This window comes from Amblyomma americanum, chromosome 6 (genome assembly GCF_052857255.1).
Source record: "Amblyomma americanum isolate KBUSLIRL-KWMA chromosome 6, ASM5285725v1, whole genome shotgun sequence".
Taxonomy (NCBI): Eukaryota; Metazoa; Arthropoda; class Arachnida; order Ixodida; family Ixodidae; genus Amblyomma; species Amblyomma americanum.
In genome coordinates, this window is record NC_135502.1 from 23,943,851 (window position 1) to 24,088,029 (window position 144,179).

General features: G+C 48.1%; 3 protein-coding genes across 4 annotated transcripts in view; 2 read left to right on the plus strand and 1 right to left on the minus strand.

Moving 5' to 3' along the window:
* Positions 1-4,057: 4,057 nt before the first annotated feature.
* LOC144094602 (uncharacterized) lies at positions 4,058-17,553 on the minus strand. Its single transcript, XM_077628520.1, has 5 exons — positions 17,480-17,553; positions 12,582-12,699; positions 8,596-8,763; positions 7,701-7,802; positions 4,058-5,489 (listed from the first exon to the last, which is right to left on the minus strand). The coding sequence occupies exons 1-5, from the start codon at positions 17,491-17,493 to the stop codon at positions 5,415-5,417; spliced, it is 477 nt and encodes a 158-aa protein (XP_077484646.1). The 5' UTR covers positions 17,494-17,553; the 3' UTR covers positions 4,058-5,414.
* A 6,077-nt stretch (positions 17,554-23,630) lies between these two features.
* Positions 23,631-105,804, plus strand: LOC144136455 (aminopeptidase N-like). Of its 2 annotated transcripts, none has more exons than XM_077668790.1 (21): positions 23,631-23,854; positions 23,944-25,071; positions 80,582-80,737; positions 81,445-81,547; positions 81,992-82,112; positions 82,827-82,981; positions 84,535-84,648; positions 86,370-86,504; positions 88,166-88,231; positions 88,370-88,435; positions 90,691-90,848; positions 91,693-91,784; positions 92,763-92,896; positions 93,234-93,289; positions 93,770-93,917; positions 94,192-94,271; positions 94,760-94,873; positions 95,806-95,973; positions 100,245-100,388; positions 101,439-101,520; positions 103,839-105,804. In XM_077668790.1, exons 2-21 carry the CDS (start codon positions 23,951-23,953, stop codon positions 103,986-103,988), a joined length of 3,363 nt encoding a protein of 1,120 aa, XP_077524916.1. In that variant the 5' UTR covers positions 23,631-23,854; positions 23,944-23,950; the 3' UTR covers positions 103,989-105,804. The 2 variants fall into 2 exon arrangements, with proteins under 2 accessions (XP_077524916.1, XP_077524917.1); XM_077668791.1 differs by having other exon boundaries at positions 23,736-23,854; positions 24,060-25,071.
* Positions 105,805-124,437: 18,633 nt separating this feature from the next.
* twr (signal peptidase complex catalytic subunit SEC11 homolog C twr) overlaps positions 124,438-144,179 on the plus strand; it is a 21,108-nt gene continuing 1,366 nt past the window's right edge. Inside the window, exons 1-5 of the mRNA XM_077668792.1 lie at positions 124,438-124,638; positions 125,307-125,416; positions 126,901-127,050; positions 137,394-137,513; positions 141,435-141,492. Of these exons, the coding sequence (XP_077524918.1) occupies positions 124,594-124,638; positions 125,307-125,416; positions 126,901-127,050; positions 137,394-137,513; positions 141,435-141,492 (483 nt within the window). The 5' untranslated portion in view covers positions 124,438-124,593. The remainder of the gene's footprint in view (positions 124,639-125,306; positions 125,417-126,900; positions 127,051-137,393; positions 137,514-141,434; positions 141,493-144,179) is intronic.

Genomic DNA, 144,179 nt, shown 5'->3' on the forward strand with positions numbered 1-144,179 from the left:
CTTGATAGCATTCGCCAGCATGCGAATGTTATCAGGGCGAGAGCGGCGATGAAAAAGTATGTAAAAAACTGCGGCGAAGACTTTATCTGTTCACATTGCCGGTTAAGCTTAGAATGGCGCGGCAGAAAATGATGAGAACGACAGTGTAGCGCGCACACAAGCACAAATTTAACTGTCAGCGTTATTGCATGGCTGTCAAACCGCTTAATATATACACGACAACGCGCGTCATGATAAAATATTGACCAAGAACGAAAAACACGTGGACGCTTAGTGGGATATGAGTTTTGAATCATTGCTATCATGCAAATGCTCATGCGCGATTACTTGCGTCATTTGTCGGTTAACTTGTTTATGCCCTGGAATATAGATTGACGAGTGCTATGTTCGCGTGTTTAATACAACAGCGTCCCGCGGGGGTGCCTCGTTCGTGCTCAGCGCCACTAATTCGATAATCCGCGTCGCACTAAGTTCTGTATTGGCGTAAACAACGTTGTTTGTGGTTACGTCCAAGGAAATAAAAAACCGGGAAGGCAAAGTGGAGTGATTCTTGCACGAGAAATGGGTGCCTCAAGGCAAAATAGAACAGGTATAAGGCCACTAAAAAGAATTTTGTTGCCCGGGGATGACATCCAATGCCTGTTTTACGTACTATGTCGTCAGATTTCTATTACCATACTTTTACTCAACATCTTCCTCTTCGCAGGTGTAAGCCGGCGGATCCTTGACCCATACGCTGTCGAGGAACGTGAAATGCTCTTATGAGATCGGTTCTGCGTATGAGTAAGAGTGTTAAACGGGGAGGAAAGAAGTGGAAACCACAATGCATGTAGAGGCGACTACAGCCCGGTCAGCCAATCCCTCGCTGCGCACCTAACCAAGCATGACATGCTCTCTTCTTCTGTCTAGCACTTTTTTCCGCCGGGGACATACCTGCTCGTTCTGCAGGTTCTGCGACGCAGCAGGATTTTTTTTTTTTTCATCTACGCAACGCCTTCGGTAAGAAGTTTGTTTTGTTTCTTTAGGGGGGTTTAACGTCCCCAAGCGACTCAGGCTATGAGGGACGCCGTAGTGAAGGGCTCCGGAAATTTCTACCACCTGGGGTTCTTTAACGTGCACTGACATCGCACATTACACGGGCCTCTAGAATTTCGCCTCCATCGAAATTCGACCGCCGCGGCCGGGATCGAACCCGCGTCTTTCGGGCCAGGAGCCGAGCGCCATAACCACTCAGCCACCGCGGCGGCACCTTCGGTAAGAAGTAACAACACCTTCGTTAACAAGTAACCATCAGCAGTTCACACACGCCTCAGCACATTTGCGTGATCGGCCTCTAAGAATCGTCACTGCCGCAATATTTCAATGTCTGCACTTTCAGCAGTTCCGGACAAAAGACGTATTGTTGAGAAATCTGCATTTAATAATTTTCCCGGCACTCGTTCCAAAATCGTGACGTCCACACCGAAAAGGAGTCTGTGATTGCCGTATTGAAGTGAATAACGGTGTAGTTTAGCCTCTGAGATCCGCGAGGGAAAATTTATGACTATGCACTGCTGGTTACTTTCGGGATTGGCCGGTAGTAGCGACACGTGTATTTCGTTTTTTTTTTTTTTTGCAGTTTATAAATGCTAGAAAGACAGGGGTGAGAGTTGTATCGAGAATGACTCACGTGCCATGCCTGGCGCGACAGCTTGTAATGCTTGCGAAGATTAATGTGCGCGCCTTGTTTGCCCCCCCCCCCCCCCCCCCCCCCCCCCTGAGCTATTAAAGCACTGTGCTCTCTGCAATAAACGCCTCTTGTTCGCTGACCTGTCTCGACTGATACAAGAGTGGTCTCTTTGTGATTAGAATGCGTAAATCGGTGAAGCAATATACGCTCGCGAGTACATCACAAACTCTCCTCCGATGTGTCTTCGCCTGTAACTTTTGGGTCGTCGCGATATGAAGCAATACCATTTCTCAGAAAATATCACACTTCTACAACCCCGGCATGTTTATGCTTCTTCCTCGTTTCAGTTTTCGAGCGGTATCTGGTTCACACTGATCTCCGCAGCGCTAGCGAACCGTGACATACAATGAGTGCGCGTTAGCAACTTCATTGACGCCTGAGGTGCAAGTGCTGGATGTATGCAATATAAACTCATTAACTTTTTCTCCTGTTCCCATATTCTGCCAATCCACCAGCCTAATCCGTTCACCACAGCACTGACAACGTAACATAAGCTTTATTATGGAACATGGTACCAGCGCAAGAGACAAGGACGAAGGGAGAAGACAACACGAACGCCGGTGTTCTTCTCCCTTCGTCCTTGTCTCTTGCGCTGGTACCATGTTCCATAATAATGAAAACAACCAACTAGCCCAGCTGTCCACCTTTAGTAACATAGACTACTAGTAAACGTGCTTTCGTTAATTTATTCGAGCATAATCGTGCTGCTGCCGGTGACGAAGTCGTACATACTCGCCACGTTGAAGACCGCTGCGCTGCATTCCGCGTTAAACAAAATGAAATATAAAAAAAGAGCGTTTACGACAACGGGGACACACTGCGGTGTCCAGGCACGACAGAATCGGCGACTGGCGTGAGCAACCACTGCGCCGTCGTGTCGTCATTGGCCCCGTTTCCAGGCGCAAGTGAGCGTAAATTCGCAGCTTTCTGCGCCTGCAGCCGCGGCCCTGTGGCCGGTGCGCATGACTGCCTCCTGCAAAACACTGTTATGCTGCAACTCCCTACCACTGCAGCCATTGGGACGAAAGAAGCAAAAAAAAACAGGACAAAGGAGAGTTAAAAGGACGGCCATATACTTTCACGCATCTTCTGAGACCAGCGCATGATTTCTAGCCTGCGCAGTCATAGACAATGGTGCACCCTTTTAAAGCGAATCATTAAAGCAGGTGGCGACAGCATGCGCTGCAACTATTCGTCTGTAAAGACAACACTGTGCGGTACTTCAGCTGTGCATGGGGTCACCGAGTTGTTGACGTCACCCTTCGGCTAGCGAGGTGGTGCTGCATGCGTTGAAAGCCACGCACGCATCCGCGGAGATCGACGCGTTGTCCCTGCTCCTAAATGTAGGGATCGGTGAGATCTCTGGTTAGTCGCTGGAGTGCTTGGTGGTGATTTCTTACATTACACAATTAGCACGAATGTTCTAGCAGAGGCGGCTCGCGTCGGTGAAAGTAATGTTTTTGCTGGAGCTCTAGGACATAAGAACTATCGGATACAATGACAGAGGTGCTTTCTGATGTATCCAAATATAAGGTACAGCTATACTACCTCTGTTTCATCTGTTCGCGCTTTGGTGTAACTTGTGCCAAGAATCACTTCCAGGACTTTGCTTAGCTGCATTTCTTTCTTTCTTTCTTTCTTTCTTTCTTTCTTTCTTTCTTTCTTTCTTTCTTTCTTTCTTTCTTTCTTTCTTTCTTTCTTCCTTTCTTCCTTTCTTTCTTTCTTTCTCACTCACTCACTCACTCACTCACTCTCACCTTTCTGATCGCCTCTTTCACAAACACACTCACGGATGCGCGCGCGCTGCCCAGAACTCGCACGACATGGGGGCCAAAGCCAGCAGGCGAGGATTCGGAGGCACTCTGGTATGTGGAGCGCCGCACCGCGTTATCAATTTCTTCGCGTTACTCTCATTACCAGAATAATCATGCCAACTTCTAGCTCACAATCATGCAAATAAGAGTCAAGATGATATCAACGTCACAAACAGGTCTAGTTGAACAGAACAGCCGCATAATCTTTCAGTTTTTTTTTAATTCGCCAGTACTACAAGCCAGAAAAGACCAAGTGTTCCTAAGGGTCGGTCGTCTAGGGACTAACAACTATGCGACAACCATTGTTCCTTGGAAGAGCACCCACTACTCCTTTAGAGACAAACTGTAAAGGGGCATCAGCCAAATCCAGTCTTCCCACGGACCAATCGCTCGTCGCGCGGGCGGAAGCGTGTAGTCAGTGCCATGCATTTTAACCATTTCAGGCTTATTGTGAGCGCGTCACCAACGATATAGAGCAGATACAAAGCCTTTTTATTCCATCGTTTTCCCTACAGCAAAAAATAGTCGCAGTAGCCGACAAACGTGACAACGCCGCTATAAAGCCGGTTCGCTTCTTCCTATAGCGGCAGGTGTGCAGAAGAGCTTGCTGCCGCGGCCTTTCCTCCTGTCGGTGTTGACATTGCGGCGGAAGGGAGATGTGCTGCATTTGTGTGGAGTGGACCGCGTAACAAGGATGCGTGCGACCTTACAAAAGCCAAGTGTTGTGACAAAGCGCGTGGCGCCTCCCGAGGGTGCAGCATGCTGCACCGTTCGTGTCGCTGCAGTTACTTAATTCATTTTATTTCAGAAAGATTGGAGGCTGTTATCAGCTAAATACCGAATGAACAGCTAGACCATATAGCCTAACAGTCGGGCTTGCAGGAGCTTAAAACATTTTATATGCTTGCATATCGGTCTTCTCTTATCATAGCGCTCCTGCGTGAGCCTATACTGGCCTATAGTAACATTAAATAAATAAATAAATAAATAAATAAATAAATAAATAAATAAATAAATAAATAAATAAATAAATAAATAAATAAATAAATAAATATGGCGGAGAGAAAGCACATACAAGAAGCAATGCAACTATAACAAGTGGTGTGAAAACTATATGATCCAATAATAGAGAGGAAACAAGCTGCAGAAACTATATACTATGCAAACCGCAATGCATGGTGTATAAAAGTGTTCCTTCTTTATGCCGGCCTCGGACGTTGTGTTTTGGGACTTTTTGTAAGTCCATAGAAGTTTGGTTAAATCCCGTAGCTCAGGCCAGTGGGGCCTGTGGAACACAACACCCTTTAAACGAAAAAGTGAAGTTCAGTGCTGTAGCACTAGCGAAATGCATCGCTTATATCGGATAACAGATGAAACTTCTTCGTCTAAAGAGGGCACTCGACAGCACGAGGTACGTACTCTTCTTGCGGACGCTCGTGCATAAACCTGGCTCGTCACATACTCAGCAACCGTTTCCTTGCTGAACGGAAAGCTTTAAATGTGACTGAATAATTGCCAACGAAACTGCTAACCATTAAAGCGTTTAAGCCAGTGGTTTTGCATATTCTTAACTTCCTGCTACTTTATTCCTAGAATACGAGGGGAAAGACGGTGATATGTGCGCGTACTGGCGACACAACGTTCAGATACTTGCAATAGCATCGTTAAGGCGAAGTTTACTAGCTCAAAACAACTAGTTGCTCAAAATATGGCAAAGTGGAGAAATGAATAGATATATATATATATTCGGCTTTGAAAGGACCGTAAGTGCCGCTTTTGTAGTACGCAATTATATGAATATGAAGCAATGACACGCTACGGGGGTGCATGTGACAAGGAAGGGATCGAAGGCGGCTGTAACGGCGGTGAAGTCAGGGTGTTGGGACATAGATCAGGACGTAAATGAGGTGCACCAGGTGAAGCAGACCGGTGAACATCCCCGTGGCCTGAAAAAAAAAAAAAGGTTGAGGGCATGCATGGACGCTGTTAGACTCATTAGATGTGTGTCCCAAGAAAATTACACGTCCGTGCCGCTGAATGGTAGATGCCGTTACTACACCTCACACTAGACTATGACACAACATCAATGGTCAAAAGCAGGCAGAGCTTTATTATCTCATTGAGCCAGATAAAAAGAAATGTGGAAAGATGAGGCTAGTATTTTATTTATTCAATGGGTTGCCTGACACTATTTGCTACGAAAGAAAAAAAGTTCTATGTATAAAAACCATAAATGAAAGCATGGAAGGGGAAGTCTGATAATCAAATATGATTACAGCGATGCTTGAATGACTTTTGCTCCCCTAACGAATAAAACTCACTACAGAATCATTGCTCGTTCTCTTGAGTCCCAGGCCCTCAGTAGCGCACAAAGCAGGGCTAGTTGGTGCGCCCATCATGCAACGCGGCGCACGACAAAGTGTAACAGAGAGAATAAGAAGACTGGACAAACCGCGCTCGTGTACGTCCAGTCTTTCTGTTCCCCCTACCCCGTCTCGTCGTGTTTTATGGGCCGTGTTTCATTATGTCTTGCGCCTCAGTTGCGTATAAATACTTCTGGCTCTCTCATCAAATATGATCAGCAGTTGTCCACAGATACGTTCGTCATACGATCGAGTGCAGGCTTTCTCGGTGCTTAAACATCCCCTTTCCCGCTATGTAGGTGCGGTATCACCTAGTGCAGTTATGTTAATTTATTCATCTTTAGTGTGAGCGTTAAAAATGTCTAAAGTTGACTATTTATTTTTATTGATTAAATCGTACTGATAAGCCCCATTTTAGAGTCACGAGAGGGAGAGAATACAAACGCTTTGAACAAAACATTAATACATATTAAAACTTCAAACATCAGACATTGACGACGGATATTTCGAGTTCGAATAATGCGAAGACAACCTGCAAATGCTGTTATGCAGCAGCTAGCGACAGAAATAAAAAGTAACCAGACAAAATATTATAAAGCGACATATAGGGAAGAACAGGTTGGCTCTGATTGAAATATTGGTCAAGGCTTATCTGAGAAGTTCTGTCGTACTGGCTCTTGTACAACATTAGTAGGTAGTTGATTCCATAGCTTTACCGCATAAGGAAAGAAGGAACAATGAAAGACGTCAGTGCGTGCAAAGCTGAGGCGTATAGTATGAATAAGCAATCGGATGCTAAGTTTAGACGGCGAATACCGGGTGTTTCACCCCAGGCGTTATGACCTTTTTAAAAATAGGCTTTTTGAGTCAGACGAGGGCTTTTTTTGGCATAGCATTGTCAGCGGTGTATCAGAATACTGCTAAGACGTGCTAACTAGTAGACTGCTTAACTAATATTGAAGTCAAATTTTTGCAGCGATAGCTACATTAGGGTAGCATTTCGAGCCTCCAGCGTGGCGGCGCCGCCATGCTGTCACGAGGTTGGTCACGTGGTGCGGAGCAGCTGCCGACGCGCGGCGCCGTGGCTGATCACGTGGTTCGTCACGTGACCAAGTTCCACTCGGCCAGCTGTAGCTATATCGCGTCCCTCCAGGTTTAACCAGAGGTAAACCACCGCCAATTTTTATCTATTACTTTTAGTCTCCTCATTTATTGAGAGGTGTGTTGCAAGCTTTGTTGCAAGCGTGAATCGAATCAGCCCCTGGAAACACATACATGCTGCTACTATGAACAACCTGTTGACGGCAACTCAGCGCACACGTAGCTCAACCTGTTGCACTACGCCTAACACTACTGCCCGCTTCTGGTGGCCTAAGTCACACGCGTGTTGGGAAAACACCACGTCCCGCCAAGACGCAGCCTCAACCCGCCAGTTTGAAACAGTGACCCGGACGAGCATCGCTAACTAAAGACTTTTTTCGCTCTGTATCTCGTAGCATATATGTGCATGTGATTTGGAACGAAGAAAATAAATACAAAGAACAATCATACGAAACGAGGCCGAAAGCAGCTGCTACCAAAGTTCAGCGGCGGACGGTCACGCGCTTTCAGGCAGCTCGCATAAATACCTCAAAGCAACATGGGTGGTATCTCAACCTGGAACAACCCCCTATAAAACAGGGGAAACGGCATAATACATTTGTGAGGTCTTTGCGAGCGCGCGTGCATGAAACATATACACCCGCTGCCAACAGCCGCGGGGCAAGCGACACAGAGCCTCCGGCGCGCACTCACCATTCCGCAGAAGGCGTCGGGCATCCCGGGAAGGTCGTACGTCATCACGGCCACCGATCCGAGGAAGTACATGCTCATCGCGCTCGCCTGGAACACCTTGTACTGCAAAGGTTGCACTTGTGAGTGAGAAAGAAAGAAAAAACACGTTCTCGGTACTTACGGAAAGCGCTAAATGGCCGAACTACCAGAACCCCGACCTCCAGCTACTCTCTCTCTCTCTCTCTCTCTCTCTCTCTCTCTCTCTCTCAAGCAACATGACTGCTGCTGATGATGCTGTGTGCCAGCGGATCAAGGTTCGGCGAGAGTTGTGCGTTCTGTCGAAAGAACTGCGGGTGACGGTATGTGCGTCTCGCGAGATGGGAGGCGTCGTCGCGGAGCCACCGTAGTGCTGAGGGAGTTGCCTTCCCCGCGGATGGTCTGTGTTGTCCTCACAGGGGAGGAGTGGCCGTTGCGCTAGGGCGTGAGCGCGCCCAGCGGACAGCGCATCGAGGCTTTGCTCGCGTTCGAACCACGTTGGCCGAGGGGCTGAGAACACTCGCCGTCTCGACGTCCTAAACCCACATTAGTTAATCTTTTATTGCCTGTACTTCTGAGTTAGGGTTGCTTTGGTGCATAAATCTCTCACACTCTGTCTCTCTCGGTGCACGCAAAACTTATCTGAGAGTTGATGAAAACCGACGAGAAAATAAGATGGGTGTACGGGTCAGAGCTCCCAGTCTAGAGGGACGGTAGGAAGGGAGCCGCAAATTTTTCGTGATTAAAGGAAAGACCAGTAATTTCGTTGGACGCCTGAACCTTGCTTTTGGGCGAAGGGATGAAGGACGGAATGAAAAGTGACAGCCATTATGCAATGCTGCGGATTAATTTCAGCGAAGGAGGTTGTGGCCCCACTCACGTAGATGGTGATGGGCAGCACCTCGGCGACATGCTGCGAGCTGAGTCCCGTGAGCAGGAAGTGGAGCCCGTTGAGCGAGTAGCCGAAGCAGCAGGCGTACAGGAAGTGCTGCGACTTGGAGCCCACGCCGAAGATCATGTACGTGAAGAAGTTGCCCAGACCGGCCAGCTGCACGCAAGACGGAAGCGAAACGAACGAGGCAGCAAGGATGCAACAACCGGCAGCAGCCGCCGGCGACACAAAAGTGTCGCGAAGTTGCAAAGCCACAAGCAAAAACACTGAACGAGCCGAACAATCAGGATGTGCGCTCCGCCTAAATTAGAGAACCTTTTCTGTGTAGTACACGACCGTAAGGATATCGGTATGGCTATACCGCTGGCAGGATACGAGGTCTATCGATTCCTGGACCCTTTCCTTGGTCAATGTTAATAAGGTGAAACAAAAATAATACTCCGAGAATTTTTAAATGTAAACAGCGCCTCAGAGATTTTCACGCGTACGCCGACAAGACGTGTGAACGTTTCGTTCACACGCGAAAGTATGCCACTTGGCTTGCGGCCGCAAAGTACTGGCACTTAATTGAACGAATGGCGAGGAGCTTTGCTGAGCAAGCACGTTTCGTCTACATTGAGTCACAAGCTTGCTATATCTGCTCCGTCACGGTGTGCTAACGCAGGCGTGATGGGCTTCAGTATCCGTAAAATGCAGAGAGGATACGGCGCATATGACCGATAGCGGTCGCTAGCACGGAGCAAGAAAAACTCACGAGGAAACGTTACGTGACAGTTTTGTAGCCTAGTCTTAAAATATGAAAGGGAGGAAATCAGTACAAGGGGACTGTCTGTAGCGTATTTTCATTGGCTAGAGTCCGCTCTTGGCCTTCACGTGGAGCCGACTTTGGCGTAAAGAGGAAAGTGAATGGCTTCAAGAGAGCTACGCTTGCGGAGGCAGGCCGCATGACGTAAAGCTCCCTCCCGAGTTTTCATTCGTTCGTAACTGTTAGACCCTGGCGTCGAGAACCTCATGGAAAGTGAGGGAAATCAGCCTCATTGCTGAATATATATATATAGTCCTCATCGGAACATCAAGAGAACTGAAAGCGCTCCTCTTACCAGGATATGCCGTAGCAGGTTACGTTCACGGTCTGTATGACGTGCACATTTTTGTCAATAACTGTATTTGGAGATATTTTCCACTGGGCAGACAAAAACAAAAATAACAAACAAAAATAAGAAAGACGGAGAAGGCATGCCATTGTCTTTGCTCATTTTTCTTCTTGCCTGCCATTTGGGTATTCAGCTCTTATACTGTCCTTTCTCACCCCAAAGAGTCGGTTCATCCCTTTAAGCGGAAAGACAGGTGCATGCTTTTTGGGCGTTCTATCGGATCGGTCTCTTCGTGTGCCTGGTTGAAAAAGCGCGACAAATGGACGATGAAAGAGCACAAGAACAACCGCTAATTCGTAAATGAAGCTTCATTCGAGACAGGAACGCATGTACGTTTGTATTTTTACTCGCTCTTTCAACCATGCATTATAACTGATTATAACCAACTTGCCCGGCTCTCCGCCCTTCCTTTGCGTACCGCTGGTGTTCCTGGGTTCCCTCACTTCCTTAATACCGATGTCTAGAAACTTGGTCTATATGCGCGTTTAGAATTATGCATTCACCTTTAACGTGTAAAGACGGACTTGTTGACTGCTTATACAGCAACTTACCAGTGCAAACAGTACGATGGACGTGACAAACAACAAATAGCGTCAATTGTGTTGTCCTTCCTTTTCAATTGTGTTGCCCTTCCTTTAATATGTCCGTGTAGTTGTCTGCGCTGCTCAATTACAGATTTAAGTCAGTGACTGCGCTGCTTTCCTGCTTTCCACAGGCTGGCTTCCTCCGTTCGCAGATTTAACGACAATTTGACGAGGAACGAGCATATTTTGGCCAAAGAGAGACAGACTGTTTGCTCGACACTCCGTTTTGAGCTCCCTCCCTCTGAGCCATGCATACCAGGCCATTTGCAATGCTGAAACCACATCCGGTGGAGGATGGCCAGAAATGTGCGTTGCCATCACTAAATGCGGAAAAACTCGGGCGCTCGGGTAAATCTTCACCTCAAACATTGCAAACAACTGGGGGTTCCATCTTCGTCACTAGCCTGAAATCTCGAGCCGCGCACAAATGTCGGGAGAACGGAGGAAGCAGTGGGACTTTCCCCCGGCATTTCACGACAATCGGCGATACACCCCACCACACGGCTGCGCAAATTCAGCGTTTATCTGATTGCAACGCACAGTTCGAATGTTTGCAATAGCGCACGTCGGTCGAGTCTTCTGGGCGGCAGACGCACAGCGCGATGCGAAACGCCGTTTCGTAGGCAGCCTCACCACAAGCCGCACTTCTCAGCGCTCGTCGGCGTGTTTGCCTTGGTGGCCGAAATGCAAACTTGCACGTACGGAAGGCAAGCGCAGATTGCAACGCGAATCGGAGGCTGCCGGAAGGGTGCGCACCGGCACGACAAGGTTTGCTATTTCCTCTTGCTCGCGCGTCCTTGAGTAGCATTTTTCTCTTCTTTTTAACCCCAACTCCTCTTTTTTTTTTTTTCGACGACTGCTGCGGAGCCTTCAACTAGCAAAAAAAAAAGGGGGGGGGGCGGGGCGGGGGAGTGTATGAAAGGTACCGTTAGATGGCACTGGCGAACATTGCACGAGTTGGGGCATATATTTGACTTATTTCTCCTGTTTGGAAAACACTAGAACAAAGCTTCAACGTTGCGAAGGTTGAGTTCCTGCGAGCTGATGTTTAGCCTTTGGAAGGGCGTAATGAACATGACCTGTTCAGTGTTTCTGACGCCCGCACAGCATTTCTTTTTTCGTGCTTATGTACACTGCTACATTGCGAAAAATGTAAGCGTATGCACTTATCATTTTTTTTTTGTTAGAATGCCGGGCTAATAAAGCGGCTTTCGTTTGGCCGGAAAGGGCCATGGTCACAGGGCGACGAAGAAGGCAATGCCGCGCACAGTCAAGGACAGCAAAAATGCATCCATTAAAGGCATTGCTGACAGAGCCTCTGCGGGGGCATCCAAGCAAATTGACTACGGGCTCGGCCAGTGTGCGATTCCGATGTACTGCGCTTCTATTCTTCCTTCAGGAAACACGTAATACCCGAGTGGCAAGGTCAAGTCCAACTAAGCAAGGATTCCTTTCGCGTACAAATCTGCAGCAGGAAATGCCGCAGCAAGGTTAGAAGAGGGACTGCATAATACCACTTGAGCATGTCTGCTATTTTTGGTGCATCCTTCGCTCTTTTACCGCGCTTAACGATGAATTTCCCAATATCCTAAATCGGCTCACTAATCTGTCCCCGTGTGTTGGGCTCTGCGTTGCAGTTCATTCAACAAAGAAGGATGACAGCCTATTTGTTCTGGGTGGCGTGAAGAGACTGGACTAACTCCTTTAGGTTTATGAAAAGCCTTTCTCTACGAACTAGCAGTCGCAGCACCATTTCTGACACTTCTCGCACAGTTCGACGACCGTTTCGCTATTGCTAAGCACGGCTTCATGTGCGCTCTTCCCGCGCTCCTCGGCTCGTCCTACAGCGCGAGCAAGAGTTTCCGCCATCTTGATGCAGTTTCCCTAGAAAGCGCCCGCTACCTTCCTCGAATCCCTGTCTGGAACGGCACGTGGTTGCGGATATCCGTCCGACGGGGCAGAACGGATGTCAGTTAGGCGGTCATTCACTGCATCTCGCGCTATCCCGCCTTTTCCGCTGTATTTACCCGAGCCAAACTGTTCAGACCATTGTCTTGTTGAACTCTGTTCAGGGTCAAGGTTCGTTCGCGGCCCGCTGCTGCATGCGGTGTCGTATTTCGCTCTCGAACTCCAGTGTGCTGCCGACGGTCGGTGTGTGTATAGCACGCGATGACCGGCCGCTCGGAAGCCAGTACCCGAGGCCGGGACGGCGTGGGTCAAACGAAGGTTCACGCACCACCTGCAGGGCGTTGAGGAAGCCGTTGACTGAGAGCACGTAGTGGGTGTTGAGGTGCAGCTGGCTGAAGGTCTCGTCCACGGCCGACTGCCGGCCCACCAGCAGCTCGTCGCTGAGGCTGCGCCATATACGCCAGTGCGCGTTTGTCTTTCAAGAGAGCGGTATTCATCTTCATTGCGAATATGTGTGAAGTTACACTGCAGCTTTTGAATTGGACGGTATTTGCGGGACAGCGTGTGAATTTAGATGCACGCGGAACACCTAAGTTAATGAAGAGCCGATAAGAACGCTAGATTAAAAGGCGAAGTACAGAACTCTCGCTCGCCTAACAAATGGTTTTAATGTTCGGGATCGCTGGAAAAAAGAATGTTAGCCTCAAGCGCAGCAATAGGGGAAGCTACGTATATTCCAACTTGCGCTGGGCCTTTCTTCTCAGCGCCTCGTATATAAACTATATGTCACCGTTTAAATGCGAACACTACACTTATTTCCTTTGTCAGGCATTGTGACGACATAGGCGTTCTTTACCGCGCGCAGAAAGCTCAGTTCACGCTCACTTAGTCCTTTAGGCTCAATCCAACCCATTCGTATACCGTTACAGTCGTCAAGACACCACGATTCATTTAATTGATGTGAAATGACGTCAGAGGCATTGCGTATTTTATCTGCATAAAACAGCAAACGCTCCGCCATCCCAGCTCCGTCTGTTCATACCGACAGTAAAAACTTTATAACTGAGCACTGCGCACGCTCTCTTTGCTTCGTTAGCTGAGAAAAGAAAAAGCTGTTCACCGTGCTGTTGTAAGCCCTCAACACTGTTGATAAGGTCATTGCAGGTGCTGCGACTCAAACTGTCGATTTGCAGCTGCACTGAACTGTGCTGTAGTTCAAAAGGTATCAGCATAGAATTTCGTTAAAACAAATATTGATTTAAACTGATTTATGCGCACTAAATAAATACCGCTTTGGCAACACATTGTGTTCTGAACAATTCACTGTTTCGATTCGAAACTTCGAAACATCCTGTAGCGCCGAGGCCATCCCTCCTTTCATCGTTAACGGTTGTTGAGACGTCCTGGCACCACTTTTACTGTAAATTTTGGGTCTTTTTTTAGCACACCATCTTCTCCCGCTGCTTGTACAGAAGCTCTCGTCATCAGTTTTTAAGGTCGGAGCGCGCACAGCTCCCGAATGCAGGCCTATCTGCCTTTAGCCTTTTCCTACTCAGGTGTTCCAGATAGCCGTTTATTCACATCTGTCATTTGTTTTTAAAAGCCAACTACATGGCTATCGGCATGGCTGTCGAACAGGTCGCTCTGTTCGAACTAACCATGTCAGTTTTTGTTTTTAGTAGCGTTTGCTCCTGCAGTCTCCTGCCGTGCGCAGGTTGACGCTGTTTATTTTGAATGCAGCGAGGCCTTTGATGTAGTACAGCACTGCACTTATCTAAAAACTGTCGAAGTGTGATCATTTAAGTCGAATTGCAGCTGGTTTGCTAGCTACCTACAAGGTAGACAAAGCCACGTGAGCTACGGTAGACAAAAGTCTCGTCCCTTTAATTTGACATCTGGGGTTCCCCAGGGATTCAATCTGAGGCCGCTATTATTCAGTCTCTTCATAAGTGAACTTTACGAAGTTGTTGCTCACTATCAGATGTCTCAATATGCTCACCACCCAAAAGCTATTCCGCATTAATCCGTTCTCCTTGTGACTGCAGCTTAATCCAAGAGGATGTCAACTATGTGTACAGGTAGCGTTTGTCGGGCAAGTTGAACTTGAACACAAATACGACTGTCATGATATAGCACACACGCTAGACCCATGGATTGAGTTTCATGACCCTCTCAGCAATCAAGCCATTACCAGGGTGTCTGTTGTTCGTGACTTAGGTGCCTACTTAGATACTAAGCTGCGTTTTTCGCCTCACATTCTGGAAGTCAAGAGCGGAAATCTGCACATGCTTGGCATGGTGACCCGTGTGTGCAGTGTCCTACTCAGTGCTGCATGCCATGTTGCCCTGTACCAGAGTCTTGACCTAGCGAGACTTGAGTATGCTTCTGTTGTATGTAATTTGATCTGCCGCACCTCTTCGCACAAACTCGAAAATGTGCAGAAAAGGTTTGTGAGGAATGCCATTGGTCGTGCGGTCTGCTTCTTTGCTTCCCAAGACGATTACAGGACAGCCTTGCACTCTAGGACTAACCGAATTAGAGAACAGACAGCAGTCTCGGGACCTTGTCTTGCTCTTCGTTTTTACATGGACATATTGACTGTATGCACTTATTATCTTTGATCAAGCTTCGGGTGCCTAGACGGTCCGTGCGACAAATCCGTTTGTTTGACAGGCCGCGGTTAAAACTAAGGCCCATTGTACGAATGATGCGTACGTATAATGAATGCCCAGATACTATGTGGTCCTGATATAAACAGGATTTTAACTCTTTCAGTCGAAACCTGCTGTGCTCAATGGAACTCTAACACTATTTGACTGTTTACTCTTTATACCGTTCAATGGCATTGTCTCTATCGTTTTCATTGCTTTTTTCCTTATTCTTTTCATTGTTCTTTTCTTTCTTACTGCTCTGAGTGCACCACTGTAATAGGCCTATAGCTCTTAGAGGACACCTCACAACAAACAAATAAATAAACAAAGCCCCTAGTCCCCAACTTGCGTCAGGTACATACGCACTCCTTTTCGTTCGTGCTACGTCACCGAAAAACAAAAAACAAGTTAGTTTTAATGGCTTGATTTACTTCATCACGCTCAGGCAATGAAGATTGCGAATAAAAATTATGCAATTGGGCATTTCATCTTCGATGGCGCTTACATTTGAGAAATATAAAAATCTAATAATTTATATAAAAACGTTTATTGCTGTGTAAATAAACTTAGCAAATTCAAATAACTTCAGAACGTTCAATTTAATTTCGAACCATATTACCACCAGCTGACGTCGCAGTACGTACGCTGGAAAGTCAAATTCTTTTGCCTGAATGATTAGCTCGTACAGTGAGCAATCTTGCAGCATACTGCTTGCATCTTTGAGAGTTATAACTTTGATTACATATATAAATGTCTTGGGCAGTTTTATCTTCACAATACTGCGAGAATGCAATCATCATCATCAGCAGCAGCCTGACTACGCCAACTGCAGGGCAAATTCCTCTCTTATGTCTCTCCAATTAACCCTGTCATTTGCCAGCTGTGCCCACCCTATGCCTGCAAACTTCCTAATTTCATCCGCCCACCTAACCTTCTGCCGCCCCCTGCTACGCTTGCCTTATCTTGGAATCCACTCCGTTACCCTTAAGGACCAGCGGTTATCTAGGCTTCGCATTACATTCCCGGCCCAAGCCCATTTCTTCCTCTTGATTTCGACTAGGGTGTCATTCACCCACGTTTGTTCCCTAACGCTCTCTTTCCAATATTCCTTCAAAAACGAACAAATGCTGTTGACATTTGAGTAGCTTGAATCGTACGTCATACGTGGAGCATAACATAACCAAAAATAAAATATCCGTTTCTTGTTTTCGTCGAGCTGCCGAGCTGCAGTTCGCGCGCAGTCACTAAACACACGCGGAAATACGAAGTGTCGGCGCAGCGTGACACGTTTTCGGCACGGCGCAAGGCGCTGACGGAGTACGCCGGCTGCCTTGAGGCGGTCAATGACCCAGTCACCCTGTGTCGTACATTGCAAACCCAGCGCGATGAACACGGTCGGCATAGCCTCGAGGGGACAGCTTCCGGAAAGGGCGCTTGCTCAAAAGGGCCGCTAATTAATATGCGGCCCCAGCTATGTAGGACCGCAACGCGGGGCGCACGTATCGGGAACATCAACAAGCCAAGCGAGTCCATATGCGAGGCGTTGTCTTTAAGCGTCGCGTACGAGGGAGAGGTTTTGTGGAGCAATGCGGCGTACTGGTCGTTCGAGCCCGAAGTTGGTAGTAGGCTAATGTAATGCTCTTTTATTGGCATTGACGCACATGAACGCGTACATGGTGTTTCAATTTTCTCTTCCAAACCAATTTTTTCCATAAGAATGCCATAGTTGCTAAAATTCACCACTTTTGAGACTGGCTTAGGTGTTCAGGCGGGAGCCTCAATCAAGCACATTTGTGAAGATTATTTGATTAATTATTGAATTTTTAATGATGTTGTTTTAACTCGACTACTCTGTGTATATAGGATGGAACGCCCTGTATAACCTTCAGCGCGCTCCAAAATCTATTATTTTCCATCATAACTTATCTTAGAGAAAAGAGGAAATATCCGAGATTTTCGCCAGTTATATACTAACCTGTAGCATGAGTGGACGCGAAGAGATGTTCACAGATCAACGCCACCTTCAATTCTCTCGTATATTAACTGTGAAGAAATAAAACAGCGAAATTCGCTGCAGCTAAGAACTTAACTCTGCCTTTTTATTTCATCCGCATGGCGCCACGTACCGTTCCTTCACTGTTCCGCCCTACAATGAGAATAAGTTGATCACCAGGACGTGACATGTTTGTTAGTGCCAAACCTGAGTATCGTTTTCAATGGTTACGCAAGTAAACCTCTCCAGTTACACCGCCAAAGTAAACACCCGAATTGCGCAGTTGAGAAGAAAGAGAACCCCTGCCCCTTCCAGCAAATTCTAATGTGCGGAGACGTCACGCACCGTAGGCTGCCATTTTTGCTCGTATAGTTCAAAGCTCGCAAGCAGTCACATCGAAACACAATTCACAGGCAAACAAAGAAAGCAAACACGCCAGTGCTGTGGCTGGCGACGCTGTGTGCACAAACGCTAAAGCCGGGATTTTACGGTACTCTTTCGTAAAGCAGTGACCCCTGATGGCAATGCAACTTTTTCAGCCGTGAGGACAACAAACCGGGGAGAAGCAAATGGGCATCCTACCTCATGCCGTTCATGTTACTTGCTTCACGGCGACTACGCTTTCCAGGCGAGCAGTCACTGCTTCTTCTTTCTCTTTCTCCTTTCTCTCTCTTCTTTCAGCAAACACTGCAGCTCATTTCCAATGATGCTGACGGTGTAGGATAAAGCAATAAAGTCAGATTCAATATGTTCTTCCAGCAATGTTCTAGCCTGGTAGCAAAATAAATAAGCATACAAATGAAAACCAGGATCATAACGGAGATCAGGATGGCCAGCGCTTTCACGAAAGAAACCGGTTACACAAAAGGCAGCTGCAAATGGCAGGGAGGGCGCTTCGAACTCCCGAAGCAATAATGTGGCTCTAGTGACATAACGGTACAATGCACTTGGGACACAACTGCGTCTTTATTTTGCGACAAAATGTTGATCCGCTGGAAGGAGGACGAGCGTTTCGCAATGACGCAGAGCGCTTTTACTTATATGTCAATGTCAAAGAAAGTGGCACCAAATTTGGCCCTTGTTCGGACATCGGAGAAGCTTTAAAAAGAAAAAAAAAAGTTTCAAACAACCGTTCTCTTCGCCGATCTCTCTCCAGTTGAGACGATCGACGTTCGTGATTTTGTCTAGGAAACTTTTTTATGGAATAAAACTATATTATACAAAGAAAGCAATCTTTGAAAACGTCCGACACAATATACGCAGGCAGAAATGTTGTTTGGCATTTCGCCTAACACCGTTCCTAAGGGGGCTTCTATCCAGTAACCTTCCGCTACCAGGCACAATTGGTCTTCACGCAGCACTTGCATCAGCGTAGCAGCGCACCTAAGTATACCGGTGAGCTGAGCAGAACTGCAGGCATCATGGCTGCCGCAGAAACAATGCGCATGCGCAGTGAATGGTGTAAGATCTGTCTATTACGGCTCCTGTTGCACTACTGCCCACTCATCCACTCTGCTGTGGCGTGCTTAGGGTTGCGAAGGCGCCACCACATTTGGGTTCAGCCACAGATCTGTTTGTACCGCTGTTCTAAATTTCCTGATAGAATCTCACCGACTGCCTTGCTAAGTGTTCCAACCTTTTCTTTTCTATCAATTATTACATTTTGACTAAATCATTAATATTTAATCCCTCTCTTTATTATTATTCTTAAAATTTTAAAATCAAAACACTCATCCCTTTTCTGTTCATGACGAAAAATTCACCGGTGTTGCGGTCCCACGTGCTTTTCCTTTTTGTTAACTGCGTTCAGGTGAATAGCCACCCGAGTCTTGGCCGATCCCCCAGTGTGGGTATGTGCCATCTTTTGATAGGCTAACAACAACAACAACAACTACTGGCGCGCGGTGCCTAGCTTTCTTTCTGCAGCACATCCTGTCCAGCACGTGGCCCGGCTCAGTGTTTTGTCGCACCATCAAGTTTGGTTCGTTCACTTACCCACTTAGCTCTCTTACAATATCCATGAAGGGGAAAGCACACGATAGTTACATCTGGCTGGTATGCTCAGCTATAGGGCAGAAACTTATGGACGTTAACGAGAAAGCTTGGTATTAAATTGCGGACGACGTATCGAGCCATGACAAGAAAAATGATGGGAGTAACATAAAAGACTGGAAAGAGCGGATTCTGAGTGTCGGGCTCAAAGACACTAGAGCGGAGGACCTCTTCATATAGATGGTGGACAACAAGAGAGGAGCCTGCTCAGGTCCTTAATGAATGCAGTCTTCATGACTGCTCATGCAGATACACAGGCAGTGTATACGATGACGATCGCCATCAGCCTGACTACGTGCACTGCAGGACAGAGGTCGCCCACTGACCTCCAGCTAACACTTAATGCGCAAGTTGCGGCACCGCTATCTGCGCAAACTTTCTAATCTCATCCATCCTCCGGAGTCTGCCGTCCCCAGCTACATATGCTTTCATTGGAATCCATTACGTTAAACTAAGCAACAATCGGTTGTCTTCCTTTCAAAGTGGAAGACTGGGCGAGTTGGTAGGTGCTCATTCTAAAACCGCGCAAAGCAAGACAAGGACGACGGAAACGTACAGCACGAGCGCTGTACTTCTCGCGTGGTACGTTTCCTTCGACGTTGTCTTGTTTGCGTTGTTTCAGAATGAGTATATTCCCTTCACATTACATGCTGTTCCCATGCCGATCTCTTCGATTCCTCCTGACCTCAGCTAAAGGATATCGTTAACTCACGCTCGAAGTCTGACCCGTTCTTCTCTCTCCCTGTCTCTTAACACATGTCATATGACAAGGTTTCGAATAAAAAAAGTCACAGACGATCAATGCGATTCTTGTCGTGGAGCATGTGTTCTCCCCCACGGTGGCGGGTGGCCGTGATCCAGTCTACCAATCACCGTGTGACGTGCCGTATCGCCTCTCCACTCGTCCGATCTAATCCAGCAAACAATGTTCCACGCCATATCCCCTCGCCATTTTCTCCACCCCTCGACTCTGCTTAGCGGCCAGTTTCCCTCTCGCCATTCGTCTCTTGCCATCGACTCGCCCTCTCTTCCTCTCTCCTTCTCCCTCTTTTTAGCGCTTTCTAGCTCTTCATTTTGGTTCCTGTCTCCCGCGACTTCACATGACGGACGCCAACGCCGGCCTCTTTTTCCGTTAAACGGGGTTCGAATGCTAACGCATTCACAAATAAAATAGCGCGTTATGTATGCTTTGCGCTAAAAGAACAGAAATTCTGCGAGAAAGGAATTCGAGAAAGCAGCGGATTGTCCCATATCTGTTGCGGACACCTCTATTTGGCTTGAACAGGATATCCATCAGGAAGGGGCTTAGGGTCGACTTTATAGTCAACCCCTTACACTTTATAACTTTATAGGTGGTGCTAAGCATTTAAAAGTAGATTTATCAGTACGGTTGTCTCGGTCCACAAGGTGTCCTGTGGTCGCTGTAATGTGTTAAAGCAAACGTACCGCGTTTTCCCTTGACCGACGCGGCGGACGTAGCACACTCAGCGAAGATAAAAAGCTGCCCCTCAGATAACACAGGTAACGTTCTGGTTGTTTTCAAGGACACAACAACAACAGCGTTTCGATTTCTCCAGGCCCAGCTGCAGCCGCCACTGCTCCTTCGCAGCAGCCTAACGTTTTGTGCCTCATGGGGAATACGTTTGGCCGAGGTAGTTGCACCGGCGATCCCTGGCTTTTTCTTGGTGAAAGAGGAAGAAGGAAAGGGTTGCCGCCGATTATTTTTGAGATCCATGCTTTCATCTTGTCTCTGAAGGCTGCGATTTCCGTACCTCGTACCAGTATTGCTAAAATCGCCTTAACTAAGTTGCACACACCGCCGTGAATGCATGACCTGCACAATGTACTCTATACGAGACAGACAAAATCATGTATTAGACACCAGGTTCAAGGCTGTGGCCTTGGTGTGTTGGAGTAGAACCATGCTAGGAAATGAGCGCGTGGCCTTTCGGAAAAAGAGACCCAGTCATTGTAGCTGCCGGTTAGGAATACCTCTCGTTCGTTTTGCAACGCGTGCTGGGCAGTAAGAGTGACAACTGTGAAATCCGACAGTCGATATTTGTTTCCAGGATCAAATCCGCAGTAACTGCATTTAAGGTGTGCTTGGGGCTCTGTTTAAGTACCGCCCTGAGTGTTCTTCCGAGAAACGCTGGTGCTTGTGCTCGACGAATGATGCTGTCATTACCAATCTTACCGGCTCCAGACACTCGAGGGGCTGTTAAGGAGCACGAACTTTTCTCTTAGATGCTTTCATGAGATTGTTTTTTTGTTGTTGTTGCTTTGGAGTGTTACTGTGTTCTTTTTGCGGTACCTTGCTGACTAAAGTTTGGGAGGAGGCCCGGTGAGTCCAAGCAACGATCATTGGGCAACTAAACTATCTGATGGGAATAGATTAGCTGAACACTCAACTGTGAAACATTATCAGCGCCTGACGAACTCAAAGGAATAAATAAAATCTGCTAACATTTTTTTTTTCCTCTGTTAAAATTGTTGCCCGTTTATTTCCTCAAAAAGCTGGACTGCATGCTCCGGCCTCCAGCTTTAAAACCCAAATCCATGCATGGGCCACGAACAAAGGCGAATAAAAAACAACGGCTGGGCAAGAAAGATGCAGAAAAAGAATGAGATACGGTACAAGCTGCTGTGTGAAATAAAGGCAAACAACAACAAAAGAGTTACCGTCGCCGCTCAGAGGCTAGGGAGCAGGAGCCATGCTATCTGCAGACAGATGCTTCATGGGCCTCTTAAGCTTAGATTCTCTTAGCTGTAGTGCAGTATTCCGCTTCAATAGCGAGCCGCTCGTCATTGTTCATTGGCGGTCAATCGTAATGGTTAAGATAGAAACCGAGAATGAGTTTGCGGATCCAAGATTAACAACATGTGGTAGCGTGCTAGCGTATGTCCTGCACCACGTACATTTCAAGAACGCGTTTTCAACTGCTAGTAGAGAAGACAGGCCCCGAACGCATGCGCAAACAACTCGGAAAAAGTAAATCTGAATCTCTTTGCACGTGCTCCTGAGCAGGCGGCCGCATATCGAAACGGGTGAAATTTAGGACGGTTGCGCACTGAGATTCAGTACACGGTCAGTCGCCACAGGATTACTTTGACACGAAATAATCCACCAGCTGCCAATAATCCATAATCACTCGCAGACGAGCCGGGCGTAGAGCTTATGAAAAAAAAAATTGCACGTGTCGGACAAGGCGAATCAGTATGGCAGGTAATATGTGTTTATTGCAGCATTTTCGGAAACACTTGAGTCTTGTAGTTGAGCTTGACGGAAAAGTTTAAAAATGCGCATTGTTTCTTTCACAATCACGAGTATATAAACGAGAGAGGAGGAGTGAGAATAAACTATTTCAGGCAACAAATTAACGATCCAAAAGATTTACAACCTGGAGGACAAGGGACGTCTGGTCGTCCCGGCAGTCGACCCGAGCTAAGCCTCCCAAATTGGTGATAAATAACGGGGGAAACGAGGGCGCTGAGTGGACACCGCACATTGAAAAATACCGTACACTACATGCTATGCTACTACTGAAACGTGCTACTCTTATCGTAACAACTGAAAACTTCCTCGTAGGGCAAATTTATGCCAACGAGCCAGGTTTGTGTTTCTCATTTACGTCAATGATCTTCTTCCAAAGTAGCATCTAACATTCATCTCTTTGCTGACGACAGTGCTGTTTATCGCGAAATAACATCATTCGAAGACGCTAACCCTCTTCAGACCGATGTTACCTGTATTTCTACTTGGAGCAATGATTGGCTCGTGGACCTAAACAGCGATAAATGTAAAGTTATGCGAATATCCCTACATGCTAACACTCCTTCCACGTACTACTTAAATAACGTCCGCTTAGAATCCACCACTACATATAAATACTTGGGCGCGCACATTTCTGCAGATCTCTCCTGGTCGCACCACATCGAGTACATTATTAACAACGCTAACCGCATGTTGGGCTACGTACGCCGAAACTACGAAAACCCTGTCTTCTCTTAAATTATTGCTTTACAAAACGCTGATTCGTTCACAACTGGAACATGCAGCTGCTGTACGAGATCCCCACTACGAAAAACTATAACTTCGCTGGAGATGGTCCAAAATAATGCCGCGCGTTTTATTTCATCTAACTTTAATCGAGGCGCAAGCATAACCAGCATGAAAACTTACCTCTCTTTACAGCGTTTAGCATGCCGCAGAAAAATAATTCGTCTCAGTCTTTTTAATAAATTGTACCATAATTCCACTCTACGGAACGCACTCATTGCTGTTCCTCACTACGTTTCAAGCCGCACCTATCATCGCCACAAGGTTGGAATTTCAACATTTCACACCTTATCAGCATTTCATTCCTTCTCACCTGGTGCTTCACGTGAATGAAACCACCTTCCTGCTGAAATCGTCGACATCAATGAAAACCAACATTTTCACAACGCAATAGCTAACATTGCATAAATAGCAAAAATTTCTTGTAATAGTCATTTTCATGTCTATGTATATTTTTGCATCCACTCCCCTCTTTAATGCCTCTGGCCCTGAGGGTTCAATAAATAAGTAAATAAACAACCGGGGCCCGAGTTCTCCTCGTAGATTTAAACATCCGCGCGAAGCTGGAAGCTTCAAGCTCCGTCAAGAGGTGACACTCGCTGCCTACGAGGCATCTGCGACAGGTGCTACTCCCTGCGCAGCTCACGACCCGCATTCAAGTCTATTGGGAAAAAAAAGAAATATAAATATCAATTCCAAGACGCAGGCCTCACGACGCAAGCTGCTTTTCACAGATGTCAGGCGAACGCGGAGGCGAGCCACGACACACTGCTGCCGGCAAATTCGGGACTGATATCAATTTCTGAGCACACGTCATCTTCTTTCACTGCGGCGCAAAGCAGCAGCCCGTGAGTATTTGGACGCAGCCTATTGTGGCCAACTTTGCCGTCTATTGTTCGAAATGGGGCTTCGCAAGATGCATCTTTTTTTCGAGCAGGTCGCACATGCCGCTCTTGCTGGGGCGGCGCGGCGAGCGAGCGTTAAAATGGCGCGACTGCGGCGTCGACCGGCGCTCCTCCGTGGTAGAGGGCGAACCGCTCCTTTCGCCGACAGATCAGCTGACCGAGGAGGAAGCCCGCTGGGAGGAGAGCGACTCCTCTTTGCCGAGCAGTTATTCGGCGCCGGGAGTGCCAGGAGCGCGGAAGCAGCAGGGCCACGAGCGGCGGCAGCAGCAGCAGCAGCAGCAGCATTGGCAGCGGCTGTTTCGGCTCCCGCGTGACGTTCCCGAGCCGGTCGGGCGCGGATTGGCTTCTGGCCTGGGGCACGTGGCACGCGGCGGCGGGTACGACGGAGCGCGGGAAGCAGCGGCCGACGGCAGCCAGTTCCATCGATCGGCGGCCGCCAGCCGCGACGGGTCCGGTACCGGCGCAGCCACCACCAACGGCGTCAACGGCACGCGAGGGGGGCACCGCCGACAGCAGCCGAAGCCCAGCCGCAGCCAACGCCGCGCGGGGGGCCCGCCACTGTCCATGAGTCCCAGTACCGAGTACCTGGACATGGACCGGAGCGAAGGCGTCTCGCACAAGAACCGCGGCCTGTTCGTGTCGCACAGGTGCATCGCCGTGTGCGTTGTCCTGGTCGTGGCAGCGCTGGCCGTGGTCGTCATCTCGACAAAGATGCTCACCGAGAGGGCAGACCAGGCCGCGGTGGAATCGCCCTCGGATCACCAGCCGCCCGCCAAGCCGCCGCCGAAGAACCTGCGACTCCCGCGGTCCCTGGTGCCCGTGCACTACGACGTCGAGTTGAAGCCTACGCTCGAAGGCAACTTCACGTTCGCCGGGTCGGTGGCCATCCTCGTGAAGTGCGCGACGGCGACGTCGAGCGTGACGCTGCACGTGAAGGACCTCAACGTGTCGGACGTGTCGGTGAGCGAGGCCGCTGGATCCCGCATGGAGCACGACAAGTACGACGAGGACAAGAGCCTGCAGTTCCTCGTCATTTCGCTGAAGCGGCCGCTTGCCGCGGGCTCCAACTACACGATCAGGATGAACTTCGTGGGCTCCTTGAACGACGACCTGGCAGGATTCTACCGCAGCTCGTACGTGGACGCTTCGGGACGCAAGAGGTAAGCTCTGCAATTTTTTTTTTTTTGTGCTTGGTACCGCTGTCTTCCCATTTTGCAGTTGTGTTCCCGCGCTTGTCGTTCAGTAGACCGAAAGGTTCCCATTGTTTCCTGGAATCCATGTTCTGTCAGTCATTCCTCTTCGCACATTCTAGTTTACAATGAACACGTGCTAGCATTTTGTGTCATGCCGATAAAGAAAGTAATTTGCTTACAGCGATAATCAACTCGTGCCGTTCGCAATCTGTTTCATCGCTCGTACAACGCGTTCATCAGGAGGAGCATGTCGCTCAATGTTTTCACCATTTCCATCGTTGTTTCTCGCTCCGGGAGTTAATTCACCGGCAGATAACTCAAGCTGGGTCTGCACGACGCGATGGACCGCAGGTTTCGCGCCCGCGTGTTCAACCATCGCGCCGCAGGCCCCGCGCGAGCGGGAAGTTTGAAAATGCAGAACTTTGCTGAATGCCTTCGGCACTGCCGGCGCGGCCGAGTTCGGTCCTTGTCGAGGCGCGGGTTCGACCTCGAAGCGCGGCCGGCTTCGCCGACGATGGGCGTAGTGAGAGTGGCTGGCGTGTGCCAGATACCGGTTTCCGCTCGCGCACGCGGGCTTCATTTGCAGCGGCCCGCGACGCCCCGGCGCCGAATCGGCTTCGCTGACAGCCGCACCGTATCGACGTCGCCCATCGGCGCACAACGTTTCCGCGCTTTCCTTGAAACGTCAGTCGCTTTGCGGCATTCTTTTGAGCAAAAGAGCAGCGTTAGTATCGCGGCAGCAGTTTCCGTAACCATATGCGCGCTTTGTTATGCTCGTTGTGGCATTAATTGGTTAAATGAATGTGTATTGATGAGAAGGTATCGGGATCTACTGCAAAGAATTAGCCTTCCTGGCGCATGAACACAGCTTTTGCTCGTGATGTTATGGTTTCGACCTTGTTATGGCTTTGGAATGTTTGCGGTCTTCGTACTTTGCCCTGAGATTATCATGGAATGTACAAATGCTGGCTCCCACCTTAAAAAAAAAAAGGTGCGAGTACCGTGTCGTGCTGTATGCTCTGCTCTCGTGTGTCCCCGACGTCGTGTTACGCTTCAGTCGCATCGGGATCAAGAGGTTACACCGGCTCCGGAACCCGTCTCTGTTGCGCAGGCTAGGAGCGAGTCCAGGACCTCTGTAGTGTGGTCGTGGGATTCGGTTTGGGTAATCGTAGCAGCGTATTTGTATTGCACATGGTGCGTCTGGACATTCGAGTGCATTGAGAGCGCCTGCTGCCCGAATGGGTTGGCGGCAGTCACGGAACACGCGTAACTGCGGTTGCGAAGGCGTTGCATCCTCGTCAGCAGGTGCCCAAGGATATGGGTGTCAGGGCGAGCCCTCACCTAAGCTTGCACAAGAATGCCTGCCAGTACAAGAGAACATCGGAAGCGGAAGCGAGTTGAACGGAAATAGCACGAAGTGAATGGTTACCTCTCCCTTGTGGTTGCTCCGGGGCTTGTATGTTTCATGTCATTGTTGGTTCCTGCCTTTCGTCGCGAGGAATGGTTCGAAGTGTTGAAGATAAGGCTGCCCAATACCTAATGGAGGTACATTTTATTGTTTTTAAGCGCAGATGAACTAAAGTCCTATGAAATCAAACTTTATAGGTTGTAAACAACTGAAACAGGCGTTCTTGTATCCAAAATCATGAGGCCGGTCTCAGCTTATCGCGAATCAGCAGAGCAGAAATAATACCACAAGAGGAGTGGCATAACAGAAGGTTGCGGTGGCTACGGCTCGTTCTAGTGGGTTTCATGTCAGCGTCAAAAAAGTTGCATGGTTTTAACGTAGTTAAGCCGTGTAGAGGTGCAAAAGCATGTGTTTAGCCTGGTTTTCTCATGGCTTTGCTTTGCTGGGTCGTCGGCACGTCTGGCGACGATATTAGACTCAAGTTAAGCTCTGATCAAGTTTAAGCTGATCTGATCTGTTCGCGCTGCAGATGGAAGTTGAGGAAGACGACGATGTGCAATGTACGGCGCGAGTGTGTGTTGGGGTTTAACACTTGGCTTGATCGGTTGCGGCGATAGCATAATGCTCTCGTGCAGTGGCCAGCGAAGCTCATCTGTTCGTGCCGCCGCGGGTTCGAAACCCAGTCGCAGCAATATGTATTTTATCTCTGCACCCTCAAGGCCAGAGACGCGACAATATTCTTGGTTAGGTCTGAACCCGTGACGTAGGGCTTTCGCACTAAAAGCTAATTAGTTCTTGGGTGTACGCAGCTACTGCAAATGATCACTACACCCCTATCAAATCGACCAACTATATGCAGAGGAGAATAGGCTTGCGGCAGAGAATTATCGGTTGTAGCGCAATAACAAGGACGTGAGCCGGTGGTCTAGGCCGTATCGGCACTTTGTCACGACTTCGTGCGATCGACCAAAGCCGTAGGGACATCACATGTCCCCGTCGTGTTTGAAGGCAATGGTTACAAATCAGAAGCTCCAGGTGGAAAGAGTGTCGAGGCTACATGAACAAGTGCTCATTTGATTGGGAACATCTGAACAACGAGATACTGCTGGACTGTTCTACAGGCTGCTGTTTAAGCGTAGTGAACAGTATAATTTTGTTTAACGTAATGAAAGAGAACCTCGCGAAGCATGTGGGAATGGAGGGAGAATTGCGAAGATTTAAAGAGCTCTGACGGGCGTGACTCCGTATGCCAGCATTCTGTGTCATTAAAGAGAAGTTATGCACTCACTGATAGCACGCGCTAACAAAGCGAATCTATGGGAAAGATGGTATAAGATGCTTAATTTTACTACAATGCAACGAGCAGAGAAGGAGCGCAGATGAGAGCAGCGCTGTAGTTTCTTTTGCCGAGAAAGAATATATTTGCCTTGATTTAGAAAATAGGGAAAAAGGTTTTGTTTCGGAATCTGGGTTTGATAAATTTGCAAGGACGTTATGAAATGCCCTATATAGACCTTCTATGCGCGCTGTTGCTTTTCCCAGCCAGTGCCTCCCTCTTTCATCAATCATTGCCACACAATAGCTGAGCATGAGCCAGAATTGTGCGCCGATATTCTCTGCACCATAACTACGAAACAAAGCCCATAGGTCAGGAGCTGCAACTGGAGAGAGCGTTGCGACCATACGAGCATCTGCATCAGGAGTTAAGCAACCACGACTTCAGGCTGACCACAGCGCTGTCAGCATGACTGATCGTGCCTGCACATTGTGCAGTATGGTTGGGCACCACAAAAGGTCATAGTCGGCATGGTTTCAGCAGCTGTGTCAAGCAGCATGCATTGCATTTTCACATCTTAGTGCGGAAGCGCAGAGTTCTGCTGCTGTCATCATTTATGCAGCTAACAATAAGCAGAACTCGCAGTGATCTTTTTTATTCCGCGCTATAGATGAAGGAAAGCTGTGCTGTTATATATTGGAGGTGGTAGTTGCATAACTTACCACAAACCTTTGAGCAGTTTCCTGATGCGTTACGAGCGTAGGTAGTTAAAACTAACCTTTGTATGCTGATTTTCGTAAATTTTGCACGGCCTCTTGATGCAAAAAGAGCAAAGGCTCAGTCTAGTGCGCAAGAAAAGGAAACAATTTTTGAAGATCGGTGGTCGACTGTGGAATGGATGTCAAACAGCTAACAACAGCCACATTTAGTTACTTCTACAAGTAAGGATATATACGTATATCTCCTCTGTAACAAACTCTCGGTCGGGTCAATAAAGAAAAAAGCGCGTCTTGCAAAAATAGTAATAATAATAATAATAATTGGTTTTGGGGGAAAGTAAATGGCGCAGTATCTGTCTCATATATCGTTGGACACCTGAGCCGCGCCGTAAGGGAAGGGATAAAGGAGGGAGTGAAAGAATAAAGGAAGAAGAGGTGCCGTAGTGGAGGGCTCCGGAATAATTTCGACCACCTGGGGATCTTTAACGTGCACTGACATCGCACAGCACACGGGCGCCTTAGCGTTTTTCCTCCATAAAAACGCAGCCGCCGCGGTCGGGTTCGAGCCCGGGAACTCCGGATCAGTAGTCGAGCGCCCTAACCACTGAGCCACCGCGACGGGGCTGCAAAAATAGCCGTGAATGATTATTTGACTGTGCATTCAGCGCTCTCCGACATATGAGAATATCTTGTAAACTATTTCCCTTCTTCTTTCTTCATATTACACGAGGAAAAGACGCTGTTGTGTAATTAGAACTTTCCTTTAACGGGGATAAAGAGCGCTGCAAATCGCAAGCCTTCGTGATTTCTTAGCAAGGAGAAAGTTACCTACGCCATCCGGGAATGTATGCCTTGTTGGCTCATGCCACTCAGCAGAAAATGAAAATTGGTTTTGAGGAAAGGGAGCAGTAATATCTTTAACATGCCCTGACATCGCACAATATATGGGTGCCATTTTGCGTTTCGCCTCCCTCCACAGAAGCGAAAAATGGACATCTGGGGCCGAACAAACGCTTCCTACGCTTTCGTTCGTTACCAGCAGAGTGCGTAGTGCTTCACCTGGCTGTGTAAATGATGGATATGATAATGATGATGGCATGAATATCCGCGTCACCATCATCACAATTTAAGAAACAGTTATCGCGCACAAAATACGCGCTTCTGTCAGAAACTTCCTCACCCGACTCCTGCTCAAATAGGCCTGGCAGCACAGATTCCTCACAGGGGACTTCCGAAACATTTTTCGCGCTTTTTGGCCCTTACTGTAAGGTAACATAGAAACTAGAAGCAGCAGGATGCGCTGTATTGAAGCGAGCTTCGTGCAGATTACCCACCTTTCGCGCTTCGCTTAGTGACTCTCCTTCCCGTGCTTTACTATGATCGATAATTCGCTAAGTTTGTGCAAAATCTCCACAATCAGAAGGAACTTGGAGTGGCTCATCCGCTACTTATTTTTCTCAAAAGCCAGTAGTCGACGTAGCGCAGTCCCCTTTCCTCGATCATTAGTGAATGGGGGCGGGGCAAAGCTGAGTAGAAAGACACGAAAAGAAGTTAAATGATCCCCGTGTGCAGTCGCTGCGGTGGCTCAGCGGTCACGGTGTTCGGTTGCTGACCAGACAGACTCAGGTTCGATTGTGGCCGCGGTGGCCGCATTTCGATGAAGGCGAAATGCTAGAGGCCCGTGTATTGTGCGATGTCAGTGCACATTATAGAGAACCCCAGGTGGTCGAAATTATCCGGAGCTCTGCACTACGGCGTCCCTCATAGCCTGAACCGGTTTGGGACGTTAACTCTCATAAAACCAAATCTTGCACTTCTCAAGTCTTCCTGGAAGGTGAAGTGGCCAGTCAGCCTTCCTTCGTCCGCGAAGTTGCTATTCGTGTCTATGAAGGTTAGCGTATAGATGCGCCATTGGCGTCAATAGCGCGCAACTGCGCTCTAACTTTAGACGACGCAGTCGCTAGGTTTTTGCTGAGCGTATAATCATCACGGCGGGCCTTGATCTACTCGTGTATGCAATTCGTATTGAAAGTCATTCATTATCGAACGTAATATGAGGAGATTGCGTTCTGTGCACTGATTTGAGTACAGCTTGTGCCAAGCCAGGTGTAATAAACAATTGCTGCTAGAGGCACCCGTAGTGCCGTGCGCACCTTACGACGGTCTATCGGATTTTCATTGGAATGGAGAGTTTTATTCTTATAACCTCGTTTCGTTCGAGTTGTTGGTCAAGATGAAGAAAAAGCTCACCTCTGCTCATGCGAACACTGTTAGTTAAAAGTTGTCAACAGAGTAGTCCTAGTTGTCAGGAGAGGCGCGAGAGGAGTAAAACATATATCCGTGCAAACTGCCGTTTCGCGATTACCCTCCTCACGTTTGCGGGCACTCTGATGGGCTACGCGTTCAAGCTATGGGTTTCGCAGTTTTCGCAAGTTTACGGCTTTGGATATAAAAATCCTATGCGTCGCGATTGCACTGCCAATAAATATATCGCACCAGAATTCAGGTAAAGTCAACGAGAACAACTTTACATTATCAGGTGATTTTGATCTCTGGAGCCCTCGCATTTTTTATGGCTTCTTTGGTCTGATCTAGCGCTCATCTAGTGCTAGTACACCTTGATGGCGGGTTTTAATATTAGGAGGCTTTAAGTACGACGTAGCCCCTTTTTTCATCACGCTGCGTAACCAAAAAACGTGGCAGAAGACACAAAACCGCCGAAGAGGACTTTCGGCGAAGCACGTTGTCGTCGCCACTGGCAACAAAAAATGAAGTTATGAGTTTTGTTTCACGGTAATTAGAAGCTTGCACGTCATTGCTACTCTTTCAATAGATTAGCCTCAACGAACACCGGAAAATCGGTTAACAGCCACATGCTCGTCTTTCATAGCGAATTCGCATTCGTCCTTGCAATGAGGTCTCACTGTTTCCAGTGTTTTGTGTGGGCGGGACCCAGATCTTCTCCACGGCCTACCTCGACAAGCGCTTCTGTTTTTCCGCAGCCACTGAAGACATTAGCAGGACAAACGGGACGCCTGCTCGAAGGCAATGCGTGGGCTTACCTTCTCACTTGTCCTTGCTTCTCATAATCGCGCGCCTTTTCGCTACTGCCGTGACACTGCTTTGTGCGTGCTGTGCACATGGGCCGCAGAGCCAGGTCGTCACGCGAGTCGTGCACTTCGTCGCGTGAGGACCGCTGCAGGAGTTCGCATGGGAGTTCCGGGCCGCCTTGGCAACACGGCTTGTCGCGTGACCAACTTGCCGCCGCCGGTGTCAACACGCCATTTAACCCCTTAGCGGTTTCTGGCGAGTGCAGCCTTGTGTCGTCAGGTCCTGCGCCTCTCAGTCTTTGTTACGGGTAGCAAAAACTTGTCACGCATCGTTCCCTTCTATCCGTGACGTTTACGTAAACTTAAGCTGGCGTTTTCTTGTTTTTCATGCTTAGCTCGTGAAACGTTGTTCCACGTAGTGGTGAAAGAATGTGTTCCCCATTCAGGTGAACGATGTGCGCAAAACATTCGACGAACCACAACACGGGAGAAACACAAGGACTGGCGCAACAGTTGCGATAGTCATTGTGCTTCTCCCGTGTTGTGGTTCGTCGAATGTTTTGCGCACATCGTTCATCTGTATCACCATGCACCAACTAGGCCCAACAGAAGTGTTATTGAAGTTTTCCCCATTCTTAGCAACAAAGCCGAATTCCTTGGAACCGTGGGACGCGTATGGCTGGCTTTTCTTTCTTGTATAAGGTGATGGGAATCCTCGCTTGCTTTGCCGATTGGGTACTGCGATGTGACTTGACGAGCCATAGACGCTGTCTAGACAATTACGCAGTGACACAGACAATACAGCAGAACTTCAGGTAAGGAGTCAGAAGAGCTGTAAGGTTGATAACAACAAGCAGTGCATGACTGAAACGGCCATAAAAATACAGAAATAGAGTTGTTGGAAACATTCTGCACAGATGCCTACTGCTGCAGGCGTACTAGGCTGAAATAAGGAGATTTTGGCTTGTCTTCCTAAGGTGGAGCCTAAGAGCGTTTGCAGCTGAACAGATCGATTGCGACGTAATTTTGTTTCAAGGAAACCTATTATTCTTTCCCTGCATGTCATCGTTGAGCAGTAGAGCACGTACTGGAAAATACTACTTCGTGTCGGGAGACCTGTTTTGAATTGCCCTTTTAGCTTTTTACGCCAATCTAGAGTTGGTGGGATTACAGCTTCGGAATATGTTTTCTTTCTTGTTCAACTTAGCAGTTTATACGAAATCTTCAGAACCTAGCATGCGCCTTCCTCGTCGTTACAATAGGTCAAGGGAACGAATGCTACGCATAGACGCTGTAGCGAAGATGTGGCTTTGTGTACAAATATGTGTAGGCGAGACAAAACACCGAATAACTGTGGCGGAAACGCATCAGGAGCTCCACTTTAACACCATGCCGGCATGGTAGCCACGACAACAAATTCGCCCAAATGGAGATAAGGCTCGTTTCAAGTGGATACGTTTACACATGGCAGACGTCACGATCGTTTCTCAATTTTCTCAGCACACAATTTTTTTTTTCTTATGGCTGACTGCCAAAGGCAAGAGCAACTCATCCAAGTCTCGGGTAATGCAGTCACCGCAGCTAGATATTCCACAAGTCCACTTACGAAATATTTGTCTTCAGAGCATAAGCATTAAGTTGAAAAAACTATCGCTGTTACAGGTCAACTTTCCTACAACTGCTAGACTAGAGTCAACTTTTTTAATAGATTCTTTTAACTTGCTTTGTCTTCCGCATGTCTTTGCTCGGCTAAAGCCACTCTGAGGCAGTGACTAAATTTGTCTACTATATCGACTGCTTACTTATATGGAGTTTTAGAATGAAACTATCATGTAAAGCATGCGTAATTGAGTCATATATTTACAGAGCTGCACCAGAGCAGCCAAGTGGCGATGCCGTTTCACTCGTCAGAGCCGAACAATCTGCAAAGACACCTCTTACAAAAATTGAACGAGTTCAGCCAGGTACCTGTACTTTTGTGCAGCGCAGGCGATTGCCGCATCCTGCGCCATGTTATACAAGTGTTTAAGCTGCTTCCCTTTCGCATCCCTGACCTTGTGCACGGTCTCTTTCATCCTCGCAATTCTCTCTAAACCGTGAGCATGATCACGTCCTTCTACAACGTGACAGTTAACCAGGCTTGGTCTCTAGGAGCCTCGATGGTTTCACTCCTTGACGTTTAATATCAGCAAGCAAGCAAGCGCTGTAAAATCTGCGCGACAGAATTCAGCAACTTATTCCGCGGATAACCGGCGCGCCTTTTCACTCGCGCTGCCTGTTTTCGTGCGACGGAACTATACGTAGCTCTTTGAGGCTTAACGGTGTCGCGCGCAAATTACCGCCCAGGGGTGTTCTCTAAACCCAGTGAGAGGGTTAACTTCCTGTTCTCCGCTGGATGACTGGCTCATGGTGCATTTGTGTCCCGAGAAAAAAGTGAAGTTAGTAAAGGATAGGTGGTGCAAAAAGGAGAGGCGACAGTTTCGTACCGGACATTTAAAAAGGGATATGCATGTTGTCGCGAAGCTTTGTAATGTTTGTTTGTTTATGCTTAAAGCCGCCGGCACGTGACTTTGAGCATAAAAAAAAATCGTATATCATATATGCATGTCATATAGTATATGCGATATACATATGTGCATATGTTATGCATTCTGAGCATTCCTTGCATTTGGTTATATGCACCACTGACGAAAATCAAGACGGCCAGAAGAACGGAGTTGCTGCGATGCAAACTAACTACGTGTATCGCTCAACAACATGTAAACATCGCTTGCTACTGCAGCAGCATCTCTGCCGTCTTGTTTTGGACGTAATATTAGTCAGCTCTATACGAAGACAGGGTGTCAACGCTGAATTGTTCCTGTTTGCGGATGGGGTGCGAGCTGAGCAATATTTTTTATTTCTTTTTCGTCTGCCCACGCTACTTTATGTTGGTGGGTAGAAACAGCAGCTGCAGATAAACCAAGCCGCCGCATCCGCCCCCCCCCCCCCCTCCCTCCCCGTCCCCATTTTCTTCTTTTGAAATGCCCGGGTATGGAATAACTTAAAGGCTAGCAGCCTTCAATACTTTCCGAGTGTGCACATCACAAGTCCGATCGTGTGTAAGCCGATGCTCTGCTGATCAGGCGAAATGCTAAACACTATACCTATTGCGCATTCTTTGCGTCCACCGGCAGACTGATCGTTATCGCGACATTTTAGTGCACTCGCCAAGCGGTGGAACAGTCGCCTGCGATAAAGTATACAGCTTCCGGCTCCGCGATGCACGATGGCGCTTCTTCGCATATATCCTTTCTTTGCTTGTTTGTTTGCCCTTATTACGCACTTTCCTTACCTGAGAACATTCGAGCCTCTCACGCGATGTCGACTCTCGAACAGATAACAATTATCTGTTCTCTAGAACATCCAGCGCTGCCAGCGGTATGACTTTGTCGTGGTAAACGCAAATAAATTCTCCGGATCAACGAAGCAGAACGGCCGCGTGCGCTTATCTGCGCTTAGGACCGGTTCCGCTTCTGCATTGCTTGGTCGTATGTTGGCATTGAGTTTAGTTTGCGTTGATCGACGCGTTTCGACGTTAAAGCACGTTTCCTGGTGAGCCATCTGGTAAACGCCAGGCGCGTTCTCCCGGAGAGCGCGAGCGGTTCGCTCTCCAGGTGGTTAACTGCGCCGCTTATAAACATACTCCGACGTACGGGGGTACACGGCTGTAGAGACCAGAGAACCCGCCAGGGAAAGGTACACTGGCACACAGGAGAATTGTTTTTGCTCGATATGCAGGACAAGCGGGCTCCTCTTCAAAACGCCTATATTGAACATAAGCGTAAGCGTGAGAATTTAGGTTTAATGCATTGATATGTTGCAGAAACATCGGTCAATGTTTACCTCATGTTTAACTCCGCTTGAGAACTAACGTTCTCGCTTAAGAACTAACAGCCTGATGCGTAACTTCGCCTTCCCAACCCAGTTGCTCCTTTACGTTAAGCCTCGCCTCGGTTGCTCAGTGGTTAGCGCACTCGGCTACTACGTCAGACGACCCAGGTTCAATCCCGGCCACGGTGGCCGCGCCCGAAGTGCTAGAGACCCGCATACTGTGCTATGTTCGCGCACGTTAATATACCCCAGGTTGTCCAAATTAAATCCGGAGTCCTCCACTACAGCCTGCCTCATAGCCTATGGGTTGCTTTGAATGTCGTTAAACCCCACAGATTTTTTCTTCACTCCATAGTAAATACTCAGTCGGTCGTCTCCCGCAAACCGCAGCGCTGTCTACGATTCAGAAGCGAAGTTAGCAAAAGGTCACCGTGAAAGAGGAACAGCGAGTAGCAAGTTACACTCTTTATTAACACCACTGACACCACCGCGAACGCTAGGCGACATGTATTCAACGCATATATCAGTACATGTCGAAGAATCTGAATCTGCGGAGGTAGAAATTTAACGGGGGTCACTATCCACACACCTACACACCTAGGCGGAAGGGCAGCAATATTGATGCATTTGAGTGATCTTGTTCCTTTTCGTCTGTTACGTGTGTTTTAGCAAGCGTATGAAAGACAGGTGAGCAGTAGCAGGTGTTGTCCTGATATCAGCCTCGTAAAGGGGCCAATATCGATTCGCTTCTAAGCAGCAGGCTCGCACCAGCCTGTCCTGGGCCTTTGGAGGAAAATGAAGGTCGAAGACAGGAGTTTGAAGAGGGAGCGGCATAAAAGATGTGTGTTATTAAAGTTCGTTTGCACGGCTGCTCTCTCCGTGGTTGCGTATGTATACCCGCCCTTTCGCCGTTCAAACACCTGTTGAAGGGCGTTCGTCTTTCCTCTAGGTCGGCTCCCCCGGGGCGCCGAACGCGAGGCACGCGTCTCGGACGAGGGGGAAATCCGAAGGTCGCGCTGCCTTCGCTTTGCCGCAGACGTCTGCTGCGTGATCGATGACTGACGAGCGGGACACAGCAAGCACGTCTTCATTGCCGCCGTCAGCTGCGCTTCGCGGCGTTTGACTCGTGGCTTTTGCGGCGCGGTATATTTTTCTCCAGAAAAAAGCGACACTTCGGCGAACGCCGCACAGATCCTTGCCTGCAGCATTTGCGTCTTACCCTATATAGCTCTATCTTCTAGAGTCTTTTCAACAGCGCGTTGCCGGAAAATGAACCGTGACTTTTGCCCGCGTTTTCTGCTTCTTACTCGAAGTCCGTTTGTGCGATTGTCATGCTGTTAACTCGTAGCCTATGTGTGAGCACTTTTCAGACTAAAACAAAATGGCAGATGACGAAGCTCCTAAGCTTTTCTCCTCACCTGTGCACCCAGAAACGACAGTGATCACCCATTCCGAGTTCCACGTGAGGCACGCGCATGATTGCATGACCATGCAGGGTACATTTTCGTTGTCCGCATTGATAAATATGCACATTGCATTCGGCGAGATAGCTCTGCATGCTAGCTTACGCGCGTCTGCGGACTGGGAAGCACAACCTCCTCGCCACCTGCTAGCTAAGCACTGTTCATTCACTATCACCACCCTCCCAAAGGAGTTAATCGGTCAAGTAGGTTTATCACCCGCATGTACAACACTGACGCGAAACCGTGCACAGTCATCACGAAAAAGTCTGCCCTGCTTACCACGACGATTGAGTGGCAGTTCCATTGCTGCTATCAGCACGCAGACCATGTGATCCCTCGCCCTATCTCTTAACCCACCGAGAGTACCAAACGATTACATGCCGACCTAGTTCTTACAACTAAATTTTGTCGGCCGGCTGACCCATGTAATTAGCGTTGCTGTTTTAATGAAAATAGCGACTCCTTCTCCAAGTACTACTATTAATACGTTGATTATCGATAAATGGTCCATGCTGACAAAAAAAAAACAAAAAAACGAGAGAGGTGTTAATTGACTTTTGACCACAGAAGATCGCCACATTAAATGGTAGGCACCAAATTTTCGTATTTTTGCCTTCGAATGATGCCTAAGACATTAGTGGCCGCCACGGTGACGCAGTGGTTATGGTGCTCGGCTGCTGACCCGAAAGACGCGGATTCGATCCCGGCCGCGGCGATCGCATTTCGATGGAGCCGAAATGATGGATGCCCGCGTGCTGTGCGATTTCAGTGCACGTTAAGGAACCCCTACTGGTCGCAATTATCCGTAGCCCTCCTCTACGGCGTCCCTCATAGCCCGAGTGGCTTCGGGACGTTAACGCCCTTAAACCATAAACCAAACCGATTCTTCGTCCATTAAGTGAACCTACTTTTAAGAAGTTCTACATTTTAGGAAAAGTTATTTTCAATACGAACAAGAAATTTTCATCAATGGTCAGCCATTCATTCGATCATTCGGACTAATGGACTTAACATTGCCGTGTGTGAGGCGACTAGCCGTCCGTTTCCTGAATCGAGTAGTATACGGAGGCGCATTCGAATCGAAGAAAGTAAAAACCGCGTCTACGCTAGATGCGGATGTATGAGCGTAACGCATTGCTTTTAATATAACCTTTATGTATTAAGATGACGCTGTAACCGGCCACAGCTAAGAAAGCCGATTTACATCTCTCGAATTATACAGCAATTGGGCTAAGCGCTGTCTGCATGCTTTCACTACAGATTTCATGTCGCGGAGCCACATCTGCACGCGCAACCTACTCCACGCGCATTTGGAAGTTCCTGCGCAATAATGAAAGAATGAGTAATTTTGTGGCTTGTACGTGTGTGTCTATATATGTGTTGTCACGAATATTCCGCGGCAGGCAATCGGGGACACAAGGACTGCACCAGCCTACCGAACGGGCTTAAGCAAGATGGCGAACCACTTCTGCTTCTTCTCAGCTGTGTGTCATTATAGCTTCAATATTTTATGCTGTCATGCCATATGCGCCTCCTCTATCACCAGATGCAGCTGTCAACTCCGCCTTCAGCGATACATAGCTGCAGCGCGGCTTGGATATGCTAATTTAACCTTTCTTTCTAAATACGCAATCACTAGCTGGTTGACTGTGCATACTGAGGACTACAGCGCCTCTGTCAGCGTCGTTTTCCTGTCTTGTCTGCGTTGCTGCTGCGCTGTAGTCTTCAGCAACTTTTTTTTTTGTGCTGTAAAGAAACACCAACAGCCTTTTCTGCGTGTTTACTCATACATCTATAGTTGTAATAGTTTCTTTACTTTCCTAAATATCTAGTTTTTTGTTCAGTCTTTCGCACTCTACAGTTGAGGCATGTTTCAAAACACGCTTTTCCGTATTGCAGGGAGTGCATGTGTTCTCCTTTTTGTCTGTGTGTAGTGGGGGGGGGGGGGGCGTACAGTACTTGCCAATTTTTTCTTTAAAATATTTCAGCGACGCAAGCTACTTATACTTTGTGTGAAGCACGAGTTTGCTGCCAAACAAATTCAGTTCCGCAGAAGGAAATATAACGCCCCTTGTTTTATAACACGTCGTTTCATTACACAAGGGCCCAGCTTTCCTTAGATGCCTTAAAATCAAATAAATGATGCAGCTGTCGGATTAGAAATGTACGCGGCTCAAGTTCCTGACGATAAAAAAATACCTTGCATCACAAGGGCAATGGAAAATAACCTTATTGTCATCGAAAAGTCGTAAAATGTTCGATATAGACCTGAACTTAACCTCGTTTGATGCCAGTGGCCTTGAGGCTGGCGCCAAAACGTAAACAATGCATGCGTATGGGATGGCTGCGATTTGCGTAAACACATGAAAACGCTAAAGTAACGTTGAAGCTCCTAACCCTGCATTTGGCTCCATAGCATGTACTGTTTCTTTTTTTTTTTTTCTAAAGTCTCTATCGGCCACATTGTGCGCTCATGGCCCTTGCAATGGTGCTCGTAATTATTCCAGCGCACCAAATACCTTGAAGGTTTGCGGAAGATTCCCCCTTTCCTCTTCGCTGCTTTAAAAGTTCAGGAGTGCCTCTGCTCATGGCCAAACGGAAAACTCGGCGCAACCTCTGAAGTGTTGAGAAGGCCGGTACGGTCTACATAGGCGCTGCATGGTTGTCGAATAGCGCAGCGGCCTTGGGTTGTGTCCGAGGTGCCTTTGAACCAAACTGAAAGGCGTTGCTGCTCTGAGGCTGAAAATTTCTCACTCGGTATACTGCCTAGACTAGCGGGCACGTTCGTTTAGCGTCACCGCAAGAGATATGAAACAGCTCACGACGTCGGCTCTTATCGCTGCTTGCGCCCGCAACCAGAGCGCAGCGCAAGTCTTGTGCGCGCGCTGCCATATCGCCTCGTGCGTTCTGGCCTCCAACCGTAACGGCCCGAGTCTGGAAGCCGGCGCTCGCGGCGGGCTCTAATCGTATTCGTTCGCATACGGAATCTTGTTCAGACCCGAGGCGGGCCTGGGGAGGACGGCGAGGCATTCTTATTTCAAGACGGAGGAACTCCACGGAGTCGGGCAGGACTGGTGCGCTTTCGACTTGTACGATGCATAATATGCTAATGGCTGCCCCCTATCGACCCACTCCAGTCCTCGTCAGCGCACCTGGTCCCGACCGTTATCTTGGAACAGGGAAGCAGTGCCTCCCCGTCACTTAGGCGCTTCAGAATTGCTTCCTCGCAGTCACTGCACATTGAAGGGCAGGCGAGGTGCTTCCACAAACACTGGAAATCTCGTATCTGTAGGCAAGCGTTGGAATGTCCGATTCTGTCTACTTATCATTAATTCACTGGATTAATGAACTTATAGCAGTTAGTAGAATAGCCGGTTAGGAGCATGAATCAATTGAAACTTGAAAAATTCATTTTTGAGGAAAGGAAATGACGCAGTATCTGTCTAGCATCTCGGCGGACACCTGAACCGCGCCGTAAGAGGAGGGATAAAGGAGGGAGTAAAGGAAGAAAGAGGTGCCGTAGTGGAGGGCTCCAGAATAATTTCGACCACCGGCGCCTTTTGCGTGAATCAATTCTAGTGAGAAGGAATGGGTAAACGAGCTTCAACCGCCATTTCGCAGCTATCTAGACCAGTTGCGCAGATTCGGTAGCAGCAGCACGGGTGCTATCCGTACAGATTCGTCCAACTCAGTCCAATAGCGCGTTCTCGGCTTTTGACAACCGCACTTGCATCAGCCGTACGCGTATAAGATAAAGCGGTTCGCGCCCCCAGTGCACAAAGCATTTAGCTTTTGCACAATAAAAATGTCAGCAAATTTTTGGAGCGGTGTTCGAGCTTTTTATGAACGCGCGCTATTTTGACTACACTATGTGCACCATAACCTTAAGCAGGATCACCGTCACAACTATCAGCCTGTATGGAGGCCAAGGCTTTTACAGCTTCAACAATCTCCGTTAAGACTGACGCGTTCGACCGGCGGCTTGCATTCCGCGCCGGGCACGAGAGGTGCGAGGCCACCAGTTTTACTCCTGGTCTTGCATGCAGCGCGGCGAAGTAATTAATTCATTAACTTTTGAGGAGATGCGGGCGGGGGAGGGAGAGGGTGGCAGTAGACGTTTGTCGTTGTTGCTTCATCGTAGGCAATACTTGTTCTTGATAACGAACCTGCTTCTTAATAAATCTGCTTTACAACTGAAAACGCAAAAACAAGTGATTTGCTGCACTCACAGTGCAGGAGATCACATACGCAAAGCCTAATCTCTACTTGTGATTCTGGTGGTGGTGCTGGATGCGGTTTAACGACGCAGAGCTGCGCAGTGGAAGTGAGAGACGCCGTTGTGAAGGGCTCCTGATTTAATTTCAGCCACCTGGGGCTTTTTCATCGTGCGCTGACATCGCGCAGCACGCGGAGATTTCCCATTTTGCCTGCGCTGAAAAGCAGCCGGCGTGGTCGGGATTCCATCCCGCGACCTTGGGCTCAACAGCTGTACCCTTCTGGTTCTGAAACTTGCGCTTCATAAGGATATTTTTCCAGTCTCAGCAATGCAGGGTCACCAAGTTATTTGCGTCAGACACTCGTTACATTCGAAATTCCGGGTCATGCCTGCGCTGTCGCTAGCTTATAACGTTTAGCAAAAGCAGCTTGAACTACCAGACGCTGGAACGCGAGTCCCTGTGTTTCCATCGGTCACTGTGTGGACGGGATATACATCTAACTGGTACAAAGGGTGACCGTCTAGCTCTCTTTCTTGTTGCAGAAATGCGGCCAAGATGGAAGAGAACTAAGGCTGCCGCTATACGAACCCGACCGAGCAACCACTGAAAGGACTGCGTTAAAATCACGACTGAATTGCATAGGTTTTTGTGTGAGCGAAATCACCAGTCGAAAGCTCGCGGCGCGCACCTACTCTGGCGCGAGCATGGAAACGCGTCCGCTAGCGTGTAACGGAAATAGGTTCCTTCGTATCGACCTGCTTCTGTTCCCAATCTTCAAAGGAACTGGCGAGACTGCGTGGACCCGGCATATTTCCGCGGCGTAAGCTTGCGAACGACATATACGCTTATTTTTAGGACGCCAAAACTCAACAGACAAGTTTGCAGAGCAGTTTTTAATGCGGTGCATGTTACGAACAACGCTGACCTCTGTATGCGCAGTCAAGACTATTTCTGGTGTGGAAAGTTAGACCTTGGACCTTCGTAGTCATGGTAGAAGGAATTTTGCACTATTCAAAGCACTGCTTGTAAACGTTGCAAGCTCTGGATGGGGGATTTGTCGCTGCTTTATGCGTGTCTTATGTGCTCCCCTTGCTCCTTCAGTTGACTGCTGGGTTCCTGCACTAAAAAAAAAAAATTGTTTTCCTTCGTTTCTTTTGTTCTTAGCGCTAGTCGTTCATTGTATTAGGTGTTTCAGTGTTCATTCTCGGTAAATAAAATGTAAATAATATTGGGAGAAGTAAGGCTAGAATCTATAAGGTATTGAAATCAGCACGTGGCACTGGGTGCTGCTCTGCGCATTCCTCAATTTACACTCTACAGCGCAAAGCGCATGGCAATCAAGGACTAGTTCTCGCAAATGCACTCAATGTTGGCACATTTGTTGGTTTGTAGGACGCAGACCCGGATCTAAGCAGGCAACGTGCAGACATTTAAGGGGCAGGCAGCAACGGCTGTAGAGCCGTGTGGCAGAGCGTGCGACAGTCCGTGCCGTGAATAGCTAAGCTCCATGGTAACCGTAAGAATTACGTGCCACTAGCTTATTTAAGTAATCGTGGGACTTACAGGTTATCTGTGTTTGAAACCATCCGGCCACCGAAGACCATTGTACACAACTGCAATGAAGCAGAGCGACGGTAAGATGTACTTACAAGGTGACTTGCTCAAGGTAATGACGCCCGCTGGCACCAGCCCAGCGCATTGTGTACGACATATACGAGTACACTACGCCAGCAGAGGGGTGCCATTGGAAAGCGTACGTGATTTGCATGTATGCATGGGCACCGTTCGCAGTACAGAGAAACGGTGACACATAGGCTAAAGTACGTTATGGTTATTGTTCGACACGAATTGAGACTTAATGGGTTATGTGCAGCATTTCTGGCTAATGTAGCCGGTGTTTCTTCTGGAGAGCAAGCATTGCTGCACAGCCTGGAATGCTTCGATATATGTCATTGGATAGAGGCGCCCAGGTTGCGAACGCTAGAAGGCTGATTTTCTAGGCCAGTGGCACGAGATAAAATTTTTTATTTACTATGAGGCACCGGCGGAGGAATTTCTGGTGTAATTATTATTGTTAGGTTTATTTCACTTACATGTGCGGACATAAGTAAACCGTTTCAAGCGCATTCACACCTGTTGCAGTGGACACCAAGGAATATTGTGCGTCCGCGGGGAGCAGTTCCATCGAGATAGCGTTAGGTCATGGCGTACTACGTTTGCTTCTGTTTGCATATGTGCAGTCCACGTCACCCTTGTGTACAGCGCTCGGGCGGCGCACTTTCTCGAATAAAAACCGTCGCGTTGTCGATTTAGAGGCAACGCTTGTGTGCGAGTAGAGGCCAACAGACTTGCAAGCATGGTGATCACGGACACTTTGCTTGGAAAGCATGGGCTGCTTTCTAATTTTAGGTTTTACTGCGCCCAGCACACTGATCCAGCGCTCTACACAATGGTGACGCAGACTGTAAACCCACTGTAAAAAGTAAAGAGCCCTGGCCACGGTGTGCTGCTCGTTATGCATCGCCAGGGTTCCAAATGTTTTAAAGCCGAGAAGAACTCTCGTTCCCACCTCTCTGAAATTTAGGACTTCTATGCCACACAAAACACAGCTTAGAATCCAAGCCCTTGTATTCTTGGTTTCTGACAAAAGGTACACACCTTACTATCACCACCACCACAGCTAGCACTACTCGTTTCGATTGGCCAGGGACGCACTATACTACAAGACAACCGCACGGCAGCTGAGGCAGCGTTCCGCAGCCCGCGCTTTGTCTGCAGTGGTCGCCAAAGAACGCGAAACACGCACGGGCCTTCGTGATGCTATTCCTCCAACCTTCCGCCGCTCTAGCTTTTCCTTGTGCTGCTGCTCTCAACGGAAACCTCTAAACTTACGGCCTTTCACGAAGCTGATTAAAAGTAGGTCGAGTCAGCTCGTCGGGCTGAAATTCGTTTGTCTGGCTCGTGCAAACGCTAGCAGGCCGGCCTGAGTAAACTCGCCTGCGAGGGATGTGCTGACTCAGCCCGGCGCACCCTCCAATGGTGCTGTAAATGCACTGGGGCGGGTAGGCGGTGAGCACGGACTCCACGCTATGGTTGACTGGAACCAGGACACTGCTGTCAGTAGAAGGGACTTTCTCAGTTGGAGCGGGTCCTTGTGTTGCAGGTCTTTAACAAAAACATGTTATTCTGTGGAAAACTGAAAAAAATTCTGCAATTTTATTCTACCCAGCTTCCACCTGCTGCGCAATGGGTGCAATCACAGGAGGGAAATGGGAAATGGGCACCCTATATAGATTTACATGGGAGAAAGGCAGGGGCGTTCAGCCCGAAGTATGTGTCTTGCACTTTACTTCACGGGCGCTTAGCTTTAGCGGGCCGAGGTACTCGCATTTGAGTATGCAGAACAGTACGTATGCCATGTACACGACGTCATCGTTGTCGAACTCCTGTCAAACAGCAGAGGTTGCTGTCACGAAGTGATCGTTCTATCAGGTGGGTGGGCCTTGTGGATGAACCCGAACCGGCCATGTCGTAACAAGTGTGGATGGCAAATACGCCTGCTTGCGTACTTCGTGCAGTGTCTGCAGTGGAGGCTCTAGACGGAACACTTAAGCAGGATAGCCTTCCCTTCAGTCCAAGTCGTGTGAAATGCCTTGGCCAAGGTTCCTTATCCGTTGCGTGGAGTATTTTGGTAACAAGTAGCTTAAATTCACTATTTTGTCTTACTGCAATAGTGCTGAATTATTCTTAGCTTGTCTGTAAACGCTTTCCGGAGCTCTCTACAGCATGTAAAATGTTACAGGCAACACGCGGCAACGCATTGTCTGCCGTGTCGTTCTGCGTCACTGAAAACAATCGTTGCGCAAACTTTTCCACTTTATTGAAACAGATAAAATTGAGTTGGTGTGCGCCTCCTATGCCAGTGCACGAAAAGAGATGCCCAGCGCTGTAGCGCAGTGTCAGCCATTGTGAGCCGACCGGATATAAAGATACCAAAATCAACCGGAAGTCCTGTTTGCATTCTGTTCTTCTGCATCGATGCTGAAGGCTGCTGCGATATCAACCCGCCAGATAGACTGTCAGATCAACTTGTTTGTTGCCCAACATTTGCCGAACGATTTAAAAAGAAATAGAGACAAATGGGCGACTGATAAAAATTATGTTCACCGAGGATGCCAGCTGTAAAGTTCGGTGGGCTTCCAGATCACATGCCACTGAAATTCAGTGCTCCGCCTTGTATTCTCGAAGTCCAACAGCTCTTGGCGCACGGCCCTGTGACTCGAGTCTCAGGAATGTACCTCCACTGGTCATCGCAAGTCCTCCAGAAAGAAATTGAAGGAAATGGTGCCCAAAGTTGCAGGAGGCCTTTTCTGTCACTTATCGACTGTATATTGATTCCCTTCCATCTAAACACACGCGCCACCACTGGTTAGGGATTATAGATTGCGGGAAGGAATTTATGGCTTGCCCCGGAGAACTTTTCCTACATTTATTCCGAAGTTCCTACTGCATTTTGCAATGAAATGACTCGTTCGCAATTTTTGCCACTTCTGAAGGCAACGTTACCTTGTTCCGAGTGAATTATATCCAACAAAGTTCAGTTCCTTTTCACTGTGGTCTGCAATGTCTGTTACGGGCCCTTGAGCAGAATGTTCAAGGAGTCACAGCTGGTGAGGCTTTTTCTTAGCCTTTTCTCTAATCTATTCAGTTTTCTTTTACTGCGACAGCTTTTGCTGCGCTCCTCCCATGTGCTTCTCTCTTGTCCCGTCCTTTTTTACAAAGTTATTTATTGTTCTTATAAAGCTGTTACACTCTGCAAAATCCGGCGTCGTCAAGGAGTGAAACCGTCGTCGGCGGGTGAGAGCAAAGGAGTGCAACCTCCAACCTGCGGAAATGCCACCCTTACCCCCTCCCAGATGCCTTCACCCATGAGAGGAGCCCACTTCCACGACTGCGGGGTCGGCGTGTGAGAGCAACGAAGTGCAGCCTCCACCGTCCATAAGCGCCACTCTCGGCCCTCCAGAGGAACCAACCCACACACCCACCTCTACAATCCAGGAAGTCTCTAACCCATCTGCACTGTTCAGAAGCCCCCACTCACCATATTCCCAATAGAGGAGCCCACCGGTCACCCACACACCAATCTGCACTCTGCGCCTATTTCCATCCACCAAAAGTGGAACAAAAAAGTGACGGTGTACTTAATTTCAGACAACGGGAAGGCGACCATTGTGAAGCCAAAGGCAAAACCCTCAGCTGTCGCAGCTTCGCCGCATCAGTTTGTATGATCGTCCGTCAGCTTTTAGAAATCAATAAATGAATAAACATGCTTATATATGTGAATAAAGTTCTACTGGTAATGAGTCATTTGAGCAGGCTGCGTGTGAAACGTAAAGATCGGAGAGGTCATCGTGATCAGTCTGCATACAGACTGCGTTTTCTTTTGTGAAACAGGATTTTGGAGCTTGCTGTGCGATTAACATTTTACATTCTTAACACGCACTCTGCTCTTGCAGTCTGAACGTCAGCACTAGATGTGCATTTCTGCAAGCTCCACCACTCGCAACGCAGCCTGAGCTGCTGCTGCTGCTGTAGCCACGGCTTCTGCGAGCAGTCATCGCTGAGCATTCGCAGCCCGAAAGCCGGCTCGCTCTCCATGCCGTCGGTGCTGTTCGCTCTGTCCTCCCCGGCGGCATCACTCGATGAGGGGCCACAGAAGTGGGCCCTTGTTACGCTCCCAACCCCGTGTACGCCGTTGCCGCGACCCGGCGCTCCTCCCACCGAGAGCCTCTCGGGTGTCGTCGACGCGGGGTCGGGAAGGGAGGGTTCCGGTTCCCTCTCGAAGGCGCTGTCGTCGGCTCATCTCGCGCTGCAGAACCATCGGGGCTTCGCTTCTAGGCCTTCCTCTCACTTAGCGCGTCATTCCTCCTCATATCCACCTCCTTTTGCTTGTATGGGGTCGCAGTTGGGTGCAGCGTATAGCGAACTGTCCGATATCGGAACGGGTATAGAATGTCAACCGTGAGCTGTTGGAAGCAATTATAGGCGCTTCCAGCTTTTACGGCCGCTGTTCTCAGGCATACTTTTCATCAAAACTGGCACCAAAGTTTGCGTCGACGCATTCTACGGAATCCATCCTTGCGGCCAGCTTCGGCGCAAGCGTTTGACAAGAAAATGCCACTTTCGTGCCGACGTGCTTGTAGGCTAGAGGAAGCGCTTTGAACCAGTTTGTCCGAAACTGTTCAAGCGTTTGTTCATTCCAATGAAACACGTCAGCTAGCCTTGTCTCGTCTTCGGAAGCACTTGGAGATAGCGACGTACTATGGTAAGTACCTAACATGCAGTGCTCGCAGGAACATCCGCGAGCTCTCGCATCGCGTTTTCAGGAGTGCCACTGGAGGAGGTTCTTAAGAGTGAAGTCAAGGAGAATGGGCTTTTTCGTGATAAAGCAACGCTGGGCGCAATAAGACGCAACTTATCGAAAACAAGTTTCAGATTGAAGTCGACCACCAGGAGCCCTCACCCAAATCTCAGCAGAAGAACGGTAACGGAGCCTCGGATGAAGAGGCCGAAGGTGGATGCCGGGATATCCAAAGAAGATTAATGTCGATATCCATACGCATGACCTGGGCAAGAAATGATTGTCCAGCCGGTGCAGGCCGTGCTCTGTGGACGTGTTATGAGCGTTACTGAGCATCGTCCTTTATAGTGACGGGTCACGGTTAAGGTGACAACTCGACGCAAATGGTGCGGCTACTGCTTCTGGGAGACCTGAATAGCACAGCAGGCGCGCGAAGTTTGAAGGTACTGCCTACGTTTTTTTGCGGGAAAGAACCGTGACGCACAAATTCGCTATCTGTTTATTACCCGTGCTGGGACTAAGAACCGCTTGCGCATCTTTGGTGCGCTTGCATGCAAAACGAGGTGAACTCCGTCAGGTATCGCATCCAACATTCTCAGTTGGTTCCCGTGCATCCTGGAAACACCATCGGTGGCAATCCCCAGAAGCACCAAAAAGGCACAGTGGCCGAAAATCTTCCGGTCTTGTCCCTTGTTTCCTGTATGTGCCCAGAAGTGACTGTGATTACTGCCTCCTCCACAATTCGCTGCGTCCACTCCTGTCCCGCACTGACTAGGCCCATCACACAAGGCGGATTCACGACAGTGCCGCTCACTTGCATACCTAGATTGCACTTACCCTGGCAAGTAGAGAAACTGCGAGTCTTTAAATTACAAGGAAACTTCGAAGATGCTTTGTCTGGTTCTAGAAAAGCGAATACGCAGCGGCCGATATTGCTATCGGATCGTCACAGTTAAATATTTAAGAACTATATCTTCCAATTGTGTCGCCCGTCGGCACAACTCTCACTCGACAATCGCAGCTCCGTCAGCACAGAGCAGTGGCTTACAGAGGGCTGTGTGCTTCTCTCGGCAGGCCTCAAAACACAGCATGTTGTCTTTCGTTTCATGCACGGAGCGGGCGCAAGCGCGGTGCACCGAAATAGACGCCGGGCCGGGCGTCGCGCATCCCGCACTTCTCCCTTTCACAAAGGCGTCGCACTCTTTGAGCGACGACAGAGCGCGACGGACGGACGCCTGCTTCAATTCACGCGTGACGTAACGCAGCCATGTGCGGGCGCGCGTGCGCGAACGATGGGGCTCTTCTCCCACCCGCACCCTCACTCTGCCAGCTTTCATATCAGGGGTCTTCCTTTCACGGACGTGTTTTTTCGGCGCGCTTGTACTTGGCGCGCGTGGCGTTTTCACCCTTTTATTTCTTATTCCCCTCCCCTTAGCGCGCCTGTTTTTGACGTGTGCGCGCGCCTGTCTTATATGGGTCTTAAATTCTCTACGCGCTGCTGATCCGGCTAATACCGCCTTCACGATGATGTCGTTCCGCTCGTTGGTGATATCGGCCCTTCCTCATTCGACGGCGCGAAAGCCCAAGATGTCTGTTGTTTTTTTTTTTTTTGATTGCCCATGTTAGGCTGCTTCTAGTGTTTTCTTCCTCGGAGCTCATAGGCGTCAATCGCATCCCTGAGGTAACACGACGCCTGACTCATGCTGCCACGGAGACTCTTACCGCTTTCGAGGAAACCAACAATTCGCTGCTGACAAGCCGGGATTGGTCAGCGTCGGGCTGGCACCACCTCCTAATTGTCTCGTTGACCGCGCTGTCCTGTTTGCTTAGATGCTGCTCGCAGTTCTACCATCTAACTTCGTGCAACTCGGCCTTCGCTGAATTTTCCGCCTACTTCCTCGGCTAACACCTTGTTCAAAACGCGGGCTACGCCGTGCAGTCATTCCCACGGAACTTGCGCTGATTCGGTATAGACAGAGGAGGCATTCAACGAATCGACGCTGACGAGTATGTGTGGCAATGCAAAGATACATTTGAGGACCCCGTTGGCCGTTCCGTCTTGGCTTATTGCTGCCGCCTTCAGATACCTTGCGTTTCAGACACGCCAAAATCGTCAGGGCATCTGAAAAACGGGAGCTACCTGCACAGTCAAGGGCGATGGATCATAGTACCGGGCGATGCTGCGTATTCCTTGGCGAGGCACTGGGGTCTGTTAAAAAACTAAAAAAAGAGATATTGCACTAATTTACTTTGTCGGAAACAGTTGGTACATAGTTGAAATGTCAGCTGAAGGAATGAATGGGCTTCAAAAAGGCATCTACCGCAACCACGGCAAGACGCTATTGCGTTGCACAACGGCCTAGACGTGTAAGGTTGCTTCTACAGCATTGTAAATATGTGTAGTTTTCTATATTCGTCAAATGCCTGCTTTCTGGCGCTAGTTGCCCTGCAGCCGGTGGCTGAAATGAGTGCATTTGGAAAAACTGGCTCCCCTGTAGGGTGAGTCAGCTTGTATTACAGTCACGCGGCTGCCTAACCTTGGTAGAAGTTTTAGGTCAGAGTTGTTGCTCTGTGCCAGACTCCCATCCATTTACTATGAGCATATGGGGGAAAACGGATTCAAACGACCCGTTTCCGCGTGATGTGTCGCATGCACATGAAACGCCCCACGCACGTGGGGAAAACAGCAGCTGCATAAATTTACAGATGCTATTGGAGCCTTGTTTTAGTTTCATTGCTGGGCTACATTTCTACGAGCCGTTCCTGGCGGCTTCAAAGTGGTTAAAGCGCGGTTTTCTTTTGTGAAAACATAATACACTGCTGCGGGTTATTCTATATTTGCAGAGTCGAAAGCAGCGTCATGAATATAACCGTATAGTCGTCTTCTCCTTACTCCGCAAACTTCTGACAGCTGTGGACCCTCAACAACCTCGGCACCGTTATTTACGGTTTGTGTACTCGAGTAAAACATTTCCAGTTGCCGTTGAAGAATGAGCATTGTAACATGTTGCTTGACGCTCTCGCCTTATTTTTTTACTTATTGATTCTGAAGCAAGCATCTCTTAGATGTCGCGTGGACAGCAGTGCAAACTTCTGCTCCATCGGAAATAGCAACTGTTTAAGGCAGGGCTGCCCGCTCCGGTGAACACTTTGACACTTTGTAAAGCTGTCGAGGGGCAAGTGACGATTTATGGCTGCTGCTGCTGCCGGAGTGTTCTGTTTTCGGACTGTTCTGTCAGCGCTGCAGCTGCGCCGAGCCAGCCGACAAACGGCCACTCTAACTCTCTTCCGCTGACAAGGTTCGAACCAGCGCTGTTGGCGTCGAATGCGCGTCCGTGCGAGGCAGCGGTGGTGGCTGACTGCTGAAGCGGAAAGTTGCGAATCTTGCGCTTCTCGCGCTCGCCGCTTTTTTCTCGCTGTCACACGTGGTTCTGTTTCTCACGCCTGAAAGAGCTGTCGGCCGTCGTGTGTTTTTCGTCGAACCGTTATTCAAGGGGCTCTCGAAGTGCGCGGAGTTTCGTAATTTGCATCGCGTACAAAGTTTTTTTTTGCTTGTCACGGGGCGTCTTCAATGCGTTAACATAGCTGTACCACGCTTGGCTGGAACCAAAAAAACTTAAGAACCCAGTAAATTCTGCGGCAAGGACAGCGCCGTGAACGGCAGCGCCTCTGCTCGGTTACTTTTGGCAAAGACTTTTCAGATTTTACTGCGGCCATTTTCTGCCTTGAAAACTTTGGAAGCCCACGTGTCCAGATGCTTTTCTGGTGGGCGGCGTGGCTGCGTAGATATCGATCGCGCACTGGCTTAAGTCCATGGCAAGTTCCCAAACAGTGGTCTAGCGTTGCATCTGCGGTGGGCTAGGGCAGAAGGGACATGGTCAGGGGAGCGGTCTGCAGTCCCGATGACCAGCACGCCCTGACCGCAGGAGTACTCAGTGTAGCGTGCACTCATTCTCCGCAGCGCCACCTGCCCAAGGAGAGTTAGACTGCCAGCACTGTTGAATGCACTCGGTGGAATTAATGCACGCCAGGAACGCCGGAGAAATTATCTTTCTAGCCGTGCTACGTCTCCTGCGGAAAGCTTCGGCATAGGTAGCCAGCATGTCACATCCAGTGCTTCAGAGAAGTTGGGCATTGTGCGTCGAGGCCACACAACGCGGACAGGACACGGAAATGATTCCACTATGCGGCCCGCATCAACAACGATGTTCAGAGAACTGAGGGCAGAAAGTGAATAAACCGTCTCGGATGCATGGGTATACGAGCTCTGCTAGCAAAGTAAAGAGGCGACCCTGTGAAGTTTGAACAGGTCCGGCGCATGTCGGGGAGAGCTGGACGAACAAAACGTGCAAAAGTGATCTTTCGTGCTTGCGTCGACTGAAGCTTGGAGGGAAGGTGGGTGGGTAGATACAGGGACTAGAGTATATGACGGATCAAAGTTATGAGCCACTGCAGCTGCTCCAGGGTACCTTGAAGCTTCAGGCGACGCGCACTGCGGCGTTACTCCAAGAGGTCATCAACAGTGTTCAACTGAGCTGCCGATTGTAGCGCAGCGAACGTGCGCCCCAAGCGAGGTAGGCCAGTGATAACTCACATGGCCTCTCGATTCACTGATTTAATATCGTCCCAATCCTTCATGATAAGGCGTTGAAACTGAGTTTGGTAGGCAGTTCGAGGCTGTATAACGCGCTAATGCTCAGGCCTTATTAGAGCATGCGCACCTATAGATTTCTATACAAGGCGGCGGAACAGATACAACATAGTAGCGGCCTCTTCCCGAGCAGAAGGAACCCACGCCCTGCAGAGCCAGGGTTGTCCACATGGACTCACAGCACCCATATCGACGTGGCGGTAATGAGGACTTGGCCGTCCAATGAGAGCTGTTTATAGGCGCATGTAAAAGTCTGCGATGACACCAGTGCATACCTTGAGTTGTAGCCACTTAGTTTAGGACCTTCAGCCTGCGTTTATATAGCAGAAAGTGCTGCTTGCGCGCCAGTCTGAAACTTCTTCTGAAGTATATATAATATCCGAAACGCTTTCTAGAAAAGTTGCATGTTGGTTTACGCTCCACGCGCGAGAGACATCGTCCTCATGATGCAGTGGGACTCATTCCCGTGAAAAACCATCCGCAAGCGAAAAAAGCACGTATCCAGAAAAACAGTCGCAGTTTTCCCGAGAATCCTGCTGGAATCGCGTGCCCAGACGGCCTTCAGCGATGAAAACGATCTGCTATAACCGGAAAAGGCTTAGAAAAAAAGAATAGTGTTTCTCGTTTCGTTTCTTGGTTTCTTTCCCGCCGTGCCGGACGCCATGTAGTCTCACCTTTCCTTGCTGTGGTTTCTTAAATGCGATGGTCTGGGGGAGCTAGTCAGGTATAGCAGAACGTCAAATTAAAAAGCTTGACGTTCAGCCTCAATCTGTCAGTCGTTAAGATCAAGCTGGTGTAATCGTTAGAACAATCATTTAGATAGAAACGAAATGTAACAAAATATTGGTCGCGCAGCCTGTATATGTGGAACTTGAAGGTGTTAGATAAAAATCTGTAGACATCCGGGTTCTTATCTAATAACTACTCTGACGTACACGTGACCGGAATTTGTTAGGGGCTCTCAACCTTCCCGTGGGCGACTTGCGGTTCAGTTGGGCGCTGTACTTGTGCTGTTCCCTTGTGTTTGAAACATTGTGAACTCAAAGTTACAATGGAATGCATGACATGTCTTTATCTTCAGCTACACTGTAGTTTTGAAGTAATGTCATGCCAACTCGCCCAATTTCCTATATAATGAAAGATAGTATTCTCAAGAGCTTCAGGACTGTACTCCTTGTCATGCTTAAGAGTGCTAGTTTCGTGCGGGACAAAAAGCGTATGTAGACAGGCTGGAACTGAAAGGTTTGAGAGAGGTTCCTGTTTCCTTTGCTAGGCTTAGCGCAACGTAGTCTGCTCGCTTCAAGATGAGTCGCTAATGCTGTACCGATGTTTAACTACACCTGTCGGGCAGCCTTTCTTCACCGCCGCGAGCAATTCATTCGACGACAAGAGGGAGAAAAAAATCATGCCTTTGATTCTTGTGCAGTGTTGTTTCCAAGCATAATGCGGACGGCCGTCTGGAACAGTCGCAACAGCGCAACTGCTTTTCTTTGTTTTTTCTTCTGCTGTTCTCTATTGTTCCTTCTGTTATGTTCATGTGACAAGCGGCCAAACAATAGCAAGGACCTGACAATTTCTCTGGCGTTCAAGCGGTCGCAATGGTATAGGTTTCCTCCCTTCTTATAAATGTGAAAACAGGTTATTCTGAAGTAAACTATGCGTACGCACCTTTTTTTGCAGTCTGGCTGCCGCCAACTAAGAATGTCATGCGGTACTATCTGTTGCTGACTCGGTGACTGGGGTAACTGGAGTTACTAGAATTACTGGGGTCAGAATGATACCGTACGACGATAAGTACTGAGCGCCGCGACTTGCTGGCTTCCCTAATAAAGTCGCGCGAACAATTTGTCGAGAAAGGCCTGCGCCCTCGCTCCAGCCACAAGTTGCCTGGCTACGTTGCATGGCCCAGTGGCTGTAAAGTTGGTGCCGTTTCATCAACTGCATTTCGGAGGAGGCTAAATGAAGAAACGCTTGTGCTCAGAGTCGTAAGAAAGTCCCGGGGTGATTTAAACTAGAGCACAGCACTACGTTGTCCCTCATTGCCAACATATTGCTTAAACACGTAAAATCCGTTGACAAGAAAGCGTTCACCTATAAGTTGACAACCTACTCGACAGATTCACGGTTACCAGCTGGACGGCCCGATTTAGCATATACTGACATTAACAGGCGAGGAGTTGTCTTTAGGCGGTGAAGCGCTGTTCAATTCTTGTCCGTCGATTGCGGATCTTATTCATGCATTTGGGTGGCGAGACCAGGTTGTAGGTTAAGTTGGTGCATTTTTTTTATACATAGTCACAGGTTCTCACCTCGCGATGAAACGTATTGGCGCTCTAGGTGTTTTCTTTTTTTTTTTACACTGCAGGAGCAGTGTTGCAAAGCGATCATCATGCACCGATTTTTACAGCCAAAGGTGGCCCCTCAGAACCCGCTGCTTTGCAAAACCACGTTTTCTGCAACATGATAATAGCACAGCAAACACAAAGGCATGAAGATACAAAAGTTTTTCCGTGCCGTTGTCTCAAGGACACTGAAGTCCTTGAGGCCCTTGAGTCAGTCCACTGATCATTCAGCTAAATAGTGACTGAATCAATCTCCTTTAAAGGGTAATCTCAAAAAGAATCAGCCCTTCAGCTAAGAATGGGCTAAATGAACAGAATGATTTATCGACTGTTCATTTGTCTAACCAACAAACGCCTCGATCTGTAGGCCGGAAAAACAAACCAAATGTTCAGCTAAGAATAGGATAAAGGAAGCGACTGATTTATTGATTGCTTATTTGTCTAACCAACAAACGCCTCGATCAGTGGGCCGAACGACAATACAGTGAGCTAAAATCACTCTGACAAGGTTCCTGATTTTTCAAATCGTCAATTTATTAAGGCTGGAATGTAACCGAGCTAATGGTTTAGCGCCTTCCTCTTTTGAAACAGCGAGCTCACTAATGACACGTGCACATTGTGAAAATTGTATGTGTAGTCTCAATCCGTCCCCGTCCTCGCGTATTGACGTGAATGTGCAACTAGTTCAATTCTCCGTAGTTGGTACACTTGCAACTGGCCAACTGTACCAAAGGAACGCCCCAGTTGTCGGTTGGTCTGCGCTAGTCAAGAGAAATTACTGCGACGGTGTTGCTCATTTTGACTGGAACGTAGCATGCGAAAGAACTGCGCTCAGTAAGCAGCCGCCGCAGCCCGTTTAATGAAAACACCGAAGATGACAAAACAAGCGCGCCTGGTGCAACACCGGCGCAAGGTACGCTGGCCCAACACTCTCATGTGCCCTCGCCCGCCGCGCCTTCGTTTCTTCCCTGTTTCCAAGCCTCCCGACTCCACGTGCACTCGCAGTGACGACCGGCCATGCGTGCTCGCAAAGAAGCTGCGTTCGGCGGCGCTCATTGCCGCCGATGTCGGCACATTGTGGAACTCGCTGACCGCCAGGAGAAGGCTCTTTCCTTGTTTTCTTCAAACTGGTTTTGCCCCGAGCAAGCGCGTCTCGTCATTGACCGACTGGCATCCTTGTTGCTTGCTCTTCGAGACAAGGGGTGGGTGCAGCATCGTGTTTAGTCTGGTGCCGCGCGAACCAGACGCCGGAAGCCGGGATTCCTGCGTCACAGTGACGTCACTCAGTGGGTGGTGTTGATAGCGGGTACGACAGCAGTACGAAAGTTACACTGCTGTAGTTCTTGTTCACGCCCGCTGACGTCTTCGAGAAAAATCGTTGGTCTTATGCAGTTCCTCTATGCTTAGTCTCTCCGCATCCTATTACGCCGTTACCCATCTCCGGGAATACCTTTACAAGGGCTAGCTTGGCGGAGACTTCGACAGAAAGAGGCAATCGTTTCTAACTTCTCGCAAAGTAGTCGTGACCAAGCCATGCGCAGCCTAGCAGGATGCGAGCGCCGCCCGGTCGTTTACACGCAGAATCTTGTGTTCAAGGACTATATTCACGGCCTTCGTCGAATACCGCAGCCCTGAACCCGTCTCTCGGTCGCTCATCGCACGCGATGCCTTTCCAGACAGCCGCACGTCTGTCTTTCGGAATAGCTTCGATTGTATCACCCGCGAAACGCCTGCCGATTCATCTGCCTTTTCTGTTCCCATCATTGCGGTTTGAATGAAAACAGTGGTATGTACGAACGACAACTTTAGTTTGTTTTTAGTTACGAAGGCTAATGGGAGTATAAGTTTCAAATTCTTGCGGCAGGGGTGCTACATTGATACTGCAAAAGGTGCGATATCCCGACGCACCTGTCAGGGTATCACGCTATCTAGACAGTCTATGAAGAACGTAGGTGGTGACTACCAAAAGAAAGATGATGAAAAGACGTTTGCGCTCCCCCACGGTAGTCTTGTTCACAGTGAGGCAAAATGTAGTATCTAAACCGCCCTGTTCAATGGGAATTCGGATTGTGGAACACGACCCTTCCTTCGAGCTTAAAGCGTGCACCAAAGTTTAGGCTGCTACAGTGCACTGTAGGGCTAAACCGCGCAAGTGTTGAATGCATATCCTGCATTGGTCATGTGCTTAGTAACTTTATACTATAAATCTGCGTTCCATTGACGCCTCCTAGGGTGCGCATCAATGCTTTCGCGGAGTACGTTTTTTTTTTTTTGGCCTGAAGATATAGACGCTGATGGCCAATGTTCCCTGAGCGACTCGCATACAGATTAGTTACTGAATACGTACCAGCAAGTGTCGAACATTGGAACATGCTACCAGCGAAGTTGAAATTTCGTAGTTTATTCCGACAATCAGTCTCGACGACCGCATATTTATCAAGTGAACTTATGGTGATCACCAATGAACTTATGCAGATGCTGTTGAATCTGAAACTCACTCGCGAGCGGACAGCCCGAGTAGTGTGAATACCGTGAATGATTCCTCGCACCGAAATGTCGATTCACGTACTACAGCCCGAGTTCTCGTAGAAAGTGAGTGAAGCCAGTAACTCACAATTGAAGGGGTGCTCCTGCGTAAAGTCGTTTCGAGAAAATGCAGTCAAGCATTTTGCCTTTTCTGTCACGGTAGTAATTTATTTTGTACCCTTTACGTTATGTTAGCCTACGGATTGAAGGCAACACAGAAGAGAGGGAAGAAGCACACTGATTACGAGGAGTGTGCACTCTAATTCTGCGTTTAATATTTTTGTTCTCATGTTGATAGAGACGTGCGGCTCTTCCTTTCCGGCCCCGTCGAGACATTTGCGGATATGTAAGAACAGCTCTATAAAGCAATACGGACTGGTCGTTAGGAGTAGCATGGTGGCGTCTCGTGGCATTACTTTCTTTTTATCACTATAGCACACAACTATGACAATAGGACACAACCATGAGAAAGATAGTTGTTCTACTGACGCCATATATGCTCTGTCATAACTGAACAATAGGCCTTAGTCCGGCCAGGACTTTCCAAGACAGCATTGTCTTTTTCGTGGAACTGAAGATTTCGCAAAAATTCTTCGAGACATCGCAACCTCATAGACAGATGTGAGAGCGATTCGCAAATGGGAGTCTCGTGATAATAAATCGTCACAGATTGCGGCCAGCACGCAAAGGTAACAGTGGAAACAGGCCGAGCGGTGACTCACAATGCAAAATTCATCATTAAAAGTAGAATTTGTTGCCATGGACAAAAACTGAAACCCCCCTCACTGCTTGCACAAATTTCGCTGCAAAGCTGCGCTTATGGACGGTCAGCGCATAAAAATAAGGCACACATAAAACAACCTGCCTATGATACCATTTTCTATCTTCGAAGAATACGACTTTTTTTTTTTTGCGAAAACAAATCGCTGTGCAGTGAAGAATGTTGTGCTTACCCGCTGCGCATGTAGGAAGCAGTGGCGCAAACTTTCACTTACCATTACGCAGTTGCAAAATGTAATGCGGCTGTCAAACTACATATGAAGCATCGTGTTAGCTACCTGGCCAAAGAAACCATAAATTGTCTAGCGTTGGAAGTGGCGAACAAAACATAGATCTAAGTTAACATAACACTGTAAAACTTAACACTGCAACCCTGTGCCCATTATTTCTACGAGCAGCATTCACAGCAGTGAGCTGAAAAAAGCCCAACTAAATAAGGTGTGAACACTAAGATGCAATAAGGTGCGAGCCCACCTTTTCCCAGGAGCGTACCCAACAACATTTCCAAGGAAGAAAGAAATGTGCCCCGTGAAGCTGTGGCTTGACGCACTTAATTCAACGAGAAGCTGCATTGGTAATCTATGTTTGCTATCTGCTTCGGCTATAGCTGGGTTTTTGCGTCATGCGAGCAACGTATGTACTGATAGTAAGTTGAAGTGACTTCTGATTTTATATTTTTCCTCCTCTTTACTGACTGATATTCCTGGATGATGTCCCTTAAACAGGTTCTCAGTGTAAAATAAAACTTTTAGACTTGTATGTACCCCTCTTCTGGGGTGGAAATGTAGCTGTATCAGTAGCTGTACCGCCCCCAAACACCTTGAGACCGTTCAGTCCGTTCAAGGCCCGCATCAATAATTCGCTCATTCGCCACTAGGTGAATCTACTTGGTTATGACGCAGTACGACTGTGACGTCGAGGCCGTTCACAGAAAAGTACCGATCGTTGTAACAGTTAACTCGTTCGTAAAAAGTAGTTGGACGTTGCAATAATTCATGCCTATTACAAATAGCCGGCAAGTGCTTATGTGTTATCGGCGTTGATCAGGAATTTAATTTTTGAGAAGTGCGTATACAGAGTTCTTGCTCATTCGATTCTTTTAATTAGATCGTTAGAAGACGCTAACCACTTTGCTGGCTCCCTGGTGCAACATTTCGCGCCATCGTGTTTCTCTGAAGGCCTTCCGCTTATTGCTCTTGGCCATTTCTTGCACCACAGCGCGAGCGAACTTCGGTCTCCATTTGCGCTCCTCTGGTGAGCGAGGATTACGGCGTTTATGCTCTGTCCGACGAAAGCGTCTACGTCACAGCGACACGTGCATGATGGACAGTCGCAACGCATCGCGTGACAGAGAAATCGTCTCAAGCAACTCCAAACATGTTTATCGTAGACGAGCTGTGGGTTACTCCAGAGACCCTTCCTTAGTCGCCTTCACGGTGCTAACCACTACATTGAGCTGGTTGCAAGTTACACGTGGGAACCATTCCATTTAGGAGATGGCAACCATGAGCTGCATGTCGGAGAGGGAAGGGCCGTTTCGACGCCTGTAGGTGATCGCTACGCCTTTCAAGGCGGATATTTCTCTACAGGAAATCTTTGTTAGAAGGTGCGCAATTAATGGCTATCTCGCGAAATCATAGTCATCAAGTTGACCTCAGCAGGAGGTCTGATTGGAACACTGAACGCCGCTCACTATCTTAATTGGCCAGATCTGTATTAGGATGAAGGTCTTGACGGCGTTGGGATCCGGTATTCTTTCAAAGCTGGGTAGCTCACAATCAAAGCGTCTGGAAGGAGGAATGCTACCGTTTCTGCGTGAGGAGAGAGTGAAAAAAAAATTAACCGTATTTTCGGAGTTGCAATCGAGCGAATGCAACGGGTTATACAGAGAATTCACCGTCTGTTTCCTCGAGCGAGCTATTTGGAGAGAGATGCGTTTATGTTAGCTGGTGCCATAAATGTGTGCCGCACCAGTTTTTGAACCACATTCTTAAGAGATAAGAAGTCCCGGATACTAACAAAGCGCCTCTTCCAAGTCTACAGCAAGCACTCTACGGCGATCACAGTACATGAATACTATACTTCCGGTGTAGCAGGTGTTACAGTCTTAGTATGTTGCAGTCTAAAACACTCCTGCGTTCTTCTGCTATCCGATGAAAATCTCATACAGTTGAGCCGGGCGGCTAGTGCGCAGTTCTCGAATCTCCTAGAAAATGAGCATGAAATTCGATAAAATGAGCATGAAATTCGATCGCACATACTGTTGGTTCCTGAGTCAACATCACTCATCATCACTGACAATCGCTACTTTCGTCCACGGGGCCCGTTTTCTTTTTTTGTTGTTCCTTGCGCGGGCCACAACCCATTCGCTTGCATAGCATTCTTCGTTACCCCGAGTGCTAGTGTTTTTTTTTTTTGCGTGCGCTTTGCTTAATTGTTACTACACTCTCCTCTCCCTTGGTTCTATCCGCAACGTTTGAATGCTGGCACTGTCTGTTCGTGTAGCGTTTGAATGAAGGTGGCCAGTAGCGGCTGTGCGCGCGCAGACGACAGTCTTGCTTGAAGGTTTGATCATGAATTTAAAACGGCAGCAGTAAAATACAGGTAATCTTTTTGTACCGGATAGAACGGAGATAGTACCTTCTATTCGACTTGCGCACAAGCGTAGCAGCGAAATGATCTAACGAAAGGAGGATTTCTTCTCAGTTTGAAGTGCTGGAGGGCGTTTTCGTTTGCAGCCCTGCACTAGCCTAAGGATTGGTATGGAGCTGCCCTCTGTTTTCCGCGCAGACCTTCCAACTCCATGGCTGGCTGTTAAATTAGCGCTGTCACCTTTATTTAAATGTTTATATACAATATTCTTCATGCGTCTTTGAGTTGCGAATTGTCAACGGTGAAGGTTGGACCCTTATCCATATATTTTCTTTAAATATGCCGAGAGATCATCGGAATTTCCTGCCGTCGACATATACAGGTCTTATGTTTGAATATTTATTTAAACTTCCTTATATTGTAAGGTCCTCAGCGTAACATGAAACATCGATACCGAAATTATGTTACTGCTCCTGGTACCGATGATAATTTAACCCCCCGATTTAAAATATTGAAGCCAGGTAAATTTTGGCGACATAGCTACTACAAGCGAAGAGGTCACCTGAATGTGCGTCGGCCAGCAGAATACTTTATCCTATGGCGCCGCATCTGGAGGACAGGAAAAATATCCAGTCAAGTTGACGACGCTCACCTTGAGAAGAGCTGCTGCGTGACATACAGGTGCGCTGTCGGCGGCAACGCGTAATGATGGCCGGGTGTAACCATGCCAGCAATTATCATTTCGCTTTCTCATTGACACGTCTGCAACAGGAAAAAAAAAAGCCCTTAAGCTCTGACTGCACCGAAAGACATGCGGAATTTGCATAGCGCGTGCGCTTTGTGCGCAATAATGCGCTAGTGAAGGGCTCCTTCCTTGACTAAATATAGCCGAAATGTGTTTGGAGGCCGCCGCGGTGGCTTAGTGGTTATGGCGCTCGGCTGCTGACGCGAAAGCCACGGGTTCGATCCCGACCGCAGCGATCGAATTTCGATGGAGGCGAAATTCTAGAGGCCCGTGTACTATGCGATGTCAGTGCACGTTAAAGAACCCCAGGTGATCGAAATTTCTGGAGCCCTCCACTACGGCGTCCCTCATAGACGCGTATAGTTGCTTTGGCACGTCAAACCCCTCAAAAACCACATGTAACCATATGTGTTTGGAAACGTCAGGTTTGTTCTCCTGTCTACTGCGCCAAATTGGGCACAACCGCATAACACTTGCGCAAGGAAGGTAACGCGCCCTGAGCGCATATTGCGAATGAAATAACTGCTATAGCCTTATTCTTCCGGAAAGCTATCGGTAGAGTTATTCTGCTTTGCATGAGCGTAGCAACGTAACGGATGGGAAATATACCTCTTCGTGTGTCTGGAGCCAGCGCTGTGATTTCTCATAATTTTTATCGAATCTTCATTTTCCGAAAGTTTACTCTCACAGATGGAACGTTGGTCGGCTGGCTTTGTTGGTCGGCTGGCTTTCCATATTCATGCTTGCTGAGTGTTGCGGAAGGGTTGCTGCTATGGGGCCGAAACTCTGTTGACCACAAGGAAGTAGAACAGGCGCAAGCAAAACATCGCCGTTGTCCCGAATACTCACCAGGTTTCTCACAAGCTGAAGCGCGTCGTGCGCAGAGTTGGAATTCGTTTTCAGCACCATACCAGCTTGAGCTGATGTGCAGGGAAGTGAACTTCTCCGGGCCTCACCCTGTTTTGTGCTCCAAGCGGCATGAAACGCGTTTCATTGCTTGCCGCACTCGTGTTGTTTATGAAGTGCTGATTTCGTACGGCACCTTATATGTTGAGCAAACGGGGTGATTCATAAATGATCGCCTCCGCATGCTATGTCCCTGAATGCCGCCGCCCTCAACAGCAACCTGGCGCTCCATTACAAAGCCGCGAAGGATGTTTACCATTTTTTTATTGGTGTGTCATCCTCACGCTTACTCCGATGCACGGACAAGGGACAAAGTCTCGCTGTCTCGCCACGACTTGGCGTATCTTAATTCATGAATGACGAACTCTACAGAACTTGTTAAAGTTGATGTTTTCTGCTTCTGCGCAAGCCTCTTCACGTGTATTTATGCGCTCGCGCAATAAATGCATCCAGTTGCTAGTCAGCGCTTTTGTGTGTCTGTTCTCTTCTGTCTGGTTATTTTTTGCGCTGTGTTCCTCCATAATCTGCAAACTAGCCCAACTTCAAGCGGTCATCAAATGTGTCTAATCTATCGTGTGTTGCGTTTCATTAAGGAAACAGCGAACTTTATTTTTACTTAGTGCAACGTGGATGGGGCAAAACAAATCGTGCACTGAATCGTTCTGGCCAGCGTCCTACCGGGGTGTAAGACAGGACGCGAGAATAATCACTAATAAGGCAGCAAATTTCTCATTGGCATCCACACAAGCGCAGAAATAGGGCTACAGAGGAAAGCTATGCAGCTTCCACCGAAACTTCGTAGTTAAAGAAAAATACTTCCTTTTCCGGGGTTCGAACCCGGGACCACCGCTTCACCGGAGCAGTCGCTTTAGCACCTGAGCTAAACGGTACCACTAGCATATGGTAGGGCGAGAGCTGCACCGAAAAAGCGCGTAAGCTTAGCTTCATGCTCTATTTTGCACCATACACTCTGAGCCCTAAATTCTGAGCTGACCTTCAAATCCACTTGCATTTAACCGGTAGCGGCATTCTCCAAGAAGCTTGAAGCTTAATTTTTGTTTGATCTTGATTAAATGGCTCTCAAAGGCGCTCTCCCTGGGCTGTTAAAGGACGCCGCTTCACGAATATCCTCCAGCAAGAATTTTTCGAATGCGTTTGTTAGAAGCTGAGTTACCTTCAGTCATATTTGGAATTTCAGCGCTCGACTACTGATCCGGAGTTCCCGGGTTCGAACCCGACCGCGGCGGCTGCGTTTTTATGGAGGAAAAACGCTAAGGCGCCCGTGTGCTGTGCGATGTCAGTGCACGTTAAAGATCCCCAGGTGGTCGAAATTATCCCGAAGTCCTCCCCTACGGCACCTCTTTCTTCTCTTCTTCTTTCAATCCCTCCTTTATCCCTTCCCTTACGGCGCGGTTCACGTGTCCAACGATGTATGAGACAGATACTGCGCCATTTCCTTTCCTCAAAAACCAATTACTACTACTTTTCGCACCTTCCTCTCTCCTCTCGTCACTTTCTGCACGCTGAAAAAGAGGCGCTCCTCCGCCGCCTCCCACCCACTCCGTTCCACTAGTGTTCCTGTATATGCTCCCGCAGAGAGCATATACGGAGTTGCGCGTCTGTTTTCCCTTGCCGCTCCGAACGCCATTCGCCGAGAGGCGATCACATGATTTTTGTGACGTCAAGTGTTCAACTTTCCGCGGGGAAGCTGACTTCACAGGCATAGTGTTGCTGTATATGCTCCCACAGGAACACAACACAGGGGAACAGCCCTTCCTATCTTGAGCACAGTCTGCTTTGTTATCCGACTGAGGGGGTATTGTGCAGCCCCCACAGAGACGAGGAGGGGTGCCTCTTTTAAACAGCCTTTTCGTGAGGCTCCCGCCACACGAGAAGCAGCTTTCCCGCAGAGCTTGGAACAAAATGGCGCACCTTCGCGCAACTCGGCTCCCTTCGGGAGCATATACATGAACACTACGCCCGACCGCCGGATGCCTAAGCGCGCGAGAATTTTCGGGGCGGGGGGGGGGGGGGGGGGGAGCTTTTTGACCCGCCGGGACGACGCGGCCATGGTAGCTGCGAGACGTGTGAAAGAATCCAATCAATACCTGTCTCGTAACCGACACACGCAATAGCGTGAAACGGAGGAGGACACGTGTAAAAAAAAAAAAAGTCGCCGGAAAGAGCTCCATCTTTTGTGCGCGATTTTAGGTTCTCTGCTGCGTGTAGAATTGTATTATTTGACGTTGAAGGAAACACAAAGTAGTCACTCAATGAGTTTATGCACTCTACACAGGTGTTTCAGGGCCCCTTTAAGTCTCCTGCACACTGCCATCAGCGATATTATTGATTTTTATCTAACTGCGCGCGAAACTGACTAAATCAGTCCCTTCAATCAGCAATTATTGTGCCTTTTAATAGAGATGGAATAGGTGCGTACAGCCGACGCAAGAAACAACTCGAACCATTGCGCGCAATGGTGAAAGCTCTAATGTAAAAGCTGAACGCAGAGAAGTGCATCCGGATTATCACAGGCCTATTTGCTATAAGGAAAGCTGCGACGTCATCGGCGAACAGTTTCTGCTGATAATGAATTCTTCAGACACGTGAAACCGCGCTGACGCGCTACTTTCGCTGTTTTCCGAGAACGCCATTAACTTAAGGAACATAAAACCTATCCTGTTGATGACGTTAGTGAAAGGAGCGTAGTGCGTAACAATATCATTCCACTTCCGGAAGAAAATAAGCGTATGACCTGCTCTTCTGCATAAAGCTTCTAGTCTTTATTTTTGTTTCTGTTGGGGTGAGGCACAGTGGTGAGCAGCCTTGTCTAGAGCGCGCCGATGGTGCTCTGCGGAGCAAGTCAGCGCCATCTAACGTTAGGCTCTGGGTATGAGTTATTAGTCCCGTGCGCATGCGCGGCCAAAATAAAGCGCCTCATTTCTTCTCAGTGCTTGCGCCTCACGCCGTCAGGGCCGCGCTGAATTTTATGTAGCAGAGGCCGCAAAACCAACGCGTTTCGCGCGAATCGCCAGGCGGCTAGGCAAGCAAGTGCAAGTGATATCGGGTGATCGCGCGCTTCAGAAGCAAGTGAGAGCGAATGATAGCGCACTTCAAATACACGCCTGCCTGAGAGTGGGAGAATGGGGCTTAGTTGGTTGTTCGGTGTCTATTTTCGTTTTGTCCGTATAAGGTTAGCGCGTTACCACCACGCACCATGCGTTGCAGGCGTATTGTTTGATGACGTGTCTTTGCGCTGTGCTATCAGCTACAAGGGACACCGCATTTGACATCCGTACAGATCTAGGAACTTGGATGCAGAAACGCGCAATTGTCCGCTATCACTCGCGCTTACTTTCCTGGCCGTCTCGTTACACTCCTGAAACGCGGCGCCATGGCGACACCCTGGCCACCGTCACAAATGCAGGCAGCGCGGCCCTGGCGGCACGAAACGAACTCGCAAGGTGGGGGCTGGACAAGGAAGCGATGAGCAGGCATCCCCCTGTTTTTGCCGCGCATGCGGACGGGACGCATAACTCAAACCCAGAGCCTAACGTTAGATGGCAGTGACTTGCTCTGCAGAGCACCATCGGCGCGCTCTAGACAGGGCTGCTCAACACTGTACCTTCGCTCGATATAAATCGCGCGAATACCACCAAACTACACATGGCAAAGCTATAGATCATAATTCATTTCCTTGCGAGTTCAAAAGAAACCTGCGTTCCTTTGCTTCCACGTCACGGGGCCATAGCCATTATCGAGGACCAAGCATAGCTGCCACTAATCTTTTGGCCGCGATGCACTCCACGATAAGCAGGTTAGACAAGTACGCCGATTTCCGTCGTAGCAAATCTGGTCCTCTAATATTGTCACGTAGTGGTGACGGCAGTCGAAGCAGTGATGAAGACGGACGAAAGGGTCTTGTAAAAGAACTGTTTATTGGGCTGACTTGCACCCAAAATGAACTGAATCACTAGGCGGCGGCGAAGCGACAAGCGTGCTCGGCGGTCGTCGAACAGAATGCCCGCCGCTGTCGGCCGTGCTCAATTTAAAGCTGATAGCGAACATTCGAGATAAAGGGCGCAAAGTTACTAGAACATTCCGGAACAACATAGAATCAGCTTTGCCTGGCTGCGATCAATCGAGATAAATCTAGTCGCGTCTTGCGTCGCAAACAAAGCGATAAAGTGGTGTCGCGGCAGATTTGAAAAACGAACAAACACTGCAAATATTCGCGGCAATATGGCGTCCACTGCGACGCCAATGCAATCTGTCGGTGATTGGATTACCTTCTTTAAAATATATGACGTCCTCTCTGCAGTCATAGTACGTCGTGACTAGAAACTCCAATGCGTATCATCTGGCCACTGAGAAGGATCCACTCAAATGACGTGCTATACTCCAAACATGCACTCAAATGCAATGTCTTGCGGGGCTTGGCGATTTCTATCCGAACTCGAGACCAAATAAAGGGCTCGGGAAAAAACACACAACCTTGCAAGTACCGAGAAGGACTCTGCTCACCCAGAAGTTGCACAAGCGAAAATGATACTCTAAACAAAAGGAGTAAAAAGAGAGTAAAACTCTCCTCTGGCGCACACCCTTTTAATAAAGGGTGTACGCTAGAGGACAGTTTACTCCCTCTTTACTCCCATATAGGTGTCTACGTGTTGAGTGTATGGGCGCCGCTATCCCAAGCCTGAATTGCAATAGCCGTGCACGCGACAGGCGGTTGACGCCCAGCGTCATTTTAATGCTTATGGTGCTAGACGTTCCCTCGGTTCTGTGAACCTTCCTCCCCTACAAAGAATGCTGAACTCGGAACAATGAATACCAACGGAGCACGCGTTTCTATGCAGCTCTAGTGGTTGGAGGTTTTGGATCTCTATTTCACGCGCCATCTACTTGCGCTTTCATCAAACGAGGCAGCTCTCGGCAGCTTCTCTTTCGGCTGTCGTTTGGCAGTTCGCCCATGTAGCGCTGTTTTTCCTTCGGCCGCGTCCGTGGCCGAACCAGTACAGCGGGTCATCAGCGCACCGTGCGGCCGCGATCAGCCAGGAACTCTCTCTTTTTTCCTGATCCACACGGTACAACGGGGGACCGCGCAGCGAAAACCAAGGGCCAGTGGTTGGGGGAATGCGAAAGCACATCACGCTGCTGAGTGCACACCGTCTCTCTGTTCCCATTTCGTTTTCTTGTCGGCGAGAAACACAGCACCGTCGTCACGCCCGCCGCGTTTCGACCACCACTTGGTCGGTGCAGAAACTGTTTCCGCGGTGTGCGGCTGTGATCGCGCGTTCATTTGCATACAATCACGTACTCCGCCGCCTCGGCTCGTGCTCCGTCCGTGCGAGGCCAGGCTGTGTCTCTCAGGCCAGCCTATAATTGCGTAGACAGCGTGGCGGCAGCCCAATCCTCGCCGATGGCAGGGCACACTGCTTGTGCGCTTCGCACTGTGTCGGCCTATAGTGGAATAAACAAACTTATTCGAAGAGGAGCTCTTGAAACCCGCCGGACCCGTTTGGGCGGCGCTGGCGTTAGGTGGGATCAGAGAAAGGAGGGGCGGCAAATGCAAGGATCACGAACACCTCTCGGGAACAAGCAAAGAAAACACGGTTGTGCTCTGCCCGCTCGCACCCGGAAGTCTCCCGGGGAGTACTCTCTGCCTCTCTCCGTTGCGCTGCTGGGATTGTTCCACTGTGTACGGCCCAGGCTGGTCGTACGCAAACAATGCGTGAGGGGGATACACCCTTCGTTTAAATGGGGCTACCGCAACGCGCTGCCTTTGTAAAAGGATCCAAGGCCGCTCGGTTTGTCGTTGAGCGAGAGTACAGTCAGACGCTTACGACAGCCCTGAACCTTTGTACACGACTTCCGAAGGCGAGAGTTCTTTGCACCCTGCACAAACTTGGAGTTCCAGGCGGTCGTACACGCCTCAACTATATAACTTTTATGGCCTCGGTGATTTTTACACAGGCTGCATATTTTGGTCATCCGCAGACATGCAGAAAGCGGCACTCGAGCCCCTCAACAATGCTGGTGCAATCAGGTTTCAGTACAACTACACTGAGCAGTAGTGTGCGCATGGTCGTGGTGCTGCTGGGTATGAGCGGTCTCTAATAATTTCCACAAATGCGTTCCTCATTCATCCACCTCACCCCTCCCGCTCTCATCACCAGCGGAAACTTTATACCGCGTCCTATAGCCAGCGGTGGCATTGTATGTTTCCAACGGCACCTCTGAGTGAGCCCGAATGCTTTCAGCTGCTATGTTTCCCTGCAGACGCTGCTTCAAGTACCTGAGCTCATTTTGTCCCGCTTGTGCTTGCACGAAATGTACAGCAATTCCCAGTCGCGCTGGGCGCTTGTTCAAGCACACGAAATCACGCCACATAAGCACAAAAAAAGAGAAAACGTACTGGCGGAACAGACAGCAGTTATCTTGGCGCGCCGTGTCTCTAGTGCCAGATGTGACGCAATCGATGCTTGCGGTCAAGTTTTCTGTAAATGACTTTCAGGAAACCGCGTCACTGTAGGAGTCATTCCATAGTCTGATAACAGTCTTGAGTGTCCCCAGTTATGAGGTAAAACGACTGCATATGTACGTATAACATTACCATGTCCGGCAATGGCGTTTTATTTTATTTCTGTGGATAAGTGGATGTACCAATGTCTTGTGATTTCCCTTGAGTGAATGCGCGTCCGCTTGCTTGTATGCGTTTGTGTGTGAGCACTTGCGCGCGTGCATCGGATAACACTCAAATCTGGTTATGCCAATCAAACCTCATACATATACAGCATAAAGGCTTTCTGTTTAGATAATACAACGGAGTGCGTTTAATTGAAGCGCCATATGGTCATTGAATTTCGAATTTGCTTGTCGCTGTCCGCGAGCTACAGCGTGCATAGGTCGTTATAGGTAGTAGTGCCTTCTTGCCTGATAGTGCTCGAAGGAAAGCTGATTGGTCCCTGGAAATCAGCATTTCACACAGCACACCTCTTGCTTCCTTAGCGTGCACCTCTGGAAAGCTTCGCACTTTAACGCGGCTCTTTTCAGTTAAACTTGTAAACACGAAAAAACGCTAACCCGCCGCGGTGGCTCAGCGGGTAGGGCGCTCGACTACTGATCCGGAGTTCCCGGGTTCGAACCCGACCGCGGCGGCTGCGTTTTTATGGAGGAAAAACGCTAAGGCGCCCGTGTGCTGTGCGATGTCAGTGCACGTTAAAGATCCCCAGGTGATCGAAATTATTCCGGAGCCCTCCACTACGGCATCTCTTCTTCCTTTCTTCTTTCACTCCCTCCTTTATCCCTTCCCTTACGGCGCGGTTCAGGTGTCCAACGATATATGAGACAGATACTGCGCCATTTCCTTTCCCCCAGAACCAATTATTATTATTATTAAAAACGCTAACTACAGATAAAGTTCCTGAATTTCATTTTCGGTCGTGGTCGTTCGGTAAAGCTTCGCCGTGGCGCCGCTTTCGGCGTGCCGAGCGATATAAATTAAATTGAATTGAATGAAAGGAATTATATTATACAGGTTTCGGCACGGATAGTTTGCACAAATCTCTTCAGGGCGTAGTGCGCTTTCAAATGCGTCGTCCCTCATTTCAACTGGCGATAGTGTTAACGTGTGCTCGCTTCCTAAAACATCATTTGACAATCGGTAGGTTGCCGAATAGACCTGACAAGCAACAACGAAATATTAATTAGCTTGCATTCTTTAGCTCGTCGCTCCTGTATGCGCGAAGCGATTATTTGATTGTTAGCTATCGTCTCTGGAAAAATCACTGGCGAAAGCACCCGCACTCCGTCGTTTTACCTCATGACTGTGCTGCAAATACAAAAACGAGAGGTGAACGCAATATATATGGGCTCGCTTACGAAGCGCTTGCGTAAGGAAAGCCCTCTTATTATTTTGCACTAGCAAAGCTTGCTTGCGAAGCGCGATATTCACCGCGGAGTTCATTAATATGGATGACGTTTCCGTTTGAGGGCAGAAACAATTTGCCCAGCCGCCCTCATTATCAAGCTCGTATGCAGCGAAGCGCTCTCGGCGGAGCACGGTCCCACCTGCGCGACAGAGTATCTTCCCTCGAACCTGCGCGGGAAGCGGCGAATAATTCAAACTAATTGCCGCCCCCTCTCGGCTCCAGCCTAGGCGTATCGCCAGATCCTCGGAGACGACGCGGCGAAAAGCCCGCTTTGTACGGCCGAATACGGCCTTCTATAGGGAACCGTGTCTTCCCACAGGGAGAGAGGGAGAAGTTCGCCGTAGCGAATTGCGTCCAGGCCTGTTTCATTAGACTTGAAGCACCCGGTGCAGATAGAACCTCGCAGAGCGAGCGACCCTGATGTAAACACACAAATATAGACGAGGAAGGGAGAGAAATCCAGTCGGACTCGGATTCATGAAGATTAACGGTGTTTTCCTCGCTGCTTCCAAAGTTCAGGTGGAGGTCTTCTCCTATCCGTGTGCTCGTTTATTCGAACGTCCCTTCCCCCCCTCCCCCTCCCCTGAGAGATGCGTATATATATTTTTTCTCAGTGTTTCTTTACTTCGTTCCCACGCGGTTTACGTGCCCGGCGCGCTGAACATGGGCAGGTACCGAGAATCGAAGCGTATGTTTCTTCATTTGTGCCCCATACAGGGGCGAACTCAACAGCAGCGCCAGCAAGAGCGCAGTGTTAGCGGGAGCGGTCGAGGAGATCGTGACCAAACAGTTCGCGCGGTGCAGCAGTCACGTTTATGGGGCTTTTGCGACTCCAGGGTATTCGAGCGGTTCCGGATCACTTTAATTCGTCACGCTGTATGAAAATGATATGGAGAACAAACTGGTTGTAAACTTACTGGAAAAAAAGTACTGGAACGTCTAGTGCGGTGAACAACACTATAAAAAGCTAACGGAAAGCGAGGTTGTAGAGGACGCAAATGGAATAGCGGAATCGACTTCGCATCTGTACCACGAATGCGAATGCCAACACTAGAAACGCCATGTCGACTTGCAAACTCGTAAGACTGTAAACGAGTAGTCGAGTTCGGTGTGTGAATTCACGATACGACAGAGTGCGGAGGAAAGATTAAAATGTTCCTCTGCAAAGTTAATTTTACCATTTTCTAGAATGTTGGCCTGTCAAAAAAGTCATGCATGGTATGCATGAGAGCTTGACGAATTGCTCAAACAGTAACATAAAGCACCCGCTGCGGTGGCTCAGTGGTTAGGGCGATCGGCTACTGAGCCAGAGTTTCCGGGTTCGAACCTGTCCACGGTGGCCGCGTTTCTATGCAGGTGAAAGGCAAATCGTGCCCATGCAGTGCACGTTAAAGATCCCCAGGTGGTTGAAATTATTCCGGAGCCCTCCGCTACGGCACCTCTTTCTTCTTTCACTCCCAACTTCCTCCCTTCGATTACGGCGTGGTTCGGGCGTGCACCGAGATGGGGGACAATTACTGCGCCATTTCCTCTCCTCAAAAACCAATTTTCATTTTCATTTATATAAAGTAAAAACAGTAAAAAATAATTGCACACCGACTGTAATTTTCGGTTGATTGTTATGCAAAGAAATGATTGCACTCTTGCACTAGAAGGGAAAATAAAGTTGTATCAATCTTTAATAAAATCTATCATAGTCTGAACCCAGTGCCCAATTTTCTCAAATTTTAGAGATTATCTAGGTTTGTTTGCAGATTAAAATTCTTCCGCCTGATTCAGAGCACTCCACGAAGTCATTCGCATAATGAAGTGCCCAACTGAAGATTTCTGCCCAACTGAAGATTTCTTTTTTTTAAAGCCCAAGTGGAATGGAATTCTTGCGCATAGCCTCGCCGTCCACGAAATAAGCCTGCACGTGCCACGAGTCCCACAGTCTGTATAACCACTCTTCTTTTTATACCTGTGCTCCGGGCGCTTTCTTCCCCGTGTATAAAAGCGACGGTGCCCAGAGGGAGGCGCGCGATGCCTTGATGGCGAAGGAGATGGCTTTCCGGCCCAATCAATGAGCGCTAATTTTAACAGCGCAAGATGCGGGCGCCCGCGTGGGCGCTGCTTCTTCCCCTCCTGCACTTTTCAAAGTCAAACACGTACTAGCGGCATTAAAACTACCCCCCCCCCCCCCCCCCCTCCTCCCACGGCCACGAAATTCCCCAGAATTTTGCTGCGAAGTGTGTGGCGTCGCTCGCCCAGCTGTGAAATTGGTGTGCAGTGCGCACGGGTTAGTTTGTGCCAAGATGTACTGGCGTCGCGTATGTGCAGGTGAACTACTGCGAACAAGTATGGCTTTTTTACAGCTGCAGCTGTATGGGGCACATTCTTTGGAGAAGGGGAGTGTAACCGTCGCCGTCGTGGTATGTCGTAGCTAGAAACGGGCGTTCGTCGTCTTGGCCAATCATAAACCTACCTTGCTGCACCATAAGCAGAAAATGGGGTAAATGGGACAAGCTGTATCATTTAGTTGTCCCGACAAATCGCTACTACGAGGTAGGGCTGACTGTTGCTGATGTCCCATTGCATTAGTGCCTTCGTGTGGGCCAGTCGGTGAGGCATTATGGACAGGTGCAGAGCAAAGGAAACAAGGACAACATAGACACATATATGTACTCGTCCTGTTTCCTTTGTGTCTGTGTCGTCCTTGTTTCCTTTGCGCTGCACCCCTCCATGGTCCCACTGCAGTTAGTCTCTGAGGTTGTAATGATTGCTCTTTGAAGGTCTGATTCGAGGGTCAATGAGGTTGTTGTAGGATCTGATGGCTGTAGCACCTTTAACGCGATGGCGTTAAGGGTCCCGTTCAGCAGCAACCCCGACGTCGGCGGTATTGGCGACACCTGCCACCTAGGTCACGTGACCCTGACACGTCTTCATTACCTACCCGCCGTGGCAGGCGGCAACCTGCTCACCGGATTGCGAGCAAACTGCCCACCGTGGTAGGTGGCAGTTAAAAGGGCTCAGAAGACTGCTCTAATAAAGTTGCGGTATGCCTGGGATGTTAAAGCACGCCGCTTCACGAATATCGTCCTGCAAGAATTTCACTTAATGCGCTTCGTTGAAGCTCAGTTATCTGTAGTCAGCATTTGAATTTCAGCGTCTTCGCTCCTTTCCCTCTTCTCTCGTCACTTTTTGAACGCTGGAAGGTCGGCGCTACTCCGCCTGCCCAACCTCCGTGGCCGGAGCTTCGTGACCCTCCAGAGCTACTCCGCTTATTTTCCGCGGACATGGTAGCTGCTTGACGTCTGAAAGGATCATGAATAGAGTTTCATTTATTGGAACATATATGAAACTTTCGTTATCAAACTGGACGACTTGGCGACATTACAGCAATGTATATGTGAACAGCGCGAAGTAATTAGAGAAGAATGAAGAGAACACACGCACAGAGGACCATCGTTCGAAGTGTGTGTTCTTTTTTGTGTGCCGTCTACTTGACGCGGTCCCTATGCACTATGCTTTTCAATAAAAATTGGCCTTGGAAGCGAGTTTTATATCAGAGCTATAGAGAAACCCTTCAGCCTTGAACAGTCACTCATTTGCCGGTAAAGGCGGTCAACTATCTACACTTATGAGGATGCCCGTAACGTTTTCCCTATTACTAACTCAGTCTGTGAAGTATCATTCCTTGTAATAATCAAAATTCCTTTCAGTAATGCGGATGTGCGTTCCGCGAGGCAAAAAGCCTCAGCTGCACTGGATTGTTCGATAGCGCTTCGACATTCCAGCGCGGGCTAACAAAGGAGCAACGGGAGGCGAAGGAATTCCACGGACAGCCGGAACGCACCGGAGAAGATATGATCCAGAACGGAAGCAAGCGGAGGTGATCAGAGTGCCGCTATTCTCTGGAAGCTACCAGAGACGGATTGTGCAGGGGCTGATATCTAGGCCAGTGTAATATAACGATTGTCTGTCCTCTGTTCAATGCCATACTTCTCGTCTTCTGCGTCGACTGCCAGATGCCAGTGATATAGCGGGAGCCAGCGACGCTTCAGCCAATCACGAAGAGAAAAAAAGTCAATAGAATCGCAATGAAATCTATATAGTATCTCGGCATTTGAGTGCTTTCGAGAATATCCGTATGGCCAAGCCACAGGAAAAGCTTGGCACGCAACCAGCCCGAGCCGTGATGGCGCAGCAGAGTCGCGCCCATACTACATGCTATTTGCTCGCGTACAAACCTTGACGGTCATTCTGTTCGACCCTTGTCTGGTTATTCTGTTTTGGTTGACTGTTCGACCCTTGAAGTGAATGAACACACATCTACTGAATGCAAAGATGTCTCAGAAACGTATCTTCGAGTTACGTACTGAGGCGTGCATGAATAATTTAATTATGAGCACGTAAATTACAAATATCGCAATTAAGCGACTAGCGAAGTACGTTTCCGGTGAATTTCCTTCGTGCACGGCGTGCAGTCGTAGCGCCATGATGCGGAACCTACTGAAACCCCAACACGCATTGTACTGTGATGGTCCTGCAGATGGCGTGACCGACGTTTCGCTCCAACTAAGCAGGTTCAGCCGACTTGAACCACAGCCGAATTTTTTGGTCTTAGTAACGCCACGTTTCATAGTCAAATCTCCACCATCATCTGATCATGAAGAGAAACGCGTGGCGACATAGCCAGATGCGAACACTAGGCGTGTATTAAACAAAGAAGCTCATGCGGTATATCCAACAAACTACCAAGAAGGATAGCTTGCTAAACTAAATAACACGCGGCTCTTAGCGACAGCGGGGCGCAAGCAGACAGCACGAATGTTAGCAGCACGAAATAACACTCAGCTTTGAAATATGACGCGTTAACAAACCTCTTGCTCTCACAAGCGAAAAACAGAACGAACGTAATGCCAGCGAGATTCTAACAGCCCTTAAAAGACAGTCTTTGTCCCTAAAGTTCGCTTTGTAATTCCCAGAAAATGCTTCAATAAACTTTCTACACCTCAGTCTGCTCGTTATCTCTGACATGCAGACTGAAAAAATAAACAAAAGAACTTGCTGCCATATAATTTGCCATATTCTCAGCTCGCTAACAGCAGAATCGCTGAGTAGTTCTAGCTCGCCTCTCTTGAAGCTTTGCGCGCACGCGGTGAATCACAACTTGACAACAACGGGCAGCTAACCGAAATGTTAGAGCAGGCTAGTTAGTGCTAGCGCACACTGCGTGCCTATTGTTTTGCATTCTTTATCATTGTGTATGCTTTGTTATGCATGATATTGCGATGTGGTTAAAGTGGTATATTAAGTGCATTCTCCGTGTTGTGTGTGTTGGCATGACATTCACGAAGCACAGTAGATATTTGACAAAATATTTATTATACAGTCGTTCTATACAGGCAGGTTAATCACGGTTGCACGAAAAGGTTACAAAGACTGTCTTGTGAGCAATAAAGTATTTAGACTCCCATGGAAGATTCTAAATCACGGATTCTGTCTGAAACACTAAATGTATATATGTAACTTTCCACTCTGTAGTAGCCATTTTCTTTGGTGTAACCAGTTGCAAATCACACACACACACACATGTACATATACATGCACATGCACATGCACACATAAATGCACACATACATGCACACATACATGCACACATACATGCACACATACATGCGCATATACATACATACATACATACATACATACATACATACATACATACATACATACATACATACATACATACATACATACATACATACATACATACATACATACATACATACATACATACATACATACATACATACATACATACGTGCATGCATGCACGTACGTACGTACGTACGTACGTACGTACATGCATGCATGCATGCATACATACGTACGTACGTACATGCATGCATGCATGCATGCATACATACGTACGTACGTACGTACATGCATGCATGCATACGTACGTACGTACGTACGTACATGCATGCATGCATGCATACATACGTACGTACATGCATACATACGTACGTACATGCATACATACGTACGTACATGCATACATACATACGTACATGCATACATACGTACGTACATGCATACATACATACATACATGTGCTTGTGGGCAGGTTTCCCAACGGAGTACCAGAACGACAAACGGCTTTTTCCGTGAATGTGGGCTTGGGTCCTAGTGCCCTAAAAAAATTAATGAACCAGTGAATAAACGTGATCACTGACAATGACTAGTCAAGTACGCATATCCTTTATCGTGAACGCGAACGGAACGATGGCTGGCGTGCACTGGGCAAACATTTCGCCGCATGAGAACTCCTGCGGTGAACTTGCACGTGAGGATTTACCACGAAAGTGCACGCCCGCCGTCCATGTTAACCGTCCGAAGTAGACTATCACGGCGGGCGTGGTACTATCTTTGTGTACAGTTTTTACATATTCCTCCTTCCCCTGTCCTTTCTTACTGTCGCGCCCTCTATTTCCTCCTTGCTGCCCTACCTTTGTCCCTTTTATTTCTGCTAACCGCAGCGCAGGGGCTTCAGGTCTCAATAGCAGATGCTGCGGCCAGCAGCATCTTTTTACTTCTGTTTACTTCTGTTTTTGATTGTATTATTCAGCCACTGCTCCGAGTAATCGCCACCTTTTTAGATATGAAAAGCACTTGTCGCGGCAATATTTATTTTATTTCCCCGGGTTGGTCAATGTCACCCTCGTTCAATCTCGTTGTGACTAACTTCAGAGACTTCACCGCATACCAGCGTTTTCCATGTTATGAAGTCAATAGTGCACTGAGAACAGAGAGCGGGCATAATTATTCTGTCGCAGAGGAAACAGTAGAGCATGCCGTATCAAATGACAGCGATGAAACTTTCAATTAAGACTCGCGCTGGTCTCGCCTCGTAGGCTCGCACTAATCGCGTATAGCGCGCGCTCATGGCTTCGCCTGGCGCTCGCGCGGTCACTTGAATAAGACAACAGCCAGTGGCATCGCGGGCGCGGTTGGCACCACAAACGCCGACCACACCCGTTTGTTTCCCATCGCTGCTGATGACGACAACAACGCGAGATGAAAGGCCTGCCCGCATCCGCACGCTCGTTGAATGATCAAACGTGGCCCACATTCTTTCGTTTGCGCTCTGCACTGGGGCTTTAGGTTGGCCCGAGCGACGCGATATGGTCGACCCTCGTGAATCCTTCATGCCTGCACGCGCATAGCAGAAAGCGCCGACGCGTACATTCCACTGTCTTTTTTTCTTTCTTTCCGCAGAGTTGTAAACAACTCCGACGCTCCCCTATCTTTACTCAGCCGTCGCTATTATGCGGGGCGGCGTGAACCCAGTTGGCTACGGCGCTGTTCTTCGCGCGTGCTCTACTGCGACCGCATTTTGACGCGAGCATCGTAAGAAAAAACAATCTAATGGGCAGCCACTTGTGTAGCTCTGAGTAAATATAAGCATTACTTAGGGGGCGACCAGTGTTCACTGTACTCACTGTTATCATCGGCATCTTCCACAGTGCGAAGTCTTAAGTGCTCCGTTTCTCCTTCGAGATGCGGGGCGCGCTCCGCCAGTAGCAATTCCTGCGATCGCGTGCTGCCACAGATGGCCTCATGAGCATCGAGTTTTGGCCTGATAAGTTGAAGGTTAAGTTCCCACCCAGCTCGACTATGGAACATCGCGCGATTTGCTGCTTTATTGTTTAGCGCCCGTTGACCGTCCGTGTTCTAGCGAGGTTCGACAATAGCCCGTGACAGTAACGAGGGCTTGGCCTTGGTGTACCTGATAAACATTTCGTCTTTCAAAAAAATAAATACGCGTTAGTAGGCTCCAAGTATGTCAGTTTAGCTTGGCATAGTTATTGACGTGGCGCGTCCTGGCGAAGCGAAGGCAGTCTCGTGTTCATTTTTTTTAAATCAAATGTAGATCGTGTCAGTGCTATATCACCGACTATACCTTGTCGTCCACTTTTCGATGGCGGCAAGTTGTCTTGAGGCTTGACTAGGGGTCACCGCTGCAAGCCCGGCCATTGAACTAGGAAAGTTGTCTTCCTAAGGTTGGGTTGTCTTCAGGCCACGGAATGGCTGTTATGGAAGCAGCGTCCAGGCCGAGCTGTTATCGGACAAGCCTGCCCGCCAATATGGACTTCAAGGTACGAACGCAGCCGTTAAAGCGGTACATTAGATATGCGCCGTCAACGGCAATTTGTTTAAGTTAATCCACTAAAGTGAAAATTGCCCTTGTTTATGAAGAAACCTTGCCTGTTTGCACATTTGCAGTAAACAGACCCGCAGCGTCAAGGGAGTGGTAGAGCTTTTGATGCATCTTTTCTTTTTACTGGTGTTAAAAAACAAACCACCAAAAATCAATCAGTGACACAAGCATGGTGTTGTGTTCATAAGCTACCGCTGTTTTCATTTCAATTTTATCCAGTCGATGAGATACTCGTTGGGTGCCAGTTCATTTTGCCGATCCCAATCGCTCATTCACGAAGGCGGTAGCGTTACGAACATCTGGACTGGTGCAATGTAAATCTGTGAAGTCTGCGTCGCACGGTGCAGGGCGGCCTTTGCGCTCCGGACGTCTTTTCTGCCGCGCGTCTGGCGGCCGGATGCCGACCCAGGCGCGGAGAGATCGACCAATTCCGAGCGTTGTTTACTCAGCAGTTTCGCCGCCCGTGGGGGAGAGAGAAGCTCCGCGCGAATGGGTCCTATAGGCTGGCGTGGTTGCTTCATCGGGAACCACGGCCAACCGAGACGACAAAGCCATTCGTTGCACTATCCGCTCATTGGCGGAAATTATTAGTTTTATGGTTCATTTATGGTGTATTCCAATTAGCGATCCGGAGAAGCTCTCCGAATCCGCGAAAGCGCACTGTGTCTAGGTATAGTGCAACCATCGCTGTGCAATCAGAACTCAGGAACTGAATCCGAGTCTCTCAATGAAGCGTGCAGTTCCGTTTCATGGAGCAAGAGAACTTTCTCCGGATCTTCGACTGGAATGCGGCATTAGACAGATAGCCTGTAGATATCTCGTGGTCACTGTTTTCCTTTCGCTACGTTCATGTCTGTTTTAGTCGTCAACGGTTTTTGTTGGCAACCGGGCACGTCAAAATTCTCTGCTAGCACTATGCCTATCTCATGATCACACATTTTGTGCCTTTTGGATAGGCGCGGCTAATATATGGTAACTTTATAAACGTCTATTGGTACGTAACCCAATTCTTCAATCTGACATCTACTGAGAAGTGACTGGATAGGATAGGATACACTTTAATGCTCTAACAAGGTGTTTCGGTCATACAGAGGTCTTCATCTTCAAGCAGATGTCTCCCTTCGTCTTGCAGAGGTCGGCGCCGCTATTCCAGGGCACCGCTGAGTTCGGCCGCTCGCTCAGCATGGATGACCAATCCTCTTTGGAGGATTGGGCTGCCGCTGGAGAGCACTCTCCGACTGCTCCGCACTCGGATTTTCTGAGCCATGGAATGCTTTATTTCTGTCACATTCCCAAGTAACATGGTATAGGGTGGGTGTTGCACCGCACCATGGGCAGATGTCCCTGTATTGGTTCGGGAACATTTTGCTAAGGATGTGTAAATTGGGACTGGAAATGAAGGGCGCTGTTGCTGCTCTATGGTGAGCTGTGGGTGGCAGATGTATGGGCAAGCTGTCACGATTATCCTTTCAAGTATAGACCTGTAGCAGAGGCAGCAGGCGTTTTAAAAAGAACAGGTTCCGCAGAGGGGTGAGGACGTTGTGCACAAAAAACATACCATGGACTTCCCTCTGAGTGACGAAATACCGCAAGCTTTCGACCGCGTAGCAATAGTGCGGTAACCTGCACGGATTCGTTTTCTTAGGCGTCGTCGTCGTAGCTCGATCGTTCGAGTACCGTATGTTGGGAGCACGATGGAAGAAGCTTGTTATTCCACCGTAGTTGGGAGGGACGGGCCGCCAGTGTCACGCGGCTGCAGTTTTTCGACCCCCGAAGCGTCGATTTTTTTCGTCCTTCGGTGAAGTCCGCATCAGTGAAGAGGCGCAGCGGTCGGTCAGCACGGTAGCCCTGCCATCGTCGTTTTTGGTAACTGTCTAGGCTACTGCATGTACGGAAAGATGTGGAGTGGTCATCGTCACTCGCGACTCCAGTGTCGTGAGGGTGCCCATGTCGGTCTCCTCCGGTATCGACATGCCACCTCGATGAATCCGAAGTTGTGCTCAAACCTGACTGCAGTGGTTCAAGAAAGGGGGGGTTTCAGGCTGGACTGTATCTCTAGTTCACAGCATTTAATGGCTGTTGAAAATCTCAAATTCTTTTTTCTGCTTTATTGAAATTGTACTCTCCACTTGTACCGTAGTTGCCGACCACGTCGCCTCGATTTCGTCACCTTTCCTAGCGGTAGCATTGCTCTGAGAAGAATCGCAACTGAAGTGAAATCATGGGTCAACCGTGAGTTGAGTTTCGCGGAGCAACAGAGTCGATGCCGTATCGAATCGGAAAAAAAAAGTACGATGGTCAAGTAATGTTTCGAATAAATTATCACCAGTTTGTATCTCAGCAAGAACGATTATAGCACACGCTGATGCTGACGATTCATGAGAGAAACCGGAGTTGTAAACAACATGTTCCTCAATGTTCGCCGCAGGTGGCTGGCGGCGACGCAGTTCCAGGCGACGGACGCTCGCCGGGCGTTCCCCTGCTTCGACGAGCCGGACATGAAGGCCACCTTCACTGTCACCATGGTGCGGCCGGCAAACATGAAGGCGCTCTCCAACATGCCCGTGAGCAGCACCTCCGACAGGTCAGATTCCGATCTCTCTTCCGCACGTCTACCTCTCATTTTCACTGGCCCTTTTTGGCACATGTGTCTAGATTATGCGACGAGGTACCGATTTAAAGCTCCGTAAAATGAATGTCGAGGCCTTCGAGTTTTTCTCCATGCTTAACACCTCAGTGTGGTGACGACCTTCTTCTAGTTATATTCAAAACTATGTCGCTGGTTTCAGCGTGAAAGTGCGGGGAAAAAGTAAATCAAGCAGGTATTTGAGGATCAAAGGGAACGTGTGTATGAGATTAAAAAATTGAGTAAGCTTACTTTGCCTGTGTGTGACTGTTTCAGCACCGCATCTGGGCACATCCTTGGCCTTATTTGTTTGTGACGCTTCTGTAGTAGTAACATTAGGAGTATTTTCGTTTTGACTGTATTGTTCAGCGTCGAAAAGAGCATTGCGATGCTGTGTTTCTGTCTTGCCTTCTGTGTCTCTTGTGCAATGCTGTATTCGTATATATCAAAAGCTAGAACATCATGGAGCAAAATGATGATAATTGGCTCACAGCCTAGCATGAAGCCTCAAACTCAGTGGTGCAGCCTTGCCTTTGTAGTGAGTATGCACCATCTTCACTACTGTGCCCAGCGTTCGCTCCCTCAGCTCTGTAGATGGCGTCGCCAAGTTTATGTCGAGGCCGGCGACACCGTAGTAATCGCGCGTGAACGCCCCGCGCTCACAGGCCCGACGGACTGAAAGCGGACACGTTCCAAACCACTGTGCGGATGTCCACTTACCTGCTGGCCTTCGTCGTAAGCGACTTCGAATCACGGGGTGACAACAAGGTGAGTCATTAGTCACACGCGCATGCGCAAGGCATGCGTAAAGCGCATTTGCTTTTGCAGCCCGATATTATGAAACTACATTATACAAATTTTGAGCTCTTCAGAAACAAATCTTGATTCTCCGAAAAATTGGGACATCACATAGCACTGCATTAAACGTCTCCCAGTGTAGCGAAATTCTCGGTTCAGAAAAATGATTTGTTTCTCGAATTGACTTGTCACCGTTGTACAGACCCTGGGCGATTCACTAGGTCTGAATCTGGTTTGCAGTGAGCTCTATGCCGGCCATTCTTGGCCGCGCGAGAAAAAAAAAATGAAATGCTGAAAAATCCTACCAAAAGCAGTCTTTCAGCGGCAGCGTTATTCCTGACTCTTACTGCCTTGTTTTTTTTTTTTTTGCTTTCACACGTTTCACCTCATTCTTCTGCACTTCATTGTTTCCAGTTCAGGGTGTGGGCCCGACCAAACGCCATTTCAGCTGTGGACTACTCGTTGTCAATCGGTCCCAAAATCTTGGAGTTCTACGAGCAGTACTTCTCGGAAAAGTATCCACTCCCAAAGACTGGTGAGCAGCAAGCTATCGCGCTGACCTTTACCAGAAATCGCAGAATTTCATCAGGCTGCTCTGCCCGTTTTCGTTGTCTCGGTGTGCGCGGTACTGGTCTCCGAAACGCAACGTAACGGAACAGTGTTCCAGTCGGTCTACGAACGCATATCCCCGCTGTCGCACAACGGTGCTGCGGAAAATGTCTGGTTTTTCTCACGCAAGATGTAGTAGCAGCAGACGACATATTTAAAAAAAATGGAGATGTGACGCAATCTTTTCAGAACGTCGCATCACCGACAGCTACATCAGAGTATGTAGCACGGAATCTAATACTCCTGAGGACGATTCAGCGCGAAGCGATAGCGAGGTACTTTAGCTGAGCGCAAATAGACGTGTCGATTACAAGACAGCGCCAAGATTGACAGCAACACTCTTGGCAGTCTGCGACGATTTATCGCCTCCTAAGTGAGCTACGAACGTTCGACAATCAACCGCGCTTTGGTGGATCGTCTAGTTTTCCCCTGACCGCCAACATAGCGAGGCATATTAACCGCCATGTTTACAAGTGGTATATTAGCACAAATTTGTGATCATCCAGCTCCATAGGAGATGCCTTACGCTGATGATTTCTGTCCACAATTCATGCGTGTACGACACAGAACAGACTGAGGATGTATAGAGAAATGTGTTCACTGATTCTCCTCGCGCACGATCCTTGCCTGGTGCCTGCAGACATGGTCGCTCTGCCCGACTTCAACGCTGGAGCCATGGAGAATTGGGGACTGGTCACGTTCCGAGAAACTGCGCTGCTCTTCAACCAGGACGACTCGTCGGCCGGTAACAAGCAGCGCGTTGCCGTCGTCGTCTCGCACGAACTCGCGCATCAGGTACATGCTTTCTCGCTTAGGTGATGCCTATCAACCTGCCATGTACAGGGTCGGTCAAAAGTTCTTAGGCCACAGGGTCTGCTTTGAAGCGTTATAGTCGGGCCCTTAACACGGCTCTCAATCTAACAGGGTTGTGAAAGGCAAGACGCCTCTCCTACCCCGTACAGATATATTCAGCTTCGAGGATGACGTAAATGACCAGCCACATAGCTCGAAACAGATGCTGTGGCCTGGAAACTTTTGACCAATCCTGTACCTACCGCAGAATGTTAGCTATATGTAATACTTGCCTGATGCCTGAAGTTTTTCGACCAGTATGCTGCGTTTCATGTGGCTACTTCTAATTTCATTTGTACTGTTCTACATGGAACTAAAGTAAAAACCTTTTTTTTTCAAACTCCGCCAGTGTTTGTGCCAAGGTGAAGCTGTCTCTTGTATTCAACAAGGAGCATTCGAAGTTACTTGTGTGCACGGTGCTAATCGAGTGTCCTAGAGGCCGCTGCTAATCATATCCGTTACACGCCGATAAGAGGTGCTCGCAGTTACTCACATGCACGACTGTAATCCAAGAGGCCCGTGTTCCGAGGCATGTGCTAACCATGTCTGCAGTATTCTTTGTCTGACAACGAGCCCCATAAAGAAGGCAGAATTTCTCAACAGTGAACTGCGGAAAGTAGGCGAAGCCTCGAATTTGAGGTGACATTCTGATGCCCGACGTTTTACTTCAGACGTGCTCTTTTTTATTTTTTCTTGGCGTAGTCTGTGTAGACCACCACCTCTAAAAATGAATGCCTGAAAACACATGTTGTCAGCTCCAGTCAGCTATCAACGTCGCTTACATTCATTAAAACCACGGCTTCCCGATCTCCATTGTCCTTTAAGACCTCATCGCATTTTTTCTTCTGATCATAACAACGCAGTAGAAATTTTTAAGGTTAAAATTTTGACAGTGCTGGTATTTCTTCAGTAACTGAAAAACATAAAAGTCAAGTAACTGTTTTTTTTTAATATGTACCGTAAACTGTATAACTACATTGCTCCTTACCGGCAACACGTGCAGGACGCGATTTTTCTCGTTTCTTAGCCAGAAGCCAGCAGTCACGAACTCTGCGGAGGAACTCAGTTTAGCTTCTTTTCTGTCCACTCCCCTTGCTTATAGCAAAGGGAGTGGCACGCATTTACTGTACCACGAGCGGCCTGCTTCTTGTTGTTACTAGAAAAACCGTACCATAAATTATTTGTTCTTATTCTGATCAGAGCAATTTCCCTCGGCCTGCGAGATGACACGTTATCATGTTCTTTCTGCATACCTGCCATGTAAACAGTGTCCTTCAGAGCATCTTATTAATTCCTCACCAACTATTGCGAGGCTGTCTTGAACATTTTCCTTCAGATTCCTATGCAGACTACGATAAAGTGGGTTAGAGTGGATTACTGAATTCCTCACAGCGCATAAAAAACGGACACGGGCGTGTTTGTTTCTCGTGCGCTCTGATGAACTCTAGTCTTGGACAGTTGTCCCGGTTTGAACTGTCGAACCCGTTGTTTTGCAGTGGTTTGGCAACCTGGTCACCATGGAGTGGTGGGACGACCTGTGGCTCAATGAAGGCTTCGCCACGTACGTTGAGTATCTGGGCGTCGACTTCGTGCACAAGGACTGGGAGATGGTGAGCCACTCGCCCGTTGCATGCTGGGCTTTGTGTTTCTGCGCCAAAGCTTTGCATTTGGCGGCTATTTAAGCTGAACCCGGGAAGACGCACCGCATCTTAGAAAGCAACTGGTGGTGGTTAAGGTGTAGCTGTAAAGATTAGGGGCAGCGTGATGTCAGAAGGAAACTGGTTGTGGCTGACTGATTTGGTTCAACAGTCTTAATTTAAGCAGTATCAGTGTCAAGCTGAGTTTAGCAAATGTATACAGATGAAGAAATCGTCGAGGAAAGTAAAATATCACTAACTTCGACTTGCGTTTACTGCATGAAGAGCATTTAATATATATGAACATAATAAAAAACCAATTTTTTTTACGGTAATTCACATGTGTACAGTCCGCAACACCTGTTCCAGAGAGCGCATATTTTTTGTTGTTTTTTTACAAGGCAACAAAGGCGCCTCTGATACGGTTAGGCACCCGCCCTAAAGATGCATAAGACTGCTCATAAACTTCATTTTCCTATTTTTTGGTTCCAAACTCGCGGAGCTCGCAAGTCAGTGCAAGCTCTGGTGTGCAGATGGATCTTCGGCTGTGATTAGTCAAGTACCCTCCTGTCATCGGCGCCTTCACAACTGTGCATTACCCGAGCTGTCTATAATTACGATAAGCGATCAGTCTGCCAAATGAAAGATTTTCCACTGGATAGCCGAATTTGGTAGACCACACTTGTGGTCCGCAACGCAGGTGTGGCGCAGACCACAATCCACCTGCTTCATAGTGCGTCATTTTTGACAGGCAGTACGCTCGTTGTCGTTATTGTCTTAGGGCACGTTTTGGCAAGTTTTCCCGGAGATGTGAGCACCATAAGTGAGTCGCATTGTACGAATACTTTTAGCTCAAAAATCTTTTCGTGTTTTGTGTGCAGATGTGCAGGCTTAAACGGCGGGCGGGCACCTTTCTGTTCACTGATGAAGACACATGCACAACACCAGAACCTGCACTAACGCATGTGCTTTGCCTACATGGGAACCAAGTGAAAATTGAAATTTTGAATAGCAGTTATTCGTTTTTATCTACATATCAAACATTGAATAATTTTAAAAGAGTGAACACCAGTTAAGCTGCGGACTTCCCTGCCGTCCTCTAGTGTTCTTTCGTCGATGCAAGTTTGGGCTATAATAGCTCTTGTCTTTTAGTCTACGTTGACTCAAAGACATGAGTTGTCTTCACTTGTCTTAAGATACTTTTCTCCAATGCGGCTCCTGTACAGTACCTAAAAGTGGGTACGGCGTTGAGCAATGTATTATGAGGGTTCGTTTGTTGAGGTCGAACTAGTGTTTCACCCCGTGTACTCTACACAAACACAAGGCCGATGATTTGAAACAAGGCCTAACTACTCCAGCTCTTCTCTCGTCTTTCTGATGGGAGGGGGGGGGGGGGGGTGTTGGCTGGCCAATCCCATACAATCGCAATCGTTCGTGCCAGAAACTGGAAAACAATAGTGGTGAGGTTACACGAACATAATCATCGTGGGGCCACTGTACAAGGAACAGCTTAGCTGCGATGCATTTGCATCGAAGCTAAATAATGCAGATGCGTCTGAAATTTCCCTGTAGAAATCGAGATGCTATGCACATGATCGGCACCGAATTAGAGTTATAATCAGATATTTTTAGTCATAAGCGCTCGTGTGCTTCTTTTGAAGCCTTGGTTTCAAGAGTTTTTCTTGCTTTAACAGGCTCAGCAGTTCATTGGCGACGAACTCCAGCCGGTCATGGAGCTCGATGGCCTCAAGTCGTCACACCCGGTGTCGGTTCCTGTGTACAACCCTGACGAAATTATTGAGAACTTCGACAAAATTTCTTACGGAAAGGTAAGCACGAAATAACTATGCTCGCGCACCTTGTTTTTTGCACACGGGATGTTCGTGCCTCCGATGATTTTTTCTGCGCAATACACACCCTTTGTGAAAGTGTTATGGCCCAACTTAGCTGTTCGGTTAAACTGGGGCTCACTAATATATCACTACAGTATTAACTTCTAATAAAGTTCTGTAGCAACAGCTGCTAGCTGCTGGTGCAGGTATCACCCAAAATCTCAAATGAGATAGTTAATATCTGACCTGTAGCCGTCGCGGTGGCTCGAAGGTTATGACGCTCGGCTGCTGAGCCGAAAGACGCGGGCTCGATCCCGGCCGTGGCAGTCGAATTTCGATCGAGGCGAAATTCTAGAGGCCCGCATACTGTGAGATGTCAGTGCATGTTAAAGAACCTTAGGTGGTCGAAATTTACGCAGACGTTCATTACGGCGTCCATCATAGCCTGAGTCGCTTTGGGACGTTAAACTGCCATAAACCAAGCCTAATATCTGACCTTAATGGCTTATATTTGGTTGAACCTTAAGAAAAGTCTATAGCAGCATAGCGCCACTTTGGAAATTAAATTTATCGTATCAATATCGAAACAATGTACCACTGTCCACCTATACGTCGTGCTTTTCCCAAACACCCAATCATATCGGGCTGACTCGAATTGGGAGAGGAGGCCTAAGATGCATAACTAATTTCTGAGACAACGTCGAGAGGAGTCGAAGTGTAGCGCCACAATAGTGGGATCCGCAAATGTAAGGACAGTTCAGGGAGTGTTCATTGGAGAAGAAAATTTGGTCGTCAACTTGAGATGCAGTTTTTGTTTCTAAGGAACTAATGTGACTATACTTTACTGCATCAGCGAAATAATCTATCAAACGTGTTTTTTTGTCGGTTCTCAGAGCTATAGCGCTTCATGCTGCTTTCTGGGGATGCTTCATTCCGACTATCTGCAGTCGTAGCAAGGGTGCATTGATAAACCAATGTAAGGTCGGCAGTAAACAGAATATAACAAAGGTAATAACCGTTGTAATTATTTGCTTGTTTAAATTTTACTGCACCCTTGGGCCTTGGGAATCAGTTTCAACTATTGCATTAACATTCTTCGCCCTTCGAGCTTGCTGATCGATTCGGGATTGGATCGCCAACTGAGTTTGCCGGCTTTTGCTGGCATAGCCGTTTGGGCACCGGATCAAAATGAAATTTTTCGTCAGCCGTATAGCTTTTGTTTATTTACACATTGCTGTGCCCGGGAAATGACGTTTCATTTGGGGAATTTTAGGAACCCAAATTGTCCTTTTTTATAAACTGACGGAGTTATCATGAAGATAAAGGAAAAATGTCCTGAAATAGTGAGTTTTGGGTCTAGTTGAGGGAATTGCTGGTTACAGCATGAGACATCCATATTAATGGCTTTCTTCAGTCAGTGGATTAGGCTGAGCACTAAATTGAATTTAAAGGTGAAAAAGCAAAATACCCTAATCGTTCATGAAATTTCGCCGCATATTTACTTCGAATGAAACCCTATCTGCAAGCCCCGCGTGATAAGGACATTGGGAAAAGAAAGGTTGTCAAAAGTGGTCAGCTTTAATTACATTGTCTTCGTAATTTCTCATCAAGAAACATATATGTTAAACAATAAATAATTTTTTCTATTTTCCTTTCAGGGCGCATCCATAATTCGTATGATGAACTTCTTCCTTACGGAACCAATCTTCAGGAAAGGTGTCTCGGTAAGACTGTCGGAAGTTCGCATCTTGCAAAGTGTAACGCAAAAATAAATGCTTGTGCTCGTTTCAAGTGCCGACATACGAGATTTAAAAGAGGCATGTTTGATAAACCTTACGATTTTTTTTTGTGTGTTTGTGTAGACCTACCTGAAGAAGCGGTCTTTCACCAACGCTCGTCAAGATGATCTTTGGAAGGAATTGACAATGGTGAGTTTGACCTGAGATAAAGAAGACACTCACAGAAGAGAGAACAAAACGACCGTTTAATCGCACAGCACGCGTTTTAAGAGGACAGTCACAATATCAGGGCACCGGAAACGAGACACCCCAGTTTAATACCGCAGATGGAATATTTTCGCTGCTTACGACGAGTCTTTATTGCTTGACGGCTAGCAGCCCTCTTTTTTGCACTAGGGGAAGTCGTGGTTGCTCAGTAGTTATGGTGATTGGCGGAGACGAAATGCTGGAGGCCCGTGTTCTGGGCGATTGTAGTACACGTTAAAGAACCCCAAGTGGTCGAAATTATCCGGAGGCCTCCACTATACGGCGTCTCCTATATCTCGAGTCGCTTTGAGACGTTAAACCTCATAAAACTACAACAAAAACTAAACTTTTTCGCGCTAGCCGCTTGTGGTTATGGTCATCTGCAGCAGCTGATCGTAGAAAAATCGCATTTTTTAAAATTGATTAGCGCAACATGCTGAATCATTATGCAACGACCAGATTATCAACCAAGCGCAACTACCTGTGCCTTACCTGTCGTGTTTATATTCAGAAAGAAAATGTGCGCAATGGTTGGTCTGTGGCAGAGCTGCTTTGCCGTCTGTGGCAGATACTGGATTCGATCCCATTTGCCACTGAAGCCTGCCATTAATTTATTTATTCAAATACCTCACGGGCTCCGACTGGAGTATTATGTGAGGGGGGTTACATAACTGGGGTGGGAAAAAGAAGCAAGTAGAACATGGTTATTTTAACATCGTTATACAAAGAACAAGCAACCAACCAGAAAATAGAACTAAATTGAAAAACTAAATTGAAAAACGCACTACAGAACACACTTCAGAAGAAAATGCTACTTATTTTTTCTTTGAAAATAACATGATCTGAGATGTGAACAATGTTATCACGAAGACTATTCCAATAAATGATTGCACGGGGCAGGGCTGATGAGTTTAATGCAGTGGTCCTTCCCGAAAGGCGCTTAAAACTGAGGTGATTATGCAATAGGTGAGATGTGCGGGCCGGTTTTGTAAGGGGTAGTGTGAAGGAATGATGGCTGTAAACGATTTTATGGAAGAGGCAGATAAGTGCTATTGTTCTGCGAGATTCTAAGGATGGAAGGGATAACGAAGCCTTAATGTTAGTTATACACGAATGTCGGCAATAGTTGCGAGAAATGAAGCGAGCGGCACGATTTTGTACGCGCTCTAGGGAATTAATTAGGTACTGTTGGTGAGGTGACCAAATGGAAGATGCGTATTCAATTTGAGGGCGGACGAATGTCTGATATGCGAGCTGGTGTGTGGAAGAATGCGCACCTCTGAGGTTACGCTTTAAATAACCTAATGTACGGCTAGCTTTGGCAGCAATTTTTTTTATGCGGGTTTTCCATGAGAGATTAGATAAAAAGTGAACGCCAAGGTACTTGTACGATGACGCAAGAGTGACTGGACTGTTGTTAAGCGAGTAAGTGAAAAGGTAATTAGACCGTTTACGGCTAAATGTCATTAACTGGCATTTATCAGTGTTAAGGGACATTAGCCATGATGAGCACCAGTTATTAATGCGATGTAGATCTTCTTGAAGGGCGATGTGGTCATTAAAGGAGCGGATTTTGCGATAAATAACGCAATCGTCTGCAAACATTCGGAGTGTTGAGGTAATGCCTAATGGGAGGTCATTGATGTAAATCAGAAAAAGTAACGGGCCTATTACACTACCTTGCGGTACGCCTGATGTTACATCAATTAAATGGGATGAATGGTTATCAATAGAAGTGAATTGTTTTCGAAATGATAAAAAGTTTCTTATCCAAGAAATTGTTAATGAATCGAGGCGCAATGATGAGAGTTTCGCTATTAAACGACAGTGTGGAACGCGGACCAAGAGGCCCTCCGAATTGACGCTCGTCGTTGCCAGGAGCGAATGGCTTCTCTCGTGTGAATCACTCTGCGAATACCGCTTGGCTGTGTTCTCGCTTGCGGGCAGATCCTAGGCGCGTACTTCCACAAAGTTTCTTGAGATGTAAGATTAACTACGGGATAGTAGCACTCGCAGGATGAGCTACGTGCGTATGCCCTTTCCATCAGAAATGTTTAGGTTATCCAAAGACGTTCTAGGTTCAAAAGATGCTAAGGCTATCCAGTATATTTTACCTGCTCCATCACCACACAGGGATCTCGCCGCTGAGCGTTATAGTCAGTGTAATGAAGCCCGAAAAACGGCCGCGTTGGACGCAGGCGCAAGACGAGAAGAACCGCGTGGACGTGAAGGCTGTAATGGACTCGTGGACGCTCCAGACGGGCTACCCGCTCATCACCGTCAACCGGTCCTACGAGGCCGGCACGGCGATGATCACCCAGCAGCGCTTCTTGCTGGACGGCAGCGAGGACAACCAGTGAGCCAGGAGGCGCTGAATTCAGCGTGCCACTTTCTCCTTTATCTCACTAATCTGTATCGCTTTGCACCCGCTGGCATTTAAGAGGGTCTAGCCTCGCACCTGTGTTTCTTTTAATGGTTTTTAGTTGATGGTTAACAACCACCTTGTGTTTCGCCTCGCATCACAACCTCATGATGAGTTGATACGAGAGCGCTTGCATCGTAAAAAAGCATAAAAAATTCTCGGCCCGTCGCAAAGTCGACCCAGCTTTGTAGACTGCACATGTGGCACAGCTGTAGTGGAACAAGCTTTAAATGTCCAGAGGGAGAATGGAAATGTTACCAAGAAAATGGCGTCAAAGATAGTTTTTCGTAGCTGCTTTCAACACTTTATTTGCTTTGCTGATGTAGGCGTGCGTAAAAGTTTTTTTTTGTTTATTGCGCTTTGGAGTTGCTTGAACTTATGACTATAAACGGTGCTAAGCAATACAGGCACAGCGAGCGGTTTATGTGCATTATTTTGTTTCTTCGCTTTAGGTTTTAAATTTCCTTGCTATTATCAGGTTTTTAGATAGTTGTCCATGGTTTCTGAAGAACATGAGGCACATCTCATTGCATACAGAGAAACAGTGCTATTTTACCGGGACTCCGTGTTATTCTGTGGTCGTATTTAAAAATGCTACTGTTGGGCCAATTGCCTTTTTCCATGTCTACCTTTTAAAGAAGATGAAGTAGTTAATGTAGCGTTTAAAAAAAATTCTTAACACGTCAAAAGTCGCCGGATGTGAAGCATAGGTCCCTACATGACTGGAATGTTCGTGTTAAACAGAGCTCACCAGCTCTGACTTTCTGCCTGCTTCCAGGACACTTTGGAAAGTGCCGCTCACCTACACGGACGCCAGAGATCCAAATTGGAACGCCACGGAACCCAAAATGTGGTTTTCTGATAAATATGGTGAGTGACTGGCAAGAGTTGTAAACTTAGGCTACGCAAGGATACAACCAGTGTCAACAGACATGAAAACACGACGCACATCATTACGGTTGTGTTCAGGCCGAGCAGCCGTCATATGTACTAATACATATATGCTGTTAGGCCTTCCAATGATTTTCCACGGGGCACCGTTGAGGACCAAAGCACCAGAGTTTCTACTAAGCACAGGTAATCGTCCCAGTATTGCAAATTGATGATTTCACTCTGGTTTTTTGTTGGACGGGCTTTTGCCAATACATTTCCAGCATAGGGGCAATTAGCTGTGCTGCGGGGGTGGTGGCGCAGTAAGCGTGACCAAAAACGTGTAAGAGAGCATAAGCGCACTTTCCTTTAGCGTATGTAGATGAAGCCGTATGGCAAAGAGACCGCGTGAATTAAAGATTTGGACAGTTGCTCGTACGTTCTCTTAACTCTTACCTCGAAATCCAAACCTGGGCCGTCCAGCAGGTCTCGGCGGCTCTTGAAAGCCAAAGGCCGAGCGAAACCGACGGAACGTTGCCCCTCAGGGCGACCGACCGCGGGAGTAACACGCGCTGGAGTTGAGTAGAGACCACCCGCTGGGAAGACGTCAGGGCCCGCGTCGCGGCGCCATTTAGTCATGGTGTCGTTCTGCAGGCGACTTAACAAAGTTGTTTCCTCCTCCTCCCCCTCCTCCTCCTCCTCCTCCTCGTACGTTGTCGACTTGAAACAATAATTGCGATTCGAAGGTTGCTACTCGGGCCCGGCGTCACCTCAGCGCTCATCAACAACGACCCGAAGTTGTCGGTGCTCTGTGGTAGGCATCTCGGCTGCTTGGAGGGCGCTCCAAGTAACAGCCTTGTCTTGCGTACCTACTGAACCTCTTAGTGAACTTCATTGAGCTGTGTTTTGTGGCACCTACATGTTTTACCTGGGCCTTTCTCGGAAGTTACAACTTGAGCTCTATTTTTCGTTCTGCAGGCACTATTACCGATCTACCGACATCAAAATCCCAGTGGTTCATCGCGAACATTCAGCAGGTTGGCTTTTACAAGGTCAATTATGATGAGCAAAATTGGAAGCTGCTCATTGATCAACTTATGACGAAGCACACGGTAAGTGAATTCATTGATTTGAACGCGATGCCGTTGGCCCAAAGTCTCTTGTTGCGGAAAATTCCTTGAAATAAAAGGCAATTTCTTGGCAGGAAAACCACAACTGAGCCTTGAAACTGCTGATACCCCCCCCCCCCCCCTAAACTTTGTTCTTTGCTAGCTGTTAAGCGTTACGTACTCCGATTTCTATAGCACCATTAAAATTATCTAACGTATTTCGATAAATCTTGAGTATTTGCTGCAAGCGATCGACGCCTTACAAAAACGGGCGTGAATGCCATGTGCTGCTCCATTATTCTGTGCTAGAGCATGCAGATATCATCTCCTTTCATTCCAGGACATACATGTCATCAACAGAGCCCAGCTTCTTGACGACGTATTGGATCTGGCCAGGTTCGTTAGTCTCAACTATTATGCATGGTCACTGCCAACCGGTCGCATTCCATAGCCATAAACTCGATTGGGATAATAGCACTTTCACTGAAAGTTACTGCCGCGTTGAAAAAATACTGCTTTTTTGTCCCAGAAACATATTCCCAGAAACATATGCTTTGGCACTCAAATGTCGCGTCAATAGTTGTTGATGGAACGTTAACTCAGACGGAACACCGAACCCTTTCACGGAACTTGAGAACACCTAAAATAAAATGCCAGTGACTTCTATCGCTGCCTGTTCTGACGCTATAAACTACGGCCTTCTAGGATGCACCCGTCTTTGGCTTTGGATCCTTACACGCTCCGAATCCCTGCACTCTAATAAGCAGACGTTCCTGCATTGGCTTGCATTTTGCAATCCTTGCACGCCGTACTTCCGGCATGTCGTAACTACCTTATCCTCTCCTGTCGCTGTGATTTTGTTGCGTCCTTCCGCAGGGCCGGTGTCGTGGACTACGGGCTGGCGCTGGACGCAACGCAGTACCTGTCCAAGGAGGAATCGTACATCGCATGGAACCCCACAGCCTCAAACCTCGGCTTCATCAGCCGCATGCTGGAGACCACCGAGGTGTATGGAAAATGGAAGGTCAGTCACGCCACCGTCACGCCACCGTCACGCCACCTTCATTCGTGTCTTCTTACACTGGACGGCTGGTTGCAGTCCCAGTACAAGCCATTGTATTGCGGCTCTGATTTCCTCTTTCACTCATGTTGCGCTTGCTCTAGGCTTAATTTTGAGCTTGTAATCGATGAATATGCGTCAAATTCACCATAAGTGAACGACAAGGCTTACACCGGACTTATGCGGAAGAGCTCAGTGTAGCTTGACAGATCATGACCTTTTATTCTTTTTCCGGCAGAAATATCTCCTGAGCCTTGTGAAGCCGAACTATGACCGCCTGACTTGGCATGAAGAAGAAGGGGAATCCATTTTGACTACGTAAGTTGATATTTCTTCGCACTAATCGCAAATAATGTGGCACTGTCGAGTGAAGAGATTGGGGTTTAATGCATTTTATACCATTTTCACACAATGTTTAGAGATGCGGGAACGAACAAACATTACTATAGATGTGACTGCTACCTAGGTCATCAATTGCAATAGCAGACAGGACAATGAAGGCTTCTTTATTAGTAAAGCTATCGAAAGAACAGCATGACAGCACCACACGCTCCTGTCCTGGGAGCTTGTCATGCCTTTCCTGTTTTTACAATAGCGTAGTTTCACAAATTCACGTTGTATGGAGGGCAGGCTTCTAGAACGGGTGCTAGTTTAAGGCTGCCTTCGTTTTCTAGTTCGAACAAGCAAGTTAATCGCTGCAGTTCTGATAACTCCTTCGCCGCCTCCAATGCCATTCTGTGAATAAGTACAGTTAATCAATCATCGATGAGATCAATAATGCGTTAACCACGACGCTGCCGTCCCAGGTTCCTCCGCACTGACATGTACGCCACTGCCTGCACGTTGGGCTACGAGAACTGCGTCAGCGAGGCGCTCAACTATTTCCGCGCCTGGAAGAACAGCAAAGCAGAGAAGAGTCCGTAAGTGGCCCCCTTTCTTGCTTCGTGCTTTAGAGTAAATTTGTTTTCCTTGAGAACAGATTTCAGAAGTGGGAAAATGCCTGTGCATAACGAATTTCCTGGTGCATAATTTGTTACTGGATCCACAATAAACCTTCAGGGTGCAGCCCCGCGCAACTCAGTTATGTCATTTTTTTAATCTAATGAAGTGCAAGAAATCGAAATTAAGGACGTTAAATGTTGATCGGGGTACGCTGTCCGGCGTGCATACGCTCGGTTCGAGGCCGGCAGTGCTCAGGTGCAGGAACAGACGTGTGACTGTTCAGAAACATGCGTTTGAAGTAATTGGCGTCATCATAACGTAAAAGAGTTTTGTGATATTAGAGAAGTGCCGCGTCCAGGGCGGGTTCGCAACAAGTGAGCATGTGCAGAAGTTCATGTGCCCTGTGCAGAGCTCGGGCAGTTTTCGTTATAGTGCACCACTGCTTGTTATAGTGTTGCGGCTCGGAGCTGGCAATTTTTCGCATCAGTAAGGCCACCTGCTGGCCAACAAGAACAATATCAGGTGGTACTTGGTCATAAGAGGAATGTGGAAGCTGCCGATAGCGTATACTACCTGTGGTCACCTTATCCACGCGTGGCACAAAAATTAGGCCCGCTCGATTATGTTCCTGCCCTGGTCATGTAGCCCATTTGGGTACTGGGAACGGCTGATATTTTAGCGGGTGCAGTGGAGCTATTTCTGTGACTTCACAACCATTCATCCCATCATCAAGTCTACTTCTCCCTTTGCACCGAATTAGCACGACTGGTTTATAAGCACAGACCGGAATTTCAATTGTATTTGTGCATGTGCGCTGTATAAGTTTTCTGTTATACCCCACGACCTGCCGGTTACGAAGTTTGCTTTGTAGAGTTGCTCGCGTTGACACTTCAATTTTTCCCTGCCGCAGCATCAAGCCCAACTTTCGCTCGTTCGTGTACTGCACGGCCATCGCGCACGGCAATTACGACGACTGGGAGTTCATGTGGGACATGTACAACAAGACCACCGTGGCCTCGGAGAAAGTGAGGCGCCTGCAAAGCTTGGCCTGTTCCAGGGAACCATGGGTCCTCAACAGGTGCGTGCGCTCCTCTTTTCGACAGGTTATGCTCCATCACCTGTATATCCCGAAGCTGAGTACAGCAGTGCAGCACCTGTCCGATAGAACTGATATCAAACACACCGCGACGAGCACTCTGCCTTCAGAAAAGCAGCGCTATACAAAGACGTTAAATGTTCTACGAAGGCCAGAGGTGAAGGTGTTTCTGTTTTGTTAAGCGCTGCAGCGGCATGCCAGTGGTAGTTATCGCTTCGCCGTGGCAGAATAATCTGATGCCCTTACTGTGACTGCAACCACACCGTGCCTTAGTGCAGTGCTACAAGTACAGGAGCTGACGTGGTAGCAGAAGTAGGTAGGAACAGGCCTGGTCAAAACAGGCGATGAGTTAGATCAGATCACTCCAGTGTCTTTGCTACGCAATCTGCCCTCATAATTGTCAGCATTTCTCAGCAACCACGCCTGGCAGAGATATATTTCCTCCAGTTCCGCGTGCGCGTCGACGTGATAGCAATGTAAAAAAGTCCTAGTGTTAAGTTACTTTGTTCTGCTTTCGTGTTCTTTGCTTGGCGAGTGCGCCGTCCTGAGGGCATCTTGTGTATCCAGCTTTTGGCTATGCTCTTTCACCGTTATCTGAAAGGTTTTACCCAAAGAAATTATTTAACACAAATGTTTAGCTTTCCTTAAACATTCTGGTGAGGCCTCTAGCATTAACGGCGAGGTCAGAGCAGCATTTGCAACATGGGCGAGTTCGCGGACGCATTCATTCACAGATTACGCATGTTGCGCGGGCAGATAAGTCACACAACCAATGAGAACCACTTTATCTATGCAACTCTATTTAGGTTACGACAACCGTAGCCAAGATATCACGGCTTTTCTCTTCACCTAGATACAAATACAATGCAGATAAGGCTTTCCTACGTAGAGCATACGCAATATAGGAGGTATTCACGTGACGTCATCCGCAAGGGGCGCTAGTGGCCGGCGCGGCATTCGCCATGTTGGTGGTCGCGCGCGCGGCAGCCGCAGCATTTACCTCGCTTGTGACGTGTGAAATGTGAGTGTATTTAGCGTCTCGCCGCAAATCCTTTCTGTCTGACCGGTAACACCGTGTGACTGAGTGGATACGCCGTGAACTGCGCGAAGCAGAAAAGAGCGGGCACGCTGAAAATGTTACACTTTGTGAAAACGTCGACGCGTAGGAATGTGCAGGTGCCGGCGTGGTGTGCGACGTACTACAAGACGGCTGTCGTGCGTTGAATTCACCCATATTAAGGTCTGCCTTGTGCACGGCGTTATTTTGCTGACAGGTCGAGGAATTACAGCATGCAAATCTATGAGAGTGTGCAATTGCTTGACAAGCGGTCGACCCGGGCCCCACATCCGTGCTGAGGGTGCCGACGGCCGAAGTGCCGTTTTTCACCTAGGTGAGTAGTTAAACGTGTCTGTTTGTTTAGCTAGCTTAACTTGTCATCTCTGTCTTCTGAAAGTGACGTGTTACTACTGAATGTAGCGGAATCGCTGCACATCGCGTTGCTGCGAACCGGCTTACAGATTCCAGGTCTTGTGCACTGGAAGCAACGCTACGTTTCTACAATAAAACCTGCAAAACATTCTTGTTATGTCAGCCATTCGTGCTGCGAGTGCATGGCAGTATTTGCGCGACCATTTTATCGCGTAAATAAAGCAGCTATGACGCAATATGCGTTTTTGCTGAAACAATGAAGCTTCGGCAGTTCGCGGACTACAGCCGCTGGAAATATGATTTTCTGCAGCGTCCGTTTAGGAATATGGGTAATCAATCATGTGCTGTGTTATCCACCATGTGTCCTGCATGAGTAGCTGACAGTTATGAACTGATATTAAAAGCGGCAAGTCGTGTACATTCTTGCGTGCAATGCAGCCGGCCAGTTTTGCTGCCGAGTTGCGGCACGTAGCTCGGTTAAATTACGGCACAGAATTCTGCTGCAAACTTGATGCACAATAAGCGTTCCACAAAGAAAAGTGGACGTTGTCGCATTGAACAACGTGCAAAGATGTTACGGTTCACTAACAATTCAGGCCGGATACCTCACGGCGTACCGTGACACTGCGCGAGCTTACGTGAAACGACCGCAAACGTGGCGCGTTTGCCGCGGCGACGCTCGCGCCGTCTGGTAGCGCGGCCTCAGTGAATACCTCCTGTACGTTTCTAGCATACCGGAGACGTATACCGGAGACGTATACCGGTTTACCGGACGCCGGCTGCGCACGCGCAATGGCTCCTCCTAACCCCAACAATGCCACTGCGCATGAGCAGGTGGGGTCCGGTAAACCGGTATACGTCTCCAGTATGCTAAAACGTCTATTGCGTATGCGTTCCGCACGAACTCATACGAATGAGGAAATTCCTATAGAGGGACGAAACACACAAGGCACAAAGGCCCAGTACACGGACTGCTGACTTCATCTTCTCATTTTCCACCTGTAGGCGTTTTTTTTTTTAGCGTTAAAAGAGAACTTCTTAATGCGAACCAAAGTCGGTCGCAGTGAAACCATTATTTTCAATTTTCTTTCTCGTTTTTGTACTCGGCTCGGTTGCCATGCCGACTGTGCGGAACTGAACGGAACTGAGCAATCGGCCGGCTCTCGCTGGTCCTGCTTCGTCAAGCTGCGCTCATTTTGCCTTTCGATAACATCGCAGTTCAAAATAGCCCCACAGAGGATCGCGGCGCAAATAGCAGCAGCTAATGGAAGGGGGAGAGGGACCTGCGGCCCCTGCTCGGTCCTCAGCTAGGTGTCTTTCGCAAACTACGGCGGTCGCTGGAAACCGTGATCCCCTCCCCGAGGTAACTTAACGCTTTCCTTTGAAGTCGCCGTCTTGCTCAACTACTGCCCCTTTCTCAAGGTGAAAGCAGAAGTGAAAACGGCGCTGCAGGCGTCGTTGGTGCGGAACCCCCCCCCCCTCCCCCCCCCCCAATCACCGTCTCCCAGGGCAACGTAGAAACGGTGCGGTTGAATCCCAGAAGGGAAACACCGGAGGGCAGAGAGGGGCTGTTTGCTCCCGACTTCGTTTACCTGAGGGAAATAGTAGTGCACAGTTGGAATCGATCGTTTTGGAACGAACATTTATCGCGTTCAAAGTCGCGCACTTTGCCCGAAATTAAAGCGCGCGTGCTATCAAGCGGACGAGGTTGGAATGTAAAATGCAGAAGCTTCGTCTCACGCCCAAACATAGCGCTATTAACGAACGCCGGCCGAATAATTGTCCGGGACCTACATGTTGGTGTTGAATACGACGCTGTATTTTTTACCCTCATTACGATGAGCGCTTCGTCAGGAACCTTAGCCCCTTTTTGCGTTAATATATAACCGCGGGCCTGCGTGTTTCCCTTGCTACCCAAAATTAACGATCATTGCTGCTTACTATTGCGTAAGGGGCGAAACTGAAATCCTAGCTGCGTCTTATGCAGCAAAAATCTTCGACGACTTCAAACAAAATAGCGCTAACAAAATGTGCACACAATATAAAGAAGCGGGCGCCAGCATCCGAGTCCCCTTCATATAATTACTATAGTGGGCTTCTCTTATTCGGGTATGTCTGCTTTTTAACGCACATTGTTTTCTTATAGATCACGCAAGAAGGTAATACGTGAGGTGGGTACCCAAGAGTTAAGGAACCGAAAATTAAGTCGTAAGCGTAAGAGATGGTTTGCAGCGTTTTCTAGAAGAGTTTCTGGACAGGTGAAAGTGGCACTGCCGTGGAAGGGGGCTCTTTCACCCTGACGATGTTTAGCTGCACGAGTAAAAAAAAAAAAATGTGTGGAATAAGACATGATCCAAATACGTACGCCATTCAGCACTGAAACGCGTGGCCGATAAGATGTTATCTGTAGCCGTTAGGCTGTGGGCGCGCTTCCATCGATGTGGTATGTATGCACGTACACCTATTTCCTGCACCATCCAACCTGCCTAGCGCCTTCCTGTTGTAACGCCAACAATCCCAACCCACGATTGGATTACCTCTTAGGAGGCCAGTTTCTGGGCAGGTGAAAGTGGCACTGCTGTGGAAAAGGGCATCTTGCATACACGTCTCGAAGATCGAAACATTTTTTTTTGTCTACAAACAGACGCCAGTACTGTTACTGTTAATGGTTTTGTCTATTTGTGGGGATATTCTCTATATCGTTAAGACCGTTGTAGGTCTTAGATTTTTGCTTTGCCGTGTTCTGCCATAATGTTGGGATAAATACGAGTAGCAAGTCGGCGTGATAAGGACACTACGATTGTGTGGCGCTTTCACCTCGCAGTTTCCTGATGAAGTCAATCACGCCCGACTCCGGCGTTCGCCGGCAGGACGGCGCGGCGGTCATCGGCGCAGTCGCTTCTACTGTCTTCGGCCGGAGCCTGCTGTTCAACTTCCTCCTGGAGAACTGGGAAACCATCTACAAGACGTATGTAAAATTTAGTGCAGTGAGTTCTAACGAAGCCTCCCCTGTTGAGAGAAGATGGCTCTGCGTCCATCATGGCGATGACGACCTGATAAATAAGCGTTGTTGCTCGCTACCTTCTAGTGCAGTCTACGTCGAAAGTCCCCGGACCACGCCGTTTGCTGCTGAGTCACGTAGTGGGGCACTGAACGCAACCCTGAGGCTGCATGGTGGTGTTCAATACGATGATGTATTTTTTTATCCTCATTACGATGAGCGCTGCTTCAGAAACCTTAGCCATTTTTGTGTTGATATAAAACCGCAGACCTGCATGTTTCCCTTGCTACCCAAGATTAACGACCATTGCTGCTTACTATTGAGTAAGGGGCAAAACTGAAATCCAAGCCGCGTCTTATGTAGCAAAAATCTTCCACGCGCCACTTGACAGTTGTGACACTGCGACTGTGTGGCGCCTTCATCTCGCAGTTTTCTGGTGAAGTCAATCACGCCCGACTCCGGCGCTCGCCTGAGTGGGTTGCAAGATGACAGAGGGGTGAGGGTGGACGGTTTTCGTCACCCTTCCGGAAATTTATAGTTTCAAAGTGGCCGTAATGTCTCACTGCATTCTCAGTAGCAAACCCTATGACCTATGAGCTTTTCAGCAAGGTTGTACAAAAGAGTAGCCATAAATTTTATGACATCTGCTCTAACTTTGTGCCGTTGCATTTTTTTGTTCTCTTTAAGGTCCCGCATAAACGCTCTTTAACGCGTTTCAGTTGCGTTCAGAAGCAAAGAAACATCATAACTGCGGCGAACTACATTCATAAACGGGTTATCCTTTGTCATGGACAACTTATGAGGCGTTTTACGATTATGTCATGTGGCTGCTAAAATATGAAACATTCTTCATAACGATCTGGTTTGTGCTGGTTTCTCTCTTACAGCGAGAAAACGAACATGTTAAGAAATCTCGGCGTGCCCTAAATGTTTTCTTCAATGAGCGCCGTTTTAGTGGTAACCATTCGGCAAATTGGCGCAGTGCAGTCAGTGTGTTCTCTTTAACCTTCTATGCAGCTATTCATCTGGTGCGTTCTCACTTCCCCGGATCTTCAGTTCAGCCAGTGGCTCGATTCATTCCCGCTTCCAGCTGGAGATGGTGAGTGGCTGCTTTCTGTATTTGAACCGGAGCCCCGGACGTAGGTTGCTTCATGTGTCTGGGCATCTTGCATACACGTCTCGAAGATCGAAGCATTTTTTTGTTTACAAACACATGTCAGTACTGTTACTGTTTAGCCGTTTTGTCTGTATTTGTGGGGATATTATCTATATCGCTAAGACCGTTGTAGGTCTGAGATTTTTGCTTTGCCGTGTTCAGCCATAATGTTGGGATTATGGTTGTATGGATGCGGGGTTAATAGGAGTAGCAAGTTGGCCTGATAGCGATGATAATATGCGGCTTTCCACAATGCGAAGCATTGTATATCGCATCATATTTGTTTTTCTGTTTTTTTTGCTTGCTCTTGTTGCGTTTGACCAACGTCTTGTCCTTTGTGCACAACGCGATCCCAGTAACAGCAGAGATACTGAAACCGCTTTGAGTGCATTAGCAAACTTTAACGGCGTGGACAGGGCCGAAACGTAAACACATTGGCTCCATTTCTTATGTTTTTGTTGTCTGCGATCCCAGCTGCCTTAATGCGAGTTAGTAACGATTCTCTTGCCAAACAGACCTCGTAAATTTCTCGCTTAACCAACAACTAGACTTATATTACTGGATGTTGGATTGTGGGCTGTACCCTGCATTTTGCACGCAGCAGAAAAAGCTGGTTGAAAGAAGGCACGAGGAGTAGCAGTCGGTGAGAGGGACCGGCCGTCGTCTCTTTGTTAATTTTTTATTCAAATAAGCTTTTTGTCGAGCAAGTAGCGTTGATTTTGTGATGCCCATTGTACCGAGTCAAAAAACTTAATCGTTGCGAGGGCGCGCGGGATTACATGTTCTCGCTTTTTGTCGGATAAGTATTGTGTAGCTGCTGGACATGAGCAGGGCGTGTAATTCGCAGTAGTATTAACTGGCGCAGTTTTAGAATAGATGCCAAAGGAAGAAAAATGCAGCGGGTAACGAGAGATCGAGTGAAGTCAAGTGACTGACTCAGTATGCTGGGATGAAGTTAACATGGCTGACACAAGACAAGCTGAGTAACTGGAGGTCGTTGGGAGACGCCTCAGTCCTGCACATGGAGCAAGGAGATATAGGAGAGTTCCGTAACGTAGAACGTTCGGCCATTTGGCAATATTTAGGGAAATACCGCACACGCACACAGAAAAAAAAAACGAAATGCTATTAAAGGGCAGGACTAAAATAATGCGTTTCTCCCTTTTTTAATTTTATCTTACGCTGTAGGTACCTGCTGACTAGCGCTTACGATCATCTCTGTTTCGTAACTTTGCCTTGGAACGGGCACAGTTCCTTGTGTGTTTTCGCAAAAAGAGCATACGCAAGGCGTTCGCTTTGCAGTCCCACACTTCGCGCGCCACTTTGTCCAGTCGTAACTCATTCAGTTTGGCAACCGCCCGGGACGTGACCTTAACCGGTTTAAGGCTGGAGGTCTTTAACTTCTTGCTAATAGCTTTAATAGCCTTCGTCTTCTACATATTGTTGGGAAGAAGTGTGAAGCCTTTTTCTTTTTACGACAACATCAAATGCAAGTTATTGTCTCGAAGACGTACAGTGCCCTGGAGCGCTGGGCAACGATCACGTTTACAGATTAGAGTTCTAATTGACTAGTCAACACCTTACACCGCAACTTGGTCTCTCCTGAACTTCAGCCTTTATCGCGATCCTGCAACCGCATCTTAGCAGTTCATATGAGAGGTCATTCCAGTACCGCGCCTTGTGAGAAGTGTGGCGGAAGTCACGTGGTTCTGAAGGCCATTCGTCCAGGCATCATAGCAACGGCGTGTACTAGCTGTGAGAATGTTTAGAGGCGCTTTATGGCAATGGAGGTGATGCAGCACCTCGGCAGAGGTTCCGTGCCTCACCTCATGGAAACGCCCATGCACTGGCGGTGTTCGGAGATAGGTGAACAAGAAGTGAAAGAATCAGGATAATTTACTTACTGGCAAATAGAAACAAAAATCGCAACACTTTGATCTTAGCCAAAATACCGAGAAGAGCGCCATGTTCTTTTCTTTTTTTGCGGGGCTTCACAAACGATTACGTAATGACCGCTTCGGTCTTTCTCCATGGTATCCATAGTCCTGCAGTAACTTGGTTGATAGTGGTGATGACGATGGTGACGATGGTGATGGTGCTTGCGATGGATGCCGCCCTCTGTATCCACACCTCAGTTCATTCCGCCGTTCTTGCATCTCTCCAGTTCGTTGTGTTGCTGCAGGACGTATGGTTATGGTCCATAGGTTTATACGCATCGTACTCGCCCAGTACATTCTTGTCCTCTACCCATGTCTGTGCAGCTGGCCGCGTTCTACGAGAAACACAAGGACACCGTGTCGGCAGTGGGGCGCACCTACAAGCAGACCGTGGAGAAGGCCGAGTCCAACATCCGCTGGAAGGAGAAGTACTACGCTCGGATACGGGATTGGATCAACGAGAAAATAAAGTAGCCGCCCGGCCTGCTCGCTTAGGCACCCTAGGTTACCAAATTGCAAAAAAAGCAGACGAGTCCACTCTTATGTCTTCTGTTAATGTGCCCCTTAGTCCTCATCTCTGCGCTGATGCTTTGCAAGTGGATGGAGGTCAATTTTTGTTAGACATATCCTCAGATGTTAGGCCTGCCTGCCTGAGTGAATTTAAGCACGAAAATTCTTCTTGTAATGTTCGACGTGAATTTCAAGCGTGATTCTACCTGGAAGAAACGGAACATGGAGAGTCGAGTGTACTATACATGTTACTGCATGCTCTGTTGGGTTATCTTGGTGTTTTCACGAAAATGCGGGGATCAACACATTGTCAAGTCTTATCGAAGCTCAGCACGTTGCACGTCCACAGGAAGATCTGGGATGCCAATGCATAGTAGAGCCTCCCAAACATTACAGCCCACTTTGGGTTTGTGCACTGCTGTGTGCACAATATCACTAGAAGCGGTTAGCTTCTTTTACTTAAAAAAATATGTTAAAATCATACATCTGTTAGATGATGCCTGGTTTGTCTAAACGCAGACTTTTTCAAAACCAGCATCATATCTCTGATTAGCACCTGCTTGGCGGAGCACCAAGCATCAAACAGCAGAGCAAATTTTGCTGCACACTATATCTATACGGCCTTGAATATGTGACTTTAGCGCTTTCAGCCTCCACGACTTGGCCTCAGCGTAGTATAACTTGCCACGGAAAATGTTTTCGGCAATAGCAGGTCAGAGGCTTTTTTAGCAGTGTACTTTTTTGACGAAGACATATTGCCGGGCACTTGCAGTTTTTCTAGCCTGCTTTCTGTATCGACATAATAGTTTTAATTGCTGCTGCAGGACGAAAAATGCCGGTGCCTGCCGGCGGAATGGCTGATACATCTTGTTTGCCAATGCGCGGAGATCACGCAAGACGTTTTAGAATACAGGCATATTTTTTACTGCGCGCGTATATTACAGCAGCAGTGCAAGCCGTGGCCCATTGATTCTTTTTATTTGTGATGTTTCCCGGTGCGTCATATCGATATGCCTTGCATTTTATTCTGAAAACCTTGTACAGATTTCTGTAATATAGAGCGAGCAGGCCTTTCGCGCCTTGCTCACCAGGTTCGCGCATTTCACCACAGTGTTATCCGTCTTCATCGCAAAGCAGTGGTAGTACTCTGTGCGCTTGTTTCTAAGTTTGCGCGTGATGATTCTTTAGTTAGTTTAATAGCTACGAGTGTTTTTACCCTTTAGACTATTTGGTGGTACGCGCACTATGACCCATATCTTTGTAGTTTTGAATATGCATATTTTCTCAGATCGTCAAGCATTGTTCTTGCTTAATTATGTGCACCTCTCACCGCAAGAATCATTCTGAATATGCGCCGTCGTCATTTCTTGGTCTCTGAATGTACAGACCTCACAACTCTTACCAACAACGCCCAAGCGTCTTTGATATTTCTTAACGTGATGACCGCTACCGTTATTGATGAACGGGGTGCGTCAGCTGCGAGATATTGGGTCTGGCTGGTTGTCCCAGCGCTTTTGTGCATTACGGGCCATTTTGAGCCTCAGTAATTGTCGACACAAACGCATGTCAGGTGCGTTCAAGCGTTGTTACTAAGAGTTGTGAGGCATCCATTTCTGTGAACTGCCTGCAGCTCTTTTGTGATTTATTGGCATCACAAGTACTGTAACGAGAGACATTATGAAGAACTATATTCCTCATTGGCAGATATTTTTCATCTGCTCCATTCCACGACAGCTGATGTCCTGTAAACTTACTGTAAATAAAGGACTTCCAGGTACGACCACCAGCCCACTTTCCTGAGCCCAGTTGCCGGCTCGGGTTGAGCCTGTATTTCACTTGGCGAGTGGCAGATGTCCAGTAGGCTTATACTGCCCTCTACTGTCCAGATATAAATGAATGCATTTCAGAAATCGAGGCTTGAAGCAGTTGCTTGGTGAGATGGGATACGAGTACGGCTGGTGTTGGCGCCTATTTTGATTGTGTCCCTTAGAGACCTTAGACCATCCTTCGCCACACTCACTAAACTAACACCATCATAGTGCTCACGGACAGCCAGGAGGCATGCCTTTCCGGGATCCCAAATGCAGTGGTACCGGCCGCCTTCCTGTGACCTATGACGGGATTCCATTCACCTGCATCACAACGGTGCAACATCGGGATTTCAATAGCGCACTCTGCTGGCGTTTAGCGATGCGGGGGGAAAATGAGAAAAACTGCGCAGTAAATGTCGAGCGATGTACAAACTGCACGCTCGAGCTCCTTCGCACTGTGCGTTGCGAGGAGATGGTGGTTATGGGGAGAGGAAACTATACGCAAAAAGATCCGTCTCTTCTCGTTTGGTTGCTCGCGCAGTGACCGCTATGGGGGCGGCGCTTTTGCTTCCATGGGCGGAACAATGCGCCCGACAATGAATATCGGAAGTGTAGACAACGCAGTTATTAATTTGCCCTTAAGGTAGAGAGACGGGGCACATTACAGTGGACAGGTGCTACGAGAATACAAAATTAGCTTCATGAAAAACCCTACCACTAATACACAAGAGAGATAATCTAATACCACGCGGTGGCACCTAATGATAAGAGAAGGACAAAAATACTCTCGTATACGTTGTCAAAATATAAATTCTAGAAATGAGGTAGTGCAACAGATCTTTTTGATGAAGATTCTGATTAAGAAGCAGAAACACAAAAAGGTAACCCCGCACAGGCTAAAATGTACACCTAAATATCAAGCAACAATATGAAAGAGTTCAGATATGCAAGGTCGAATCACAAAATCGTGTAACTGCATTATGCTTATAAGTAACGGAGAAGTTTTTTGCTATATTAAGGAAGGGATGTGTTGGCGCCAAAGACAGCGATAGTATGCAGTATGCTAACCTGATTATGGCCACGAGAAGAAGATATGAATATGAATATATGACGCGCACTATGATTCATATGAAAGATGCTGGTATGATGAATGTGTGCAAAATACTATATTTTGCGAGAGAGATCAATGCGTGAAAGCTTTCGGCGAGTGGACAAACTGCAGGTGGTTTGATAAGGATTTCATAAATTCATGTTATATTTACTGCCCGATTGAAGTTATCTAAAATTAAGTTGGCTGAGTGGTTTTGTAGAGATCAGGGTCTCTATTGGTGCTGTATGATTGGTGTCTCAATTTATGAATCATAAGCTGCGACAGAATGAATGGCGTATAGAAATCACTAATCATGATGGCGCGTGGGTAAAACTTTGTCGCAAGTGTCTCAAAGTGCGATGAGCTTTGTTTTGCACTATAAATATGCTATTTTTAAGACAAGTGGTTATGTTCACTTCCAAATGACGGTGCGAGGTCATGCTTGCTAACCAAGCATTAGTAAGGGAACAATTTTAAAAATTGGACCAGTGCGACAAACTGATCGCTTTTCATTTATTAATATTAAGCTTCATTTTCCACACATCAGACCACTCAGTGATTCCATTTAAGCCAAGCTGTAGCGGTGCTGTGTCATTGATGATCATTTATTAACCCTTAAGAGTCCCGTAAGCTGTAGAGTTGCTGCGTCAGAGTCATAATTATAATTTATTTATGCTTAAGGGTACCGTTAGGGGCATTACACAAGGTGTCGAAGCAGCGTTCATACATGCGTTAAAGGTAAATTACGCGTTCATCCGCAAATAAACACGTTTTGATGAAATACGTTTTGACGCAGCTCATTAATTTACTCATGCCAGACACAAGACAGATTCTTGAGGGAGGCCGGAGCCGACAAGCACTGAGGAGTTTGGTTCATCTCATAAATAAATCGAACGCTTGTTATGAGGAAATTGCGGATCGAATTAAGTATAGTATCTAGCAGCGTCTAAGACACAATGCTTATTTAAAGTAGTAGGTGACACTGTCAAACGCCTAATCGAACTGAAGGAATATAAGATTTGTTGTGAAACCAGCATCAAGATTATAATGTGAATAATTTTCTGAATGTGACAAGCTTAAAGCTTATTTTAGCGAGGTAAGAGTTTATAATCAACTCTTAATTTTTGTAGGTTGCAAATTTTATTATGAGCTGCCAGGCTTTCCGTGTGAACGAAATCATGAACGCGACTCAAGGAAAAACGCAACTCGTGTAGATCGGTATTCCACGGCTCAAGTGCAGGCGTTGGAGCCCGAACATTTTCATAACCATTCTTTTATATCCTGTATCGCCTGACATTGGAGCTGCTGTTGTCTTGTATCTAATGTTAATGTGGCCTCTGATTCCTGAATTAAGGGTTTCCATTCTTAGGGGCCGTTCATTTAGATTCCCGATCATTTTCAAAACTTCAGCACGAAAAATCCTAAAGCTGTTCTTTTGGAGGCCGGGATTCCCCTCAACGTTACGACATAACTAAAAGTAAAAAAGGTCGACCAAGGCTTTCTATAAATAGGCACAAGTAAAACGGCCTCAGATTTAAAAAAAAGCTAAATCATATAACCTAGTGTAAATTTCACAATAGATAGAAACTTGCGTTAGCCCATCGTCGCTTCTTACGTCGTTTCCAAGCCCGCTGGCAGGCGATACGGCAGTGTTCTTGATTTTATGTGTCCCGCCATCAGTGATGTCGAAGATGTTGCGTCTGCTCACTGGCGAAGATTGCCCACATTCGCCAATGGACGCATGGACTGGCGGGCTTCCGTAGGCACTGACTGGATGACGGGTAAGAACGGTGTGGTGAAACTGATACCGCTTCTATAGCTTCACGTGAGACGTTGCCGTTGAGCTCGCACTGACCCCGACGATCCGCAACCGAACAGGATTTCCGGACAGGCACAGGAAGAGCTGAGGAACTGCACAATGGAGAGAATCGCACGTAAGCCGATCGATGGTTTGTTTCTTTCGCCATGCTTCCATTCGAATTATCGTTGCAACAAAATTCAACAGGCGCTCGCCATTTCACGCATTTCGCGTCCGTTCGTTTATTTGCGCGAATTGTTCTTCATGCGCGTGTTCTTACCAACTAACCCAATCTGTATCGCGACTCAGGTGCCCCTTTTGCTGTCAGCGCAAGGTGCCCGCCGACCGTATAGCGATGATGACAGAAAAAAACATAGTCATTTTTTTCCCCTACCTCTTTAGACAATGGCACGGTTTCAATGCGTGGTCCCTATAGTGACGTTATACAGGGCGTTTCACGTAACTTGAACCAATGATTAAATAACAAAAGTGGCGCACCGGAGCTGAGTGAAACCAGCGACATATTGTTTTCCCACGTGTGGTGCTCCTCAATGTGATTAGATGACTAGCTTAGATTGGTTTTGCAAAAAATTTCATATTCACTTCAGGATCACGTGCGTTTGGTTAAGTTGCAGACGGGGTTACGAAACAGCCGATCCAGATTTTTTTTTTGTAGCAACATATCGTCTGCCTAATCCTTTTTTGCAGAGTTTAAAGACAGTTCGCGGAATATGAAAAAAAAAAAGTGATTGTGCTTTTGCGCTACCGGACTGCAGCGCTGCAGCGCGCGTCCTGGGTGAACGAAGCGTGCGCGCTCACCGTCTAGAAGTGAGCGGCAGACTCCGCTCTGAGCACAGCCTTGAAAGTGCGTCAGCATCCTGAACACGGAAAGCGCGCGTTGTGATCTGCGATACGTGATAGCCATGCCATCGACAGTCAGATCAAACTGAGCTTCTGTTGGGTGGGTATAACAGGGAAGCCATGTATTTCAAGGTACCCTCCGTTTTTTTTTTTAATTATTTTGCAGCCCGTCGAACATGGGCATTTTCAGTGCGCACGTTCTGTTCGTTCAAAACACGGTTGGGAACGCTGGAACATGGTAGCACATGAGCGCAGGCACGTGGTTTTTTTTTTCATATTTCGTGGATTTTCTTTAAATGTCGGAAAAAAGGACCACGTTGGAGGTACGTAGGAACCAAAAACTGAATCACTTCTTTCTTTACTCTCTCCTAAACTTAACGACCTTAAATTGAATATTAGGAAATTTGCCTAATTAATTGCTAAGTAATTAATTAAGCTGAATTTAAAATACTTTGAGGAGCTCAACACGACGGGAAACAATATGTCGTCGGTTTCACCCAGCTCCGGTATGCCACTTTTTTTTAAAATCCTTAGTTTAAGTTACGTAAAACACCCTGTATATGTATGTCAGCTGTTTGTACTGTGCTGTCCCGGAGTTTATGTCCAGACAAAGAGAAATAACAATTTGTATGGTATGTGAGGTTTGACACCTCGAATTCACACATAGTCTATCATGAGGACGCCGTAAAGGATGGTTCTGGATGAATTTACACCACCTCGGGTTCTTTAACGTGCGCCGACATCGCACAGCAGACAGGCGCTTTTACACTTCAGCTCCATCGAAATGCGGCTGCCACAGCCGGGATTCGATCTCGCGACCTTGGAAGCAGCAGCCGAAAATCTTGTAGTCCATCTCCTCGTTGAGAGTAGGGGCAACTAAAGATGATTTCTCTAGAACGGTTCGTTAGAACAGCTCACAGATGCGTAGCCGCACTCTGGTATTGGCCAGGACCTTTGGCTGCTGAACGTGTCTCTGCCTTCTCTCGCTTCTGGCGCTGTAGCTACAGTTGAGCCCAGATATATCGAACCCGGATATTTCGAATTATTGGCAATATCGAACACTGATGTTATCCTCTTGAAAATTCTGCGTAATAGTATAGTAAAGGCGCGCAACAAACTGAACTTCCATTTCTCCGGACATATCGAACTACAAGCTGCGTTCCTGCAAGATGCCACTTGTTTTAACGATGCTCCTACAGTCACGTTTCGCGCGCGGATACGGGTGTGCTGCACGACCTTTGGCATTTCGTTCCAGCGTTAGCGCTATGATGCATCGTTACGAGGGAAACATGCATGGAGCGTGCTTGAGGGTGGCCTTCGGTCTCTTGTCCTCGCCACATCTGTCATGCGGTGTTGCCAACGTATAGCTAAATATTAGCTCCAGCCGTCTCTTGGCTCGCTTCGCTGCCGATGGCGTCGTGCATAAGATGGCGTCGTGCAGTACGAGAGGTGTACTGGTAACAAGGTTGTAGACATTCTGTGATAGGCAGTGACTGGTCCGAAAGCACTGTTCACTGCGGCTTCGTTGCGAAGCAGGTCAATGGTTAGTGACGCCCAGTGCGTGGTGCTCTACCAGCTCGCCGGCGGGCGGCACGACACCAATGACGCTGCAGGAAGTGCGTCATTAGAGTTGGTGCGCTTTATCTTAGCTTCTAATGAACGAGTTTATTCTGCCCGTCTCGGATGTATTGAATTTCAGGTAAGGTGCCGTGTACACTACGCGGATCAATTTTCTAGGCTAAACGATAAGATGAAAGAAAACTCCAAATTATTTTGGAAGTATGTTAGAGGGTGTGGATGTGAATCGTTATTAATCATTGATATAATTTATAATGATCCGGTCCTCACTGATGAGGAACGTAAAGCGACGTGTCTTAACTAATTTAACTCTGTCTATTTACCGAAATATTAATTAAATTATGTGCCACCTGTGAGCAAGGTCCCTGCAATGCTGTCAGTTCAAAGTAGTGGAGGCGGTATTCAGCGACTGCTGGAAAACGTCGGCGAGGGTGAAGCTATTAGGCCCGATGGTATTGCGCAGAGTATTCTTAAAAGCTGCTCTGTGCCAATCTAGATTTATCTTTGATTTATAGGAAATCTTCACCAAAAGGCAGTTCACCGGATGACAAGAAAATCGCTCATGTCGTTCCTGTTCATAAGGGTGGTCCTATAAAAGATGCCAGCAATTAAGGCCCATATCATTAACATCAATAGCATGTAAAATCCTAAAATCCTTCAACGTATCTCATATACAGCGATAATGAGGCACATAGCTGAGAATAAATTGTTAATTTAAAGAACAGCATGGGTTACGCAAGGAGCTGTCTTGCACCATCCAGCTGACCGAATTTTATCACGACTTAGCATCAGGTGTCGAGGAAAGGGGGAAATAGACTGAGTTTTTTTTTGCGTTCACAAAACTTTTGTTACAGTGTCACATTCACTCCTCGTTAACAAGCTTCGAGTAATAAACATTCACTGCTCTGTACTAAAATGGATAGAAAACTACTTGTATCAGCGGCTACAGTGTGTTTTATTAAATGTTAAAAGCTCTGGGTACGTAAATGATGCAACAGGCGTTCCGCAAGACTCGGTTTCGGGACCACTCTTGTTCTTTGTATATGTAAATGATACCTCTGAAGGCATTGCATCCTCTGTGTTGTATGTTTGCCGACGACGACTGTGTTGTGCGTCGAAAAATTGTTACTGACCATGCTGTTTATTTACAAACGGATTTAACACGAATTCAGACCTGGTGTTCCACTCGGAAGATGAATTTAAATGTTAAAAAGTGCGTTAATGTGCATGTTTTGCCAAAAAGAAAACAAAAACAATTGATTCCCGGTATATGGTTAATAACGATATAATACGCAAAGAAGCTGCATATATGTGTGTAGGCTTAACACTGTCATCTGATTGTTCATGGAAGGCACATATGGTGACGACTTGGTGCGTAGAGCTAGTAGGGCACTGAATTTTATTCAAAGGAATTTGAGATGCTTGCATGTCAATTTAAGAACTATACTGTCTGTGCGAGCTGCGTTAGACCTATTTTGGAATATGGCTGTGCGGTTTCACACACTGAAAAAAAAATTCGAAACCGTGCAGCCAGAGTCGTCTTGGGTCCATTCAGAGGGAAGGACAGCGTAAGTGTCATATGAAAGACCAACTGTAAACTGGGAACTTGCCTCCCGCCGATGCAAATTTAGGCATAACTGTTCTATATAATTTACTACAATAAAACCAGTATTAACAGAGACACCTATCTTAAGAGCCGCACTATGTGTCCAGGCGCATAGACCAATCTCTTAAAATTTCGTCTTTGTTAAATCGATTGCAGAGTGGAATCGGTTAAATGAAACGCAAGTGTGATGTGTGAATGAAGATGTATTTTTTCCATACTATAACACTCCTGCTGTAAAGCCTTCGGGCGCTGCGGGGTAATGTCTGAATAAAGAAAAATCATGAACGAACTGGGCTGGTCCCGTGCTCGTGACCGCGCTATCCTGTTATCTTGTGCCCGCCCATCTATGAAGGCAGCATATCTACGCTACCATTAAATTTATATTTTACAATGCTGTACATATCAAAATTAGCACCCTGTATTATTTACTGCGTTCGCTAGCCAGCACACAAAAAAAATGAAACAACAACAACCGTACTTCCGAAATTAAGGATGCCGTATATGTGTCAGTAGTATAAATACTGGTTAGTTGGTTGTAGCGGTAAAAATGAAGTCCAACGTTTGTTCACTCTTTCTGTCGCTACGTGTCGAATTTTACCACTGGAACATGCATCCACAGTTGTCTGCCAGTACATCTTTAACGTCACGATGTTGACGATGATATGGTGGTCACGTTGGTCATACCGCCTGCTACGGGCGTACAGCGAAAAGCTCAAATTGGATTAGATAGATAGATACTTGAGGCCTTGCCCTTTGTAACGGGTGGGCACCACTAGGTTGGGCACCCGGCCAAAAAAAAAACAAAAAAAAACAAGAAGATGGAAGCACACAAGGAGAGAAAGAAAGATAAAACGCACAAAAAATGAAAAAAGAAAAAAAAGAAAAAAACACGCAAAGGCTAAAGTCAGGAGGTGGATGGGGGGGGGGGGGGGGTTCGCTCATCGACCTCGTTCACTTCCGACTCTGCGGCTTCGCGCTTTTAAACACAGTGCTCCACCAAAGAGTTAGTCGACACTTGGTTCGCAGCACCCCCTCGCTCTTGACCTTGGAGCTGTCTCCTTCGTCGTCCACTGCAGGACCGTGAAACCCGAGCGCCTGTGGCAATGTGGTGCCCTCTGTCGGCATTGGATGGAGTCTCTGGCACGACATCACCAGGTGCTCGATGGTTTCCTCCGCGTCGCCACACGCTCGGCATATTGCTGCCTGTGCTTCTGGTGTTGCGTCGAAGTGACGGCGGTACACCAGTGTTCGCAGCGCTCCGGCACGGGCCTCAAACAGCAATGCGCTACCCAGGCCGTTGTCAAAAATCTTTTCAGGTCCGATGCTGTTTTTGCACTCGCGGTACACTGCCAGTGTCGGTTTTTCCGCTAGCGCCTGCAGCCATTGGCGATTCTCTTTTTCCTGGACCCGTCTCCTTGCCTCCTGTTTCCATGCCGTTGCCGATTCGGCACTTATGGGTGTCTGGAAAAGTCCATACTTGCCTTCTATCTTGTGGAGGCGCTTCACCCATGTAGTGCGTAGGCATGTCGCAGCGAGGTATTCAAAGACCCGCCTTGCCCATCGGTTGCGGCTCATGAACTGCAGTCGACCGCGGTACTCCAGCTTGCTGCATGCCTCCCTTGCCTCAAAACTAGACCATCCCAGGTCGCCTTGAATGGCTGCATTGGCCACCCGTCCATGACATCCGACTGCAGTGCGGCCGACCTCTGTTTGTCTGCGCTCTAACCAATTTCTGGTGGCTGATGGGAGGCAGACCACCGCGTTGGCGAATGTGAGTCCTGGCACGTGCGCGAGCTTCCAGAGGTCGCGGACCATGGTGTACTGGTGGCACCCCCACAAGCACCGACGTCGGAGGATGCATTGCGCTCGAAGTGCAGATTGACGGACCTTAGCCTCGTGCAGTCTGAACATGTCAGTCTCAGCACACAAATTTATGCCCAGGTATTTATACGATCTGTCGACTGTCAAGGTCTCTTCATTCAACGTCAGCGATAGCTGATCATTCGCCTCGCCTGCCAGCTGAACAACCCTGCATTTTCGCTGGTTGAACTTGAGGCCAAGGCTTCGCAGCTCCGCGGCACAAATGTCTAGCATTTTTTGCACATCCTCTGTGTTTTCTCCCATGATTACCAAATCATCAGCAAAGGCAAGACCCGGCAGTCGGCTGGAGTTGTCAATTCCTGTGGTGCTGTACTTAAGGCCGAATCCCAGGTTTGCCTGCAGGAGTGCCTTTTCCAGTCCGGCCACATACAGGAGGTAGAGGAGGGGAGACAATGGACATCCCTGCCGAAGCCCCCTGTGTACGTAGACCCGTTCCGAATGCACATTGCCAAAACCGGCTGTGACTACGTTTTCCCTGTACAACCTCTTTATCGTCTCGAGAAGTGGTGGTGCCATTCCCAGAGTATCAAGGCGATGGAAGAGAGTTTCGTGCGGGACGTTATCATAGGCCTTTTCGACGTCCAGAAAGCAGCAGATGAGTCTCCTGCCTTCCTTCCTGGCAATTTCTGTACAGCTGGTGAGTACGAAGAGGTTGTCTTCTAGCCGTCTGCCCGGACGAAACCCATTCTGCAGCTCCGTTAGGACGTGCGCTGATTCTGCCCATCCGCTGATCCACGCTTTCAAGACTTGCATGAAAACTCGGTACACCACGCTAGTGACCGTGAGTGCCCGGTAGTCGCCGATGTGGGCCGCATTACCGCCGGGCTTCAGCAGGAGCACCACCCTGCCATTGCGCCAGTCCTCGGGTATGTCTCCGCCGTTAATAATGGTGGTAAACAACTCGGCCAGCTGTTCTCTCGAGTTTGGACCGAGTAGTTTTAGTAGGCGAGCTGGTATTCCATCGGGTCCCGTGGCTGTGCAAGTGCTGATGCGGCCCAGTGCCCGGTTCATGCCTGGCAGTGTGGCCTCCCATGCGATATCTGGTTGGTCCTGGGATGGAGCTGAGGGCGATGACCCTTCAAGCTTGTCCTCAGGCATGCAGGCTGGTGGCCCATAGAGGCCTGACAAGTAGTCCGTGACGTGTTGTTGCAGGTCGGTGATGGGCTGTCCCGTGGCACTATCGACCATTTCTGTTGGCCCCACCCTTTCCCTGTCCAGGGAGCTGACATACCGCCAGAATTTCTGAGCCGCCGACTTGCCCTCTGCCCGCAGGGTTTGCATTTGCTTGAGATTTGCGGCAGCCAACTTTGCCTGCACCAGTGATTGCATTTCATGTTTGCGTTTCAGGTACATGTCCCACGCCACTGCTGCTGCGCCCTGGTCCTTATCGTTCACCGCCCTGCGATGGGCGCGGTTCGCATCTCGGCGCGCTTGCCATGCCTCTGCCACCTGCCTGTCCCACCAGGGCTTCTTGTAGGCTTGCCTATGTCCCTTGTGGACCATATGTGAGCGCATTATCGCACGCAAGGCTTCCATGTACTCGCCGTATGTAGCGGCTCCTAGCCGCCTCTGGCTCTCTTCGAATTCCTTGGCGACGACCTCCATCTGCCTTACCGGAAGGTAGAGAGCTTTCGACCGTTGGGGTCTGTTTTTCCGACGATGTGTGTGGATGAAGTCCAGACGCAGGCGATTATGGTCGCTGCCCATGCTAACCAACCCCTCTTCATCAATGTGGAGGTGCTGCATAAGGCTCAGAAGACGAGGCGATACCAGCGCATAGTCAATACATGTTGCACTGTTTCTGGCGCACCACGTATATTGACCGTTGCATCTCGAGTCTAGATTGGCGATGTTGAGCTGGAGCTGTTCCGCCAGCCAGAGGAGAAGGTCACCGTTAGCGTCAGTGTATCCGTCAAGCTCAGAGAGGTGGCCGTTGAAGTCCCCAAGAATGATCACCTCCCTGTCCTTTGCAACCATGTGAGCGTCTCTGCACACGCACTCCACTAAACCACGGTTAGTGTCCGGACGACTGCTGCGTACGGAAAGATATACCACGCATAGCGCTGTGGGGACCCCAAGAAGATCGCCTACCACCCATAAGTGGTCGCTGCATGCCTCGTCATGACCCACACGATCACTGCACTCTTGCGCCTGCCACTCCAAATCACGGCGCTACATCACTCCCACACCTCCACCTTTCCGACTTTCACCCAATCTGTTCTTTCCCGCCCAACACCAGCTCGGGTCGATGGGAGGCTCCTCGAGATCGCGGAGGTGGGTTTCGGCAACCGCGTATACGGATACTTCCTCTGTTCGAAGCGCGCTGTACAGTTCCGCCCACTTTTGTTCTCGTCGAGCGCCGTGCAGATTGAGAAAGCCAACTCTGAAGCTTCTTTGCTCCTTGCGCCGAGGTGCTGGGCGGCGACGCTGCTACGCGCCCCTTACTGCGCTTGCCGCGGCCACTGCTGCCGTATGTGGTGTCGGACGAAGTCGCCTACCATCTGGAAAAGGTCGCCGGGCACTCCCCCCGGGTGAGCCAATTGCGAGAGGTGCGGCGTCGCCTGGAGAGGGGTTGGGCCACCGTGCGATGTCATCACATTGCTCCGCATCGTGCCCAGATGCCATGGGGCCGCCGACAGCGGCAGCTGCGTCCTGGGGGGCAGCTGTTCCCAATACATCGGTTGGTCCCAAGGTGAAGGCGCCTGTGTGAGGCCTGTCCTTGTTCCGGAGCTCGCCCGGACACCTTGGTCTGCTGGGGCTGGTCCCGCTGCCCCGACCGCATCGGCTGTGTTCGGTTTCTTCCCGGCCAGTTCCACTTGTCGACGGGGTGTGTGTTTTCCTAGGGCCGGCCGACCGCTCTTCAGGGCCGGCGCTTTCGGATGCAGTCGGTTGGGTCGTCCGCTCCGAGGCTCCCGCCTCCACTCTAAAAAAGAGCGAGCCGCGAGTGCCACTTCTTTTGCTGCTTGGCGAGCTGTGGCTGCCAGGTAGTGTACGCCATCCGTTTGTCGCCCTCCAAGAGCTCGGAGAAGTCAGCGAAAACTGTGTTCCCCGAGGCGCACATCTTCCTCAGCTGTGTGTTGAGGAGCATTGCCCTCGCCCGTGGCTCTTTTCCACGTGTTTTAACTTCGGGGACGGAACATATTGCCATCTTTTGAGCATAGGGGGCGAAAAGCTGTCTGATTGACTTGACGACCGCTTCCGGCTGGGCACCTTTAATAACATCCGCCACACCTGCGTGCAGGACTAGCAGCTGCAGGTTGTGCCTGGGCCCGCTGTGGTGTTGAGCGAGCCTCCGGTACACATCGGCCACAGTCGCATGGCGGTCATAGACGCATTCCACCCTCATACGCTTGCCCAGTTACCGTCGTAGTGCCCTGGCTATTCTTGGTGCGTTGCCATCACCCACGACCCACACTTCTCGTGAGGAGTCGGGTGGAGCCTGTCTCTCGTAAGGTGCCCGAACCGAGTCGGCGTCGTCTCTCAGTGGGGGGTGTCTCTCGCTGTTGCCCCGCTGGCCGGATTCCTGGCCGCTTTTATCCCTCTGCGCCGGTTTGCTTGCTCTCTCTGATCGATTTGAGGAGCACCCACTGGGTAAGGCCTTGTCGAGCTCATCGCCCGCCACTGTGCTACTTGTGTGGGCGCCAGCCTCCACAACATCAGTACTTTCTGTGGTCACTGTAGGTGTGCTTGGCTCGCCTTGCGGTAGCCTTCGCACCTCTGACTCCCCTTGAACCCCCCCAACAGCCGTGGGTGATTCTGAGGACTTCTCGATGTACAGTGGACTTTCAAGGCCACTAGGGGTGCTGGGAGAAGTACTGGCTTGCTCCACTTGGGTCGACTCAGAGCCGGAAGCATCGTCTCCGCGTAGAGGTTTGCCTGATGGTACTGGGAGTTGGTCCTGCTGTTGGAGTTGCTCCTTCATCTGCAAGATGACACACCTCAGCGCCTCCATCTCTGTGTTCGCATCCAGTACCTTTTTTTGCAACGCCTCTATCATGATGCATTGTTTGCAAACGAAGGGGCTCGTCGTAGCCGTTTCCAGGTCTGGAAACCCTGTCTCCTCCAGGTAAGCCCACCTCCCACACTTGTCACACTGCACCTGGTCTTCGTCTGTTTGTTGTCGCCTCTTCACTCCCTTCGCCATGATGTTCCGGGAATTTCTGCAGGGCCGACTACAGGGGAAAACCGGTCGGACGGGAGAGACTGGTCGGAAGGGAGAGGGGGTCACGGGATGGGGGGGGGGGGGGGTTGTTTCCATGCACGTTGCCTTCCCGCCGTGAAATGACGATGGAGGCGCTTAAGCCTACGTACACTTTGCGACGGGAATCCAGGCTTCGGGGTTGATCAACAGATGATGGTGAGCTTGTCGCCGATACTAGCACAGCGTCTGGACTTGACGACCATCATTTGCTGCTTACGAACTTCCCCGTCACATTCAAACCTCGCGCCGTATCCAAGAAGCAGGCAACACGCCACACGCCACACACGACACAGGCGGCGACACAGCTCAGTACCAGTCAGCACTGCCAGTACCAGTCAGTGCTCTCTTAAAGAAGAGGTGGTGCCGCCATCTATCGTCAAAAGAGCGATCCAGGCTCTGAAAGATGGAGGACGATGTCGAAAGCGGGAGTTTTGTCGGTTGCCTCTCAAGCGCCCGGGCAGGCATCGGTCTTGCCTTTCCCCTTTTTCATTCCGGAAATGCAGTACGTACGCCGCAACCATGAAGGCCAGAAAAGTGATGATTTTTTCCTTCTTTCGAGATAAAGGGTAACTGTTTATGCTGCCATTCGAAGCATGCCTTGGCGGTTATTAGCAAGCGTATCAACAACGTGTGCAGTCCGAATGGTAAGTACTGCTCACTAAGTCACTGTATTGTTCAACATGTTGCAATAAGATCACAATAAGCTGAATGGGAAGTCTGCTATTCAGCGAAGCATAAGCAATATAGGCGATATGGCGATGTTGTGTGAACAGGACATACAGTCGGCTATTCTACAGCTCTGTTTGTTGCAGAAGCTCTTGTCGGCCAAAGATCCCGAGTTCTCAAGCTGTTCATGCGTTGAACAGAATCTGGTTGAGCGCCATTTTTATGTATGCTGGTGCCAGAAAGTCACAAAAATTCTATACGTCCGAGCTTAGCATTAGCAGCAGCAGCCTTACTACACACACGGCAGGGCAATGGCTTCTCCCATGTCTCTCCAATTAACCCTGCCCTTTGCCAGCTGCATCCACCCTTTGCCTGCTAACTGCTTCTTAATCTCATCCGCCCACCTCTTTCTGCCGCCCCCTGCTGCGCTTACTTTCTCTTGGAATCCACTCCGTTACCCTTAAGGACCAAAGGTTATCTTCCCTTCGCATTACATGCCCTGCCCAAGCCCATTTCTTCCTCTTGATTTCGACTAGGATGTCATTAACCAGCGTTTGTTCCCGCACCAACTCTGCCCGCTTCCGGTCTCTTAACGTTACAGCTTCCATTTTTCTTTCCGTGGCTCGCTGCGTTGTCATTAACGTAAGCTGAACTCTTTTCGTTAGAATCCATGTTTCTGCCCCGTAGGTGAATGCCGGTAAGATACAGCTGTTGTACACTTTTCTCTTGAGGGAAATTGGTAAACTGAAATTCATGATCTGAGAGAGCCTGCCATATGTGCTCCACCCCATTCTTATCCTTCGATATAGTTATTTCCCTCTCATGATCCGGATCAGCTGTCACTACCTGCCATAAGTAGACGTATTCCTTTACCACTTCCAGGCCCTCGCTGCCAATTGTGAACTGCTGTTCCCTTGCTGGACTGTTGAACATTACTTTGGTTTTCTGCATGTTAATTTTTAGACCCAGCATTCTGCTCTGCCTGTCTATCTCATTGATCATGGTTTGCAGTTCACCTCCTGAATGACTGTACAAGGCAATGACATCAGCGAATCGCAGATTATTGAGGTATTCTCCATTTACTCTTATTCTCAACTGTTCCCAATTCGGGCCTCGGAATACCTCCTGCAAACAGGCGGTGAATAGCATTGGCGAGATCGTGTCTCCTTGCCTGACGCCCTTCCTTATTGGAATTTTATTGCTGACTTTATGGAAGTCTATGGTAGCTGCGGAGTTGCTATATATATCTTCCAGTATTTTGACATAAGGCTCTTCTACACCCTGATTACGCAATGCCTGTATGACTGCTGAGGATTCCACTGAGTCGAATGGTTTCTCGTAATAAATGAAGGCTATATTTAGAGGTTGGTTATATTCTGCGCATTTCTCTATCACCTGATTGGTAATGTGAATATGATCTATTGTGGAATATCCTTTACGAAAGCCTTCCTGATCATTTGGTTGATTAAAGTGTAAGGTTGCCCTGGCTCTATTAGTGATTACCTTAGTAAATAGCTTGCGTGAGTAAGCTGATCGGTCAGTAATTTTTAAAGTCCTTGGCTTCTCTCTTCTTATCTCCCTTCTTATTAATTAAGATAATGTTTGCATTCTTCCAAGCTTCTGGTACGGTCGAGGTCATAAGGCATTGCGTATACAGGGTGGCTAGTTTTTCTAGCACGAACTCCCCTCCATCCTTCAACAGATCTGCTGTTACCCGATCCTCCCTAGCTGCTTTTCCCATTTCCATTGCTCCCAAGGCTTTCTTTACTTCCTCCTTCGTTACTGGCGGGATGACGCATTGCTCTGCGCTACTGTCTCTCTCATTAACGCTATGATTACATAGGCCACTGTACAGATTTGTGTAGAACTCTTCGGCCACTTTAACAATCGTATCCATATTGCTAATGGCATTGCTATCCTTGTCTCTAAACACACAAGGAGGGCAATGTCATTAGCAATATGGATAAGATAGTTAAAGTAGCCGAATAGTTCTACACAAATCTAGTTTTCATCGCGTTTAGTGAAGTTGTAGAGGGGATTCAGAAAGAGCCGATTCGGTTTTTTTGCAGCAGCATAGCTTCTTCGGGGTCTTTCTTTCCAGCATTTAAAGAGAGCCCGCAAAATATTAATAGAAAGAAAACGCGTGACAAGTTTTCAACGAAACAAGCGTGTAGACTGTCCATACCCAATTGAGCAGTGGTCCCTCGCTGTACTGCACAATGATAGAAAAAAATCTACGATCTACGGGACTTCGCCGCTTTCCTTATCTTTTTATTGTTCTGTGTATGATGACCAAAAAAAAATGAGTGGGAATGTTTACAACATTCGTGCGAAACTACGGCGTATCCATATATGCACATTTGGTCATTCCCTACTTACCCTTCATAGATCCCAAGGAGTCCTCATAACACTCCTGGCGTAGTGGTGGCTGCAGCGGTTAAACTGTGCGCCACTTCGCTAAGATATGGCAGGTGCTGCCGCTGGTAGAATTTGTTCGTTCCAGGTTGCTCCCGGACAGGCAAACGTTAGGCGATTTTGCTCGGCTCAGAACCACCGGATTTGTGCTTTGGCACTAATAAAATCTTCGTCTCATCCGGCTTCCGGTACCCACCGCGCTGGCTCGATGGCTTTGGCGTTCGACTGCTGCTCCCATGGTCGCGGGTTCGATCCCGGCCGTAGCGGTAGTATTTCGATGGAGGCGAAATAGAAAAAAAAAGTAGCGTCCGTGTGTTGTGAGACCTCAGCGCACCTTATAAAGAACCTTAGGTGGCCTAAATAGCGGGCCTCTTTGCTATGGCGTAGTAAGGAGAGTGGTTACCTTGGTAGGAGGAGGGTATGGCGAGAGAGAGGAATGTGTAACCGGTGGGTGGCTGCCACGGGAATCACCTGAAGAGTGGGTACAGCAGAAGGAGGAGGGAGAGTAAGGCGAGAGTGGAGGAGTGTTAAGTCTGCTGCGACAGGCGCCGCCTGAGAGGGTCAGCGGCGGTGGCGCCGCCTCAGCCAGCGACTTCAAGCGTCAATTGTACTCAAGTGGCAGATTAATTGCAGTATTAATCTGCCTTTGATCCACAGCAGAAATTAAAAAAAATAATGGAAACATTCCCCTATGCTTCTTGATTTCGGTGGCTGTTGTCTCCCTTCACATGTATGTCAAACGAGCCCCTCATTTTCCCTTCCCTTGTCTGCTATATATATATATATATATATATATATATATATATATATATATATATATATATATATATATATATATATATATATATATATATATATATATATATAATGTTTTTTGTTCTTTTAATGCTATGTAGAAGTGGGCATCGTAGCGATGATTTTAGTAGTGTAATCGGATGGAACAAGAATCGGATTAAGAACGAAGCAGCTTTTCCCCGTCAAAGGACCTCCTTCCAGCCTATTAATGGCATCGGCAGTTTCTCCCCTGCTAGCGTTACAATGCAGGGAGTGTTAAATACGAAATCTGACGCTTAGAATTAAGCCGGCTGAACCGGCTTCTAAGCGGCTAGAAACATGCTCGCCCCGGCGTACATGCACACAGCTATACGGTTAAAGAACTCCAAACAACGAGCTTTCAAGCGTCCATGAGGGAGCACGGCGCATTGCCTCACTATATCGGCTGCCTGAAAGTTTGAGCAGCTAGAAGTCATGACGCGTTTTTTTTTGTTTTTTCATTGTTTCACTCAACAGCCGCCTTGAATCTCAAGAATTGTTTAGTATATATGCCCATCTTGCAAGAACGAAAGTCGCGATTGTGTAGAGCCTGATAATAGAAGGGCTCAAGGGGAAGGTTTCTTAAAAACAGGATAAAAAGAAACCTTCGGACGCTAAGGCGCTTATCTTCTTCTTCTTCTTCCTCTTAAAACATGGCACATGCTTTATCTTTGCACATGCTTCTTCTTTAGTGCTTTCTTCGCCCATGCATTTGCGCGTGCGTGACTTCGGTAAAGCAAGGCGGCGATAAAAGCTCTAAAGGAGAAACCCCCTATCGGAATTCGTTATACGAGTCAAAATGGTTCATAGATATTTTCTTTTAACAATTGGAACCGGCTAATCTTGACCAGTTCGCCATAAAACGCTTGTATGTGTGTACCGACTCCCTGTGGTTGTCTGTGCTTGCGCTATAACTTCTTACTAAATTTCCATAAAACGAGTTTATGCAACTGATATTTAGGAAAAGAATTAAGAAAAATGAAGACAATTTCTCTCATGTTTTTTTTTATTTTGCGACCAATGCTCCCTTCAGTTCAGTAGCCCTCGCCTCTTTAACATTTCAAGATAGAAATAATATGGGAATGCCTTGTTTCATCTACTTGTTTAGGTAAAGTGATGGCGTTTGAAAAGTCTACTTTATTGAATGCACATCTCATGAGAATGTCAGCAGGCGTTTGCAATCGCGTTTTTAATACGCCGGGGTAAGATTGTGGTTATAAATGCTACCAAACCGTCTTGTTTCAGTAATAAAAATAGATTAAGGCGAAAACTATGTTTGTATTCTTAAATACGTTATTGTATGCACTCAAGCCCCCTTCTGCTGACGCTCATCAAGCTGGGAGTAGCAGACGACGCGTACGAGCCCATCCTGAAGCGACCGCTGCGCCATCGCCTAGGCTGCGATCATGGCTGCGATCCATGGCACCGCTAGGGTGCACCGCTCTGCCATGTGCTCTGCTTCCCGGGGTGCCTGCGCTTTTGCGAATTGACCATAAATAAAAAACGAACATTGTTAAAAACCTTGTCTGTGGCTTCCGGATTTTTGTCTACGATTATTGTTTTGATCGAGATGAGACTTGGACTGCAGGTGTTCAAAAGGCGGCTTAGAACAATTTTACAGTCTAGCCACCCCGAGTATAGTTTTTTGAAACTTTCAAAGATGGCGCTAGCAGAAAAAGAGTTTTTTTTTTTTGGTCTTGCAATTGCCGGGCCCCTTTCAACTGACGTGTACCGGTTAGGTGTATGTGGCGGCGGTGACGCTCTAGAGTACGGCTTGGGCTAGAAGTGCATCTACACAGTTTTCGCTGCTTTTTCGGGTCTGAAGGGCCCCCAAGTCCATTAGGCAAACATGCTTGGAATGCTAGATGATCTCAAACGCATGAATAAGCGGCAGGTAAGCTAGCGTACAGCCTACGCTTCATCCCATGCTGGCGATATGTGTGCACACCGCGTTTGCGATTTCCGAGATAAACACCCATGCAGATAGTCTGTACCTATTCATGCTGAACTAGTGCTTTATTTCTGTGAGTTAACGGGGGCTATGAGCCCAGAGCTTCCTCTTTCTGGCTTGAAAGGCCGCTCTGAGTCTTACTTTAGGCGACGTTTCCTGGCCAGAGAAGCCGGCCGTCGCCAGATGTTAGTCGCACGGAATGCCTTCAATTATTGAAAAGGCCATCGGCCCCATTGATAAAAACTACGTGGCGTTCTATCGTCATCTACATATTGCCTTTTTTACAGTTTCTAATTGGTGAGGTATAATCATTACAATTTCTGCGCACACAGCCTCACCAAACTGCCTGCAGGCTGCTCCTCGCGCATTAGATTACCGCAGTTCGCATTTGTGATTAGAGCACGTGAGCATTGCCCCGTATTTTTGTCGCCACAGTTTCCTTTGGCGTCGTCATTATTGTTTTGGTCATTTTCCGGACTGCTGCACGAATATCTGTGCTTTCACTTTTCTTCGGACTTGTGCTTTCGGTTGCGTTGCTTTGCGCCACATCAGTCCACGTGCGAGTAAGCATTACTCTAACTCTGCTTTGTCGCTTTGCCTCCGTTCTCCAGCTTTTATACCAAGTTTTAAACTTTGGTATGATCGTGTCGTCGGCGCTGATGATATGGAAAGGGCTGATGGTCGTCACCGGCAGCGGCAGCCCCATTGTCGTCGTTCTCAGGTAAATGCTGCAATACTGACTGTGCAGAATTTGCTACTAGTTGCTTCCTTTAGTACTTTACTAGAATCGACCAGGAAGGCTAAGTCACTGCGTTCTGAGCTTCTAAAAGGCTAAATGTTCCAGGCAGAAATCATTCATGCCGTTTCTATTTCAGCTTAGATTTTTTCGACTGTGCAACTAGATGTGGTTAAGTAATGGAAAGACAGGGAGTACTGGCGTGGACGCAGAGCGCAACATTTTCTGGGCACTATACCTTTGCAGAAAATACTTTCACATCAGTCAGCACATATGGCAGCAAAATTAGACACAACAGTAATATTGCACTTAATTTATTTAATAAATTTCTCCAGTTATGCTTTGCTGTTCAGTAGCCACTTAACAGACACTTTGTTGCCTGTCGTTGCTTGCTAAAATTGTGACGTCTCAGTGTTCATTTGTTTCCGTGTTGGCATTTGTGAAATATGGCAAGACACTTCAGTCTTTTGCAGGAACTTTTGCAGTGTAACGCAATGACAGATAGAGAAGCCGATGAATAAAAGAATATGAACCAACAAGTCCAGCTTGAAGTTTTGTCATGGCACTTTGGTGTTCTCATGGTTCCACACATTTCTCAAGGTCAAATGGCTTTAGGGGTTGGCACCGTTGCATTGCTGGCTCTGGTACGCTAGTACCGGGGCACAACACTGAGCATTGTTTGCGGCATGTGGACGTGTGTGGATTCTACTCTTAGCAGCCAGTTAGCATTGCCAGCCTTTGACTGGCTTGGGATGCTTGAAGAATGTGTGACAGCGTAGCTTAAGACAGCGCGGCACAACACGAAACAGAGAGCATGCAGTACAAGTTCTGACTTGCTGACCAACTTGCCCAAATCGCAGCCTTAATGTATGACAGCAGTGTACCATGCCAAAGAGCAGAATTTCTGCTCCAGTTAATTCTTGGTGCAAGAGCTTGGGCCTTGTAACATAAAATTTGGGGTTTGATTGCATGACCTATTCCTGCGATTCCTGCAGCCTGTGTCAAATGCTTTTAAGCCACTTTCCACCTAAGTAAGCTGTAACCAGGCCACGCAGTGTGTAGGCAAAGCAGTGCTGCTAGCTCTGTGCATTTCTAAGAGTTAGACTCCTCCTTACGCTTTTTTGACCACTTAGGCAGCGAGACTGAGGTTCTGGTAGCAACTTCAACTGGGTGGGAAGTGGCCCTATGCTTTCAAGGGAGAGATTGCATAGAATTTGCATAGCTGAGTGCATTCTTCCAAGAATTTCTTCACAAATTTTATTTTACTGTCGGTTAGTTATTCATGTAGTGATGACTATTGAGTAGACTTCTTGTTCATGGTTTCTTTGTGGTATTCTTTCTGATGTCTAACACAGAAAAAACTTCAGCAATATGACGAGTTCACTTTGTGTTGAAGCAAAATGGGGCTCATACAGGCTGTGCGGCAAGTACTTTTGCTGATGGTCCGTCGTGTCTCTCCTTGCCTTCAGTGGTTCCATGGAGCCAGCGTTCCACCGCGGAGACCTGCTCTTCCTCACCAACTACAAGGAGGACCCGATCCGCGTTGGCGACATCGTGGTCTTCAAGGTTGAAGGACGCGACATTCCCATTGTTCACAGGGTGCTCAAGTTGCACGAAAAGTGAGTGATGGGCCCTGAGGTTGACCTGCATTTCTTTTTCAGATTTTTTTTGTGCTTGTTTGAATGCCACGGCCTTTTCTTTTAACCGTGTACAAGTAATAACACACTGACATGAGATGTGCATGATAGTGTTAAAACTAAAGGGAAATCTTTGTCTCTGGCTTCTGCATGAGCTGCCTAAGGTCTTTACCAGTGGTTGTTGTCACTTATCAACAAGTGTAACAGGTTAAGTGCATACTGAAGGGCAGCAGTTACCAGAAGCTTTCTTTGTCTTTAATAAAAAATCTCTGATTAAGTGAACAGCTCTGCTCACAAGTTGGCTGTGGGAGGACTGACATGGCTACTCCTTTTTACACTCATTCGAGCACTCCATTCTAGACATGCACATTAATGCAGGTTGTGAAGGATAGCGTACGAGGAACACTTTCTTGACAAGGATTGAACAGTGCGAAAGGAACTAGGACACAAGACAAGCAACATAACACAGCAACAAGAAGCACAACACATCGCTGCTCAACTATGGGTCACACGGTCATTAACTTTGCTGAAGCACTGCAAGTATCCTGTGGCCCTATTCACTATCAGATTTGAGGAGGAGCAGGATGCTCCTACAGCAACTGAAAGCTTCAGCTGAGGGCTGTATCACAGCGGTGGCCTAGTCGTTTGAGCATCCGCCTCGCATGCGGGGTTCAATCCCCAGTGCCGCCGGGTACCCACCGGTGATATAATAGGTACAAACTTTCCCCTGCCCGGTGCTTGGCTTCTTTAGGGTAAAATGCTTGGGAAATGGGTCTTAGACCCTACCTTGAGTAGAAGAAAAAAACATTGTGCCATGGCGCTTTTTGGGCACAGATGCCCTTGCACCATAAAAATTCATCATCATCATTAAAACTGAGTGCTTGCACAAAGGGAGGTGGGGAGGGGGCAGGGCACCCTGCTTCTCTAATAGGTGTGTGGAGGGGTGCTGACAAAAGTCCCTTCCACCACACCTTGGGCAGGGGTCATTATCAGATTTGCTGGAAAACGGGAATCTCTCACTTATGTGGCCATGACCCTGGTTGCCTGCGCAGGCACTTCACGCAGGCACTTCACGTGAATAAGCTCTATAATTTAGCCATAACAGTTTTATGATCTTATAATTGTGCTTTCTAGTTTTCCTTTGCCCTTTACAGTAAATAATTGGCAGGCTTTGGGATTCTTTATTAGGTGAGAATTGTTTTCAGTTCAAATATTTCTTTCATTGCTCAGCTCAGATTGTAGGTGTTTCAGGAGCAGGGTGCTCATAGAATATCCCTGTAGCTTGCTGCTATGGGTGGAAAAGAATGGCCTTCAATTCTTGCATCACCCCCATCTTAACTTCACGTTTCTTTTTACGCTTTTGATAACCTTGTCCTCCAACTTGAAACTTCACTGAGCATCTGACTTCTTAATTTTTTGAATTTATTAGGGATTTAATTAGCTGCTAACACAGTAAGCAGTAATAACCAATGAGAGCTTTGTCATTGCTAAAAATGCTTGGTTGCAAAATGAGAAGGGGGCTCAGTCACTTTTGCTGACAGGTGTCTGTAATTTCCAGTTTCAACTGTTGGACATACCTGTTAGCTGCCGCTCGCAGAACTCTTTCTTAGTAGCTACTGCTGCTCTGTCAACATTAAAGACCGAACTCAGGATATGCCACAAAAATGAGGCCGTGTGTTCTATTCGGGCTGGTCCTAAAACGATTGGACAACACTTATGGTGAGACGGTACTGTTTTTGTGTGCAATGGGAAAATTTCTAAAAGCCAGCTGGCTTTCTTGCTACCGATGTAGGTTTCAGTATGTTACATTTACAGGTAGTGTTTTACAGGTGTTGGTTTCCACACCAGAGCAAACAAAATCAGTTTGCTTTGGTGTGAAACCCAAAATATGTTATCCCAGTGGCTGTTGAAGCTGTGATGACCCCCATAATGCGCAGGTCCACACGGGACGGAGAGGCAAAGAGACACCGTATGGCTCAGTTTAAACAAACAGGTATATTCAATAATTACACATGATTAAGATTATACATCAGAGGCTGGGGCGTCCGAGCTTACGTGCCGACGACTTCATGGGGGCGATGGAGTGGCTCCGGAGTTGGGCTCGAGCGGTTGCTGGCAGAAGCTGCACGCCGTCGGGCTTCGGCGCTGAAGGCCCTCTTGGCAAACGATGTCGTCCTGAGCGTCCTCCTTCCGTACTGCTTCTCGATTTTTATATCCTCTTCTCCACACTCCCTAGGGGGAGGACGCCCACGCCGGAGGGGAAGGAGGGGGGGCTAGGGCTTTCACTTGGGCGCACAAACATACCACCGCACTTATTGTCTCGCCCCCCTCACGTGTTGAGTCCGAGGGAAAGAAGGTTGTCTTCGCGGTAGCGCATAGCGTCGGCTGTGGTACGGCGCGCTCTGGCCCGCTGACAGTTCCCTTGTCCTGGAATGTGCCCGGGAGGGCCGCCCCTGAAACCGCCACGCCAATTGGGGAGGATAAAGCCTGTTTCCCCGCGGCGGCGGCGGCGGCGGGTCCGGTTGGGTCCGGTTGGGCTTCAGCCCCTTCGTTCTGGTTGTCACTCTCAACGAGCATGGCTGGGTAATTGATGATGCCTGTCATCTGGGTCTCCGTCTACGCCGCGCCGTCGAACGTGGAACCTCGTAGCACACACAAGGAATGTACCTCGTAGCACACACAAGGAATGTACCTCGTAGCACACACAAGGAATGTACCTCGTAGCACACAAGGAATGTACCTCGTAGCACACAAGGAATGTACCTCATAGCACACAAGGAATGTCACACTCGCTCACCCTCCAGAAGAATGTTCTCCGAACATTTGAGTCCCTGCAGCTCCCCTTGTCTTTCTGAATCGCCTCGCACAGTGCGTCCGACAAAACACTTTTCGCTGCACTCAACACCACTGCACAACACCATATGCCTCCGCTGTCATAACTGGCGTCTCCAGGGGCAGCACTGATCTTCTTTTACAGATAAACATGAAACTCAGCACCCAAGCCTCTCCTTTCTAGTCCAAACTGGACGAAATAAATTTACCACAGTTACAAAGGAGTTCCCACTTCTAGCACGATCACGGTACAGACAAAAATACAGATAACGAAAGGAAGTAGGGCAGGTTCTGCATGCGCTCCGCATGCTCTCCTGTGAAGGTGTTACTTAATGAGTGAAAGGTTTAACTACTAACTCCGATAACTTAACACATACGCATATAGCAATGTTATGAGCTGCGGCATTACACAATTCTGACCAGTTCACAACTCCGCTCTGTTTACACCATTAGTCCGACTTAGCTTTCCGATTTCGCAGCGGATATCGGCCTTCATGAGTCATACTAAGTAAGTCTGTGACCCTTTGTCTGCTTTGGGACTCGCGAGGGCTCGTGGCAGGAGCCTCTCCTGGCGTTATCTGCGCGGCAACCTCGCGCGCTTCTTCTTCTAGCAATGCATGAAGTAAATCCGGTGGCATTCTGGCCGTCACCTCTGGCGCCTGCCGAACAAATGCAGGAGAGGGCGTTTCTTGCGAACTATCTGCGCGTTCCGCTTCACTTCTGTCCCCATCAAAATCCGCGCTTTCCCTTTCCTCATTTCGTGAATACTGAACCGGTGCCGACTTGAGGCGATTTGCGTGTATCCTTATCAAGCGCCGGTTCACGTCTCGGACTCTGAAGTTTACCGGAGAAAGCTTCTCGACAACCTCGCACAGTCCTCTCCACTTCGTCTGGAACTTACGAGCTAGCCCAATCTGCCTTTGGCAGTTTTCAATGTACACGCTGTCCCCCACATTAAACGGCGCGTCTCTAGCACTGCGATCGTGCACCTCCTTCCTGCGCTTCGCCGCTTTCTTTAAGGCCTCCTTTGCGATGTCCCTCGCCACTTGCAAGCGCGATTCTAGCTCCACCTTATAGTCGTCCAGTGAAGCGTATGGGACACGACGGGGGTCCTCTGGCACTTCACTAGGCTGGTCCGGGTCTCGGCCGTAGAGAAGAAAGAATGGCGATTCGCCCGTGCTCTCGTGTGCTGCGGAATTGTAGGCAAACATTGCATACGGGAGCCACAAGTCCCAGTCCCGCTGGTCGCGCGAAACAAAATGCGACAGGAACCCGGCCACGGTTTGGTTCAGTCGCTCCACCGCGCCGTTGCAAGCCGGATGGTACGGTGTTGTCTGCTTCTTAGCGATCTTAAGCAGCTCGCAAACTCTCCTCATTAGCTGCGACACGAAGTTCGTTCCCCGATCTGTCAAGAGTTGCCTCGGGGGTCCATGTCGGAGCACGATCTGTTCGACAAATGCTCTTGCAACCGTGTCTGCCTTCTGATCTGGGAGTGCTACCGCTTCCGCGTATTTTGAAAGGTGATCGACAAATACTAAAATGTACTTGTTTCCGGAAGTGGTCGTGGGCAATGGGCCCATTATGTCCATACCTGTCCGCTCGAAGGGAGCCGAAACCTCAGAGAACGGCTGAATTGGAGCTGGTCTTCGTCCCTTGGGTGTTTTTCTTTCGAGACAGGAATGACACTTCGCACAGTAGTCTCTAACATCCTGTCGCATGCCACTCCAAAAGTACAAACGCTCCACACGCCTGCGTGTCTTCGCTACGCCAAAATGACCGGCGCATGGCGCATCGTGAAACGCGCGAAGAACCCTTTCTGTCCACGACCGAGGTATGACGACTCTCTCCCAAGCGGTTTTCTCTGGTCTCCCTTTCCTGGTTGGCCTCGTGCGCCGACACAGGGTGCCTTCTTTGTCAATGAAATAACCTAGCTGTTCGGGGTGAGACGGTGCGCCCTCTAAGCTTTCGATTATTCGCTTCAGGTCAGGATCTTTGCACTGCTCTGTGCGTAATTCGGCGGGGTCGACTACGGGGACAAACTCATCTATAGCTGCCACGGCAGCTGTGCGGCTGAGTGCATCAGCATTCAGATGTGTCTTTCCTGACTTGTGCTCAACTTCAAAGCAGTATTCCTGCAGGTGTAGATTCCATCTAGCGAGTCGCGAGCTAGGGTCCCTGACACTCATCACCCATTTCAGAGGATGGCAGTCTGTGACTAGCTTGAATTTGAGGCCGTAAAGGTAGCATCTGAAGTGCTTTACTGCCCAGACAACGGCGAGGCACTCCCTTTCCGTAGCTCCGTACTTTTGCTCTGTGGGGCTCAGCTGTCGGCTAGCAAAAGCAACGGGATGTTCTTTGCTCTCGATAACCTGAGATAGCATGGCACCAACTGCGAACTTTGACGCATCTGTGGCCATAACGAAGGGCAAATTAAAATCCGGGTGGCGCAACAGCGGTGCACTCATTAGCTTCCTTTTCAGGGCCCCAAAAGCATTCTCCGCGTTTTCGTCCCAGCGAAAGGCGACATTTTTGGCTGTTAAGGCGGTGAGCGGCTTAGCGAGCTTGGCGAACTCCTCTATGTGCCTTCGGTAGTAACCGATCAGGCCGAGAAACTGCCGGACCTGGCGGACGCTAGTCGGGGATGGAAAATCCGAGACACACCTTAGTTTCTCAGGGTCCGGTCGCACGCCGTCAGCTGAAACAACGTGCCCGAGGTATTTCACCTCGTTTTTGAGGAATTGGCACTTAGAGGGCTTCAGCTTGAGACCCGCTGCTCTTAGTCGCACCAAAACCTGCTCAATATCGCGCAAATGGTTATCAAAACTGTCACTGTATATGATAATGTCATCCATATACACGAAGCACAGCCTCCCCAGAAGACCTGCCAGGATAACATCAGCGGTTCTCTGCCAGACAGCAGGGCTGTTGGCCAGACCCATCGGCATTCTTTTCCATTCATAGTGCCCTGAGGGCGTGTTGAATGCCGTTTTCTCGGCATCTGCCGGATCCATTGCTATCTGCCAGAATCCCGCCGCCATGTCCACTACCGTGAAGTACCTGGCAGAGCCCAGCTGAGAAAGCGTCTCCTGTATATTGGGGATGGGGTATGGATCGATGCGAGTTACGGCATTTAGTTTGCGGTAGTCCACTACCAATCGATACGAGCCATCTGGCTTTTCCACCAATAGTGCTGGTGCTCCCCAGGGTGACTTTGAGTGTTCGACAATGCCGCGATCAATCAGGTCCTGCACCTGCCGCTCTATCTCCTCACGTTGGGAGTAAGGAATCCTGTACGCACGCTGGTAAACGGGCGATGAAGTGCCGGTTTCTATCCTGTGCTTTATAACGCCACAGCAGCCCAAATCCAGGTTGGACGCGGCGAATACTTCCGAGTAGTCGTTCAGCAAACCAGCCAGAGCCTCCCTCTCCCTGGATTTTACGTGAGAAAGATCGAACGACACCTTTGGAGCAGCCGAAGGACTAGCATGCTCTACAGTTGCGAGTACCGTATCGGTGGGCTCACGTTTCTCTATCGCAGAGGTGAAGAAAGCCAATGTTTTGTTCTTGGGAAGGCTCAGTGGCTGCTGGCTACAGTTAACCACCCGTAGGGGCACTCTGTGGGCATCATTAACTGTCACGAGGCACGCGGCTGCCTTCAGGCCATTGCTGAGAGAGTCGACCGGCTCAAGCACTCCCACGGCGCCGCTCTCTACATCTGAAGGCACAAACGCGTACAAAATGTGCTCCGACCAAGGAAGGACGACCGCCTCATCGATCAGCCTGACGGCAACCCGCGAATATACCTTCTCCAATGATCCCACTGTTTGACGGGTGTCAATATCGGTAACGCGAATCTCAGCCCCTCTCCTGTTCAAAAACGGAACTTTTGATCCGCCCGCATTAACCTCTTCCTCAGAGAATGAGACTACTACCTTCCCTTTTCTCAAAAAATCCTGCCCTAATATACCTGACACTCCGTTTGGCAGAGACACCGTGTCCGAGCATACGTAGCAGGGGTGCTCCAATGCAATTCCACCGAGAGAGAAGTGTAACCGGTAGAGTCCACTTATGCCAAGAGGATCCCCCGTTATGCCTACAAATTTGGTTGCCATACCACCAGACGCTTCCAACACCTCGCGGTCCCCCTTCCTTCGAAGCGTGTTAAAACTGCTCTCCTTAAGCAATGTCACCTTTGACCCCGTATCTATCAACAATTCCATGCAACAACCATTTAACTTGCAACGCACAACAGGGCATGCCTCGTCGGCCACACAAACTACCACCACCTCATCATCCACTGCTCCCTCCCCACGCTCCTCAGGCTGGGGAGGACTATCTAGTTTTTTGTCTCGGTATCTGGAGCCCCGCTGTAGGCTTGCTTAGGGCGTGTCTCGCCTGCTTCTCTTTGTGGCTCCCCACGGCGCACGTTTTGGCAGAACCTGGCGATGTGTTCGCGACCCTGGCAAGCGAAGCATACGATTTCTTCAAACTCTCGCATACCGCGCCTGTAGCTTTGTGGCGGTCTCCGGTTTCCAGCGAATGGGCGCTGTTGAGCGCGCGCTTCAACCTGGCGTTCTACCTGCTGAGATAGCAGCTGTTCTAAGCGATCTAACCGCTCTGTCAAGAGAGCAACCTCAGGGTTGAGCACCGCTCTCTCTATGACGCGTACTCTCGCTGCGGCTGTCGTTAACGCCTCATTTTGTTCCTCATCCAATGCGGCCTCCACGGCTTGGTCGAAATTGCTCGGCTTGCGCGAGAGCACGAACCGGCGCACGGGGTCTTGCAGACCAGCCACGAACAAAGCGGTCATTTCCTCTTTAAGTATATCCTCCGCGTATTTCTTCTTAAGCTGGTCTCCTTCCTCCTCCCTGCTTAACGTATCGCGCGCTAAGCGCTGAAGCCGCGACGCAAACGTTCGCACGTCCTCCCCTACCATCTGTCCAGCGTCACGGAACCTCTGTACTCGCACGTGACGTGGTTCAGTGTCAAAATGCTCAAACGCGAGCTTCTTAAATTCCGCAAATGATTTTGTGGATTTTACTTTTTCGTCTCGCCATGCAAAAATCATGAGCAGCTCCTGCCATCTTACACCTCGCCATTCCCAGCATTTGAGCATCGGACCATCCCCCCATTTTCCCAATCTCTTCTAGCATGGAAAAGAAATCGCAGATTGGAACCCCTGTCTTATCTCCCGTAAACGTCGGAATGACGCTTCCTAATGCCAGCATGCTTGCTCCGAGCGACGGCTGTGGAGTGGGAGCTCCCTCAAATAAAGACATTTTTTTTTTTTTTTTCAAGCCCTCCGGTGCCTCAAGCCTCTCAAATGGGGGTAAAAGTCCCACAATCAGTCCCGTGATTCCCTTTTGATTACAATTTTGAAGTCATGAATGTCACAGCATTCAGAGGACATTTGCTTTTGAGACCCCACTTCTGACACCAGTGTGATGACCCCCATAATGCGCAGGTCCACACGGGACGGAGAGGCAAAGAGACACCGTATGGCTCAGTTTAAACAAACAGGTATATTCAATAATTACACATGATTAAGATTATACATCAGAGGCTGGGGCGTCCGAGCTTACGTGCCGACGACTTCATGGGGGCGATGGAGTGGCTCCGGAGTTGGGCTCGAGCGGTTGCTGGCAGAAGCTGCACGCCGTCGGGCTTCGGCGCTGAAGGCCCTCTTGGCGAACGATGTTGTCCTGAGCGTCCTCCTTCCGTACTGCTTCTCGATTTTTATATCCTCTTCTCCACACTCCCTAGGGGGAGGACGCCCACGCCGGAGGGGAAGGAGGGGGGGCTAGGGCTTTCACTTGGGCGCACAAACATACCACCGCACTTATTGTCTCGCCCCCCTCACGTGTTGAGTCCGAGGGAAAGAAGGTTGTCTTCGCGGTAGCGCATAGCGTCGGCTGTGGTACGGCGCGCTCTGGCCCGCTGACAGTTCCCTTGTCCTGGAATGTGCCCGGGAGGGCCGCCCCTGAAACCGCCACGCCAATTGGGGAGGATAAAGCCTGTTTCCCCACGGCGGCGGCGGCGGGTCCGGTTGGGTCCGGTTGGGCTTAAACCCCTTCGTTCTGGTTGTCACTCTCAACGAGCATGGCTGGGTAATTGATGATGCCTGTCATCTGGGTCTCCGTCTACGCCGCGCCGTCGAACGTGGAACCTCGTAGCACACACAAGGAATGTACCTCGTAGCACACACAAGGAATGCACCTCGTAGCACACACAAGGAATGTACCTCGTAGCACACAAGGAATGTACCTCGTAGCACACAAGGAATGTACCTCATAGCACACAAGGAATGTCACAAAGCCATACACAAAGATGTCCGGAGTATTCTTGCCAAAGTGGCAGGCTAGACGGCTGAGCTAGAGAGCACCATAACTGCAGGAACTTAGTGCAGTACAGCCTGGATACATCAAACCCAAATACAATAGCCAACCGATTTTTCGGACTCCAATAATTCAGACTTGCACGATGTTTTGGACTACGCTGAGGAACTGTTGTGCTTCTTATATAGGAACCTGTACATTTTCACGTCCAATATTTCGGACTCTGTGGAGTGCATAAGTTCGGTTTTTTAGACTAAAATAGACCCAACAATGCCGTGGGGATTGTTTCTCAACCGAAAGTTTGTTTTTTTGGCCTATTTTAGACGTGAGCAGGCATCGCTGACACAACTAACCGCCGCTGTGAAAGGCGCCATCTCGGATTTTAAACTGACTCAGCTGGACGGGCTGGCTTGGATAGGCTTGACTATTTGTACTTCATTGCCATTTGAGATAATGGCATGCTCTCCTTTACCACTGAGGTGGCCTACAAAGAAAACGTGATTGTGTTGAAAACAAGACAGCTCCAGTGCCTGCCACTGCTGGGATGACGCCACCCGCATAATGGGGCATTTCAGCCGATGCAGGATGAAAGGGGCGGGGGGGGGGGGGGGGGTGGAGGAGGCATGGGGGGAGAGGGGGGATGTATTGGGAGGCTCTCGCGTCTTGCCGTAGGTTATCTCACGGTCTTCGCGGGCGTTGTTGCAAAGGAGAAGGTGGCTGCGGATACAAAAAGTCGATGTATCCACTGCTTTCATATTTTAGCATACTGCCTGCTCTCTTTTTTTTTTTTTGTAGTGGGGCCTCAGCGATGGTTGACATGAAAAGTTTGAGACTGCATTGTAATTATAACAATATCTAAAGAAAAATTCTGAGCTCTCACGCTCCCCCCTTATGTTATATTTGTGCAAATAAGGTAAAGTAGTCATTTTCCCATCATACTGACATTTATACTAATTTCCATAGCATCACTGACATCAAAAAAGAGAATGTGGCTTCTAGAACATAATTCTGCGAAAAATACTTAAATCTGCTTTTTTTCACGTAATCGCTGGAAACTAGAGGCCTTAACCATTACCACTGCTAGAGGCAAGGAAGGCCATTGCATGTCTAATTATATTATGAGATGGTTAGTAATTCTTTTTTCCTCTTTCCTTGCAGGTCTGATGGGTCGGTGAAGATTCTCACCAAGGGGGACAATAATTCGGTGGACGACCGAGGCCTCTATGCCCCTGGCCAGATGTGGCTCGACAAGAAGGACATTGTCGGGCGGGCGAGAGGGTGAGTCTCTTTTGTGTAGCGGAACAATCATACAGTTGAGCCCACTTATTACGGCCCCACTTATCTATACACCAACACTGATGTAGTAGGACGTGAGCAAGGTGTAGTGGTGCTGCAGGTGCCATCTGGGGGTAACAGCGGGGGGTATGGCCTGTAGAAATGGCAGGTAAACAAAAATTTTCAGAGTAGATTTTTGATTTTGCAGAGTGCCTGCGAGGTCATGCTTTGAGCGAACTGCGATTCTGAGTGAACTGCGCACCATGGCAGGTGGCAGTTAAATGATTGGATGCAAGAGGTTGTTTGGGAAAAGCAACCTGGTTTGCTCGAACCCCACCAGCGGCAGCACCTGCCATCGCATGGCAGTGGCACATTGCTTAATCACTGCACCAAGAGTGGTATGAGGACTTCCAGGGATCTACCGCATAAACATATGTAAGGGCCGCACTTTTAACGCGACACTGTGTCGCAGAAAAGCTGGTGTCGTCGGCGTTGGCCGTGAGTGAAAAACCCCTCCTCCTTCTCCTCGCAATGTACGCTACTGCCCCAACAGATAGCGCGCGATGGCAGCGCCTCCCGCTCGTCTCATTCGGGCGCGGTGGGGCCGTGTGGGCATGCAGGAATCACGCGGTGAGTAGCGAACAACGCAGTGCACATCCGAAGCGCGTTCGCCACGAAGCTTGCGGCTTGCTGTCTGTTCGTTCGGCGCGGAAGCTATGCTGGCGGTCGTGGCATCGGGTTTGTCGAGGACGATGTGCCAATGAACTACGACTGCAACTTGAGTCCCGCGCGTTTCGGCAAGGCGCCTGGCAGCGCTTCCTTGTGGTTTGCCGCTCCGCGCGTCCGTTTCACTGTACGTAGCAGAGCGATTTTTTTAATGAGCAAGGTGTCACGCCGAACGGGCGATGGCATTCCGTGGACTCCCTGGCAGTGCTGCAACACGCTGTCGCGTTCCACTCTTAAAGGCGAAGCTTAAGCGTCCTCCAATTTTTTTTTCCAGATTTGAGGGCCAATTTTCGGTTTGTGGCCCATACACGCGATGTGCAAACAAAATTTTTCTTAAAACTAAAAACAAACCAATCAGGGAATGAGCAGCGCTAGCATTTATTCTACATTCAGTTGTCACTCGCGGAGTATCGCCACTCGCGGACTATTCCGACTCCTAGCTGGTGCTGCGCTGTGGTGCACGCTCATCCCACAAGAAGTCGCACAGCATGTCCGCTGTCAATGCTTAGCCATTGTTTCGCGCTTTCATCACTTAGCAGAGCAGCTCGTCTTCCATTTCGGGAAACTTGCACGGCTTTGCCTCAGAAAGCACGCTTTTTATAGCTTGTTGTCCTCAATGCGTCCTTTTGGTTGCATCATCATCGGACGCACTTCTCAGCCAAGTCGAATTTCCTGCCCGCCGCATGTTTGCTGTGTTAGACAGGCGACTCCCAGCCATGTAGCTATTAAAGTATTTGCTCATCGTGCTAAAACTGCAACGGCTGGTGGCAGCACGCGAGAGCTGCAATTAGTACGGTGAACTAACACGCTACCGCAACTCCCGTGCCTTTGACAGCCACAAAAGGCTGGAGCTGGTGACACTGATGCCGATATGGAAAGTGGGAGCTCACAGCGGGGGAAAAGGGACGATAATGATGATGAGCCGCAGCCTCAGGCGCCATCCGTGGGCGGCACCTGGAAGCTCCTGTGGGCATGTGTCGCCTCCGCGATCAAGCGCACCGTTGCTCGCAGCCAGAGCTGATCGCAGAGGCCATGGCACATTTCGAAGGCTATTCCCATGTGGGTTGCGGAAAGTTTGGGCGCGGCCCTTACATGGATATTATATTTTTTAAAATTTCCTTTGGGAAAACAAGGCGCGTCCCTTACATGGGTGTGGTCCTTACACTCATTTATATGTTATTAATGTTAAGTAGAGAATAACCAATTCTGCATATATGGGCATTTGCCAATTAAAGCTGTGGAATCATACTCTTAATAAGGTGGAGCTTAAGAGTCCCATCCATTCTTTTGTCCATAGGCCGGAATTGCATATCACATTGTCTCCCATGCCTCCGTGATCTGTGTGCAAAGGCAGGCGTTTTGATGGTCGGCTACTTCTCGTTGATAGGCCGAGAGAGAGTCTGGCAGCATATTTTCGTTTTCGACACTTTGCCGCTAGCCCGTGGCGATGGCGCATATCTGCTGCGTATATCAGTGAGCCAGCCAAAAATACACCATTTGGTATGACGATTGCCTTGTTGCTAATCTTTTTTCACTTGTTTTTCAAAGACGTCTTGCTGCTAAGGCAGCAATGCGAGCTTTTCTCGTTTCCGTTCGCGTCATATTTCTGTTCTTCCAGCACGTCGAAACTCTGCGCTCATCGTGACTATTCGCCTTTTGTGTGGTGAAGCCTCCTCACATGCGATGCCACATGCGAAGAAGCTCTAGTGCTACCGTTTTGGACACTGAAAGTAGCCAGGGATACCCATGCCATTGTGGAGCAGTTCTGTTTCGGCCACTCCTGATAGTGTGCGCAAATTAAAACATTTGACGGAACTGCGAGAAATCACTATTGTCATGCAGTTTTTGGCTTTAAAGGAGATAACAGTTGCCCAGGTTCTCACCAAATTAATTTCTCTTTCACGCGAAAGTTTTGGCAGTTTTGAAGTCCCATTTGATAGTTCAACATTCAGATAATTCGGGTGTTTTTTCCACTCTCTTGAAGTCCAAATCAGTGAGGTTTTGCTGTATTACTAGTTGCCAGAATGGGTACAGTGGCAATAATGTCTGTATTTGAAGTTCACATACCTTGTTTGATATAACTGACATTAGTGAAGCTCACTACCTGAGGCTTACCATTTCTTTGGCAGTGTGCAGACAAACGTTCTATGAGGGAGGTGTAACTCAGAGTATGCTGTGTCTGTGAACTTGTCGACTGGCAAAATACTGTGCCGCAGTATTTTCGTGAGCACGCATGGATGTTGCTTGAAGCTATCACTCAGTAGGAGATAAAATAAATGCGCCTATATGCATGCTTGTGTACCAGATGTGAGGCAAGGCAGGCTAGAACAGTGAAGCGGTCAAGCCCAAAGCATCCGAATATGCGAAATCCATGAGGCTCAATTCAACAGTCCAGAAACAAAATGGACTGAAAAAATGATTGGCAATGACTATTTTTTGTGCTTCCATAAATACTTTATTGCACGCATACTGTCTGGAGAATCAAATGAGAACTGCTCCAGAGCCGAATTTTTGAATGCTCCTGGTCTCCCGTTTTTTTTTTTTCTGTTGTGACAAGTACGTTCTTTTGAGAACACTCTCATGCTAAGAACATTCTCTTAAGCTCTTTTAAGAGACATTTTTTGAAGTTAATAGGAATCGTTAGTCTTGGCCTTTAGGTCTAAATCGGCCTTCGTGGTCAACTTTAAAGATGAGAAACACGAAGTGTAGGATAAATGTGCTCACCACTATCAGGTGGTGTTTTCTTGATGCGAAAAATAGTGTGGTATGAGGAAACAAGATATGACATCAAATGCTGGTTGTGATAATCTGGACTTAGTAGTACTCCTTTATTGCTATCTTCGCATAGTTGAGGTGGTGCTCGGCTGTCGACACCTCGTGATTACACTTGCCCTCATCTATGAGATAGACTGGAATTTGTAAAGAATTTTTTGCATTAATACTGCTTGCTGTCATGGTAAAACATAGCCCAAATTTGACAAACTGAAAGGAATGTGGTTTCAATTTTGGCTCTTGCTTGCAGCTTGCAGACCTTATTATGATATTGGGCCTCTTTCATTCACCATTTTTTAAATGCCCATGCACTTGGTACTTGCTGTTAAGAAAAGGAAATAAAAAATTTGTCCCTCTGGCTTTGAGAGGGTCAGCTTTATACTTTCCTCATTTGCATATCTCACTTTCCTTTCTTTTCTATTTCAGGTTTGTCCCATATGTTGGTATTGTTACAATATTAATGAACGACTATCCAAAGTTTAAGGTGAGTAACTCCTTTTCGTCCACTTTTGCTTAGCCGGTATCGCATCATGGGCTCATTCTTCTTCCAGTGGAATGTGTAGTAATGTACAAAATTTCATGAACTTCCAGTAAAATGCATCTGTCTCGCTCATGGTGGGCACCTAAACTGTGTCATGAAGGAATGAAGGAAAGATTGAAAGGAGGGAAAGATAAGGGGCTGTCTAGTGGATAGCTGTGAATTAATTTTGTCCACCGTATGTTCCCCGATGCTCATGGACACCCTATAGCAAACGGGCCTTTTTGCGTTCTTGTCTCCATTAAAATGTGGCCACTGTGAGCACAATTCAATCCTGCTACTTTCTGCTAAGCAGCCAAATACTATAGCCATTCAGCCACTGTGGCTATTTTGTTGTCTACATGGAGTGTGAGTCATTTTGTGTTCGAGTGTAAAGCTGTGTGTTGCTAATTAATCTTGCTGGAATGCAACGGATTTTATCGAATTCCCTTATTGGCAACTACAATAAACTTTATTCCAAGAGCTCGTGTCCCACATACTTTTGTCACCGATAGTACATGTGTGCTGTATTAGCTATCACTTTATGTAGGGCAGTGTGCAGTACATTTTTATGTGTGAAATGTTTGCTTGCTAATTTCTGTTGAGGCTACTTAGTTACGGTTGTGTCTTGTTTTCTGCATTCCATTTTTTTTTTACTCTGGCTGATTTCTGTAGGGTTATTATGGAAAGAAGGGGACGTAAGCTGTGCATTTTATCACCATAGTACAGTTGCGGGTGATGTAGGTCGACGAGCATTCCCACGAGCGGAATTGTGAATTAACACTATGTCAAAAACCTTTTTCATGTCCTTCATGTCGAACCGAGAATAGAAAGATTGCAGCGGTTTTAACATGCATGCATAGATTGCAGTCTTCTTTAGCCTTGCTTCACATTGGGAAGGTCTAACCTCGGACAGCCTTCTACATCCGGTATTCTTCTGGTTGTGCTCATTCAGCTCTTGACACTGAGTGCGTCATGTGAGGACTTGGAACGGGCCAGTCACACCAAAGTGTTGGACACTGGTGTTGTAAAGATTTTATTTTGGCTTGCCGGGATTAATTTGCTGCTTTGAAATACAAAGATAAGGATTGAGTCCGCTCCATTCAGTTTGCACGTTGAAGTGAATAAGGGCTGCACTTGAGAGCCTATGTCCAGCTCTGCGCAGGCGAGTGTCAGCAAATTGAATTGTCACTTGTGTGGGAGGTAGTCTGCTTATTGTATAGCATGTTACTAGTCATTGTCAGATAAACTGAAAACTAGGATATGATTGCAGGATTACTTTGGAGCTTCAACTTGTATGAAGACAGCAGACGTTTCCCCTCTGTTAGCATAGGATGGAAGACTGTGCGTGGTTCCTTTCTGTCAAAAGTATAGCACCACAGCACCTAGTTGTTCTTCACAACTCGATTCACAGCTTTATAAACACTAATTTCGGCTCAAAAACATCGTAGTGTGCTACCTAAAAATTAGCACAGAGAGCGAGTGAATAATTTGCACATAGTAATGTCAATAGAGCGTAAAGAAAAGAAAGAAAAAAATGCACAGGTGATCATATGATGTAATGGGACGAATCTGCATTAGCAGTATTGGGTGTATATTTCACTTTTATATTTATAGCCTTCCACTTGTCTTTACATTTGATTTAGTTGTAGCTTTCCTGTTCGGCTGCTGCATGGGCTTCTGGTGGGGAGAGGCCAGTGTAGCTGCTTATGGCAATTTTGCACCAAATTGGCGACCTTCCCAGCTGCTAAGGCAACTTACAATATGTGGTGGTGCATTGGCGACTTTTTGGCTGCATTTTGACTGTTGTAGGGCTCACTTTTCAGTGAATTCTTTTTATTTTCAAAGTGCAAAAGTGTGCAAAGGTTCACCTCAATTTTGACCTTATTAGTCAACATAAGATGACAAAATGCAATCATCTTCACTGTCGTAAAAGCCGGGAGAGCTACTTCAACATATGCACCTGACAGAAGCTGGCGCAATATTTCAAAAGTTGTTGATATTGCAAAGTCTATTCCATGATCCTAGAATGACGTGACCGACTCCTTGGTGTTTTTTCAAGAACTCAAAAAATTTTAACGTTGAGCACAAATTTATAGCCATCAGTTCTGCAGCATAACAAGACTGCAAGCATTCTGTCTATAGAACTAGCCAGAATTGCCTATTTTCACGAGCTATCTAGACAGCAGACTTCGGAGACACATTCTGCGAGAGCCTGACCAGCATTCAGCCTGAAGACGAAGGCTGCATTCACTATGGCTTTTTTCTCCTCCTGATGTAAGGGCCAATTCAACTGCAACTGCGACAGCCTAATGCTTCATCGGTGCTTCGCCGGTTGAACCATTTAAATTCAAATACAATAGGGTGCTCCAAAAGCCTGGCAGAAATACTAGAAATAATGCATCATTTTTCTTGGATGTTCTTGGCCATGTTGAAGTGCTAAGTATTACAGTTGCAAATGGCTAAAAACATCTTGCTTATGGTATGCGCACCTTTCCTCTCTTCGCGGAAGGTGCCCTGTCTTTGCCACTCCAAATTTCAAATGCGGGTTTGAAGCGCACTTTTTCACAGCCTCATTGACTAAAACTGAACATAGCAACAAGATGAAGCTGGAGTCATTTGTGGCAGTACTGGTAGTGAAGCTTGGGTTTTGG

Excerpts from the sequence above, each read along its gene's own strand:
- LOC144094602 (XM_077628520.1), bottom strand. Across the intron at positions 8,764-12,581 it reads TCCTCAACGCCCTGCAGGTG|CTGGCCGGTCTGGGCAACTT; the intron begins GTGCGTGAACCT and ends TCTTGCGTGCAG. Across the intron at positions 5,490-7,700 it reads CCGACGCCTTCTGCGGAATG|GCCACGGGGATGTTCACCGG; the intron begins GTGAGTGCGCGC and ends TTTTTTTTTCAG.
- LOC144136455 (XM_077668790.1), top strand. The coding sequence starts at position 23,951 with ATGCCGCTCTTGCTGGGGCGGCGCGGCGAGCGAGCGTTAAAATGGCGC. Across the intron at positions 88,232-88,369 it reads TCTTCAGGAAAGGTGTCTCG|ACCTACCTGAAGAAGCGGTC; the intron begins GTAAGACTGTCG and ends GTGTTTGTGTAG. Across the intron at positions 90,849-91,692 it reads GACGGCAGCGAGGACAACCA|GACACTTTGGAAAGTGCCGC; the intron begins GTGAGCCAGGAG and ends GCCTGCTTCCAG.